The sequence below is a fragment of the Peromyscus leucopus genome, chromosome 6 (assembly GCF_004664715.2).
Source record: "Peromyscus leucopus breed LL Stock chromosome 6, UCI_PerLeu_2.1, whole genome shotgun sequence".
NCBI classification, from domain to species: Eukaryota; Metazoa; Chordata; class Mammalia; order Rodentia; family Cricetidae; genus Peromyscus; species Peromyscus leucopus.
In genome coordinates this window covers 79112902-79231522 of record NC_051068.1, presented here as the reverse complement: position 1 = coordinate 79231522, position 118621 = coordinate 79112902, and the positions used below count along the sequence as shown (strand labels likewise).

The 118621-nt window shown below is 39.8% G+C and overlaps 2 protein-coding genes and 1 pseudogene across 4 annotated transcripts; 1 reads left to right on the top strand and 2 right to left on the bottom strand.

Moving 5' to 3' along the window:
- Positions 1–2104: 2104 nt before the first annotated feature.
- Positions 2105–73026, bottom strand: St7l (suppression of tumorigenicity 7 like). 3 transcript variants are annotated; one of them, XM_028889951.2, is made up of 14 exons: positions 72718–73026; positions 69768–69850; positions 66711–66876; positions 64306–64360; positions 62699–62814; positions 54040–54118; positions 46132–46286; positions 44033–44130; positions 43465–43579; positions 38779–38851; positions 37340–37442; positions 11410–11560; positions 7152–7244; positions 2105–2983 (listed from the first exon to the last, which is right to left on the bottom strand). In XM_028889951.2, exons 1-14 carry the CDS (start codon positions 72929–72931, stop codon positions 2805–2807), a joined length of 1680 nt encoding a protein of 559 aa, XP_028745784.1. In that variant the 5' UTR covers positions 72932–73026; the 3' UTR covers positions 2105–2804. The 3 variants fall into 3 exon arrangements, with proteins under 3 accessions (XP_028745784.1, XP_028745786.1, XP_028745787.1); XM_028889953.2 differs by having other exon boundaries at positions 11410–11464; XM_028889954.2 differs by having other exon boundaries at positions 72612–72924.
- On the bottom strand, positions 71565–71710 carry LOC114707275 (annotated as a pseudogene).
- Positions 73027–73378: 352 nt separating the features above from the next.
- Capza1 (capping actin protein of muscle Z-line subunit alpha 1) lies at positions 73379–114056 on the top strand. Its single transcript, XM_028889955.2, has 10 exons — positions 73379–73695; positions 93234–93297; positions 95483–95534; positions 97990–98053; positions 98804–99010; positions 104445–104524; positions 105240–105318; positions 108587–108658; positions 111503–111565; positions 111878–114056. The coding sequence occupies exons 1-10, from the start codon at positions 73534–73536 to the stop codon at positions 112016–112018; spliced, it is 984 nt and encodes a 327-aa protein (XP_028745788.1). The 5' UTR covers positions 73379–73533; the 3' UTR covers positions 112019–114056.
- The last annotated feature ends 4565 nt before the right edge of the window (positions 114057–118621 follow it).

Genomic DNA, 118621 nt, shown 5'->3' with positions numbered 1-118621 from the left:
ATTCAGGAGGTCTGCAGCAAAGCCTGAAGCTGTACATTTTAACAAGCTCCTAGAGGAGGGTGGTGTTTCTAGTGCACAGACCATACTTTATGAAGTGGTGATGTGTTGTGGAATAGAATACTTGTTTAACTATGTAAAGATGTGTTGCATTTGCTTATGTTGCAGAATAATTGTTTAACTATGTAAAAGATATGCTGCATTTGTTTAATTATGTAGAGATGTGTTGCTGTTTCCTCTTACCTGCTTAAGGCACCTGATTGGTCTAATAAAAAGCTGACTAGCCAATAGCTAGGCAGAGGAGGGATAGGCGGGGCTAGCAGGCAGATAGAAAAGGGGAGCCAGCCATCAGGGGTAGGGGAGGATGGGGGGTTGGGTAAGAGGGATGGGAGGGGACGGGGAAGGCAGCCAACCAGACATGGAGGAAGTAGGAAAGCAGGATGGACAGTACAGTAGATGAGGTAAATGAGCCTCAGGGCAGCACATAGATTAACAGAAATGGATTAAGTTAAAAAAAAAAAAAAAAGCTAGCTAGAAACAAGCCTAAGTTGAGACCAAGCAGTTATAATTAATAATAAGTCTCTGTGTCATGATTTGGGAGCTGGCAGTCCAAGAAAGCCTGCTATAGTGAAGAACTATAATAGAAGCTTCTAGTTCTTTTCTGTATGTCTACTGTCAAGGTATTTAAGCATTGTAAAAGGGCAGACTGCCTATTCACAATCATTTTCCATTAGCTTTTACACAGGGCCTGTCTTTGGAATAAATGCATGCCACATACTGATGTGCAGGTTTCATCAGTAAGTATGTGGCTTTTAGAAATTTAAAATACACATGTAAGAGCCATAGGGATAAAATGTGGCTGTAAAAGTTCACTCTCAGTAACTTCTTAAATATTATATATACCAACTATACAAATAAAATATAGTATATAAATGTTTATTGTTCAGCAACTAGAATAATAATATATTAGTTACTTTGGGTAAAAAAAAAAAAGAGAAATATCTACTTTAAAATATGTAATTCTTCATTCTCAAGTCTCTGCTAAGAGTGCTAAGGAAATTGCACTATGTAAGCTTAAGGCTCTTCTGGTGCCATTAGCGACCTCTTCAGCAAGGGCAGTTACTATATGAACACTGACGGATGGAGACTAGAGTATACTCCACAGCCATTTTAGCCAGAACTTCAAGAAATACACTGTTGGCTGCTACATCTCTATTCCAGATTCCAATCTCTCTCCTTGCTCTCCTGCCCTATTTCTCTTCCTTCCTACTCCATTGCCTTGAGAAACACTCAGGAGCCATCTCTCACTGCTTGCCTGTATCTTTGAAATACATGGATTAAGGGCCTCCCCCACTTCTTCTTCTTCTCTTCTAGCTTTTAAGTGGATAGGATTCCCTTTCTGGCCCATGTTTTCCATGCTCCTTACACAGTGAGGCATGTCAGTTTGAGATGCACTCATTCCATCAGCACCACTGTAATCAACAGTAAAATTCATTACTAAGCTGCCTTTCTACACTAAGAGGGAACGGAACAATCAGTCTGCAACTCACACATCTACACTCCCTGAGCAGCAGTGGGAAGTCATTCATTTTGGAGCTTGACTCAAAATCAAATGCATATCAGACTCCCTAGGCTTCACAGACAGTGGCATTTTAACACATTACACAGTGGACTTTCAGGGAAAGGGGGAAACTGTGTCCGTAGCACAGGTGCCATAAGAGCTAATTAATCTGTAAGGCACAAAATAAACTTTTTTTTTTTTCCTTCAAGACAGAGTTTCTCTGTGTAGCTCTGGCTGTCCTGGAACTTGCTCTGTAGCCCAGGCTGGCTTCGAAATCACAAAGATCTGCCTGCCTCTGCCCCCTGAGTGCTAGAATTAAGTGCCTGTGCCACCACCATTGGCTAAAATAAACTATACTTATGGCAGGAAAAGAAGCTATAGAAAAACAGTAGTTATAATGGAAGCACATAGATATAGGAAATACACTACCAAGTAAATTGGTTCTTCTATTATTCTCAGTGCATGTTTTATGTTTGGGAATATAATAAAACAACACTTTCTTTTGCGTTTTAACCCATCATTTGGTAAATATGCTAGGCTGTAAAAGGGATACACATTTTTATTTATTTGTTCATGCTTCATTCATTGTTATTGTGCTTGCACCATGGGGGAGGCGCATGTGTCATGACATGTATGAAGGTCAGAGGACGACTCTGTAGACTTGGTTCTCTCCTCCTACCTCTATGTGGGTTCTAACTTGGAGTGCTTAGATAGTAACAAGTCCTTTACCTGTTGAACCATCTTGCCAATCCCCAAGAAATATGCATTTTTAAATGAAAATTATTAAAACAAAATTATTTTTGGTGATATTAGTTAATATATCTGTGTAGAGGAATGAAAAGAGTTATCATTTTAATATCAATCATCAGCCAGACACGCCTTAAATTCCAGCACTCAGGAGGCAGAGGCAGGCTCTCTGTGAATTTGAGACCAGCCTGGGCTACAGAGTGAGTGCCAGGACAGCCAAGACAAGAAAATACATTAAAGATAAAGAAAAATTGAATTATTCTTTAGTTGGTAAGGAATGCTGTCTTAATCACCAAAAGTAATTACAAAGGCCAACTTTATAATGTTATAGCATTGTATTTTTAACTTTTGAGCAACAGAAGTAAGTTCACATCACCGGAATTCATGTTTGACATATTTATGGCAGAAGCTTTACAAAGCAGCTCTTGCTGTTTCCAAGTATCTTTCACTGCTCGTGTGGTCTAGCACAGACAGATCAGAGCCGCTTTCCTGTGCAGTTTTATAAATACTCCACACAAGTCCTGGAGATCATACTCACAGCTTTAGCAAAAACACCCATGACTTCAGGAAACTGGTGTGTGAGAAACGCTATCATTGCTGTCGAAGAACAGAGTCCTGCTGTAAAGTGGATGAAGAAAGGAAGTTCCTTTTTTGGATAAACAGAAACATGATGAAAAGCTGCAAGGGAAAATTGGTAAGAGTGAGTTTTATTTCAGCATAAACCAGTTTTAATATTTTTAAATTAAACCTAGCTTTGAAAATTAAAAATAGGGTTAAAAAGTAACAAGAACAAAGGTAAGAGAGAGCTATTCAGTACATTTGCATAGTCAGATGGCTGTCCTGGGGTCTGGGAATAGGATGGCATCGTGGGAAAGAACAGGAATTCTAAAGTCATGCTGAGTGGTTTTGAAAAAGCGCTTTGTCACTTATTAGCTGTGCACTAAACCCTATGGAAGTTGCTATGGAGTTGTTATAATGACAGTGTAAGCACTTAGTAAATGTGAGGTGTTATTAATTCTCATTCTTTGAAGCTCAGCAAGTAGTGTAGAGATAAAGAGATGGACATGTCTTGGGGGATTTCCCAGAATCACTGCTTAATAATTGTACTCAGTTATTACTACATTGCATGTGTGACACTTCACCGAGTGCTATGAAAACAGAACTAGGAAGCCAAGGCTCTGGCTGTAAATGAAGTTCTTTGCCTTATTTTATCACATTTATACACCTGAGTATTATTTTTCTAGTATACGAGATCTCATTACCAATTTTATTCAAGTACTTATATATTAGTCCAAGTACTTGGATAACAATAATCTAGAGCTAAGCCTATTAGAGTGTCCAACGCACAGTAGGTGCTCAATAAATTCCTTTAAAACTGAGAGCTATGTGAAGACTTCATTAGTCAGGAAGTTGACTGCTAGGACACCAACCCAGGAATTCCTGATGTAATATCCTGCTGCAGTAAGGAATGACTAATTCCATGCTGAACCAAGGTCGGCTATAAATTTCAATTTTAAAAAACATAACTATTAACAGAGAAGGTTATACCCGTTTCCTTCAATAGCTATAATATTTTATATATCTTATACTAAACTCAGAAAGTATATATAAAAAACTAAATTCATTTTAAAAATTCAGATTTCCAGAGCCTCAAGCCATATTTCATGTAAAAGCACAACAGCACTGAACTTGGTAAAAGCTAAAAGCAATCCCTTCTGCCCTATCCCTCATCCATGAGAGGTTGACTTCTTCCAGCAAACAAAGAGAAACAAACTCTGGTAGGAGGCAGGGAATGAGACAGTAAAATTAATATTGCCTAAACCCTAAAGCACTTTATGGTTTTTAAAGTTCTCATTTAATTGTTGAAATAACCTGAAGATAGATAGTATTATTTTCATTTTATAATAGTAAGACTGCATAGCTTTAGTAAGAAAACTTCCTAAAACATGAGACTTCTGTATTATAGGAGAGACCTAATTATTTCTTCTTGGACTGCTTCCTGTAGATTCACTTGTCAGTCAATGTCTGGCTAATACATCAATATAATGGATGACTGACTAGTACAGAAACTCCCTTGGAACGAAAGTTCAAATTTCATCACTGGCTTGTAAAGAAAAATTTATCAGGAGGCATAAAAGATGACAAAACAGCCATATGAACTAGGGGAATAGTTCAAGTCTCCACTTATGAGTCTATAAGCAAATTCCAGAAAGCTGTAAGTCATATCAAGGCTGAAAGAGAATTAAAAATAAAAACCAGTAAGTACTCCTGGGTATTAGAACTCCACATTATTAAAAATTTGTTCATTCCACCACAGTCAGAAACAGAAAAATATACTGTAAAAGCATATACTATAACCAAACAAGACCCTCTAGCACATCCCTCTATGTCTATGTCCTGGAGCTTGTCTGTTCCCTGTGTGATGTTAAGACTTAATGAAAGCTTGCCAAAAAACCTGACTGGGGGCTGGAGAGATGGCTCAGTGGTTAAGAGCACTGGCTACTCTTCCAGTAGAACCAGGTTTAATTCCCAGCACTCACATGGCAGCTCATAATTGTCTATAATTCCAGTTCCAGGAGAGCTGACATCCTCTTCTGGCCTTTGGGCATACATGAAAATATATGCAGGCAAACACCCATATACATAAAAAATAAAATAAGATTTTAAAAAATCTATATTTTGAAAAACTTTTAACTGTGTGATCTTGTAGCTCCTGGTTCTGACATAAGAAATATTAATACACAGGCTGGGGAGATGTCTCAGTGGTTAAGAGCACTGACTGCTCTTCCAAAGGACCCAGGTTCAATTCCCAGCACCCACATAGCAGTTCACAGCTACTGTAATTCCAGTTCCAGAGGATCCAATGCCCTCATACAGATATACATGTAGGCAAAACACCAATGCATATGAAATAAAAATAAATCATTAAAAAAGAAATTCTTTTACTATAAATGTATTATCCTAATACAATAAAAATGTTCATTATTTCACTGTATTTTTTGAGACAAGGCCTTGCTATTTGTAGTCCAGACTGGTCTCAGACTCACAGTCCTCACTCTTCAGCCTCCCAAAGACTAGGATTATAGGCATTTGCTCCCATGCCCAGGTATAACACACTTACGTATTGATTGATTTAAAAATTGATTTCTTTGCCTTAAAAATCTCTGTTCCTTTTTAAATGGAAAAATAATAGTTAGGAAAAATAATAGTTAACCTCACTCTACGTAGGCAAATGCAATTTCTCTCACTAATGACCTCCTAATTGCCAAAGTCAATAGATTCTTCTCAGTAATTGCCTTTCCTGGTATCTCAGCTACTCCTCCTCACTGGGAAGTTTCTTCTCCTTTAGTTACTAGAATATCTAGTTCTTGTCTCTGACTGCTCCTCCTCTAAATCTTCACTCACTTTCTTCCCATCAGCTCCTTAGAAGATTTTGTGTCCACTTGGTTCTACCCTACTGTCCCCACTTGTAATCTCAGCCTTGTGAAGGACTCCTTTGGTTACTTAGAAATGATGACTCTTAGTCTCTTTTGTGAGACAGAGAAAGAAATTTCAGGGCCCCTGGCAATTCTATTCAAATAACCTTATCTAGTTTCTAGTGTACAGCTAACTGGACTAGGCATGAACATTGAAATAAAATACAAGCTCTCCGAGCTGTGGGACTGCTGAGATAGCTCAGTAAAACAACTGCTGTGCAAGCATGAGCACCTGAGTTCAGGCCCCAGCCCCCACAGAAAACCCAAATGCCCCCTGCCTGCAATTCTAGAGCTAGGAAGTCACAGTCAGGCAGATCTGTGGTGCGCACGGGCCAGGTAGCCTGAGCTCCAGATTTAGTGAAAGACCTTGTTGAAAAACATAAGATGGAAAGCCATCAAGGAGAACACCCACTGTTGCCCTCTGGCTTCCACATGCAAATGCATACAACAGTGTGAACACACACACACACACACACACACACACACACACACACACTCTAAGAAGCTGGAGAGATGGGTCAGCAGTTCTGAGTGTTTGCTGCTCTTGCAGAGAGCCTGAGTTCACAGCAGCCAAATCAGGCAGCTCTCAACTTCCTATACTCCAATATCCTTTTCTAGCTTCTGTGGGTACCTGTATGCCAACATGTACACACACAGACACATAAATAAAAATAAAATGAAAAAAAAAATTAAGATAGTAAACACTATCGTTTGTGTCCTTTCAAAAATCCATGTGTTAGAAATTTGGTCCCTCAGGCGGCAATATGAGGAAGAGATGGGTCTAGCAGAAAGACCTTGAGCCAACAGAAGGGACTGTGGGAAACAAGCTTGCCTCTCTTTCTTTCTCCCTCCCTCTTTCTGGTTCAAGAATCACTTGCTTATCTGCATGCATGCTCCTGCACTCACTATGTACTTTACTTCACTGGCTGATCTGCCAAGGGGCAGCCCCTACTCAGAGCCTGAGTTTTGCCCTGCATACTCCGAACTTGAAAACCCAAGCTCAGTAATCTTTCTTCACAAACCCTGTAGCATGTATTTCATTATAGTAACAAAAAGGCAACTATCAGGGCACTCCCACCTTTAATCCTAGCACTCAGAGGCAGGTAAATCTCTGTGAGTTCAAGGCTTCTGTGGTCTACCTAGGGATTTCCAGGTCAGGGATACATAGTGAGACCCTGTCTCTAAGAAAACAAACAGACAAACAACAACAACAAAACAACCCCAAAACACACACACACACACACACACACACACACACACACACACACACACACACACGAAACTAACAAACAAAAAGGTGACTAAGACAGAAACCAGTCTAAAAATAATCTAAGTAGTTGCAAGTTGAAGAAAACGAAGTATTTACTTACTAGGCAACAGCTCTCTGTCAGCAGTCTCTGTGCAGCTGGGATAAGGGTAAAATAGATGTCCTTTCTCTAACGGGTATGGAATCATTCTAAAAGCTGAGAGGGAAAATACATTAGCATTCAATTTTATCTCACTCATCTATGCTATAAATCAAACCTCGTCTGCAGACATGTTTTTATAATTTTTTCACAAAGCATTTTATCTTCTTTTCTAGAGAGACATTTTAGATGAAATAAAGTGAACAGAAGAACATATGGGGGAAGAATGCATGAGGAAAGAATAAGATTTACTAAGAGAACAGTGAGTGGTCTAGTCTCAGTGTAAATGGAATGAATGCTAGAAGATAACACTGGCTGAGGTCTTCTTTCCTCAGTCACCTCATCACAATCATGGACTTAACTCCACAAGTATAAATCCTGCTTCTATAGGAATCTTTAAGAAAGAGGAATGTGTATACTTGTGGCTCTCAAGCTAAAAGAGTTCTTGCTGGCTTAGTATTCCACCTATGAGGCTCACAAAAGTCTTCTACAAGAATGCACAGTCATATACCCACACACATAAAATAAATTTAAAAAAAAAGAAAGACTATTCAAATCTGGTTCAAGGATCATGAAAGTCATTATCTGTCCAATGTCATTCAACAATCAGTGCTAACATAAGGAAGGAAATCATTCCTCAAGATGCATGAAATGCAGCATAAGTTATATACTTGGTGAAAATCCCTCAAGGGCTAAGCAGAATACCAGGCAGTAGAGACAGACATGAAATGAATGAGAAAGTCCCTGGCTCTGAGGACCTTATAATCAACTGGAAGTAGCCTAACCACTCAAAGTCATTCAACTACTCAATTGCAAAATTTCAATTTGATTTAGTTTTCTACTGTCAGTGTCAAGCACAGTGTATGATTGTTGTTAATAAGTGCTTATATAGAGATGTCCAAACTCTCGGTTCACAGATAATGATGTCCTCATGTCTTACTGATGATGGTGGTGGTAGTGGTTATGGAATGCAGGGCCTCAAGCACACTAAACTCATATTCTAAATTGGGGCCTTAGTAAATATGGCTTACTAATTAGTAGGTTCAAACAACTTTAAAAGTCTATGTTCTAAGAACTCAGAAATGTATGCCGGGCAGTGGTAGCACACACGTTTAATCTCGGCACTCAGGACGCAGAGCCAGGCAGATTTCTGTGAGTTCAAGGCCAGCCTGGTCCATAGAGCAAGATCCAGGACAGGTACCAAAACTACACAGAGAAACCCTGTTTTGAAAAAAACAAAAACAAAAACAACAACAACACACACACACACCACTCAGAAATTTGAAAAACTATACATAAATTGAAAAGTTTAATTCATACTTCCTTTTAAAGTAAACATAATTTCAACAGGCTGTGGTGTTTGAACCTATAGTGTCAACTACTCAGGAGGCCAAAGTAGGAAGACTCCAAAAAATGACAACATAAAGACAGACATCTCAAAACATTTCTTACTAATGAAATATATTTAGGAACCTCTTGGACGCTGCACAATTTCTCTACCTTGGCACTGGATCAGACATCACCATCATCATTTCCTGCTCCACACTGATTCCTATCATGACACTTCTTTCAGTCATAGCATCTAACAAAACAAAACTGCAGAATTATGAAGACACTAGACAGAGATGGACATATGATGAAACTGGATTCTACCTGGAGTGAACGATTTAAGTGGTATCTGACAGATGTTGAGTGCTTCCATTAAAAATATATAATAGAGTTCTAGTAGAGCAACCAGAAGAACTGTCTTCTGGGGGTGACCTTTAGTAGTCTACCTCAGGGAGCTAGCACTGTTCACTGGAGTGGTAAAGAGGGGAAGGAAGAAGACAAAGGAAGGTTCTTTGCTAGCATCTCACATCTAGACGATGGTTTTCAGTTATGACCATAGTTTATATGTGTAGTTTTCATAAAGTACTTTGTCTTCTGTGCACAGTGTTGGTTATTTTACCTCACCTAAGGTTTCTAGATATTATTGGATGACAACGTATGGTCAAAAGAGAAAAAGTACAGCAATAAATTAGCTACTTTCTTTGTCTGTTATAATGCAAAGAAACACATTTTAAACAAAGAATGAAGTTCTAGACCAGCCAGAGCACCTGTGAGATCCTGTCTCAGAGAAAAGAAAGGTGCAGGGGCAGCTACACAGTAAGTGGTAGGCCAGCCAGAGTGAGACTGTCTCAAAAGAAAAAACAAAACAAAGCCAAGCCCCACAAAAAAGTAGCAAAATACTGACACATACCACAACACAGATGAGCACTGTCAATATTATGCTAAATAAGAGAAATCCAAAAGGATAACTACTGTGCAACCGCACTGTATGAAGTACTAAACTCATGAGTCAGAGCTAGGAACACTCAAAGTGGCTGGAAAGGTGAGGATGAAGGTAATTATGTGTGGGCTGGAGAAAGCCCAGTGGTTAGGAGCCTTGGCTGCTCTTCCAGAATCGACCCACGTTCGATTCCCAGCACCTACATGGCAGCTCACAACTGTCTGTAACTCCAGTTCCAAGAATCTAACATCCTTACACAGACATGAATGCAGACAAAACACCAATGCATATAAAATAAAATTAAATAAAATCTTAAAAAGAAAAGATTATTATGTGAATTTCAGTTTGGGAAGATGAAAAGATTCTGGAAATGGATGCTGATGATAGGTGCTCAACAATGTGACCATACCCAATACTACTGAACTGGGCACAGAACAGCTACAGTGGTAAATTTTATGTGATGAAAGTTTTACCACAATTACAAACTGAAGGTAGGTGTGGTGACACAGGCTTACAGTTCTAGTACTTGGAAGGTGGTAGCAGGAATCAGAAATTTAAGACCAGCATCAGCTACATAGTGAGTTTAAGGCCTGCCTGAAACACATGAGACACTGAGGCAGAGGGAGAGGGAGAGGGAATGAAGAGAGTTGCTACACTGACTGACTAGCTTTTATTGTCAGCTTGACACAAACCAGAGTCACCTGAGAAGAGAGAACTTCAACTGAGGAATGGCTTCCACCAGACTGGCCAGTGGGCATGTTCTATAGGACAGTGTCGCAACTGCTAACTGATGTAGGCGGGCCCAGGCCACTGTGGATGGTGTCACCCCTGGGCAGGCAGGTCTGTGCTGTGTAGTAAAGCAAACTGAGCAAGCCAGAGAAAACAAGCAAATAAAATGTTCCTCCTTCTTTGGTTTCTGCATGAAGCTCCTGCCTTGGGTTTCTGCTTTGGCAATGATTGACCGTAAACTGTAAAATGGAAGCTGCTATTGGCCATACTGTTTATCACAGTGACGGAAAACAAACCAGAACGGTTGCTAGAACACATCTGAAAACAAAACAACAACAACAACAAAAACCCAGACCATTTCTTATTCTTTTTTTTTTTTTGGTTTTTTGAGACAGGATTTCTCTGCGTAGCTTTGCGCCTTTCCTGGAGCTCACTTGGTAGCCCAGGCTGGCCTTGAACTCACAGAGATCCGCCTGGCTCTGCCTCCCAAGTGCTGGGATTAAAGGCATGCGCCACCACCGCCCAGCCCATTTCTTATTCTTATATTTTAAAATTTATTTAATTTTCTGTGAATGAATGCTTTGCCTGCTGTATATGTGTGCATCAGTTGTGTGTCTGGTGCCACTGGAGATCAGAAGAGGACAATGATCTCCTAGAACTGGAGTTTGGGAGGTTGTGTGTCACCATGTGGATGCTGAGAAGCAAACTCAGGTACTCTCCAAAAGCAACAAGTGCTCTAACTGAGCCATTTTTCCTGCTCATAAACCAGGTTCTTTTCTTTGTTTGTTGTTTGTTTGTTTTTTGGTATTAGAACAGGGCTGGGTGTACAGCTCAGTGATACAGCATATGCTATTAGTATAATTAAGGCTTTGATTTCAACCTCTCTCACCTCATCACAAAACTAAACCAAACTAAACAACTAAAGCAACAATAAAACTTAACCACATTTAAAAAGCTTATAAACTAAAAGGCATACATTTTCATTTTTCTTTCACTACAAATACTCAATTTTAGCAAAATACCCTAATAGTTCCTCATTCTGCTTTTCCCAATGTGGCATCCAGATATATTAAATTATTTCTTCTACCAAATATAATGCCACAGAGATTATTTGAAACCAATCCAAGTCCTTCTGAAACTCACACAATCTCATCTGAAAAGACTGCATGTGGATGCAATGAACATTAAGAGAGATTAGCATTACATCTGGCAAAGAATACTTACTGCCTTCCCATGTACACTGCAAGAGATTCAGAGCACCTTCTATCCGTTTCCAGTGCTGCAGATGAAAGAAAGCATAGGCAATTGCTTCACTATCTCCTCGCTTCAGAATGTGTTCCGGAGGTAAAATTAAACTTTTCATCTCTAGTAAGTACTGCAAAAACAACACATCCACACCAAGAAATTAAATTGTGTTAAGTGAAAACATCCACAAAACATTTATTCAAATGTTACGAATTGGTTTAAACACACACACACACACACACACACACACACACACACACACACACACACACACACATTAAACTAGTTAAAATAACATGCAGTTCCAATTGAAAACTTGTCTAAAGTGTTTGGTTTTTTTTTTTTTTTTAAGATTTATTTATTATGTATACAGTGTTCTGCCTGCATGTATGCCTGCATACCAGAAGAGGGCACCAGATCTCATTACAGATGGTTGTGAGCCACCATGTGGTTGCTGGGAATTAAACTCAGGACCTGTGGAAGAGCAGCCAGTGTTCTTAACCTCTGAGCCATCTCTCCAGCCCCTAAAGTGCTTGTTATACTTGCAAACTTCCAAAGTGAGAATTTCCTATAGATAAAAACAAATTGACGAACAACTTATGTGACCTTGCAAAAATACAAAATAGAAAGTTAAATTGAGGAAATGTGAGAGCAAATATGTTCCAAAAAACAATTAAATATAAAGTCATAAAATACAGTTTCTTGAAAGTACTTTGTGGCATCATTCAATTCTGTTTTCTTTTATTCCTATTTTATGGGTGGAAAACTTAACTGTGGGGTAAAGTCAATTAATTAATATTCACTAGGTAAAAGACAGTATGCTCACTAGGGAACACTAAAAAAACCCGTAACATAATGAGAAAAACAGATTTCTTAGTAAACAATTATAATCAGATTGTGGTGAGCCCATATAAAAGTATAAGCAATGTCTATGTGAGTAGGAAATATTAATTTTATCTTGTTTTTAAAACAGCTTTGTTGAGCTGTAATTCACATAGCACAGAACTAGATTATTTGAAATAGATAATTCAATGGTTTTTATTACATTCAAAAACATGTGCAACCATCATCATTTGAATACATTCCATTACCTCAGAGGGGAACACTGGACCCTCTCATATCATTCATTCTCACTGCCTCATTTTTCCCTGTCTCTCTGAACCAAGCATTAACCTATTTTCTGTCTCCATAACTGCCTATTCTGAATACTTCATACAGATGGAATAATATAATGTTTTCATAATACTATTGTGATAATATATGGTATGTAGAAACTTGTGACTGGTTTCTTTCATTTAGCGGTTTTAAGGTTCATCTAGGTCACAACACGTATTGGTACCCCTTTCTCTTTAGAGTCAAATAACATTCCTCATAAATACACAGTCATTAGCTGTCAGACATTTGTCCTTTCCACTTTTTGGCTTTTAGAAATAATAATGCTGGGCTAGGGACATGGCTCAGTTGGTAGAGTGATTGCCTAGCACGCATCAAGCCCTGGATTTGATATCTAGCACCTAAACCCAATATGGTGGTGCACACCTGTAATCCTAATACTCAGGAGGTAGAGGCAGAAGGATCAGAGTTCAAGGTCATCCTTGACTACACTTTGAGTTCAAGGCCAGGGTGGCATACATGAGAACCTGTCTTAAAAACAAAACAAAACAAAAATCAGAAAAAGCAAGCAAGCAAGAAACAAAAGCAAATGGTAATATTAACAAGTATTTATACACAAGCTTTGATTATGTCTCATTTCTCTTGAGTAAACACCTTGGGTGGTAATGCTGAGCTATACGATAGTATATGTATGTTGATTTGAGTTGATATTAAAGGTGATCAGAATATGGATCATTACACTGGGAATGAGCAGATGTGAGGAGAGAAGACACACTGAAAGCACAGGCCCGAGGTGAGCACAGGCACTGCACCAGAAAGCATAGAGCACACGCACTGAAGGCATGGGTGAGGTGCCCGTTAGACATTTTCTCCACAGATGAAACCAAATTTTACCTCATACCATTCATTCACTCAGAGACAGTGTCTTATTATGCAACCCAGGTTAGCTTCAAACTTGTAATTCTTCTGCCACAACCTCTTAAGAGCTAGGATTATAGGTACGCACCACCATGATGCCTAGCTTATCTCAAACTCTTTAAGCAAACATTCCTTCTAATTTTATAATCTACAACAAAAAATAGGAGGGTTTGGGGTTCAGCTCAGTGGTAAAGCACTTGCTTAGCATGTTCAAGGATCTGAGCTCAATCTTCAGCATGTCAAAAAACCAGAAACACAAAAGCAGACACTAAAATCAGTATAATCATAGTTATTACATTAACCAAGTTTATGACTTTCATTAAGAAAGATATAAAAGTAACCACTGGTACACTAGATCTAATATTAAGTGGTAGACTTTAAACAAAACCTTAAGAATTTAGCTAAATTCCCTTCTAAGCCTGAGGTCTATGCACTTCCCTTCTAGAGCAGATTTGAAGAACCTCTCTGAACATAAGCAATTTGCTACTAACTAATGTGTTATGAAGTCCAAATCCTACACACATTATATAAAATTTAAAAATTATGTAAAATGTAAAGAGAGGTGTCTCAAATATACAGTCACACATCTTACAGAGTGTAAGTTGTAAAGAACATAAAGAGACAGAGCTGTAAATTTTAAGCTTTATTATAAGCAATAATAGATCCAGGGAGAATCTTAGAAATAAAAAAAGTTGTAAGGATGTCAAATCTTAAGCCTTAAGTAACTCATACTACATACTCATTGTACTAATCATCTAAAATGATATTTCTTTGTTTATGAAGTGCGCCTCTCCATGCATTACTGAGCTCACTGCCCAGCTTTAATTACTCCTACTCTTGATGTTTCTGGCTCCTCAAAGTGTAAGAATGCAGTCTGCTCATCAATTTATTTTAGCAGATGTCACAAACTATGAGATTATTTACTAATCCAGTTTGGGTACTTAACATTTCCCATTCAGTTTCTTAAAAGGAATGCAGCAGAGGTTGCGTCCTGGTCAGGCAAAGCCCATTTGCTGCCTGGTTGGGCTCTCTCTCCTCAGCGCCCTGGGCCTATATTCAGGCGGGTAATATTCTTTCTAATCCTCTCTAATCCTGGCCCATTTTTTTTGAAACACAGTAAAAGATCACTCACACCAGGCGGCTGTGGGAAAATGGACTGCAATGGCTGACCTCTGACACGATTCCTCATGCTCCCTGCATGTGCACTGAGAGTGTCTTCAGTAGGAAGCACAGTGTTATCACAGTGGGTTGGCATCGGAAGGCCAGTGTCACAGCTCCAGAGGAAAATGGTTTAATTCTTAACTCATGGCCTTTCTACTAAAACTCTAATTTAGAAATGCGGGGTGAGGGGGAAGTCCCACGCATTTTCATTTAGAGTGCAAAGGCTTTAAACAAAGCTTATGATGTGGTATTTAGTGTTTGGGTACATGTAGGCAAAGACACTTGGTTAATCATATCAACTTAACATGTCCAGGAAACATTTTTTGAAGAGTAACTATATACCTACATTTTCATTGTCAACCATTCTCAGCATCAATGTACACAGTACATAAATAAATACGGCACATTAATAAGAAATTATAATTCATATTTTTCATTTGATTTGTATTTTGCTTTGATTTGCGGTCGACACTGGAACCCAGGATGCCACGCACACTGCATAGTAACTCTGACCACTGAAATAAATCCTTAGCCCAAATGTCCTTTGACTTTAAAGCAAAATATTCTTTCAATTTCTACCAAAAGAAAATTTGGCTCCTAAAATATAAGAAAAAATTCAGTTAAAAAAAAAAAGGGCCTGGTACTAGAGAATTAGCTTAGTAGTTAAAGCATTTATTGCTTTCAAAGGTCTTGAGTTTAATTCCCAGCACCCATATGGCAGCTCACAACCATCTATAACTTTAGTTCCAGAGGATCCAAGGCTCTGTTTCAGTCTTTGTGGACATCAGGAATGCACATGATGCACATACATCTATACAAGGAAAACACCCATAAAATAAAAATAAATATTTTTTTAAATGTACTTAATGGATCTTGGGGACAGCTCAGTGTAGGCCATGTCCTCAACATGTTCCAGGCCTTGGCTTCAATCCCTAGCATAAACACACAAGAGTGCACTTAAAATAAAATATAACGTTACTACAATACTTACTTTATGCCCTCCAGAATTGCTATTCAGGAATTACAGCTATCCAGTGTAGGCTGTAAGTTAATGCACAACAGAAACTCTATCCTTTGTACTCTCTACAGTACCTAGCACATTCTACTACCTAAAATAGTCACTGAAATAATGAATTGAGCTGAGCTGATATATACAACAAAATGTCTTCAAACTCATATATCAGTTTCTACCTAAAGACATTTTTAATATGGAGGTGTGTGTATGAGCATGTGTGCACACAGGTGTAGACTGTGGAGGCTAGACCTCAATGTTAGATGTCTTCTTCTATTACTCCCTATTTTCAAAATTTTCTCTTTATTGTTGTAGCTATTATTATTATTATTAAGTAGTAGTAGTAGTAGTAGTAGTAGTAGTAGTAGTAGTAGTAGTGTGTGTGTGTGTGTGTGTGTGTGTGTGTGTGTGTGTGTGTGTACCCTGAGGTCAGAGAACAACCTTGTGGAGTTGGTTTTCTCTTCTTCCACCTTTACACGGGCTCTGAGAATTGAATTAGGGTTGTCACGCTTGCATCATCAGCAGGCACATTTACCTGTCAAGCCACCCCTCTGGCATCACCGACTCACTTTTTTGAGACAGGGTCTTTCATTGACCCTGGAGCTCACTGTTTGGCTAGAATGACTGGCCAGGAAGCCCCTGGGTTTCCCCGTCTCTGTCACAGTTGACAGCCCCCTCCCCCCATGTGCTGGGTGACAGACATACAAGCTCGCCACCCCGGCTCTACACGGGTGCTGGGAATCGGAACTCAAGTCTCCGTGGCCGTGCAGCTCGCATTGTACCGCTGAGTCATTATCCCAGCCCTGCCACAGGCATTTCTAACTCTGGAGAAACAAAAACAAAACAAACAGCTAACAACAACGAAAAACTACCTAGACTTCATTTCTATAAGGAGAATCAAGTAAAAAAAAAAACAAAAAAACTGAAAGATGGTTTTATTTTAGTCCTTTTTCTGCTTAGAAAAGCACATGTGCAATGTATAAACCACAGAAGTTAACAGAGCTATGCGATAAAAAAGAAGGCATTTCATGTTGGGAGACTAAAAGAAAAGATAAAGATAACGCTTTGTCCACTTAGCTTCCTTTTTGCGCATAGAACACTTTGGTATGATGCTGGGGAATGAACACAGGGCATGCACGTGCTAACAAGCACATGACAACTGAGCTATGGTCCTAGCTCCTGTACATACTATACTGACTGTTGGATCAAACTGTTGTGCAACATACTTCTTTCTTCACACAGTAATCTTACATCTCTCTTTCTGCCTCTACAGAACCAACATTTTAATTAATATACAATTATTCATTAAAAGTTAAATTATTTAATAATGTTAAGAAATGACATCATGTTGCCGGGCGGTGGTGGCGCACGCCTTTAATCCCAGCACTCGGGAGGCAGAGGCAGGCGGATCTCTGTGAGTTCGAGGCCAGCCTGGGCTACCAAGTGAGATCCAGGAAAGGCGCAAAGCTACACAAGAGAAACCCTGTCTCGAAAAACAAAAACAAAAACAAACAAAAAAAAAGAAATGACATCATGCTTATACTATCCTTAAAAGTAAAATACACTATCATTAACCAAACTTGTAAAAACTTAAGGAAATGGCTTATAACATTAATGAGCATAAAATGATCTCTAATTAAAAAAAACATAATTCTAAACTATGTACATCTATTTACCAATATTTATTGAGTGTTATATACTAGGCAGAGCTTCAATATAAAATGATGACTAAGACAAGAGGCTACTTTTTTTTTTTTTTTTTTTTTTTTTTTTTTTTTTTTTTGAGACAGGGTTTCTCTGCGTAGCTTTGCGCCTTCCTGGAGCTCACTTGGTAGCCCAGGCTGGCCTCGAACTCACAGAGATCCGCCTGGCTCTGCCTCCCAAGTGCTGGGATTAAAGGCGTGCGCCACCACCGCCCGGCTAAGAGGCTACTTTTTTTAAAAGATAGTTTTCTGCAATGTATGAGAATTTTTGGTTTTGTTTTTGTTTTGTTTTAAAGATTTATTTATCTTATGTATATGAGTGCTCTATCTGCATGTATGCCTTTATGCCAGAAGATGGCATCTGATCCCACTAGAGATGGTTGTGAGCCACTATGTAGTTGCTGGGAATTGAACTCAGAACCTCTAAAGGAAAGATCAGTGCTCTTAATTGATGAGCCACATCTCCCATCCCCAAGAATTGTTTAACTTTTAGATTTATTTATTTATTTATGTGTGTTTTGCTTGTGTGTATAATCTGTGCACCACATGCATGCCTGGTGTCAGCAGAAGGCAGAAGAAAGCATCAGATCCCCAGAAACTAAAGTTATGTATGGTTGTGAACCACCATATGGGTGCTGGGAAACAAGTGCTCTTGCTGATCCACCTCTCCAACTCCCAAGAGGCCCTTTCTTACAGAGAGGGAATAGAATCATTAAAAACAAAAAACAAACAAACAAAAAACCTTCTGCCAAAATATGACTGGGGTGCTGAAGGAGCAGAGGACATTGGACCGTATTGTGTTCATTAGTTTATGCCACTCTGACAGAAGCAACTTAAGGGAAGAGAGGTTTATTTTGACTCATGGTTTGGGGGTCACAATCCATCATGGCAGTGAAGGCATGGTGGCTGAAACATCAGGGTCCATGGGGTGCGGTTGTAATGTGGCTTCCTATTATCTTGAAGGACTAAGAAGCAGAGTACCAGCCAGAAGTAAAGCCTGCCTAGAATCTTGAAGCCTCCCATACAGCCTATGTCTGCCAGCTAGGACCTATGTTCAGAAGGTTCCACAACCTCTTAAACAGTGCTACCAGCTGAGGAACAAGTGTTTGAACATATAAGCCCATGGGGGTCATTTCCCATTCTAGCAATAACATTCCTCCATCAGCCTCTACAGGCTCATGGCCATCTCATAATGAAAAATGCATTCATTCCAGTTTCAAGTCTCCATAGTCTTATAATTCCAACACTATTCAAAAGTCCAAAATCTCTTCTAAGACTCAAAACTAGCTTTTAAATGTGAGAGTATAAAAAAAAAAAGTTACAGACTTGAGATACACAATGGCACAGACAAAACATTCCCATTCAGGATAGGAGGATAACAAGGAAAGACCAGACCAAAGCAAGGCTGCTGACATCCTTCAGCAAGCACAAACACTATAGCAACATGTCTAGCTCCCAGGGTTCATGACAGCATCATCTGAATTCCCACAAGCTTGGGTGGCTGCACCACTACATCCCTGTATTTGCAGCATATATGGCCACTCTCCTGGGTCATCCCACTCAGTGCCTGCAGCTTTTTTTTTTTTTTTTAATAGATATCTCATGTTCCTGGCATCTCCAATATCTTGGGGTCTTTACTGCAACTTAAGCTTCACTTTCATAGCTTCACACATCCCGTTCTAGGCGCTTCTCTGTGGAATCTGACCCTGCAACATATTGCCTGGCTTCGGAGACTTTCTGGAACCTTGTTGCAAACTTCACTCGTGTCCTACACGCCTGCAAAAGTAGCAACATAGGGATGATGCCAAGTCTCACTGCCTGTTCCAGAGGCAGCCTCAAATTAGACCTGTTAGACCATGACTGCAGAGCCCTCTGCATGTCTCTGGCTGAATCAGAGACAACATTTCCCTAGGGAGCTGTCTTCAGCACAGCACACCAAAGGCTCTGTCTTTTCCAGAACTCTTCCTTCATGTTTTTTAAACCGTCTCCAGTCTACACCCTGGACATTTTAATGTGTGGGGTCTTGCCCAGTACAGAGTATGAAGCCTTTTTGTAAGGTGATGATTTCTTTAACAATTATAGGGCCTTACTGGCTTTGTCTGCAACTTGAACTGAGTTCAAGCTCTTTCCTAGCCAAAGTGCAGTTTTCATACCTTTCCACTCTACTTTCTACTCTCTTCTTTGTGAGTCAGGAAGAAAGCAGTGAGTCCTGACTATGTCACAGCCTAACTGCTGTGCTGTCTTAAAATTTCCTCAATCAAACAAATTAGTCCAGTACTTAAAAGTTAAAAAAACAAGCTGGACAGTGGTGGCGCACTCCTTTGATCCCAGCACTCGGGAGGCAGAGACAGGCCCATCTACCTCTCTTCGAGGCCAACCTGGTCTACAGAGTGAGTTCCAGGACAGCCAGAGCTGTTGCACAAAGAAATCCTGTCTCAAAAAACCCAACCAACCAAATAAACAAAAACCTAAAAAACATTTGTTACACTAAGTGGAGCAAGGGGAACCCCGCAGAAGAAGCGGAGGTTGGGGGAGTGGTTTAAAAAACAGAGGGGTCAAGAACACCACGAGAGGGGCTGGAGAGATGGCTCAGGGGGTAAGAGCACTGGCTATTCTTCCAGAGGACCCAGGTTCAATTCCCAGCTCCCACATGGTAGCTGACAACTGTCTGTAACTCCAAGATCTGACACCTTCACATAGACGTACATGCAGGCAAAAGCACCAATGCAAATAAAGTAAAGATAAAGAAATTAAAAAAAAAAAAAAAGAACACCACAAGAAAAGAGCCCATGGAATCAACTAAGCAGGGTTCATACAGGCTCACAGAGACTGAAGGGACAATCCCTGAGCCTGCTTGGGTCTGTGCTAGGTTCTCTGTATATGTGTTATGGTTGTGCAGCGGGGTGTTCTTGTGGGACTCCTAACAGTGGAAGTGTGTCTCTGACTCTCTTGCCTGCTCTTGGGGCCCTTTTTCTCCCGCTGGGTTGACTCATCTAGCCTTGATATGAGGATTTGTGTCTAGTCTTATTGTAACTTGTTATGCCATGTTCAGTTGACATCCCTGGGAAACCTGCTCTTTTCTGAAAGGAAATGGAGGAAGAGTGGAGGGAGGGGAGACTGTGGTCTGGATGTAATGTATGAGTGAAGAACAAAGAAAAAGAGGGAAAAATATTTGGTGTGTGTGTGTGTGTGTGTGTGTGTGTGTGTGTGTGACAGCACATGTGTGGAGGTAAGAGGACAATTTGTAGAAGTTGGTTCTCTTTCCACCATGTATGTTCTAGGGATGGAATAATTCGGGTCATCAGACTTGGCAGCAAGTGTCCTTTACCCACTGAGACATTTTGCCAGCCCTAGTATGTTACTTTTTAATTTAGTTTCACTCTAATTTTCAGCATGTGGGCAGACTGTACTTACATCTTTTGTCCGAAATATAACATGAATAGTCTCTAATCCAATTTTTAATAGTCCTTATTCCCCTCTGAAATTTCATAAGCCTGCCTTTTATTATATGCATTTCTAGATACTCTGATCTTCTGAACTACCAGAATGGCCCATTAAGCTCCAGGGCTTCTCTAGTCCACAGCTCCAAACATTTCCACATTCTTCCTACAAACCAGGTGTAAACACATGATCAGGTTTATCAGAGCAACAACCTCATTGCTGGTATCAATTTTCTCTATTAGTTCATATCACCATGACCAAACACCTGAAAGAAACAATTTAATGGAGGGATGTAGTTTGACTCTAGTGTAAGCTATATAATCTATTATTGTAGGGAAGACAGTGGCTGATATGGCCGGTCCAGTTGAAGCAGGAGATTGAGATATTTCTTGTTGCATCTCAGAACAGGAAGGAGAGAATTTGAGCTAAACACAAAGCCAGCCTAGAACCCCAAAGCCCTATATTTGCCCATGTAGAGTCCAAAAGGCTCTATAATGCAGTACCACTAGCTAGGGACCGAGTGCTCAAATGCAAATACATGAGCCTGTGGAGAACATGCACATTTAAACCAGAACACACATTTAGGGGCTTAGCAAATTAAAACAGACTCTTTTAAAAATAAGACAATGGATGATCAAGCGCTTAGAGAATGGCAGATGGCGAAGAGATTGAACATGTGTACAATGATAGGGAGATACAGTAGGACACGACCAACCCAGGGACATTGCCATGAGATAAGAAGCAAAGCAAGAGGCAGGAAGACACAGGAGTCAGACTGAAGAGCTTCCCTTAGTGTAATACTAGAGGGCTGGTTCTCACCTATAAACACCAGGGAATACACAGAAGTCTTAAAGCAAAGTGAGATTTGCTAGTTGGTAGAAAACTGGCAATACAGTGGAAAGGGGCTAATGGGAGGAAGATCAGTGGGCACTGTCTAGTCGTTCACACAAGAAATGGTGACATTTTTGGAATCACTTCTAGAAGGTTAGAAATTTCTATAAAGTACTGGGCAATTATGTTGAAAACTTACAATCATTGCACTTGGGATGCTGAGGCAGGAAGACCATGAGTCTAAAGCTAACCTCAAAGTCAGCTTAAACTACACAGTGAGATCCTGTGTCAGGGTGGAAGAGTGGGAGTGGGGGAGAGAGGATAGGAATATAAACGTCTGATAACATTTATAATAAGCAGAAATAATAGTTAATTCCAGAAAGTAGAAGTTGACCAAATAATGGGCTTTTTAACCTTAGAAACTTTTGAAATATTTGACATTAAAAAAACCCCTTTGCTTCAGTAATAATATCAATAATAACATGTATTTTTAAAAGTAGGTAGTGAGCAGGGTGGTAGTGCACACACCTTTAATCCCAGCACTCAGGAGGCAGAGCCAGGTGGATCTCTGTGAGTTCAAGGCCAGCCTGGTCTACAGAGTGAGATCTAGGACAGGCTCCAAAACTACACAGAGAAACCCTGTCTCGGGAAAAAAAAAAAAAAAAAAAAAAAAAGTAGGTAGGTAGTGAGGGTGCACAGTAGTTAATGAGAGTAGTGAAGCCTAGACTTGAGACTCTTTAAAGATTATAATATGCTGTATAGGCTTTATTGCCACCTGCAATGGAACAGGTCCTTGCAGTGCTATGTTGCTGGAGATGCATGTCAACTTTGTTTGATTCCAAATCACTCAGATTCCTCATTATTGATCAGCTTATAGTACAGCCCTGGGAAAATAATGCTTTTTGTCAAAACAACTTTAGAGCAGTGGTTTTCTCAGTCCATGGACATTCTAGTATACACCAAACTGCTGTCATTTTCAAAAAATTGCTTTCTCAGGAGTACAACAACTATATACTGGAGTAAAAATTGGTTACCATTGCAATGCTACATGAGCACAGCTCTATGGTGGCAGACAAAACAGAGCTCTCATAAGAATATATAGGAGCTCCTATTTGAGCAGCTTTAAAAGAACAATTTCTGAGAGAGAGAGAGAGAGAGAGAGAGAGAGAGAGAGAGAGAGAGAGAGAGAGAGAGAGAGAGGATTACCTTGATTTTCTGTTCCCCCTGCCTCCATTTCTTAAGTGTTGAAATTACAGATATGGGCCACTGCAGCTGGCTCCACTTTTTTGTGCTTTTGGTAATTATGTATTACGTACACTAAGAAAGAAGTAAGTACCTAAACATGCTATGTGAAAGTTAATTTTTCAGATATAACCAAGCCAGAGATTAAATACCCATGTCGTGTCCTAAATATTTCTATCATTGAACAGCGACACTGGTTTCTTTGTGCGTTCTATCTTTAAATAAGGATCTGAATCAGCAGTTGCTAATTATGACTCTAATGTGATTGCTTTAGATATGCAGCCAATATAATTTGGAATCCATTGAGAATTTGTTGGCATAATATATTTGCACTGTCCATTCTCACAGGACGTGGTCAATATTTATTTTGATCACTAAGCTAATGCACAAAGGAACTTCACATTCATGTAAAATGAACAGTGTCTGCCTCAGTGCTTTTCACTTGTTTGAAAATAAAATGTAGGCAGTAAAATTTTAGAATTGTACAGTGGAAACTGACTGTGGAACTTGAAATGAAATGATCTTGCTCTTTGGAATTAAGCTGTGTATCCTTTTAGAGCTATAATAAACATGTGTGGAAAAAAAAAGGTTATAATATGCTAGTCCTTTGGAAAGGGCAGAGGGAAAAATTAATGTAGGAAAGCCAGGCATGGTGGCATTCTACATGAACTAGGAGGTTGAGACAAGGAGACTGCTGTGAGTTTGGGGCCTGCCTGGTATACATAGTAAGGCCATGTCTCAATATACACCATCACCTCTAGTACACACACACACAAAACAACAATGAATGAAAGGGATAGTGAAGTCATAAATCAAAATGAAATAAGAGAAATTACCTTAAAATACATTTAAAAATTCAGTTTGAAACAATAAAATATCTGAATTAATTTTATAGGATAGAAATACAAGTCTGTAGATGAGGAGCAAACCAGCATTAAAAGATATAGATTTGGAAATTATCAGCAAATAAAATATAACTGGATATAAACCAAAGCCAGCATCTAGTGTATTCTGCTGGACCTCCCAAATGACCTCTGAATAACCCCATTTTATTGTACTGGTAATAAATGAGAGAAATGTCTGGCATAAATCTAGTTTCTAAATACATACTTTAGTCCCTTGCTTTTCACTAAACATATGAAAATTAAAGCTACTCTGGAAGCAATAATTAAAAGGCATGATGATATATGGTCAAGCATTTGCTCTCTGTCCTTGCTCCCTCCTTTTTCAGTGCTTGGAATCGAACCCAGGGCCTTTGCGCATGGACGGTTTCTTTAAGAGTCTAAAACCATATCTAAGCTTACACTCAAATTCTATTTAATTTTCAACTGCTTTGATCTTTATAATTTATCCTTAGATTACTCTTTTCTATTACTTTGTAAATCTTACAACAGCTTTTGACCAAAAGCAATATAATTCTGACCTGAAGTAATGATTATGCTTTATAATCTTCCTCTTAAAGGCAGAGGTTAAAGAAAAATCTCTCTGAAGACATCTGGAATTAAGGTACTTTGCTCTTGATCAGTCATGCACACCAAGAACCAATTTATCTCTGCAATTAGTGTTCTCAGTGCACATTCTATGAGATTAGACAGGCAGGCTGAACGCAGAGCCTATGAGTATGTATTGGGGAATCTAAACACAACTCCCAGAGAGAAAGCAAACAGAATTGCTATGTGAGTAAAGCAAGAAAAACATAATACCTACCGGCCTCAGGAGTAAAGAGAAGAAAGGGAAGGGAGACTAGGGAAGACACTTGTAGGAAAACCCCTTTTCACATCCCCTATAAAGCCAAAGAGAAGATTTCACAGCCTAACTCTCCAGTCAGGCTATACTGCAGCATAATGGAAAGGTCTCATGTGCTGTAAATTTGGAAACAGACTTCAACACCACTGCCCTATTTCCCCCTTTACTTCTACTGTGCCACCCAGACTCTTAATTAAACGACTGTCTGCCTCATGGCTTTATATATGCGGCTAACATGCTCAGGTTAGCTATGGTCATACTGAAATACAAACTGTATGGAACTTAGAACATCCTACAGGATTCAATCTCTGATCAACCATAAAGGATTTTACTTTGTCCTTTTTTTTTTTTTTTTGTCTTTTTTAAGAAAGGGTCTTACCATGTAGCTCTGACTGACTAGAACTCAGAGACCCACCTGCCTCTGCCCCTAAAAAGTTGGGGTTACAGGTATACACTAACATATTTGGCTCAGAAAGGATTTCACTTTCTTTGTATCAATAATTTTTAAAACTTCTCTTGTACTTACATAAATTTCCAGGTGTGGTCTGCTTTCTTGAAAAGATAACACTAAAAACAGCTTTATTTGGAAAATAAGAAGTAACTTCTAAAAGCTACAGATGTCATATTCCTAAATATGTGTTCAGAATACAGAACTGTATTCAAGTTTTTGTTATTTGTTTTACTTTTATTATTATCTTCTTTTCAAGACAAGGTTTTATGTATCTCAGGCTGGCCTCAAGCTTGTTATGTAGCTGTGGATGACCTTTCAATTTGTGATCTGTGTATTTTATATTACAGTTTAGTAAAGAAGGGTCTGATTCATCATGAAAATCATTGGGATTGCAGGCCTGGGTCACCATACATTCAGTTTTTCTGATTCCAGGGAATAAACCCAAGACTACATTCTTGCTAGGCACTCAAGCAATTGAGCTACATTCTTAGCCATATACTGTTTTGAGGCAAGGTCTCCATATATATAGCTCAGGCTAGCCTCTACCTCAAGATCCTTGGCACCATCATTCCAAGCTTGTCTAATGTTCTACTCCTCTCCATCCCCAAGGCCTGGTATACAAAGCAAGTTCTAGGACAGTCAGGGCTACACAGACAAACCCTGTCTCAAAACAAACAAACTAACAAATATATAAATAAATAAACTAACAAAACAGAAAAGAACTTCTCAGGATCAGTAAGATGACTCATCAGATAAAGGGAACTCGTCACAAGCCTGGTAGCCTGAGTTCAACCCATGTAAAGGTAGAAGGGGAGGACTGATTCCATAAATTTGACCTCTGACCTCCACACCTACATTATCTGATGGGCCCCCCTCATCTCTCTCTCTCTCTCTCTCTCTCTCTCTCTCTCTCTCTCTCTCTCTCACACACACACACACACACACACACACACACACCATATCACATCACATCACATCACAACACATTAATAATTTTTATTTTGCTTTGAGACAAGGTCTAACCTTGGCTGGCCTGGAGCTCTCTATGTAGACCATCCATGCTGGCCTCAAACTCACCAAGATCCACCTGCTTCTATCTCAAAAGTGCTAGGATCAAAGATGTGCACCACTATGCCCAGCTCTTTGCATTTTCTTCACACTAAAGATGAGCAGAGTTTAATCTTAGTGTTTGCCATGAGAAAAATTCATTGTTTTCCCTACCTCAGATCATCAGAAGCTCTTGCACTGTTTATTGAGGGAGTTCTTTATCCCATTAGACTGTATAGGCGCTTTTGACAAAAATCACCTGACGTAACGCATGTGGGTATGTTCCTGTACTTCCTAGTCTGTAGTTTTGTTTTGCAAAGTAATTACTTCAAGCTTAAGAATAAAAGTAATAAAATAAAAAAGAATGCCAGTAGTTTGCTTATAAAAACTTTTGGGAACTGGAGAGATGGCTCAGCAGTTAAGAACACTGATTGCTCTTGCAGAGGCTCTAAGTTCAGTTCCCAGCACCCACACAGCAGCTCAATAATAGTCTGTAACTCCAGTTCCAGGGGATCCAATGCCCTCTTCTGGTCTCTGCAGGTGCCAGGCATGCATATGGTGCGCATACATACAATTAGGCAAATAGTCAAACACATGAAACAAAAATAAATAAAACTGTAGAAAAAACTACTCAGCAAATTATTATAGCAAGCTATAACTAGTCCCTAAAGTGACCTATACTATTCTGACCTGTATATAAAGTATCGTGATAAGAATAGTTCTATCTACAGTAGATCACTGACTATATAAACAACATTTATAATTCCAGTGATCTATGATAGCTGCAGGGCACAAACCTGGACTATCTTTTAGGCTTGTGCACAAATGTGAATGCCTAACCAAGTGAAACCCCCAAATACATAACACAGAAGTATATCCTGTTTTCTGATCTTCACAAGGTAACCTATGGTGATGGTTTGCCTCCAGTGATTGGCAAGGCTAATTAGTATAAAAGAACTTTCTGTAGATGGAAATATTTTAGGTTTGTATACAGCTGTATCTTACCTAATGAAGAGGCTCAGAAGGCTCTTCAACATTTATACCTCACTCAGAAAACCCACTTGGGGGTTTCTATTTCATGGGTGAACATATATGTGATTATGAGATTCATAATGACTTGAGGCATATTAATTGAGAGCATAAATGGCTTCCTGTAATAATAATTCATGTTCATTTTCTTTTTTCTTTTTCTTTCTTTCTTTCTTTTTTTTTTTTGGACAGGGTTTCTCTCTGTATCCCTGGCTGTCCTAGAACTCACTCTGTAGATCAGGCTAATCTTGAACTCAAAGATTTGCCTGTCTCTGCCTCCCAAGTGCTGGGATTAAAGGCAAGCACCACCACTGGCCAGCTTCATTCTTTTTTTGTTTAAGACAGGGTATCTTACCTCATAATAGAGGCTGGCCTCAATCTCATGCCTTTGTTTCTTCCTGAGTGCTGAGATAACAGATGTGCAAGGGAAGACAAATATAATTCTTTCTACAATAATAATTTTTTAAAAAGAAGTAGAAGCCTGGTTTGTTGGCTCAGGCCTGTAATCCCAGCACTTGGGAGGGTGAGGAAGGAGAACCACTTTTAGTTCAAGGCCAGCCTGGGCTAGAAGATTTGTTCTAGGATAGCCTAGGCTTCATATAAAACCCTGTCTCTGAAACACAAAACACAACAACAAAAAGAAAACCTGGGCTGGGGGGAGAGAATTTTCTCAGAACAACTAAAAACCAAACCAAACCAACCCAAATGCCCCAAACAAGAAAAAAATGTACAAAGAACTTGAATGGGTAGCTCTTTAAAGATGATACACAAATAAGCATATTAAAAGCTACTCAAATCAATGGGAACTGGTGAAATGGAAATTAAAACCATAAGGTACTATTTCACACCCACTTGGGATAACTGTAATAAAAAAGGCAAACAATAACATTTATAAGCATGCATGTAAAGAACAAAAACCCTTAAACATTGCTGATAAGACAGTATGGTCATTTCAGAAAAATAATTTATCACAGAACTACTATACAAGCTATCAGTTCCACTAAAGAGAAGGGAAAAGGTGCTCACACAAACATTTGTACATATTCACAGCAGTATTGTTCATAGTAACAAAAAAGCAGAGCCAACTCTAATGCCCACTGAGGACAGAGAACCAAGATGTTATCATCCATAAAGGGAACCGAAGTACCAACACAGTATCCTAGGTAAAGGAAGTCAAGCATGGAAGCCTCCTGTTGTACAAGTCTATATGAAAAGTCCTGAACAAGTAAATTCATAGAAACAGAGAGTAGAATAGTGGTAAAAGGAATGGGAAGTATCTACTGATGGTACAGTGTTCCATTCTGAAATCATGAATATGTTCTAGAATTAAATAGCAGTATTGATTTTACAGTCATGTGAATATATCAGAAACTACTGAATTCTAAACTGTAAAGGAGGGCATTATACGAATTATCTCAATAAAAAGAATGAAAATATTTTATGGATGGAAAATAAAGAACATGAGGTGGGGTAGAGAGATGGTTCAGTGGTTAAGAGCACAGGCTTCTCTTCCATAGGACCAGGATTCGATTCCCACCACCTACATGGTAGCTCACAACAGTCTTTAAGCACAGTTTAGGGGATCCAACACTCTCTTCTGGCCTCTACAGGCACCAGACATGCACATGGTACACAGACATACATACAAGCAAAACACCCACACACATAAAAATAAATAATAAAGAATATGAGACAATAGAAATGAATAAAACAGGATGCTGTGGGATATTTAAAATATATGAAATAATTTCTACTGAAAATAAAAACACTTGGCTATTCTTATAGTAGCTAAAAGATACAGAATATTTTTCTTTTTCAGTGACTTGAAAAAACATTTTGTTGAACTAAAGCCATAGTTAGGTAATGAAGAACAAGTTAAAAAAACATGAAAACATTCTATTTTACTATAGTACTATATCATAGTTATCATATAGTGAAATTCACCCAGTAGAAAAAAAATCTATATAAACAATCAATATTAATGAAATACTTCAAAGCAAATTCATAGCCTGAAAAGATTTATATCATCTTTCTGTAACACTTCTAATAGCTTCCAGCTTTAACAAATTGCACAGCTCTAGACCTACATCCATTTCATTATGTGGAAAGTTAGCAGAAAATATTTCCTGCTTAAATACTTTTTTTTTTTTTTTTTTTTTTGAGACAGGGCTTCTCTGTGTAGTTTTGGTGCCTGTCCTGGATCTCGCTCTATAGACCAGGCTGGCCTCAAACTCACAGAGATCCACCTGGCTCTGCTTCCCTAGTGCTGGAATTAAAGGCGTGCGCCACCGTCGTTTGGCTCTGCTTAAATACTTTTATCCTCGGCCATTTTACTGCTAAGATGCATACAACTATTTGGTAAATTTGCATAATAAATTTATAACAAAGGGAAATTTAAAAGTACATATTTATTGAAATGATACTCTTTAAATTTGCAGAATGAATTTATAACAAAAGAAAATGTAAATGTATGTATTTATTGAAAAGATACTCTTCAGTTGGTTAAATAAGTCATTACAACCCCAAGTTCGAAGGGAAAACCCCTAAAGCCTGTATGTTTGCTTGCTTCCAGCTGAGAGTCAGGGACAGAGCCCAGAACAAGAGAAAGAGCTGTGCATACTTCATCACTTATAAAACCTGGCAAAAACAGGCACAAATTCCACAGCTCTTCCAGTTCATATGACAGCAATATTATTTAAATGGGATATTCTCAAGTTGCTAGAGCTTAAAGTTCCTCCAGAAAATCTTAATAGTTACGCTGCTGCACTTGACTTAAACCATCTGACCACAAACAACTAAGTCACAGACAAGCACACGGAGCTGTGTATTCTGATGGAGCTGAGTTGTCAACTGCTCTGATATTTGGTTTAGGGACAACTAATTAATTTCTACCTATAAATTAAAAAAGTAAAGTTAAAAATATATAAAACAGCCTATAAAAGGTATGTTTTACACATGACAAAAATTCATCATTGTGAGATACAACCAAAGGCAAAACAGGAGGAAAGGAGATAACCAAGAATTGACAAATGCCATTACATTAAGTCAAGACGCTTCTGCACAGCAAAGGAAACAATCCCTGGAGTAAAGACAGCCTATGCAATAGGAAAAATGTTTGCTAACCACAGGTCAGACAAGCAATTATATCCAGGATATAGAAAGAATGGCAAAAATTAAATACCCAAAAACCCCACAAATCACCCAATCAATAAATAGGCTACTCAAAATATAATTGAGAATTGCATAACATATAAATAGTTTCTACTTGGCTACATATTAAATAAAATGAAATTTAATAAAACAAATGGACTAATGAACTAAGTAGAAAGATTTCAAGGAAGAAACACAAATGAACAATAAACATTTGAAAGAGTATTCAAGCCTGGCAGCAGTGGCACACGCCTTTAATCCTAGCACTCGGGAGGCAGAGCCAGGCAGATCTCTGTGAGTTCGAGGCCAGCCTGGTCTACAGAGAGAGATCCAGGAAAGGCACCAAAACTACACAGAGAAATCAGAAAGAAAAGAAAAGAAAAGAAAAGAAAGAAAAGAAGGAAGGAAGGAAGGAAGGAAGGAAAGAAAGAAAGAAAGAGTATTCAATATCCTTAGTCAGCAGGGAAACACAAATTAAATCTGCTTTGAGATTCCACCTCACCCCAGTTAGAAGGGCTACCATTAAGAAGATCTATGACAGAAAACGCTGGTGAGACTGTGAAGGAAGAGGAACTTCCCTTATAGACTGCTGGTGGGATTATCCGCACAACCGGCTACTACGGAAATCAGTATAGGGTCCTCAAAATCTAAAAACAGAACTGCCATCTGACCCAGACGTGCTGCTCTTAGCTAGCCATCCAAATGACTCTAAGTCAACAAAGATACTTGCAAATCCACTGCCCTGTTTACAACAGCCAGGAAACAGAAGCAGCCTAGATATTCATCAACACATAGACAGATAAAGAAAGGGCAGCACATATACACAATGAAATTTATGCAGACGTAAAGGAAAAAGAAATTGTGGCATGTGCAGAAAAATGGTGTAACCGGCTATCATGTTACATAAAATAAGCCAGATTCAAAAAGACAAATACCACATTTACCCTCACCTGTGGGACTAAGTTTAAAATTTTATATACAAGGCTGGGAAGACATCTCAGGTGGTAAAGTACTTGCCCTGTAAGTATGAGGACCTATATATGAGCCCCAGAATGCATGTAAATAAAATGTCAGGGTGCTAGTGAAGTTCTTTTTATCTCAGTGCTGGCAAGGTGGAGACAGGCAGATCCTTGGAGCTTGCCGAGCAGCCAGACTAACCCACTTGGTAAGCTTCCAGCCAGGGAGAGCTCTTGTCTCAAAAACAAGACGAATGGCTCCTGAGGAAGCTGTCCTCTGGACTCCACAGGAACACACACACTTGTGCACATGGGCTTGTACTCCCCACCCCTAAACATGTACCCATACACAAAAATATGTATGTGCATGTATTGTATATGTGTGCATTTGGACATTTAATCATAAAGGGGTTCATAAGAGGGGAAGAAGAGTTTATTTATTTATTTATTTATTTATTTATTTATTTATTTATATATTTGGTTTTTCAAGACAGGGTTTCTCTGTGTAGCTTTGCACTTTTCTTGGAGCTCACTCACTTGGTAGCCCAGGCTGGCCTCGAACTCACAGAGATCTGCCTGGCTCTGCCTCCTGAGTGCTGGGATTAAAGGCGTGCGACACCAACGCCCAGCTGAAAGAAGAGATCTTAAGGAAGGTGGGACACAAAGGAAGTAATAGAATATATAATGGGAAATATATAATAAAGAAAATCTGCTTGAGGGGAGATTGCGTTGGGGAGGGCAGTGAGGGAAGGAAGGAAAATGAGAAGAAAAAATAATGGCATATGTACATGAAAATGCCATGATAGACTGACTCATTATGTTGTAATTAAACCTAAAATGAACTTTTAGAAAAATCACCTTTGTAAGTGTACAGGTTGAAGTTTTTAATAACTTTATACATAAACCTGCAACTTTAACCACAGAATGTTCCCTCCTGCTTAATTTAAGCCAATCCTTACCCCATCCTCAACCGATGGGCCGAATGATCTGCTTTTTGTGTCTATAATTTTAGCTCATTTATTTAGTTCACATAGTCAAGTCTTGTCACGGGCTTTTTCCACGTGGCCTAAAGTAGTGAAGGCCTGTCCACACTGCTGCATTGCTGACAGAGCTGCACTGCAGTTCCTCACTAATTTAACTGTGTCGAGTTGTTGCCTATCGTGAATAATTGCACACAAAAACTTTGCATGTGTTTTCATTGTTCCTGACTAGATACTCAGGAACAGAATTGATGGGTCTCACAGTAAAACAAACAAACAACCAACCAAACAAACAAAAACCCCTACATTTAACTGCACAACTGTTTCCAAAAAAGTGCCATTTCACACCCCCAGAAGCAACATATGTGGTTCTTCACACTTGTCAGCATCAGTGAGGAAACCCCCTGGTGAGATGAAGTACCATGCTGCGGTTTATGTTTGGAAGGCTCAACAGTCTCGCTGTTTATCAACTACTCACAAAACTTTGGTGACATAACTTCCAATCTTTCACCCATATTTTAATGCAACAGTTCATTAGTTTTAAGACTGTCTATTATCTTCCACTGATCTACATTTCTATATTTATGCCAATAAATATTAATTACTAAAGCTTTAAAATGTATGCAACCTTGGTATGGTAAATTCTCCAATCTTACTGTTATTTCTCAGAGGTTTTTTGCTATACTAAGTCTTTTGCATATCTGTATCAATTTCTGTAAAAAAAAAAAAACTGGTCAGATCTTGAAAAGAATTATATCAAATGTATAGACAGATAAGGGTCAAATTGTGATTGTAACAATATTTAGTCTTCCAGTCAATTCATACCATATATATATGAATTAAGTCTTTGTTGGCTTCTCTCAGGGGGAAAAAAGTGCATCCTTTTAGGTACCATGTATCTCAAGCGCAGACTCAATCTGGGTGTTAATATATTATGCATTCAACAATTTAAATTTATAATTAGGGCAATGCCTGGCATTGCTAATACCCACATGGCCCCCAATAATTTTGAAAACAAATACACATTACTAATTGCTACTACTGTGAATATATTTTGCATGAAATGGTTTTAGAAACAGAAAAGTCCCCGACCATTGGGAGCAGACAGTCTATATTCTGCTATTTTGAGTGAAAATAAAAAAAATTAGACATCTTAATGGTATATTTAAGTAATTCTGACCAATAACTGCTGTTTATCTTCTTGTACAAAGGTAAGATTACAACGTACCATGGATAGTAACAGTATTAACAAATCACTTTCGTAATACTTTCTATGTGTCAGACTCTTTCAAATACTTTTAAATCAGCACTATTACATTTCATCACAACTCTGTGACGTAGGGGATATTATCTTCACTTCAGGCAAGAGGAATTTTGCCAGGCATCATGGTGCATGTCTGTCATTCCGCACTTGAGAAACAGGCAGGAAGACTGGAAATGTGAGGCTAGTCTCAGTTATACAGTGAGTACATGGCCAGCATAGGTTGCATCACACACACACACACACACACACACACACACACACACACACACACACACACACACACACACTAACTTGCATGCTTGCACCAGGAAACTCAAGCACAGCAAAATGAAGTAATTAATCCAAAACCATACAGCTAGACAGTGGAGCTGGAATTCAAACTCCAGCAGTTTGATTGTGGAATCCATTCTCTTAACTCCTCTGTAGCAAGAGAGTGGAGGGTTTTATTAAAAATATTTATAGACTTGTATATCCAGCAATGAGACTGGGTAATTCTGATCAACCTTCCTAGAAAAACTAGGCTGAAACAAGTAAAACTAAATACACAAAGATTAACAAAGCATGAAGAATTACCAGACCTCAGCCCAAAGACAGATAGTCAGACAAGTAAGCCACAGTTGAGTTTTCCTTATGTGGAAGAAGAGATGGATAAGAAGCCATTGGCCGTTTCATCAGTTTCCTAAAGCTAGGGAGGGTGACAGTGCTTGTCAATAGAGCAAGTGCTTCTAAAACTGAGGGTTAGATGGGGCCCTGAATGACGGAGTCCCGGGAAGAAGGGGGAACCAGGAGTAGTTTTAAGTCATCTGGATGGTCCAGAAAACAGTAATCCTTTAAACATAAAGTGATTAAAGCAATATTGGCTTGCTAGTGCTTCTTGCAGTCATCTAAGAGTGAAACAGATATTTTCTGGAAGAATATAATATTATCCAAAGTTTCAACCTAATTTTACAACCTCCCAAAGTATCTGGTATGTAGACAAAAAAAAAAATTAATTATAAAAGGAACAGAAAAAATAAAAAACACAGTAAGTTGGACATGGGGGCACAGACTGTAATCACAGCACTTGGGAGCTGGAGGCAGAAGGGTTAGGAGTTCAAAATCATCCTCTGCTAAATAATGAGTCTGAGGCCAGCTTAGACTATAATGAGGCTCTGTCACCAAAATAATAGTATTTTCAATTGTAAAGTATTTAACAATTGTAATTATTAAACAAATGAAAGGAAATTCATAGTTCATAGCTTCTTAAAAAGAAAACTACAGGTCAGATGCCTTTATTAGAAAGATCTAATTGTTTGAAACAGAAATGATTATAATTTCATATAAATAATTCCACAGAATAAAAAATAAGAGTCTATGCAGAATGCCTAGCCCTAAATGGGACACTATATCCCATCTCCTCCTCTCAAGGCCCAGGGATCATCACAAAAGAGGAAGTGGAAAGACAGTAAGAGCCAGAGGTGATGATGACTACACCAAGTGATGCATTCCAAACACCACAGGGCGATCACACACATGAAGTCAGCAACTGTGCAAGGCAGACAAAACCCCAGCCGGCACGCACCGGGTAGGAAGTTATGAAGTCCCACCTCTAGCTAGGAGCTATTGGAAACCGATGGCTGCTGGGAGAGAGAGAGGGAGGGAGTTTTCTTTAAGGATGTAGCCCTGAAGAGGCTACTTATGTTCTAGTAGATGGCCCTACACCCGGGTACATACTGGCAGCATTAAGTGGACTCTGTGGTTTAAAAAATAACAAACAAATAAGAACCCATGAAATTAGGAGGGAACCAAGATGTGAGGAATAGGAGAACTGGAGTAGAGAGAATGGAGGGGAGACCTGATCTTAATTCATTTGTAACACCAGCAATAAAAGAAAAGTACAGAATAAGTATGTAAAGAAAGGAGGAAGCAAGCATAATTAATGTTAGAACAGTCGTTACTTTGGGGAGGGGGAGCTGTGTTTGGGAAAGGGCAGTCAGGTGGGCATCCAGGGGTTGGTACGACCTGACAGGCAGTTTCCAGTACATTCTGGGTGTTAAACCAATACAATGCATATTTCTGTTTATATTCTTAGCTGTATTATATTATAGTTTGTAATAAAATTTTAAATTCATGGAACCAGTGTCACTTAATGAGAAAATTATATGTCTGTAGACTATTATTCTTAGATTTCAGCAGTGGGTGTTGTTTTCTCCCACTTACGCATTCTTGGGAACAAACCCAGAGGCTCATACAGGCCAGGAAAACACTACTCCTCAGCCCCGATGTTAGCCATTCTTTTCTCTTTCTTCTCTTCTCTTCTCTTCTCTTCTTTTCTTCTCTTCTTCCTCCTCCTCTCCTCCTCTCCTCTCCTCCTCCTCCCCTCCTCCTCCTCCTCCTCCTCCTCCTCTCTTCTTCTCTCTCTCTCTCTCTCTCTCTCTCTCTCTCTCTCTCTCTCTCTCTCTCTCTCTCTCTCAGACAGGGTCTCAATATGTAGCCCTCAAACTCTTAAGCCTGCCTCAGCCTCTGCAGTACTAGAATTACAGGCATGTTCTACTAAGTCCAAGTCATTAACTTACTTTATCATAGCTTTATTTATTCTAAAAGGCTTACAACTTCCTGAAGATGTTCTTTTAGAGGTTAATGTCTTTTTTGTTACATTGTTTATTGGGTCTGTGTATGTATAACATATGTGACACATTATGTATGTTGAGATCAGAGGACATGTTGCAGGAGTTATTTCTCTTCTTTTACCATGTGGGTTCTGGAAATGAACTCAGTCAGCAGGCTTAGCAGCAGATGACTTTATATGTTGGTAACCTTGCAGGCCCTTGGTTTAATGTCTTTACTGTCTACTACCCTACAACTTTCATTAACACTTATACACTTAATCATAGCTATAATTTTATACAGTAAGGGAATCTTTTCCTGAATAGTCTGTAGTTTCTAACATGGAAAATTGTTTGTAAAACCCAAATTTTAATCTTGGGTTTGAGTGTTTCAGTATTTGGATACTATTACATAGATTAGCTAATAATTTGTATAAATGTAAGATGTGCAATGTAAAGACAAATGGACAGGCCAATTAATCTGAGTCTCAAGAGATATCAACTTAGCAGTTTGTCTACCTGTTGTAGTATATTATTAGTTAATTTCCTAGATTTCAGTTTTTGTCTACTCAGTTCTAGTTCAAAACCCAGCCATGCATTTAGAAAAGCCTTTTACAATCCAGGGAAATTGATTCTGTGATCTGAAATATAAATGATCTTCTATAGCAATCAAGTCCTTTAATTGTTTCTTCTCTGTAACTATAATACAGCCAATTAAGTAGGGCTGGAATACAGCCCAGTGATAAGTGCTTGCCTAGCACATGCAAGGCACTGCATTTATCACCCACATTGAGGAAGAGGGAGTTAAGCAAACACAATTCAGGTTTATTCTGCCAGCAATTACAAAGCCATAGGGAACTAATTGCTTCTAAGCAGGTTTCTTTTAAAATTTTCTTTTTAAAACAGAGACTGATGTATTCTAGGCTGGCCTCAAACTAACTGTATAGTAGAGTGAGAATGACCTTGAATTTCTGATCCTTTTGCGTCTACATCTCAAATGCTAGGATTACAAGCATGACCCACCACCATGCCTGGTTTTTGCAGCACTACAGATTAAAGTCAGGGCTTCACGTATGCAACATAAGCATTACTACCAGAACTACATCCCTGGCCCCTAACTGTTTCTAAATGCCTTACTAATATCCCTTTCAAGACGAATGGTAAATAGAGCAGACTAAAACAATTATGACCTAATGTAGGACAAACCATGCACTTTGGTCTATTCTCACAAACTTGTTAAATTTAAATAAAAGTAGTATTTTTGTCATAAAATGTCTTACTTTTGGAACATGGGGATTAAATTCCACAGCTCTATGAATTGCTTCCACAGCATTAATTTCTGCTGTGCTTAACCCTCTTCTGGAGGCTGTTTCTGGAGAGAATCTGTAAAGAAAACCACAGGATGAAGAAATGAACGAACCACATGTACAAAGTCTACTGGGAACTATATACATGGATTCAGATTACAATATATTCCTCAAATCAAAGCTGTTTCTGGCAATGGCCAAAGACAAAACCAGATAACCAATAAAAATGAAAGTAAAGCCTCTGGCTCAACATGTGCCCAAGGCAACAGAAGGAATGAGAATCGCAGCCTGAAGTGCAGAGAGCCTTTGGAGACCACTAAGCTCATTCTGAGAAGGGTGACTACAGTTAGAAATGCCACTGAGGAACTCAGAAAATCTTAGCACACACAATACAGATTTTATAAAAATTTTAGGTGACAAGAAATAAACTGAATATTTTATTCTAATTTATATCAAGATATAAGAAGCTAAGGTGAAAAAAAAATGAGCACCATTTGGTTAGTTTCTGGCTCTCTATTTATTCATTCATTCATTCATTTATCTATCTATCTATATATTTATTTATTTAAATAGGATCTAATCACTGGACCTGGCCAGATTCTAAATATCTCAACTGCAAATAAAGAGAATTGACTAAGGAGAGCCAAAAGTGTAAGGAAGAGACAGTAACTTCAATGGAAGGGAAAGATGAAACCAGTTCGTCGACATGCACCTTACTGTTACCAGCATCACTGTTACCACACTAAATGTGTACTTTTTTTTTGAGACATATATACCCCAGGATAGCCTTTAGCTTGTTATGTAGTCAAGGCTAGCTTTGAACTCTGTTCCTCCTCTCAAATGCTGGTATTACAGATATAAGCGTCACACTCAGTTCTCTGTGGCTTCTTTCTTGAAATTGTTATAGTCATTTAACACATATCACCTCACACAACCACCTATAATATGATTTTCTTTTTTATAATTTTATTTTCATTTTTATTTTTATGTGCATTGTGTTTTGACTGAATGTGTGTCTGTGTGCCGGGTCCCCTGGAACTGAAATTACAGACAGTTGTGAGCGCCATATGCATGCTGGCAATTGAACCTGGGTCCTCTGAAGAGCAGCCAGTACTCTGAACTGCTGAGCCATCTCTCCAGCCCTCCCCCGCATATTATTCTCAAAGTAACAACTTTCACAGCTATATCTACTGTGTGGTAGAGTTTGAATCTAAGTCCCAGCTTACTTAACTCTACACAGCTCTGTCTGTCATCAAACCACATACAACGAGAAGCCTCAGTCACAGAAGAGCAAGGGTTATTGAGGTAGAAAGAGAACGGAGAAAGAGTGTTGTTAAAAGTTAGTAGAGGACAAAAACCTTATTAAATGTTCAGCAGTCTTTCCACATTATTGTGGTTTCATAAGTACTTACTTATCTGAAACAGTCCTTGTTTTCAAGAGTGCTGCTGTGTAGCAGATGGCTGCTGACTTTGGGAGGCTTATATCTGTAACAATAATTGTCAATTTAGGTAAGGATTTGTAGCAAGAATCTTAAAGGTTCTTAATAATAAAATCAAACCCGAGGCGAGTTATTGGGGTCCATGCTGGTAGATCAGAGAGACAGAACAAGCCACAGCTATCTCACCTCACCGCATCCTCAGCTGGTCTTGTCTCCTCAGACTGGAGGCTTCTGAGTCCTCATCCGGAATGGGTCTCAGCTGAATTACTGCTCAAAAGCCCTGAATGCTTAACCAGCCAAAATCTTAACCAGCCAAATGCCTAACCAGGCCAAAATGCTTCTAGTTTCTTGCCCTCACGCCTTATATATCTTCCTGCTTTCTACCACCACTCCCTGGGATTAAAGGCTGGCTTTCTGGGATTAAAGGTGTGTCACCATGCTTGGCTGTTTCCAATGTGGCCTTGAACTCACAGAGATCCAGAGGGATTTCTATCTCTGGAATGCTAGGATTAAAGGTGTGAGTGCCACCATTTTCTAGCTTTTGTATCTAGTGGCTGTCTGTTCTCTGACCCCAGATAAATTTATTAGAATACACAATACCACCACAAGGATTAAAAATTATAACTCCTAGTACAAATTCATCAGTTGTAATACAGTGTTATAGGCGCCTGGACACATTGTTGGAAGGCCTACCTTTGAGTCTAGATTTTACTATTTACTAGTGGCATATCCCTGGGCTAGAAGCAATTTTATTGTTCTCTTTTCTTTTTTCTCTCCTTTTTATTTTTTTTCTTTTTTGGTTTTTTTGAGACAGGGTAGCCCTGGCTGTCCTGGAACTCTTTTTGTAGACCAAGCTGGCCTCAAACTCACAAAGATCTGCCTGCCTCTGCCTCCTGGGTGCATCACCACCACCCAGCCTTGGTCTTCTTTCATACTTCCTAGCAGAGATTAAACTATGTTGATAAAAGTGCTCTGTATGATGGCAACAAGTATTCTACAAATGTCTATAATAATCTGTTTACAATAAGACTAGTCAGAGGAAATCCACAGTATAATTAAAAGTATGTAAAAACTAAGATTAGAAAAAAAATAAAATACTTAACTGCTATTATATCTGTATTGATTTTTAACTTTTTCCATATGTTTTTGACTTTTCTACATTTTATAAAGGGCCACATTTCATAGAGTATGAAGTTTATTTGAGATCACAAACAAATCCTTTTTCGGGAGGATGCCTAAAACAGTGGTCTTAGAAGAGAGTGAAGCACTCTCATGATGTTCTCAGTTCCAGACTTTCATAGTGAATGGAGATCTCAGGGAGAAAGCCCATTTCTGGTGACTTCAGTCTGTACAGTGATGTACACAGAGACACATGAACACCCAAACCACCAAAGCATCCCAAATGACATAGGCTCTATTCACTTTAGAGGGTTTTACTTTATTTAAACAAATCAGGTCCCCTTCTGACTTTTGACATTCAGTTCCTAAGCTTGCACAGCACAAAAGCCACAATAGGCCATGCATCCGGTAAGTTACTTATGGAAGGGACTTCTCACAAATTTTCCTATGAGCCTAAACTATTGTGAAGAGCTGCCCAAAAATTCTAAATGTCTAAAAGAAAGAAACTTCACCTTCCAAATATATCACACTTCAACCTTTCCAAGTCATGGGGATTCCTAAACTAGTAGGCAGGGACCTCTGGCAGGACAATGTGAGTAACTCTGCATGTCCTGTTATATGGAAGACGTGACAGAAACCTGAGGGCTAGGAAGTCTGCAGCATGGACTTTTACCAACTGTTCATTAAAAGGAGAAGACTAAAATCAGAAAAAATCATGACAGAAACCTCAGAAGAGCTAAGCCAGGCTTATTAAAGTAAAATTATTTTTTATAAACTTATGAAGCCCTTAAGAAATGTATGCATGTTTAAAAAATATCCTAGTCGAGCGGTGGTGGCACATGCCTTTGATCCCAGGACTTGGGAGGCAGAGGCAGAAAGATCTCTGTGAGTTCAAGGCCAGCCTGGTCTACAGAGCGAGATCCAGGACAGACACCAAAACTACACAGAGAAACCCTGTCTCAAAAAAACTAAAAACTAAAAACTATCCTAGCAAACAACCTAGATGCCCGTCATCTGAAGAATGGATAAAGAAAATGTGGTACATATACACAATGGAGTATTACTCAGCAGAGAAAAACAATGACTGCATGAAATTTGCAGGCAAATGGATGGAACTAGAAAAAAATCATCCTGAGTGAGGTAACCCAGACCCAGAAGGACAAACATGGTATGTACTCACTCATAAGTGGATACTAGATTATAAAGCAAAGGACAATCAGACTGCACAGATCCAGGGAGGCTATCTAGCAGGGAGAACCCTAGGGTGGCTGTGGCTTATAATAAGTTTTGTTTTTGCCCAATCACTGGGAATGCTTTAGTGGAACATTTCACTATTAGGATAAGAATGTGTACCATATCAAGTTGATGAAAGGATATGCTGGCTGTACTTTCAGGAGGGGAGGCTAAAATCTTTTTAGATTATGGATTAGCCTATAGAAAAATGTCTGCTGTAAATCAAATAGTGAAGGGGAAAATGAATAGGAATCTCACTTACACAACTTAAGTAAAACATAGCTCTCTGAACAGATGAAGATAGATTTCTTCTGTATCCCAGAATCTAATCAATATTTATATGCTTAATTCAGCTATTATTTGGCTTAAAAGGGCTTATTGGGAAATGTTATCATTTTCACTATTTCTACAGAGAAATTATTTTCCAGTTTCAAATAACTCTGGACTTTGGAATTATAACCTGTTTTTATGTTAAAAAAAAAAAAAAAAGCCCCAAGGCAAAAGGTAGACAAAGAGAAACTGTTGTGGAATATTAGTTGAAGATGTGTTACATTTGTTTATGCTGTGGAATATTTGTTTACTGATGAAAAGATGTGTTGCATTCTTTTATGCTGCATTTTTTTTAACTCTGTGAACCTGTGTTACTTTGCCTGTCTAAAACACCTGATTGGTTTAATAAAGAGCTGAATAGTCAAAAAAAAAAATTATCCTAGCAGGGCATGGTGGCATACACCTTTAATCTCAGGATTTGGGAGGCAGAGGCAGAGGCAGGAGGATCTAAGAGGGAGACAAAGTAAGCTGATGTCTTACTTTGAAGGAGGAGAAAGTCTGTGCTCTTGTGTTTTGTTTCTTGGAGACAGGGTTTCTCTGTGTGGCCCTGGTGGTCCTAGAACTTGCTCTGTAGCTCAGGCTGGCCTCTCAGAGATTTACCTGCCTCTGCCTCCTGAGCACTAGGATTAAAGGCGGGTGCTACCACCACCACCAGGTGAAAGCCTGTATTTTTAACATTATCCCAACTCCATTTGTAGTCAACTGTTATTGTTATAATAATACAAATAGCTAATATACTTGGAATTATACGTTCTTATAAAATGACTAGTAAACTAGAAATGAAACAGCTGAATTATCTGGTTCAGGTTTGCACTCATTCACTGGAACATATTACCCAATACTGAACTGTCTTAAACTCCAGTTTCCTAATTTAGTGCCTGAAGAGTGAAAACACCTGTCCTACCACTTCCTATGTGTATATATGGATGCAGTGAACCATATAAATTACTTTCTATAGCTAAAAAATCATTGCAAAACTGTCATTCTGGCTTATACTTACAAAGATTATTATGCAACTTCTATTGGTATTCCTTACATGCCAAAATTCATGAAGCTCCCTCCTATGTGCACGACGCCTGCACTTTCCCAGTTACCTCTCCCCACATGCTGCCTTCAGTGTAACTACTGTCCAGTTCTGTGTGTTTCACTAAGCTGTGCAGTGGTATTTGCTCCACCCATGACCTTGGGCTATACGGCCTGAAGGAGGTGGTGCTTCCTGCCTCTTATATATGACCTCTTCAAAGGAAGGGGAGAGGCTCCTTTTCCATGCTTCCTGCTTCCTGGTGTGACTGAACTGCCAGGTAGATTCGCTCCTGGTCAGATCAGAGGACGACTTCAGCTGTCTACTCAGTTCTGTATTCATGAGTGTATTTCCTCAATTTATCCTAATAAATTTCCCTAATACTTCTTAAGCAGGCTCCCGTGGTTTCTGCATTAAAGCTGTAAATGCCGCCGGGCGGTGGTGGTGCACGCCTTTAATCCCAGCACTGGGGAGGCAGAGCCAGGCGGATCTCTGTGAGTTCGAGGCCAGACTGGGCTACCAAGTGAGTTCCAGGAAAGGTGCAAAGCTAAACAGAGAAACCCTGTCTTGAAAAACCAAAAAAAAAATAAATAAATAAAGCTGTAAATGCCATATAGGTTAAATCCATGTTTTCATGTTCACCATTGCGTTCTAAGTGCCTCACAAACATTCAGTTAATAAAGAATACATCCTTAGAGAGGAAAAGCTCCTTCTCGTGACCTTCTGGTTCAGCTGGAAGGACAGATAAAGAAGATGCTTCACAGCAACTATACCTACACCTTAAAACTGACTGCTAAGACTGGAAAGAGGCACCAGAGAAACACCAGAACAGGACTGGACTGATGATTACACACTCGAAAAGAGACTATAGCCATGTTGAAAAGAGACTATAATCATGCTATCTACTAATACACACACACACACAACACACACACACACACACACACAAAACTCACCATCATATTTTGCCAGGACTGCCTGAACATCTGCATAGGCCTGCAGTTCTAGAAGTGATTCTAAGAGGTTTTCATGGATGTTCAGCATGGTAAGAGGAGGAAATTCTTTCATCAACTGTATATTAAAAGGAAGGAAAAAAAAGACTAAAATCAAAATAAATCATGACAGGAAAACTCAGAGGAGCTGAACCAGGTTTGTTAAAGCATGAATTATTTTGCTTTTTTTTTTTTTATGAACTTATGAAGACCTAATCCTTAAGAAATGTATGCATATTGAAAATATCCTAGTTGGGCATGGTGGCACACACCTTTAATCCCAGCACTCAGGAGGCAGAGGCAGGTGGATTGCTGTGAGTTTGAGGCCAGGCTGATCTACAGAGTGAGTTCCAGGACAACCAGAGCTACAAGGTGAAACCCTGTCTCAAGGAAAAAAAATAACAAAAATATATATACTACCCTGTTATAGAAATGAGCAATTGAAAAACAGTGACTGTGCATTAAAATAACTGATTTTTGTTTTAGTTTTGTGCACTATAGAAATAACGGTTGTGTTATCAAATGTACTTACGTCTCTCATTATTTTCACTGCTTCTCTGATTCTTCCCAGTTTTCTTGCACACATTGCCAATCTTCTTTTTATGTATACAAGTACATTGGTATCTCGCCCTATTTAGAAAAACAAGAAAATGACACAGCTATCACTTTTGTATTATAGCCTGATATTTCATTAAAATATTATCCAATAGTTTTATTTGCTTATTTTGGAAGACCTATTAAATTAAATTATATCAGAATGCATTATTATTAGTGAATATTAAATTTAGGTGATAAATAATAAATGTTCTCTATTTTTATGTGTGCTTTCTATATTAAACACTTAAAATATATATTTAATTACTTTTTCCTCTAGTAGTAAGCAAGTTGAATGTAGTATATATAGCTCATTTGGTTGATGAGTTTAATACTGACAGAAAACAAGTAGGTATTAATAGGAAGATATATATTTATCAATCTCGAGTTTCTGCATAAACAATCTATAATTTTAGTATTATTTTGGCCCAAAGATTCTAAATGTCCTAAAACAAAATTTCCATGAATAATATAGACTTCTATTAAGTTATTAATTAAGAAACTATGTCTCGAAAGGACTAAGAGAAAATCCTTAGCATGGGCTAGTGAGACGGCCTACCAGGTGAAAGAAGCTTGCTTGCCAAGCTTGAGGACCTGAGTCTGAGCCCTGGGACCTGTATGGTAGAAGGAGAAAACTGACACACACAAGCTGTTCTCGGACTTCTATGCACGTCTGTGTACATGTACACACATACACATACAAATATATATACACAAGTATCATTTTTTAAATTAAAAACTCTACAAGATTTGATATTATGCAAGGGCAAATAGCAAGAGGTTTTTATAGATGTAGTTTCGTTAGTTCCAGACTGCAAGATTAACTCTTCCCATAGTTTTGTATAATAACATGCCTTAATGAAATATATTGTAAACACAAGTACTTAACTGAGAGAAAACATTAGCCAAATTTTAATTTCCATAAACAAAAGATGTAGAACTTAGCTGCTAAGAGATAATGCCTCGTGTAAACATATTTCAATTTATTGCCCAGTATTTGCCAAAATCATGAAACTAAAACCCCCTGGCCACAAATCTCAGCCAGAAATGGCAACACTGCCGATTCTAACAGCTTTGGTAAGTGTTGCAACCCTAACCAGAAGAGCATCTCCAGAAGACAATGGTCCCTGTGCCTCATCCTATCTCAAGCATGCTGGAAAAAATCAACCAAAGAAAAGAACCAATGTCACATGAGACTGGAGTATGGACTAAGCATCAGATGGTGTGAAAGGAGCAGTCCCTAAAAAGGATCCCAAATTTCTGAGACAACCTGGACTGTGAGAGCAAGACCCTGCCTTAAAACAAGACAAACAGACAAACAAAAACAAGAGAAGGAAGGAATAAGGGAAGGAAGGAAGGAAGGAAGGAGATCAAAGAGGAGGAGGGAGGAGCACCCTTGGGTACCACTTACAGATCCACAGACTGAGCTTGGGCAGGGTGTGCAGCTCAGGGTTGGATATTGCCAAGCATGTGGGAGGGAAGCCCTGGATCTGATTCCCAGAAAGGCAAAAAATGTGCCCCCCCTCCCATTGCTCTGGGGAAGAGTCAGGGTAAAGACAATATCTATTGTCTAGGGAGGATCTCAGTACTACCTGTCATCATTAGAAGGTTCCCTTGAATTTTAAAAAGTGTTCTTGGTCTAGCGACAGCCAGTTCTAAAATGCTCAGTCTCAAAACAACACATTTTTCTTCAAGGTAACCAAAGCAGATGTGTTCCTTTCCACAAATGTTACATATTTCTTTCTGTATTGTAAGCTTATTAGAAGTAATAGACCAGAAATATGAATCTATTGGTTGTCTCATGAAAATTATCAAAATTTTACATATTTTTTTTATTAATATTGTTTTGTGCTTTAAACACAAAAGACACAAGTTCAGAAGTTAAGAGAATCTGAACCTGGTAGCACATGCCTATAATCCCAGCTCAGGAGGGAAGATCAGTTCTGGGCCATCCTCATCTACATGGCAAATTTGAGGCTAACACCTCAAAAAACCAAAAGGGGAAAAAAAAAGGAATGATAGTTCGAATTTGCTTACTCAGTTGAGCTTCATGCTGAGGACTCTGGTGCTGGCACTGCTGTGACCGTCTATAAATGACCTCCCCCGCCCTGAGGGCCTGTTTGAACAGCCTTTCGGCATCTGCGATTGTTGTCGCTTCTTCTTCGGCCAGCAGAACGTAGGCAGTGGCACAGCTGTAGAGCAAGCAAGGCCGCATTAAGTCAGTGGTGAAGCTCACGTTTCTCTCGGACAGGCCTCTCGCTCTGTCATGCTTCCCTCCTCCGTACCTACACTTTCCATCTTCACATCATTCAGTGTTTTACTCACTAGGGCACACTAGTTTATATTCACTATGCCCAACCCCACAATGTTTCTTCCATTCTTTATTTTGTCTTCTCTATTTCTATCTCTGTTCTCTGTTTTCTTTTTGAGGAAGGGGAGAGAAGGTAAGATACATCAAGTGTTCTTTAAAAAGCAGCTGTAAGGACCACATCATGCACGGGTCACGCCTGCTCTCAGACGCTGCTTGCTCTGGAATGTCCCTATCACGTGGGCGACGGTGGCAGTGCAGACTGGGAAGACTTCCTTGGCTAATGAGGGATCTTTCCTATCTGAGCAGAAGCATATTCCTACACTGAGTCTTTTCTACAAACACTTTTTCTACAAGCCCAAGTGTTTTCTCTGCGTCTTCTCTCGGGCTTATCCACCACAAATCTGCATTCCATCCTTCCTCTCATACACCTACGCTCAACCCACACACCCATGTTTACCCCACGCTTCCTTTTCTTCGCCCTGCTAAAACACCAAGATTTTTGTTTGTATCTTTAAAGTCAACAGCTGGCCAATAAAATAAACTCATTCTTGGCTTTGGGCAAGAAAGAAAAACAAAGCTTCCCTTCCATGTATTTCTAGACAAGTTCATTTAGTCTGAAGATGATGTCTTAGTTCTGCTTGTCCAAGCCTGCACAGTCCAACAATCAAGTCAGTAGCCACAAGTAGTCACCGAGCACTTAAAATGTGGTTAATCTGAACTGACATGGCATGTTGGTGCATATCAGATTTTAAAGACTGAGAAAATGTAAAATACCTCATTGATACACTTTTAAAATATTGATCGCATGTGAAAACATTTTATATTTTGAATATAGATAATTGAGACTTTCAAACTAACTTCTTTTAACTTTTTAAATGTGGCTACTAGAAAATCTAAAAAGTTACATATTGGTTCACATGTTCCAATTCAACAGAGATTACTGGCAAAAAATGCAAGGGCAGGCATGAAATACACTGATGGTGAGTAGTTATCATCTAAATCTATAATCCCAACACTTAGAACCCTGAGGCAGGAGAAGCTCCAGTTTGGGGACAGCTTTGACTACTTAGGAGGACCTATGTACTCTAGGCTCTATGATAATACACTGTCTATTACTGAAGAATAAAAGGAAAAGGTAGCTACCTTAATGAGGGTAAAGAAGGGCCTTTCAGATATAAAAATCAAATTATACCACTGAGATATTTTTCAAATAGCACTGCACATTTATATATAATTTTACTAATCAACACATTTCTCCAATGTATTACATTGGACTTTGATAAAACATTAGATATATTGCTGGTATCCTGCTTGCCATTTCAAAAACAAATTCAAATATTTGTTGTTGTTTGCAACAAAATCTTGCTACACAGCCCAGGCTAGCCTTGAACTCTCATTTTCCTGATTCAGCTTCTCAAGTGTTGGTAATTACAAATGTATGTTACAATGCCCATCATCAAATATTTGTATTTAATGTTTTGTTTCAAATGATTTTAAATAACCAAGATAGAACTATTTTTGTAGGGCTGGGGATATAGCAGTGGTAGAGCACTTGCCTAGCATGCTTGAGGCCCTGGGTTCGATCCCAGCACTGCAAAACAAAACAAAACACCACTTTTATAAAGACTTTGATAAAATTGATTTAACAGAATCTAAATATAAACATAATTTTATTTTATTATTATTATAGTTTTGTGGTTCTGGGGATAAAACTCAGGAACTCACCATTAAGATACATCCCCAGCTCCTAACATAACTTTAAACTACAAGCCAGGTCTGGTAGCACAGGCTTGTAATCCCAGTTTCTCAGAAGGCTGAGGCAGGAAAGTCACAAGTTCAAGGACTGCTTGGGCAAATTAGTAAGACTTTGTCTCAAAAAGTGAAAAAAGGGGGCTGGAAATGTAGCTCACTTGCATGTCATGCGCAAGGCCCTGGGTTCTATCCCCAGTACCACCACCACCATCACCACCACCAAATCACATTATAGCTTATAGTTTGTGCTTCTTGGCAATTTTGCCTTACATTCTTGCATTAGATATGTTATTATAAGATATTAGTCCTATGCATACCTAATTACTTCCTTTTGTCTTAAACTGTGGTTAAACTTACATACCAGTATAAAATTTTATTTAATTTTTATTTCATGTATTTCTTATTGGCTATGTGCGCCTATGTGTACACCACAGTACACATGTGGAAGTCAGAGGACCACTTGTGGGATTTGGTCCTCTCCTTCCACCATGTAGGTCGTGGGGATCAAGGTCATCGGCTTGGCTGCAGGTGCCTTTACCAGCTGAGCCATCTTGCAGGCCCACCGGTATAAAACATTTTCAACTGCAGAATTCAGAAACTTTTCCTATATCCTCAAGGTTGTACAACCATAACAGATACATATGGCATCTTCATCATCCCCCCAAAGCACCATAACCATTCAGCAGTTCCACTGCCTCTCCTGCCTTCCCACCAACAGTCACACATCATCCTCTTTAATAGTGTCCTTTAGAGCACAGAGGTTTCACTTTAATAAGGCGTAGTTTACCGACTTTTTCTTCTATTGCTTATGCCTTTGCTGTCGTGTCTGTTAAACCACTGGGAAACATGGAGGCATAAGACTGTCCCTCCTCCCCTCCCCTCCCCTCCCCTCCCTCCCCTCCCTCCCCTCCCTTCTCCTCCCCTCCCCTCTCCTTTCCTCTCTCTTTTACAGGGCAAAGTTACAGGGCTTCAAGCATACTAGGCAAGAATTCTACCACTGGCCTACAACACTAACCCATTCCATGTTCTTACAAGAGTTTATAGTTTAGTTATTTATTTTTAAAATAATTTATATGCATATGTGGCATAAGGGTCCAACTTCCAGCTTATAGATGTGACTGTCCAATTGTTTCAGCATCTTGTTAGAAACTTCTCCTCCTCTTCCTCTTCTCCTTCTCTTCCTCCTTCTTCTTTTTTGGTTTTGGTTTTTCAAGACAGGATTTCTCTGTGTAACAGTCCTGGCTGTCTTGAAACTCCCTCTGTAGACCAGGCTAGCCTCAAACTCATAGAGATCCACCTGCCTCTGCCTCTCAAGTGCTGGGATTAAAGGCATGTGCCACCACAACTCAGTTTTAAAAACATCTTTTTCTCCATTGACTAGCCTGGGCACCTCCATCAAAAATCAACTGAAAGGCCATAAACAGATGGGCTTACTTCCCAGTAAGCCATCAGTCTAGGCATCTAATCTTAAGGTTTAACCATCTAGTTTTGTAGAATTTTAAAATTGGAAAATGTGAGTCTTCTAATGTGGTCCTAGGATTGATTTTGGCTACTTCGAGTCTCTTGCAACTCATACAAATGCTAAGACCAGCTTAGCTTGTCAATTTCTGCAAAAATAGTAACTGTGATTTTAATTATTTTTAATTTTTCACATGCATGAGTGTTTTGCCTGCATGTATAAGTATCAATGCATACAATAACCATGGAGACCAGAAGAGGGTGCTGGATTCCCCCAGAAGTAGGAGTGGCTTTAGATGATTGTGAGCTGCCCTGTGGGTATTGGAGATCAAACCAGGATCCTCTGGAAAGGCAGCCAGTGCTCTTAACCACTGACCTTCTCTCCAGCCCCAGTAGTTGTAATTTTAGTAGGGGCTATATTAAATCTGTAGATTGATACAGGTGAGTGCTAACATTTTAGTTAATGATATCTAATTTGTATCATACATGAACAGAAGATTACTTTCCACTTGTTTAGTTTTGTTTTTGTTGTTGTTTTTGTGAGACAAGGTTTCTCTGTGTAGTTTTGGTGCCTGTCCTGGATCTCGCTCTGTAGACCAGGTTGGACTTGAACTCACAGAGATCCGCATGGCTCTGCCTCCTGAGTGCTGGGTGGTATGTGCCACCATCGCCCAACTAGCTTTTTTTTAAAGCTACCTGAATAATGTTTTGTGGGTTTTTAAGTTGTTTTTAATTGCTTTGATAGTATAAATGTGGGTACATATATGCCATCACATTCGTATAGTGGTCAGAAGATGGCTGCTGGGAGTCAGCTCCCTCCTTCCTAGGTTCTGGGGTCAAGGTCAGATCAGCAGACAAGACCTGCATCTCTCCAGCTGCTTTCTCGTTCTCAGTGAGCAAGAACCATATTTTCTTGGCTAAACTCACCCTTAAGAACTTTAATATGCTTGATGCCATTGTAAATGGGACTGCTAACTTTTTACTCATACATATTTAATCTAAATTATAAGCACTGACAGGTTTCTGCTTTGCATGAACTTAAGCTTTTATAGACATGATCACATCAGCTGTGAATAAAGACAGTTTACTTCTTCCTTTCAAATCCAGATACATTTTCCCCCTTTTCTTGCCCAAGAGCCCTTGTTAGGATTTCTTTTTTTGTTTGTTTGTTTTGTTTTGTTCTTTTTGAGACAGGGTTTCTCTGTGTAGCTTTAGAGCCTGTCCTGGATCTCACTCTGTAGACCAGGCTGACCTTGAACTCACAGAGATCCGCCTGCCTCTGCCTCCCGAGTGCTGGGATCAAAGGCATGCGCCACTACCACCCGGCCATCTATAGTATTTTTAGTATTTATCATAAAATGATGTTGGATTTTGTCAAATGCTTTTTTAGTGAACTGTGATAACTTGTGGGTTTTGCACTTTGTTCTATTAATGCAGTGTGTTACATTAATTAGTCTCACATATTTCTGTCATGATGGTACTGAACTGTCAGAGGCGATTTCTGACCACCCGAGACAAGCATGCAGATTCTTCCCTTCATGTGTCGAAATTTTTCAGTTGGAACAAACCCCACTTAGTCCTCACATATGACACTTTCCAAATGCTGCTGGATTTGGTGTACTAACAACTTGGTTTAGCTATTATTTCCAATATTATTTCTGCACTATTTTTCTCGCTCCCATATTTCAGGGACTCCAATTGTATGTAGGGTGGCATGACTGACTGTCCCCCAGGTCTCATATTAGCTCCTCCATTTCTCTTCATTCCTGCTTCTGACTACAGAAGCTCAAGTGGCTTACCACAGCTCTGCTGACGCTTCTGCCTGCACAGATTTGTCACAGAGCTCCTACAGTGCATTTCCACTTCAGCTGCACTTCTCAATCCTAGGATTTCTTCTTAGTCCCTTGTGTGCCCAGCTGCCCTCCTGGGATTTCAAAAATGTACTGATAAATCTCTAATGGTGAAACATCACCATGGACCTTTCTTGTGGTTTTTACCTTTGGATCAAATTTAAAATAGATGATTTAAAATCTGTTAAGTCAAAAGTCTGGATTTCTTTGGAGACATCTCCATGAATACCTTTCCCATTGTTTGTTTTGTTGTTTCTTTGAATGCTAGTTTTGTTGTTATGTTTGAGAACAGGGTTTGGCTGTAGCCCAGGCTAACCCAGAGCTCAGTTACAGCCTCCTGATTGCTGAGATTAGAAGTATGTGCCACCACACCCACATTCTTTGCATGCTTCATAATTTTTTGTTGAAAATTGCAATTTTTAACTCTAATATTCTGGCAACTCTAGAATAGGATTTTCTGTACCGCCTCTGTTGCTGCTGCTTGTTGTGGCTGTTGGTTTACTGGCTTTCCTGACAATTTTGTTAATTCTGTATTCTTTGTCATGTGTAACCAATAAGGTCTGTGCTGGATTAGATAGTGGTCAATTAATGATCAGATAAAAGTTTTCTTAAGTACCTATGAACAAAGTACAAAAACCAAGTCTCCATGGGTAGGCGCTGTGTTGTGTGTATATGTATGTGCAGTAGGACACACTTTCAACACTCAGGTATTTTACAACTATCATAGCTTTTATTTCCTACTCGTGCCCAACCTAAATATTATCCAGATAGAGCATTCCTTACATACCTAACATTTTTAGTAATTTTATCATAAAATGATATTGGATTTTGTCAAAATTTTTCACGAATTAAGATACTGTATGGGCTTAAGAGGACTTGAAAACCAAGTATTTCTGAGCACGTGCCAATCTCTGTCAAAAACTGGGTCTTTGAAGCTCCCAGGAATTTGTGGAAGCTTTTCAAGGCCCTATTCTCCTGTGTCTCACTTCCCAACCCTTCCTCACAAGTTTTCTGGTTTGTCTATTTTCTGTCCCTCTGTTTGTTTTATCCTTTGCATCAGACAGAGATGGCTAATAACACATTTTTCTCTAAATGCTTTCACCTTTGTGTGGTCAACTCAGAGAATTCCAAGGTAACTGAAATAAAGGCAAGCCCTTTGAGCTAGTGCTTCAAAGAACCACCACACTAGTAAAAACCAACAACCATAGCTCTGTTCCCTGACACCATACACCTGTATCTGTTCCCTAACATTACACACCTGTTATCTGTTCCCTGACACTACACACCTGTATCTGTTCCCTGACACTACACACCTGTATCTGTTCCCTGGCACTACACACCTGTATCTGTTCCCTGACACTACACACCTGTATCTGTTCCCTGACACTACACACCTGTATCTGTTCCCTGACACTACACACCTGTATCTGTTCCCTGACACTACACACCTGTATCTGTTCCATGACACTACACACCTGTATCTATTCCCTGACACTACACACCTGTATCTGTTCCCTGGCACTACACACCTGTATCTGTTCCCTGACACTACACACCTGTATCTGTTCCCTGACACTACACACCTGTATCTGTTCCTGACACTACACACCTGTATCTGTTCCCTGACACTACACACCTGTATCTGTTCCCTGACACTATATACCTCCACCTGGCTGTTCATTTTGTCTTTAAGAATGCCACTGAGCTAGAGAGTAGAGGACAGCTCCCTTCTATTTAAATACTTTGCACCTGACTGAGCTATCATCAGGTTACTTCAGTCAAGCTCTGAGAGTTTTACTGTGTCAATAGGTCAGTCAGACTCCTGTCAGCCAGTCACTAGGTGGAGGGCACTGCCACTATTTTGCTCCCTCAGGAGGATCTTCAAGGAAAGCTTCAAGGAAAACTCTAAGTTCATATTAGCCTGGAGGCATTCTTTGAATGATCACACCTGACATTTATGATATATTAGTTTAAAAGTTACTGATCTGGGGGAACTGCAGTTCGGTATGTAAAAATGAAAAAGAAAAAAACTCTTTTGAAAATAAATTTTAAAAAAGTCACTGATCTGTGCCATTTAAACACTAACTAGGTATTTTACATTTTTGTACTCTTAAGATATAAAGATAATATAAAAAGCTATGAAAGTAAATGCTGTTAACATGGAAAAAATAGACAGAGCTATTTTGCTAATTTTAAATCCTCTTATTATATCCAAAGCACATTGCTGAGTATAAGTTCCCAGGACTGATGAGTGCTTTAAATGAATGATTTAAATGAAAAACAAAATAAAACAGTGGCAAAAATATTTAATTACCCATTGAACTACTAAGTATGATTAGCATTCTTCATTAGTACTCTTTATTTTAAAAAGAACGTCTAAGACACTTTTATATAAAACCATAATTTACACTTTCAAAAGCAAATTACAGATGTCAGCGAACACTGCGAATCTTATCTCTAGTATTCAAGATAGGAATGGAGACTACCGGTGTTCCTAATCTATGAGCAGATAAAAGGAAATACAAAATTAGTTGCCTGTGTTTCCTTTAAAACAAATTTATTTTTCCAACTTACTCATTGTTTAACTCTAACGCTTGATAGGCTGCTTTGATTCGAGCTGGAGGATTTCTTTCCCTCCATGCCTTCTGCATAACTGTGGGAAAAATATTTCAAAGAGTGGATGAGATGGTAAACATAAATAATCTTATGTAAAAACGTATGAAGAATGAGTTAAAAGAGTAAACAAAGCTTTAAATATCATGTTTTTAAACATATGAAACTGGGTTACTAGCTCACATTTACATGAGAAATTTATATTAAATCTGGAAACTTTTCATATAATAAAAATATTCTATGATCTTTTTTCATAACATATAAAGTACTTAACTGAATTAATCACATCATTTTTACACATGAACATTTATGTATTTCAGTGCATGTCAAAACTGAGCTTGAGTGACACTAGATTATAATAGGCATGAAAGCTCTATTTCCATCATTCTGAAAGGGGTCTATGGAACCACTGAAAACCACAAAAGCTAAAAAGTCTTTGTTTAATCAATAATCCAGTACAGGAAAAATGTATAGATGTGTATTTTCTATGAATCCTGGGAAGGAATTCTATGAAAACTGGGAAGGAAGATTGAGTTAATTTAGAATACAGCACACCTCTGGAAAACCTCAGCTTTATCAAAATGCAACACTAACCTGAGTTAGGATTTCTCTGGAATAATGGGATGGCTTTGCTACCATTTACTGAACCAAAATGAGGATATCACATTAGTTTATGTCTCCTAAAAGCTAAACACACACACGCACACACACACACACAGCATATTCTTGGAACTACCTGGCTTACTTTACATTTGATAAGAAAAATGGAGAACTTATGAATGTTGACTTTGGAACAAGACCTACAACTGTCCCAAAAGAGTAACGTGGAAAATGTTTGAGTTTTCCTTTGGAAACAAAATATTAGTCTTGGCTCAGAAAATGAGACGATATATTCCACATGTGTAACAAAAATACATTTTTCATATCAAGCATGTCACCAGCTAGCTGACATCTAATGCTTCCTGAACTTGACAAATTGATGCAAGCCAGCACTGCCTGATTCTGACCAGGTAAAGAACATTGATCTGCCACAACACTAAAACAGATCATAGAAACAGACTATAATATTAGGTTTGTAAACCTTTGATGATGGGACTCTTTTCTATAAACTGTATCGTATTTACAGGCCAAAATTTAATGCTGAATCTTTACCAGCATTTGAGGTGATTATACAATATCCTAGTATATAATCATAATTTATTCTCTTCCAATGAAAAGTTATTTCCAGTGCTTTCCTACTATAAAAAACATTGTAGGCTACGTATAAGTTTATAACCCGAGATAGTGAGATCTTGGAAGGTGAAAGCAGGAGGATCCAGAGTTCAAGGCCATCTTTAGCTATACAGAGAGTTCGAGGCCAACCTGGGCTATATGAAACTATCTCAAAAACAAAAAATAGCAACAGAAAAACCATTGTGATAACAATCATTCAGCCAGTATGGTAGTGAAAACCTGTTATCTAGCATTCAGGAGGCTGAGGCAGGAGGATCAAGATGAATTTGAGGCCAGCCAGGACTATATAGCAAGTACCAGGTTAGCCAGAGCTACAGAGCAAGACCCTGACCTAAACAAACAAGCAAAAATGACTGGGAACAAAGTTTGATAGTTTAAAAAAAATCATCTAGCATGTGTGAGGTCTTATGCTTAGTCCTCAGTACTGCAATACAAAACAACAAAAACACAAAACAAACAAAAAATAATCTTTCAGATTCTGTCTTTGTATAGTTGACCAAATATTTCTTTGTTTAAAATTGGTACAGTCTTTAAAGGATTTTGGATATATACCCTCAAATTCCACTCAATAAAATTATTAATTTGTACTTTGAGCCAGCACAGGAAAGTGACCATTTCCCCAATCTTACCCTTCAAGCCAGGTTGAGCATCTCTATACAAAACTCCAAAATAGAAAGCATGAAACCAAGAGTGGAAAAATCAACACCTGACCTCATGGGATAGGCTGCAGTCCAAACCCAGGCACAAAAAGAGGAGTATGGTGGCATATGTCTGTAATCCTAGAACTTGGGCGGTAGAGGCAGGAGCTCAAGGCCAGTGTTGACTACTTAAGGAGTTAAAGGCAGACTGGGCTATATAAACCCCTATCCCTAAAAATCAATAACAAAACAGGACAAAAGAAATTACTTTCCACCTATGTGTATAAGATATATATGAAACAAGAATTCTGAGTTCAGACTTGAATCCCATTCTCAAGATATATTGTTGTGCATATACAAATATCTCAAATATTAAAGAAAATCTAAAAGACATTCTAGTTCCCTAGCATTTCAGAGAAGGGCTACTCAGTCTGTATTATCAACCTTGGTTAATTTAACACATGAAGACAATATCATTTGTAATTTCTTATTTCTACTGTTTCTTTTTGTTTTGTTTTTGTTTTTTGAGACAGGGTTTCTCTGTGCATCCTCACCTGTCCTGGAACTAGCTCTGAAGACAAGGCTGGCCTCACAGATCAACCTGACTTTGTTTCCCAAGTGCTAGGATTAAAGATATGCACCACCACTACCTGGCACTTTTTCTTCCTTCCTTCCTTCCTTCCTTCCTTCCTTCCTTCCTTCCTTCCTTCCTTCCTTCCTCCTCCTCCCTCCCTCCCTCCCTCCCTCCCTCCTCCTCTCTTTTTTTTTTTTTGGTTTTTCAAGACAGAGTTTCTCTGTGTAGTTTTGCGCCTTTCCTGGAACTCACTCTGTAGCCCAGGCTGGCCTGGAACTCACAGAGATCTGCCTGACTCTGCCTCCCGAGTGCTGGGATTAAAGGCATGCCACCACCCAGCCCACTTTTTATTTCTAATGAGTCTATGTAATGCATCTGTAAGCATTATTTTTTTATTCTTTTGTTTTCAAATCCTCTGTCATTCCTGCCTTTCAAGATTGCTCTTCACAACCAAGGTATTCCTAAATCTAAAGTAAAAGGAGGAAATACAAGCTTAAAAAATTAATTAAAGGCCAGGCAGTGGTGGTTCACATCTTTAATCCATACACTTGGAAGGAGGCAGAGGCGGGTGGATCTCTGTGAGTTTGAGGCCAGACTGTTCTACACAGTGAGTTCCAGGACAGCCAAGGCTATTAGAGAGAGAAACCCTGTTTCAAAAAAAAAAAAAAAAAAAAAAAGCCCAAGGCCTAAGAATAATTTAAATCAAAATACTGACTTATTATTCAATACTGCTAAGAGCTCATGATCGGCTTAAAATAATTAAAACACACACACACACACACACACACACACACACACACAAGTTCACTCAGAGTTATCTATTTTTCAATTAATATCTGCAATATTCTAATAAGCACAAAAGAGAACTGCACCTATCTGTGGGTCAAAGACTGCAGATGTAAATGTCTACAAAGTCCCAGAAGAACCAAGTACTAAGAGCACACACACACTGTGAGCAGCAGAACAGCTGACCACAGCCAGTGGACACGTAGGTCCACTCCCATGTTTTCCAACTTCCACCAAAGTATCAAGCTGGACATTAGTGGGAAATTTCTTGAGGGTTTTGGCTGTTTAGTATTTTGTTTTGCTCTCTGAGACAGAGTCATCCAGTATTGCCCAGTACTCTGTTATCTTCCTACCTCAACCTCTTTAGCAGCTGGGACAACAGATACACATACAGCTCAGCTAACATCCTGATTTCTAAATGTTCAAAGTGAAAACATATCATTCAAAGCACACTGCTACCCAGCTCTTGAGGGCATGTTTCTTCTCAGACTTAAACCAACAAATCAATGAGATGAGAGAAAAATCTACTAATATAATGACTACTGATGACAATAAGTCAAGGGAAACGTCCCACATCTCACTTGTACATATTTGTCTTTTTTACTATCAAAAGCTATACTGATGTAAATCATTGCCTTTATGTCAGTGTCTGAAAGGATTGAAATGAAACTGACAGTTCATTCTGAATTCTCACTCAACAAAATCTGTGAGTTCAGTATTTAACTAGATTATACACACCTCTAGAAGTACATAAAACTGTAAGTACCAAAATGATGCATGTGGTCTTAAGAAAATCGATGTCAAAAGTTTATTAAAATCCGCATGACTCCTCTATAACTGATTTACCTGAAGAATGCTCCTCTGACTACTCTATTCATCCTTTCCTACCTAACCATAATTACTAACCCCTCTCCTTAGAGGTGTGCTCCTCTCTAGCTTACAAAAGAAAGGCTTGCCTCTTAGCCACTCTAAATCTTCCTAGACTCAGTGTGCATGAACTGCTCAAAGCCTCTAGGTGTCAACAGAACAGTGCAGTATAGATTTGGAGCAGTCAGTTTGGGAGATGGTGGTACTTACTTGGTTTTTTGTTTTTGAGGTAAAGTTAAAATTCTTCTGCCTCAGTCTTCCAAGTGTTAGGGTTACAGGCATGAACCATCAAGCCTGGCTGAGGACAGTCACCCTGAGTCAAGGCACCCAAAAATAAGGATTCCTGCCTTCTACTCTTTCTTTGCGCATAGAACCCTGCAGTGAGGAACAGTATTCGTCCACATGGGGAATGCAGCTCTCTTGGCAGAGTGTTTGCCTAGGACGCACAAGCCCTGGATTCCACTCCAGCACCACATGGACTGGGTACAATCCTAGCACCCGGGTAAAGGCAGAAAGATCAGAAACTCAAGGACACCATCAGTATATAGGGAATTTGAAGCCACCAGCCTGAGCTACATGAGGATCTTTCAAAAATGAATGCTAAATAAATAGAATATTTGGCTCCTAAATGCTTTTCATTAAGGAGTGATAACCATTTTTATTAGTCCCATTAGTACCCCTCCCCAACTATTTAAAAAAGTGAACTACTCCTCTGGAAGCTCCTTACAGGAAGTCAGAGTGCACTGGCGAGGAATAATAAAAGCAGTGGGCTTCAGTCTGGCAAGGGACAAGCACTAGGCAAAGCTCAAAATTTCATCTTTCTTCTCAGTATCTTAATCCAGAGCTGGGTCTCACAGTCCTACAAGCCCCGCAGAGGCAACAAGACCATGAGTTTAAGGACAACTTGGGCTATAGAGAAACCCCACCTCACAAAATAAGCAACCCTGATACCTAAGAGAAATAGTTATGATGGAGATGCTGACATGGCTATCTGAACTGAAAAATGGAGAATGGAGTCAGATTTCCCTGTCAATATGATGTGATTCACTGGGCTGACAATGAAGACACCCAATTAGGACTTAAAGGGCATATTTTGAGGAGAGAAAAAAATAGCTAAGTATATAGCTGTTAAAGATTTGGCAAGAACATAATTAAAATACATCATAACAGTGAGGTGTGGTGGCACATTCCTTTAATCCCAGTACTTGGGAGGCAGAGACAGGAGGATCTCTGTGTGTTCAAGGCCAGCTTGTTCTACATATTGAGTTCTAAGACAGCCAGAGCTGCATAGTGAGACCTGTCTCAAAAACCAAAACAAATAGACAGACAGACAGGTAGAAAATAGATAGACAGATAGACAGACAGACAGATAGATAGATGATAGATAGATAGATAGATAGATAGATAGATAGATAGACAGACAGACAGACAGGAGATAGATGAATAAAAGAAAAAGCAATACATCACAGCATTCAAAATCTTATGGCCAAATATAAAATAATTTTATATAAAATGGACATTGCGGGAGAGTTGCAAGAGTAGTAAAAGACTTTCAAGCATAACATAATAATAAAATCATATAAAGGTATAGAAGAGATAAGACCTCAAGAAGAAAGAAACTTCCACTGGCATATACTTGCAATTTCAAGCATGTGGAAGGCTGAGACAGGAGGTTCTCAAATGTGAGTCAATCTAGACTATATAACAAGACCCATTCTCAAAAACAAAAACAAAAAAGACTTATAAGGCTTACTACTGTTAAAGAGTGTTTGTTCCTATAGTTTTCAATGGAAAATGGTCGTTATCAAATTCTTAGGCTGACCTAGAACTATATAGCCCAGGCTGGTCTTGAACTTCAGATGAACTTAGATGCAGTTCAGTGATAAAATATGTGCTTGGCATGCAAGCATCTATCCTGGCAGGCACACACATTGTAAAATCTTCTGATTTTCATGGTATACATTCAAATAAAGGGAATAACGGTTTATTTTTTAAATGTCCATATTTTCTAATATAACAAAAATTATATTCTCTGCAATTATTTAACCTTCTGATTTGAAGCTTTAAAATGTGTGAAAAGGTACACAGATTTTCAAAATTCTTTGGGGAACTGTTCAATCAGAATTGTTCTGAAGAGCCATCAAGCTGTCCAAGAAGCCTGGGGATATTTGCAATTCAGTCTGTGAGAGGGAGAAATAAGATGACATTTGATTTCTACAGACACCTCAGCTCCTAACACAGTGCTGATGGTCTACTGCAGTTTTCCTTAACACATATACTTTTGCTGTGACCACAAACAGTAAAATTCATACATAAAGCAATTTTCTCCTACATTTGCAATTAGTTCAACTTGTAAACTTTGTCAAAGAGCCTTGATTTTCTCCCTTCCACCAACCCTTACCATATTATTTATTTATTTTATATTTTATTCAGCAACCATGTGATACAGTGAGCTCACTTCACTGCTAAGGAATTGGCTTTTTCAGACCCTCACTGCTGATTTTCTTCTCTCGATGCAGCCAGCTGAAGCAGGAGTAGTGTAGTGGTCAAGAGCTGTAACCGAGTTTGAAGTCCACCTTTATCATTTATCAGTGGTGAGTGGCACGTGACTTGACCTCCCTTTGCTTCAGTTCCTATTTGTTTGTTTGGGTTTCAAAACAGTCTCACACTGTATGTAGCCCAGGCTGACCTAGAACTATATAGCCCAGGCTGGTCTTGAACTTCAGGCAATCCTCCTGGTTAAGCCTCCAGAGTGCTAGGATTACAGTCATAAACCATCATATTCAACTTAGTTTCTTCTTTTTTTTTATTTTTTAAGATTTATTTATTATGTATACAATGTTCTGCCTGCATGTATGCTTATAGGCCAGAAGAGGGCACCAGATCTCATTACAGATGGTTGTGAGCCACCATGTGGTTGCTGGGAATTGAACTCAGGACCCCTGGAAGAGCAGCCAGTGCTCTTAACCATTGAGCCATCTCTCCAGCCCTAGTCCTTCTTTTAAGAGGGGTGCTGGTAATAGTTCTTATCTCATAGAGTGACTGGAGAATCAAATCAGTATACATGCAGTCCATGTGTTAATTATTATTAATGAAATTACTTACATGTGTAATACAAATGCCATCCATCCATCTATTCATAATTGCATGAAAGAGTATATAGCATATACTATATTATAGGAGCTTCCAGAGAAGCATCTTAAAGAATGTGACTGGTGAGTCATCATACAGATACAGCAAAGTCATTCAAAGTAGAGGACATTGGGGAGAACAGCCCTGTCTTTAGGTTACACACTCCTGCCACTTCCTGATGCTAACTGTCAGACCCAGAGCTTCATAAATGTTGGGAAAGGTCCTACCACTCAGCTGTATCCTAGGCCCTTATAATACTCTGTTCTGTAGGGAACAGCTTAGAGGGGCCTATAAACTATCACTTTACATGAATCTTCATTTTTGACTAGAACAAAATATACCCTATGTTTCTTCTACATATCATTCCCCAAAGTTCATTCTCTCTCTCTCTCTCTCTCTCTCTCCTCTCTCTCTCTCTCTCTGTGTTGTTTTTCTGTGTGTGTGTGTGTGTGTGTGTGTGTGTGTGTCTAGAGGTAGGAGGATAATCTTGGATGTTGGTTCTCACCTTCCACGTTGTTTGTGATAGGGTCTAGTTATTCTAGCTGGCTCTTGAACTTCTGTGGATTCTCCTATCTTTTGTCTCTCATCTCCCCATCAAAGCACAGGGATTATAGGCCTGTGTAGTACTGTGTCCAGCTTTATACAGGTTCTAGAGATCTGAACTCCTGTTATCAGACTTGCACAGAGAGCACCTTACCCACTAGTCTATCTCCCTAGTCGCTGCTCTATTGTCAGGTAATTGTTTCCCAGACCAAATCAATGTATACTATTTTCTGCTAGATTTAATCTGAAAATATTTTTGGTTTATTCATTCATTCATTCATTCATTCATTCATTCATTCATTCTCTTGGTTTTTCAAGACAGGGTTTCTCTGTGTAGCCCTGGCTGTCCTGGAACTAGCACTGTAGACCAGGTTGGTCTCAAACCTTTGATCCACCTGCCTCTGCCTCCCTAGTGCCGGGATTAAAGGCATGTGTCACCACCACCTAGCTCTGAAATTCTTTTAAGTAATAAAAAAAAGCATAAAACATTTAAAATTATTTTTTGTTTGTTTTTTTGACACAGGGTTTCTCTGTGTAGCTTTGCACCTTTCCTGAAACTTGCTTTGTAGACCAGGCTGGCCTCGAATTCACAGAGATCTGCCTGGCTCTGCCTCCTGAGTGCTGGGATTAAAGATGTGCACCATCACCCAGCTAAAACATTTAAAATTCTTATAAAAGTAGTACATTAGCTTAGTTTATAATCATAATTCACTTTAATCTGAATTTCTTATCTAAAATGTAAATAACTGCAAGCCAATTAACTATATATTATAATAAATAGCTTTAGAAACCACATGAAATAATTTTCACAATCACTGTCTGTAGCATGGACAGATACAATACATACCTGTGTCTGAAGGACGTAAAAAGTCTGTTTCACAGGTGAAAAAGGTCTGGTGATCCTGGGCAGACAAGTTCATGTCATAGTAAGTAAGTGGCTCTTTACCAGTCACCCAAGTGTATCTGTAGCAAACACAAGATGTTTTAATTGCTACAACAGACACTTAAGTTCCAAAAATAAGTGACTACAAGTTCTATTTCAGGGTGTTTTTAAAGCTTATTATAGCAATAAGAGGTAAAAAAGTACTACTCTATGGTTCAATAATTAAACATTAAAAAAAAAAAATTGTTCATCCTGGCATGGCAGCTCATGCCTATGAGTTTGAGGCCAGCTTGAGCCACATAGTGAATTTCAAGATAGCTTCAGTTACAGAACAGAACCTGTCTCAAAAACAGAACAAACTAATAAATTATTCAGTAAAATATTCTAAAAACTAGATACTAAGCATAAATGTTTCTAATAGTAAAAAATTTCTCAAAAAGATTTATATGAAATGGGTACTATATAACATGGCTACAGGAGACCTTGTTTTAAAAGACAAACAAAGGCTGGGCATGGTGGTGTATAACTTTAATACCAGCACTAGAGAGGCAGAAATAAGCATATTACTGTAAGTTCGAGGCCAGCCTGGTATACATATTGAGTTACAGAACAGTCAGGGGTATGAAGAGAGACCCTGTCTCAAAACAACAACAACAAAACAGAACAAACAAAAACGGACATAGTGAGCACATGCCCTTAATTGTAGCATTCAGCACTCTGCCATGGCAGAGGCAGATGGATCTCTGTGAATTCAAGGCCAACCTGGTCTATAAGAGTTCCAAGACAGCCAGGCTGCATAGTGAGCCCCTGTCTCAAAAACAACAAAAGCAGAAGAAAAAGAGGGGGGGACGTCCAAACACCTCTGTCATAGAAGAGAGCAGAAAAAAAATGTAAGCTCTGAACGATGGGGAGGAGGACTATGAAATGCTCTCTTAAGGGTATGACAAGGCCATGGCACTCATGAACTCAAAACTACAGTTGCCTGCATAAGACTGAGCCAATAAACGTTCAGTCATTGATGGGAGAGGGGTCATGGGCCTTCCCTGTCCCGGGGAGCTAATGGTAGTCAAGGGCCATTGGAGGAGTGGAAGCCATTGTCTTCAGTGACAGCCACGGGTGACTTCCTCATGCTCCAGTGGTTAAATACAGTGGGTCACAAAAGAAAAACACATGGAAGTAGATTTGAGACTTGGTGGGAGGAAGAGGAGATTGGTGGGATTGGGAAGAGGATAAGAGATGATGGAGGGATGAGTGTGACAGAATATATCATATGTACACATAAAAATGTTAAAGAATAAATTTTAAAGAGCTGTTACTTCCTCCCCCGCCACTCCTGGAGCTGAGGACCAAACCCAGGGCTGAGCTAAATCCCCAACCCCATGTTACTTCCTGTTATATTCAAAAAAGTAAATACAGTAAGAAAATACCTACTCTTGAGATAATCATTGACTTTAATACTGTCAGTATCTCCAGTTAGAAGAGCCTGTGGTATATTTATAAAGATAAGTATTCCACAGTACTTTTACTCTAAGACCAATACCATACTTACACTGCAAAGCACAATGTCTTACCTCCTATATTCTGCTCCTCTAAAGAGGTTTAAAGGGTTTCTCCAGACCTTGCATTCTGAAAAACAAGAGTAAAAGTTAGTTTAATTAAATGCAGGTAAATCTTCACTCACCAACCCTTACTGTTGATCCTGTGCTCTATATACAGTGCCAGCCACAGACAGCCCAAATATGAAAGAGGTACGTGTCACCCTTGCTCTCGGGAAACACAGAATCAAATCTAGTTATTGCTGTATTTCTGTTTCAATGGCATTTTGTTGATAATTCAGTTACAACTCTTACTGTATAACCATGTAATTACAGTTGCTTTTCAGTTTCCTTTCTAAAACAGGATCTACTAAAACTTCACCCACTCTCATATTCCCAGATCCTATCACAGTTTTTGGAACTGACTTGCATAGCATGAGAATTAGTCATAGAAACAACTACCTGAACTATGTGACATGTAGAGATGTTTTATTCCAAGACAAAAAAAAAAAAAAAAAAAAAGGTCAATCAGAGAAGACTTTACAGAGGAAGTGACATTTGAACTGACATTAAAAGGCTCAAAGAGTAGGTTTGCAGACACAGGACATGCAGGCTGAGAAAGTACAGTTATACACTGGGCCGAGAGATGACGGCTCAGTGTGTAAAGTGTTTGCTGCACACCCATGAGGACCCGGGTGGTCCTAGGATGCGACAAGAGCCAGATGAGGCAGCGCACCTCTGTAATCCCACGCTAGGAAAGTGAAGACAGCAGATTCTGGAGCTTGGTAGCAAAATGATGAGCTCCAGGTACATCATGGGACCCTGTCTCAAAAAATAATGCTTGGGACGCTGGAGAGATGACTTGGCACTTGTTGCTCTTTCAGAGAACCCTGGTTTGGGTCTCAAAACCCATGTGGTGACTGACAACCACTTATAACTCCATTTCCAGGGGATCTAATGACTTCTTATGATCTCCTTGGACACCAGGCACACACACAATATATAGACATATATGCAGGCAAAACACTCATACACATAAAACAATATAAGTAAATATAAAAAAATAAGATCTATAGGTTGTTATGCAAGCACATATGGGCACACACATGTACACACCTATGCATACCACACACACACACACGACCACACAAGATCACACACACACAACACAAAAAAAAAAAAAAAAAAAAAAAAAAACTACACAGTGGGTTTAGGGTAGCACACAGAGTAAAGGTTAGAAGAAAGACTACAAAATAAAATAAGGAGACCTGGTCATGGAGGCTCACATCTGTAACCACATCACTAGAAATGTCTGTGTTTCTGACATACATCTCAAAACCCTCACCTCTAGACGGACTTAGAGAGATAGTAGCCTTGTTGCTGTCTCTGAATAATCTCCCCTCTCTCTTCTTATAACAATCCTATTAGACGGAGAGTTCACCTTCGTGATGTCATTTTACCTTTACCCTCAGGTGTGTAACACAGAGCTCCTTCAAACTCAGCTAAGGATGCCTTTCAACTCCTCATCCTTCTGCCTCAATCTCTCACGAGCTAGAATTACGAGTGTTTGACACTTTCTGCTTGGTGGTGCTGGGAATTGAACCAGGGTCTTGTGCATGCTAGGCACTTCTGAATAGAGTAGGATGAGTTAAGAGAAGTGAGGGCTTTTCTTTTTCCCACTGAACGGAAGGTAGATATGATGGCTAAAACCAGAACAAGTACCTTGAACCACAAGTTTAAAACTGCATCTGCTGGGCATTGTGGTACGTCTCTTTAATCTCAGTACCCTGGAGGCAGAGGCAGAAGGATCTCTGTGAGTTTGAGACCAGCCTAGACTATAGGGAGAGTGCCAGGCCAGCCAGGGCTACATAATGAAACTCTCTCTCAATAAGTAAACAAACAAACAAACAAATAGTGTCTGGAGATGACAGGCTATAAAAATAGAAGGGGTCTGAGACTGATGATAACTGCTCTCTATACTAGCCACGGGTTGCCTACATTTACAGGAAAGACAAAGTTGTTTCTGTGTTTTATTCTATTTGGACTACTATGACAAAATACCACAAACTGAGTACCATAAGAACAACAGAATATTATCCCTTATAGTTTTGGAGGCTGGGAAATCCATGCTCAAGGTGCTGGAAGATTTAGTGTGTAGTAAAAACTCACTTTCTGGTTTGTGAATGGCATTCTCTTGTTATTTCCTCATAAAGTGACAGGAGTAAGTAGCTCTCTGGGGTCTCTTTCCTTAGGACAATAATTCTCTCCATGACAGTTCCACCTTCATGATGTGATCACCTCCCAAAGCCCTGTCTCCTAACATTACGTGAGAAGGGGGCATAAACACACAAACTACTGCCTTCTGTTGTTTAGAGACTGATCCTCTGCAAGTGAAATCAATCTTAATTACATAGCACTGAAAACACCAAAAAAGAAATCACCTGATAGATGGTGGTGTCTCAGGGTTTCACTTTCTCTGTTGCCGGCAGGAGAACCCGGCTCTGAAATGCTACTCTCTGTTCCTCCCATCAGTGGTCGCAAATGGCTTATAGACACTTGCTCAATAAAAGATGTGCCATGCTTATGGAAGTACCACCATTCAAATATCTATAACAAAGAGAAACATCTTTCATTTAAAATGCAACTCATAAATAGAAATTAAAGAGATGTTCCTACTCAGTTCACTTTAAATGCATAATCTCTCCTTGGGTGGGTGAGGGAGTGAGCAGAAAAAAAAAACCAAAATCCAAGATTTCCTAAACACATATGCCACATAAAAGTAAAATACCTTTCTTATGGGTTTATCATAACGCTCAGACAAGCTTAGGCAACACTCCACACTTGTTAAAAGACATTAAAGAATAGTAAGAGTGAGTAAGGCGTGATAGCACATACCTTTAATCCCAACTCTTAGAAGACAAAGGCAAGAGGACCATAAAGTCCAGACCAGTACAGGCTACCTACACAGTGGGAAGTTTCAATAAAGAAAGAAGAGTATCTAATCTACAATGTAACTCTTCATGTATTACTATCATTTGATTTTATCTGCAGCTTTAAAAACCAATTTAAAGCAATTAGTACTAAAGTAGGATCAAACTTTCAAGGTGCATACCAAATCCACTGTTTACTGTGTATACTGGGGAAGTCAATTAGTCTCTAACATCTCAGAACCTCAGCTTCCCCACCTAGTAAATTTAACTAACAAGAATCCTAAGAAAGCTTTCTGAACCAAAAAGTATTGGTCTAATGCTTAGCAATACTATTATTATCGGTTGAGACAAATTCTTCCCCAGGTTGAGCTATTTAAAAATCAGGATATTTACTTCATTGTATTTCTGTGGCTTCTCATTCACAAATAGAAAAACTCTTTGTGTTTTGAGACTTTATCTCAAAGATTTACAAAAGGTCAAAGAAATACTATGATTTCTACTAAAGCTGCAGAGCACCACCTACAGATGAGAAAAAAGAACAGGAAAAAACGGCATAATAAATATTTCATACTTTTATCTGTAGCAGAATTTTCCCAAAGCATAAAATGAGAAACACTAGACCTTAGAGATGTTAATGAATAACATATTTTACAATATTTTTAAAATTAAAAGTAATATCTTGCTGAAGCAAAAGATGAGTTAAAGTCAAATGACATCCCTTACTGTGCAGCTTCTCAGAATAACAGCCAAAACGCAGTAGATGCTCCCTGAGCCAAATCCCACGTTACAAACGTTGACATGTGATTATCTCATTTAGTTCCTACAGTCCTGCGAAATGAGTACTATCATTTTCCCATCTACAGAGATGAAGCTGGGGCTTAGAAGAAGTGAAGGCTAAATTCCAGACATGTCATAGTCTGTTCAGAGATGCCTCCGCTGTTAAGAGCACTGACTGCCCTTCCAGAGGACCAGGGTTCAATTCCCAGCACCTACATGGTACTCACAACTATCTGTGGCTCTGGTTCTAGAGAATCCAACACCATCCTCTGTAGGCACTGCGTATACATGGAGTACAATCATACAGACAGGAAAAATATCCATATACATAAAAATAAATATTTTTTAAAGTTATAGTCTGCCCAATGCTGTCAAAATTAAAATGTTGCAAGATTTTATATAAAATGTGCATAATCAAGGGCTGGAAGCATAGTTCAATTGTAAAGTGCTTGCCTAAATTCCAGGCCCAGCACTGCATAAACTGGACATGATGGTGTATACTTGTACAAGAAAAGGAAGAGAACCAAGAGGTCAAGGCCACCCTGGACTACAGAATGAGTCCAAGTTAACTAGGTTATAAGAGAGCCTATTTCTAAAGTAAATAAATTCTGACACTCAGATTCTCTTGAAACCATTTGAAAAACTGAAAATTTCAGTAACAGTAGTTGTAGAATAACCTATTTCATTAATTCCAGTATGAAAGATAAATATTTACATATTTATGAATGTGTATGCACATGTGTGTGGAGGTCAGGCATCTCTCCAATCACTCTCTACCTTACTTTCTCAGATAAGGTCTCTCATTAACTCTGGAGGTCACTCATTTGTCTAGTTTAGCTGGCCAGCAAGCTCCAGGGACACTCTGGTCTCTACCTCCTCAGGCCTGGGACTACAGGTATACAATCATTCCCAACTTTCTATGTGAGTGCCCTGGGGATTTGAACTTAGATCTTGATGTTTCCAAGGCAAGCATTTTACTGATTAAGCCATCTCCCCAGTCCCTCATTCATTTTGAAATAATAATCTTCTTCTTCTTCTTCCTTCTTCTTCTCTCTCTCTCTTTTTTTTTTTTTTTTTTTTTTTTTTTTTTTTTTTTTTTTTTTTTTTTGAGACAGGATTTCTCTGTGTAGCCCCAGCTGTCCTGGATCTCACTTTGTAGACCAGGCTGGCCTTGAATTCACTAAGATCCACCTGCCTCTGCCTCCGGAGTTCTGGAATTAAAGGCATTCCCACTGCCCAGCTGAAATAATAAATGTTCTAATCCTTCTCCACCAACCCTCCCCTGATTATAGTATACAGATCTTTTTTTTTTTTTAATTATTACACTTGTGTGTGCATGCCTGCATGTAGAAGCGTGCATGCACACATGAGTGGCAGCCAGAGGACAACGTAGGCCGTCAGTCAGGCTTGGCAGCAAGCACCTTTACCTGCTGAGCCATCTGCCATCCCCGAATACAAATTTTTAAATGAAGTTGGGCATGGTAACTCATCCCTGTAATCCCAGCACTCAGGAGGTAGAGGCAGGAGAACCACCTTGGGTTCAAGGCCAGCTTAGGCTACATAAAGAGACCCTGTCTCAAAAAGAAACCTAATATATAATCAATACTACCACATTCATAAAAGAAGAGAGGGAAGTGTGGTATTTCTCAAACTTGTTTCTCTAGGTAACTCTTTCTAAATATCAAACACATTTTGGAAATCCTGACAAATACTTACAAATTTGTAAAAACATAAACAATCTTTAAATAAATAAGCAACAAAATAGAAATGAAGAAAATGGAAACTACTTACAAATATTAGTCCAGATATCAAAGAAGAAGTCCCTGTAAGTGCCACATAGAACTTGGGTGTCAACGAACTTAAAAACCCTGTCACTGTTAAAAGAGAAAATGACACAAGTTTTACAAGGTATAATTTAAAGCACATTACAGTTATCTTTAGATGGAGGGAGTAGGTGAGCAGCACAGATACCTGATTTTGGTGAGGCTATGTCCAAACAAGCCTATAAATTGAAAATATTGCAAGTAAAAAATGTACATTACAGCTCTCATTTTCCAAATGTCATAGCTTAGCAGCACAATACCTTGGATAGCATTGGTTATTTACTTTCCATGTCATTATGAATGGTGAGTGGAACCAGTGGCTTACTGCTGCTGTCCAGCATCATAGAGATCATGTTGCTAGTTTGGAAAAATATCAAAATTCAAAATTTCTATTGAATGCAAACAGCTTTTCCACTATTGCAAAGCTCAAAATTCCTAAGCTGACTGCCCTAAGTCAATAACTGTTTATATTAATATCTGAAGTGAAATTCATTTGAAAAGTTATAAAAACAAATGGCATACATTTTTAAAAGTGACTTTAAATCCCTATTGTTTCATATCTTAAGAATCTTTTCATATATATAAAAGTGGGATTCCACACTGTTGTAGTTAAATAAGAAGTAAATCATAATGAGGCGTTTGCGCACCCTTTAATCCAGCACTCGGAGCAGAGCCAGGCGGATCTCTGTGAGTTCGAGGCAGCCTGGCTACAATGAGCTCCAGGAAAGGCGCAAAGCTACACAGAGAAACCCTGTTTTGAAAAAACAAAAAAAAAAAAAAAAAAAAAAGAAGTAAATCATAATGAGGCTTTGCATATACAAGGCCCTAGGATCAATTTCTGGGGTCAATAAAAGAACAAAAGCCAGGCGGTGGTGGTGGTGGTGGTGGTGGTGGTGGTGTGGTGGTGGTGGTGGTGGTGGTGGTGGTGCACTCCCTTAATCCCGTTTCTCTGTGAGTTCAAAGCCAGCCTGGTCTACAGAGTGAGTTCCAGAACAGCCAGGGCTACACAGAGAAACCCTGTCTCAAAAAACAAACAAACAAAAAAACAAAAAAAAAAAAAACAACAACAAAAATCAAAATGAGATCATACAGCCTGCTTTTCTAAACACCTAACACACGCCATAATTTACACTAGGACTTTGGTAAATATATAAAGATAAAAAAATTAAACATACTTTTAAAAAGTGGTCTAATACTGTAGTCCAGGCTGGTCTCAAACTCACTATGTAGCTGAGGATAACCTTGAACGACTGATAATCCTGTATCTACCTCCCAAGTGTTGGGATCACAGGCTTGTATCAGCATTCCTGGTTTATTGGTGCTGAGGACTGAACCCAGGGTTTCCTGCATGCTAGGGAAACACTCTACCAAATGAGCTACATCTCCAGCCCCAATTTTGAATTTTAAAAGAAACAAAAAAAAAAAAAAATCTGTAATAATCAACTCTCATCTAAACCGTATATGTAGCTAAAAATATAGACAATGAAACCAGAGTTAGCAGGTTTGGGAGTTCAAGCCTGCAATTATAGCATTCTGGAAGCTGAGGCGGGAAGGCCTCCAGCTTGAGGCTATCCTGGACTATACAGAGAGACAATGTATAAAGTAAAATTTTAAAGCCAGGCTAGATAATATAAGCCTCTAATTCCACCACTTAAAAAGTGGTGCTCAAAGGATCAGGAGCACCTGATCCTGGCTACATCCTGGCCTCAAAGCAACAACAATAATAATAAGTAGAAAAATAAACAACAAATTCAATGAATAGCATTAAAAAAAATTTTTTTTTTCTTTAGCAGTCAAGTTTCCCACATTTGGGGAAATTGCAGGGATCAGCACATCAGGAGTGCAATGGATAAGCCTCGCCCTGGGAAAACTACCTTAGTGATCATGGTATCTCCCTTGTCAGGTATTTGAATAGCATTTTAATGAGCATACAAACTACCATTAAGCACTTTATCCACCCGTTACAGACAAATTAGATAGGTACATGGTACCTATCTACTAAACTATTTAAAGCTTTTCAGAACATTATCCCACAGTCATGTCATCTCATGGAATAGAAAAGGGAGACAACTGCCTTCTCACCGGATAGAAAAATTTAATAGAGTCACCATGTAACAGAAATACTTCCATCTTCTTCTGAGGTTGCAGAAAGAAATACTGCAATAACACCATAAAAGGCCCAGGACCACATCCTTTCATCCTACTTATGGCTAACAAACAGCATTTGCAGAATCTGCATGGATCAACACTGCTTACAAGTCTGCCTTTAGCCCAGGCTACACAACAAACACTGTACAAATACTGAAAGAACATAATAAACAAACCCACTGTTGTTTGTGCTTCTCTTCCCGCTCCCCTTCCTGTACAATTTTATTACTTATGATAATGTCTGAAGGATAAAAACCACGAAAAACGTTTAACAGAACTATCTTACAATGAAAGTACGGTCCGCTAAAATCATAGTACTTTCTATCTTGTATTACTGATGTGCTGATTTTCTGGGTGTGGGTTCTTTCTCTAAGTTAGGCAGCTGGAGACTCAAAGGCACGATTTTAAAGGGGCCCTGGAAACGCTAAGAATGAATATAAATTGTGTGTCCGTATCTGGGAACGCTCTCTTCTGTCTTACTACCTGAAGCTTACAGCTTGTCAGGTAGCCTTTCCTGCGGTAACGTGGACCGAACAGAGAGGGCCAACCTTCAGAGCTCTAGGGAGGGGCCGGCAAACTGCAGCACAGGTTTGACAATCAGCTGCCCGGTTGTTGTGGCCCGAGAAGGGAAAAAATAAAAAATAAATAAATAAAAATAACCCACTGGAGCATGCAACACCGATTCCTTCTCCAAAGCCCTCCATGACTCCCCGAGAATCTCTGATCTTTGGTGCTCGTCCCCGACCGTCCGGAAGGTTTGGGCCTCTCACCCGCTGTCACGTTGTCACAGAGCCTCAGCGGGACCCTCAAAGCGTAAAGCAGCCCCAGCCCCGCCAGGAACCACAGCGTGGACCCAGAGTTCGCCAGCCCGGCCTTCAGCCGTTCTTTCCAGCCCAGCGGCGGGCCCAAGCCCAAGCCGGGAACAGGTGCATGGGGACACCCCACAGCCCGCGCGGCTTCCGCGAAGTATTCCCCGTCCGCCATCTTGCGGCTCCAGCAGGCGCCGGGACCTGGGAGGGGAGAAGGGCAGGAAACCCGGAGTTGGGAATCCTGGGATAGTGGCGGACTTGAAGCCGGCCTCTGTCAAGGCTTGAGTCCTGGGGAGCAGGACCGAGATCAGGAAGGCGACGGAGCGCGTCCCCGGACTGAGGGGCTACCCAGTCCTCTAGGAGGGCGGGGAAGGAAGGATCCGATGGTGGCACTTGTTCCGCAAGGAACGGACTCAATGTGGCGCTGGAGGGAAGCGGTTTGGGTGCCATACGAGATTGAGGGTCACCCTTCGCCCCGGTCTGGGGCTGGGGAAGTGCTGTTGTTTCCTAGGGCCGAGCAGCTCTTAGCGCACTGGACTCGGCTGCCTCGCGGACCAGCGGGACCAGGGAAACTCCTAGGTGTGGCAGCAACTGCTGCTTGATCAGAGGGAGCCCGGGCGCCACGGACAGTCGGGACTGGCTCCCGGGCTTCCAGGACGAATCGGGGAAATGACCGAAACTCAGTGAGGAACTGGTTAAAGACTCCAAGGCCTCGAGGGCAAAGCCGACTTCCTAGCGTGCTGCCACTCCAGGCCGTCCCGCCCGCGCGGAACTGACATGGCGCCCTCTTGGCCGGAGCTTCCGGCGGGTCCTTCCGACGGCCCCCTTGGTGATTCCACCACTCAGCTTCCTTCCCGGCCTGCCTCGCGCCGGTCGCCGGGCTGGGCCAGAGCAGCCAAGATGGCCGACTTCGAGGATCGGGTGTCGGATGAGGAGAAGGTAAGGGGTCCGCCTCTCCCTTTTACCTCCTCCCCCGACGGGTCCGAGGGGTCCGAGCCGGCAGCAGCGGGAAGTCTGGCGGTGTCCCCAGGAAAAAGAAGGTCGTTTCCCGGTGCTGGCATACTCCCTCTGCACCCGGGACGCCTCCCTCCTTCAAGGGGCTTTCCTTTGCCTCACGGTGGCCCCAGTTCCCCATTCCTCAACTCTTCTTTTCATTCCGGACCGAGCACAGCCCTTCTTAAAAAGAGGAGACACTTCGCCTGATTGACTTTTAGCTGTAGACTCTTTTTGTAATTTAAAGAGAGGAGGTGAAGGTGATGTTGGGACGTGTCGTGCAGCGGTTATTTTACCGCCTTCGGCTGTTGGGGCTCACCCCATCTCCCCATCTATAGGTATGATTTGGGGTTAGTTTGGGACGAGTCACTTCCTGATCAGAGTAGCCTTCTTAACTTCCCCTTTGCTCCTCCTTCCTCAGGAAGTGATTTTGCTGTCACGACTCCTGGACAGGGAGAGGTCCTCTAGGGTTGCCTGTCCACCTACCTACACACCCTGGTCTTTCCTCAGCTAGTGACGGTCGAACTAGTTCGATAAAAATGAATCTGTAAACCTCAGGCATTTGCTTAAGAGTTTGACCAGCACTTTTGTTCCTGCTGCTGCCTTGTGTGCACCTACGGCCCCAAGGTGACTCCATCCCTTCTGTTTGTCTTCACCGTAACTATAATTTTTTATCAGAGTAGTTTTTGGTTTCCTGTTAAACGGTGAGGAATAGCCAGTAGACTTTTTTTTTCCCAACTCCAGAAAAGTTTGGTAGTAAATAACCTCACATTAACACATTCAGTTTAAATGAAACACCCAACCCTTTTTGATGACCTGCCGTAGTGTTTGGTAGCTGGATTTGTCAGAACGCAGTCTGTGTACTTAGATCTTTAAAGGTGGTTTAAATTACAAGGATGCCATATAAATTAAATGGAATAACTTTTTCTGACAACAGCATACATTTACTAAACGGTTTGCCCCAAAAAGAAAGAAATGTCCGGCTCTTCAGTAAACACAGCGTTTTAGGGTTGGTAGAAGTTAGAATGGCCTCACTAGATAACTCCTTATGGGACAAGAATATGTCTTTTCTTTCCTGCAGCGACTATTACAAAATGTGTATCCTCCAGTGTTCTATAAAATCTGCCCGGATTCTTATAGTAGTGAAAATATTGGAGGTTGTTGCGGGGAACAGACTATTTTTGGTCACTTCTTCATAAAGAATAATTGAATGTATACCTGTGTATGTATGGGCCACCATTTTTTAAATGCTGAAAAAGATGCTTAACACCTTTACAAACCACTTAACAGGGTCCAGGATGGCAGTTTGTTGGTAGAGCACTTAACACATGCAATGTCCTGTGTTTGAACTTCAGCATCAGCACCACAAAAAATAGAAAGCGAACAAATAACACATGAATGTTGTTTTCTCTTATTTGGAGATTGAGCATTGTAAATGTTAACAACCTAGGAAACAAAAAGACATCTCAACCAACACTGGGAAGAAAACTATAACAAGATGTTTATTTTAAGACAAATACTTATGGTTCATATAATGTCAAGTTAGAGTGAAATTTTATTCTCTTTCTTGAGGCTGGGTCTTGTGTGGCTCACATAAGCCTCCAACTCACTAGATAGCCAAGTCTGACCCACACCCCTAATTTGCTTATCTCCACCTCTCGAGTACTGCTGTTATGGGTATATGCCATCACACTTAGATTTGCTTACTTTTTATAATGATAGAACAAGCAAATCATAATTAGTAAACCTGTCCCAGAAGTAACCATGAATTTTATTCCTGTTTTAGTAAAGAGCTTGTTTTGTTTTGTATTTTTGGGACAGAGTCTTGCTATGTAGCCCTAGCTGGTCTGAAACTTGCTGTGTAGACTGGACTGGGCTCCAATTTGTCCTCTGGCTTCTGCCTTCCATGTGCTGAGATTATAGCCAAACCCCACAATGCTGGGTTTAATAGAATCCTTTTTTTTTAATTGACTACATTGTCTTTATTGGTGTAGATAATGAAGTGTAATGATACAGTAAAAATCCTTTTGCTTTGAGCCAGGAGGCAGAGGCTAGTGGATCTCTGAGTTCTAGGCCTACGTAGAGAGACCCTCAGGGTCCTGTAGTTTTACTGGGTTCCTTTCCCCAGAGTTGGCAGACACATACCTCTCTAAATCTACGAGTAGAAAGAAAGGGCTTGCTAAGACTTCCTGATTTGGGGGCAGGAGGGGGGGCTTCTTACCTTCTTGGCCTGCTTTTCCTTATAACTTTCTGATTTATTTTATCTGCATTCAAAAATTGAGAAAAGATAGGAAGAAAGGCTGCGCCTGATGGTGCCTGCCTGTAATAATCCCAGCTCTTGGGAGGTAAGACAAAGAGGATTAGGAATTCAAGTTTATCCTTGGTAACAGGGAATTTAAGACCAGCTTCAGCTACATGAATGAGACCCTTTCTCAAAAAAAAAATAAAAGTTATTTTGAGAAAAGATTTTTCCAAGGTATTTAATGATTTGAATGTCTTGGGATTCATACAAGTAACCCTTGCTGAGATTTTTGTCCTAATCATTTATTTGTTTACTTAGTTGGGTTTTTTTGTTTTTGTTTTTGTTTTTGTTTTTTTCTTCTGAGATGGTCCAAATTCTGTAGCCCAAGCTAATCTGGAACTCATTTATAGCCCAGACTCATGATGATCCTCTGTCTTGAGATTCTCAGTGTTAGGCTTAGAGTCATGAGCTGCCATGCCCAGATGTACAGACTAATTTTAAAAATCAAGATAAAAGATATTCTTAATCTTTCCCGGCCTGGTAGCCCAAACCGGTAACCCCAGCAGCTGCTTAGGAAGCTGAGGCAAGAGGATAGAAACATTTAAGGTCTGTTCAGGCTACAAAGCAAGCTGAAGCACAGCTTTGAAAACTTGATGAGACTGTCTCAAAAATGAAGTGGAAAAAAAGGAAAATAGGGGATGTGAGATGGGTTGAAAATGTAGGTCAGTGGTAGAGCACTTGCCCAGCATCTGCAAAGGCCCTAGGTAGGACCAATCTCTTCTTTAAGGAAATCCAGAATTCAAGACTTCAAGTGCATTTCATTTGGGATGGGTATGTTTTGTTTGTGTTGTTCTCTTTTGTTTTAAGTGTGTCTGTTGTGGTGCCAAAAGGAATAATTTAATATTCTTTTTTTTTATCATCATTATGCTTTCTGAAAGCAGTAAACCATTTCATAATCCATAAGTTTGGCACTTGGGGTCTCTGATTTTCTTTCTTTCGAGCATTTCTTTAAAAGCAAGTACAATCATTTTTATAACCAGCTGCCAAAGCTTTTATCACTTTTAAAGAGGAAGTTGTTTTTTTTTTTCACATCTGCGTTGTTACCTGAAATGGTCAGAATGAGCAGTCTAAAGAAAGCAGGAAGTGAGAAGTGTAGTAATAGGCCGATAAATGCTTCTAGTCTTATCCTGGAGCTGAGTTTCTGGAGAGACTATTCTAGGTACTACTTATACTCTTCAGTTAACTTAGTTAACTTAGGTGTGCCGTGGATTACTTTTTTGAGTTCTCTGCCCTATCTGTTTTCTTTATTCATGATTCAGCATTGGTTTGTTGGTTTTTTCTTTTGATGTTCTTCCTCCACCACACACACACACACACACCGCAACAATGTGAAGAGAATTCTAGAACTAAAAAAAAGTTATTAGTGTGGTTTTCCTTTTAATATAATGAGTAAAATATGTGCATACACCTTAAAAATACTGAGAAGTGGATCTGTATGCTTTTAATTTAGACAGTGGTGTCCTTTGTAAGGGTTTGTTTAGTTTTTGTTTGTTCCATTGGATGTTTGGGTGTCGAAATAGTCTCATTCTGTAGCTAAGGTTGTCTTCACATCTCGGGGGACTCCTCTTTCAGCTTCCTGGGGTGCTAGGGTGCTAGGGTTACAAGTATGAGGTTATCACACCGGTCTTAAGGCATTTGTTTTTTAAAGCTTTTTTTTTTTTGGTTTTTCGAGACAGGGTTTCTCTGTGTAGCTTTGCGCCTTTCCTGGAACTCACTTGGTAGCCTAGGCTGGCCTCGAACTCACAGAGATCCGCCTGGCTCTGCCTCCCGAGTGCTGGGATTAAAGGCGTGCGCCACCAACGCCCGGCCAAAGCTTTTTTTGTTTGCTTGCTTTTAAGAAAAAGGTCCCTTTAATCCCAGCACTTGGGAGGCAGAGAGCCAAGCAGATCTCTGTGAGTTCGAGGCCAGCGTGGTCTACAGAGATCCAGGATAGGCACCAAAACTACACAGAAAAACCCTGTCTCGAAAAACCAAAAAAAAAAAAAAAGAAAGAAAGAAAAAGGTCAGGGGGTGGCTGCTAACAGTCTGTGAAAGTACCAGTAAGCCACGAAGCCACGTGGCTATATGTAGAATAATAGGAATGGGTTGAATTAAGTTATAAGAGCTAGTTAATAATGTGCCGGAGCCATAGGCCACACAGTTTGTAATTAATATTAAGCCTCTGAATGATTATTTTATAAGTAGCTGTGGGACCTCGGGGCCAGATGGGACTGGAGAAATTTCCAACTACATATTAGTACATAGCTCAGGCTAGCCTGGAATTGGATATGTAACCAAGGCTGGCCTTGAACTGTCTCAACCTCCAGAATGCTGCTGGGATTACAGGTATAAATCATTGTGCCCAGCTATAAAAGCTGCTGCTTCTTTCTCCTCTTCATTCTTCTTTCTTCTAGAAACAGGTTTATCAAACTGGTTTAGTAAAGACGTAAAAAATATAAATAGGGCCAGTGAGAGATGGCTCAGTGGGTAAAGGTGCTTGTTGGGCAAAGCTGGTAACCTGAGTGCACTATCTGGAACACATGTAAAGGTGAAGGGAAAGAAATGACCTCGCAGAGTTGTTCCCTGACATCCACACATAGGCTTTGACAAATGCACACCCCTTCCTACTTTAATAATAGCAACGGTTTTTAAATCTTGTAAATTGAAGCTAAAATTTAAGAGCTTTGTTAGAGCTCATGAAAGTCTACTTTTAGGCTGGATATCCTCAATTAAATACTTTACTGGATGAGTTAAATCCTTGTAGGATGAAGTAAGCTCTTGAGTCTTACTTGCCGAGACTGAGAAGTCATCAGTTAACATTCATTTTATCATTTTCATCTTCCTTTCCCCTTAGTTAGCTCTGCTGTTAGTAGTCATCTTATAATTCGTTACAAAACCATGAACCAGAACACAAAACCTAAACAGCTATAATTCATGTGATTGTGGGTGTATTATGATTTCTTCTAGAACATTAATTGTCTTATTGGAACCAGCCTTGGTGCTAAACGGGGTAGTATAATTAGTCATAAAATGCAGACCCCAGGTTTGTCTATTTCTCAGCCATTCCTTTTGTATACTACTGTTTTCCTTGAACTGTGAGTGAAGAACCAGATAGAAGTGACCATTTAAGGAATTATAAATGAAATATTGTGATGTAGTGGAATAGAATGAATCTGAGTGTTAGGAGACTGTTGATGGACCTCAGTTTTTTTCTAAACTGGGGAAAATTAGGTCAGAGTGCTCCAACAAGATTTTCTGAGTTTTCTCAATGTAATAAAGAAATTTCTCTTTAAAAAATTGAAACATTAATATGTTCCAGAGGTTCTCAGATTGTCTGCATTCCTTTGCTTGCTCTGATAATAAGCAGAGTTAGTTCCTTGGTAACTGGAATCATGCCTTTTTATCTATTGCTTAGTACAGCACCAAGAACACAATGTAGTTATAGACTTAACTATATGAGAAAGAGTCCAGCTTCATTAATTCCTCCCTTGACTCTTATGAAGTACACTTGCCCCTAAGTATATCTGATAGTCTCTAGATGTCACCTCCAAAAATGTCTCTATGGTTTGAGTGACTTTTTGTGTATCGTTATGTCTGAGCACTTGCTGCCATTACAGATGCTCTGCCATGCCACTGCTGGGAGCATTCAACCTCCACTCTCCCACACAGCCGGTCAGCGTTTTCCTAGTAGATCTCATAAACCTGCAATACCTTGTAGATGCCACTGTGGCTATGGATGCGTACCTGCAAGGAGCCTTGCAAAGACCCTGAGGGGAATTATTTCTTTTGATATGAGTCCTCTCTTTTAGAGCTTTAAAAAAAAAAAAGACATATAATTAGGCATTATTTGTGCTCTCCTTTGTCCGGTGTACAAATTTCTTACATTTTGCCAAAAATAAGTAAAGTCATTATATGGATCATGAAATTAAAAACCATAGACAGAGAAAATTAGTTACACTAGCAAAGACAAAAAAACTGCTTGGGTAGTTTTTAACTAGATTTCAATACCCATGTTCTATGCCTTTTCTCCCTTTGTTACCACATGTGATCAGTGTCTGCACCTGGTGTTTCCAGGTTCTTGGCACCTTATCTTCCAGGAAATGTAGTAAGCACATGAAGATTTGCAATGGAAGAAAACTTATTTAAAAAAATCAAAACCTCTTACAAATCAGAAAGAAATACAGTCACTCTTTACAGCTGGCCACAGGAGTGTGAATACTCAAGGGCTCCAGGTTACTGCTGGAGGCTATTGTATGGTTTCTAAAGTAGGGAGGAGTGTGGGTACTAAGGGGTGGATTTAATTGGTTCCCTGTTTTGATTGACAGTCTTGGGTTATATAAGTCTTTACACACCAGTGTGTCCCATCCCATGATACGTTTGATTTTATTCACATCCCCAATTATTCATAGGTGGTGAATAGATTTTCCCCAAAAGTTCATTTAGAGGTCACAGTTTACATTATTGGAAACATGCACCCAAAATTAGTTAAGTCGGATATCAATCAGCTTCCTGTCTTCCTTCCTGTGATGTTCTGGAAGGGGAGTTTTTGATGATTTGTCTAAGGGAGAAAAAACTTACTTGGAACAAGTGGAAGTCCTACTTGGCTAACAGGTTGCTAGGTGGGCTTTTAGAAGAGGCGCGCGTGTGTGTGTGTGTGTGTGTGTGTGTGTGTGTGTGTGTGTGTGTGTGTGTGTTGTGTGCCTAGCACATTAAGGACCTTAGGTTGTCAAGTGCATTGATACAAAAGGATTGTGTGCCAGGCGGTGGTGGCGCGCACGCCTTTAATCCCAGCACTCGGGAGGCAGAGCCAGGTGGCGGATCTCCGTGAGTTTGAGACCAGCCTGGGCTACAGAGTGAGATCCAGGACAGGCACCAAAGCTACACAGAGAAACCCTGTCTTGGGGGAAGGGGGGTTTAGAAAGGATTGTGTGTGTGTAGGCCAGGCATGCCTTTAATCCCAGCTCTCTGGAGGCAGAGGCGGGGAGATCTTTGAAAGTTTAAGGCCAGACCGGTTTATATACCAAGTTCCAGGCCAGCAGTGGCTACATAGTGAGACCCTGTTTCAAACAAAACAACACACACACAATCTCTCTCTCTCTCTCTCTCTCTCTCTCTCTCTCTCTCTCTCTCTCTCTCTCTCTCTCTCTCTCTCTCTCTCTCCCCACACACACACACACTTGTATGATTCGAGCCAAACAGTTCCAGGTTGCAAAGCTGTTCCTTATGTTTTTCTGCCTCATCTTCATCAAAGCTCTGCAACTTTGCCTTTCTATTCATCCATTCATTATTCTACTTCTTTTCTGTACTGGAGATTGAACACGACCCTGTGACTGCCAAGGAAGCATCCTTCCACCGAATTGCGTCTCCAGCCCAAGAGACCCTTTTTCCTATGTTGTTTTCGTTTGCTTGTTTCTTTTGTTTTTATGTGCATTGGTGTTTTGCCTGCATGTATGTGTCTGTCAGATCCCCTGGAACTGGAGTTACAGACAGTTGTGAGTTGCCATGTGGGTGCTGGAATTGAACCCAGTGCTCTCCAGCCCCTTTTCTTTTGTTTTTTTGGAGATGAGGTCTCATGTATCCATCGTGTAGCTGGTGTGGAACTTGTATAAAAGCGTGATCCTTCTGCCTCCACCTCACAAATGCTGGGATTCTAGACATTTCACTACCACATCCTACCTCTACTTTTCACTTAACCTGTCCACATTCCTTCTACCATTGTTTTCTTTGGGGGCCTTTTAATTTTTCATTGTTTGTATAGCTGTATGTTTGGCAAGCATTCCACTACTGAGCTATATATATCCTCAATTTTTTTGTAGTTTCTTTTGCTTATTTTGTTTTTTAACTTCTTTTTATGTTGTGTGTGTGTGTGTGTGTGTGTGTGTGTGTGTGTTTGTGTGTAAGCATGTGGCAGTCAGAGGAGACAAATTTGCAGGATGTTGGTTTTCTCCTTCCACTGTGTGAGTTACAGAGATTGACTTTGAGTCAGCAGAGCAAGTGCCCTTTCCCATTGAGCCACCTCCCTGCCCTTTTGTTTGTATGTTGTAGCCCAGGCTGTCTTTGAACTCAAAGAAATCTACCTGCCTTCAAGAGGACTACTTGTTTATTTTGGTTTTCTGAGATAGGTTCTCTCTATTATGTATCCCTGGCTGTGGAACTTGCTGTGTAGACCAGGCTGGCTTCAAATTCACAGAGATCCTTCTGCCTTGGCCTGCCTCATGAATGTTGGATTAAAGGAATACATCACTACTCCTGGTTCTTTAACAACATTTTCAGACTTATTTTCATCATTTTTTAAAATTGTGGTTTATGCAGGGGGTCGGGAGGGGAGGTATATGCACATGAGTATAGGTGCCTTGAGAGTCCAGAAGGAATTGGATGCCATGATCCCATGTAGTTGGAGTCCCTGCCCCACTCCCCATGGGAGCTGGGAACTGAACTCAGATCTGCAAGAGCAGTATGTACTCTCAGCTGCTCTTTCACTCTCCATCCCTCTTTTACAGCATGCTTAATTTTCCTGCCACTAGCCTTTCTTTCCTTTCCAGCTGGTTACTAGAAATTCTTCACAGCTCTATTACTCAGTTTTGAGCAGTATGTAAAATGTATCTTTACTACTGCCTGCACATGCATATTTTAAGTCACTGTGAGATGCAGTATTCGTCTGAGTGAACCATATGTTGCTATGTCAGACATGGTGTTGCATAAAAGCAAGAAGGCTGCATCAGAGAAAGGTAGTGGGTTTTTGAAATGGAGGGACTTTTCCTTGTGAATTGTTTTGCATTGAGATAACCATTTAACTATTTATTATGTGTTAGGCCCTTTATAAATATGCATTCCTCTCAAAACATCCCAAGGAGTAAACTGAAGCTTAAAAAAACAAACAAACAAAAAATAGGACCAATTGTCCGGAACTAGTAATTAGCAGATTGCATACAATGTTGGCTATCTGCTTTCAGAGCTTGTATCCTCCCTAGGACCTTGGCTCCTTTGTACAGGTGGTAGATAGTGTGTGGAGATGCTGAGCAGTTCTGCTGATATGATGCCATATAGCCCTAAACAACAGAACAAGTTGATACCATGCCAATATAAATACTTTCATAGCTGTTGAGACATCCAGATGCTCTGGTAGCATCACAATTGTTGTTAAGTCAAGGTAGTAAGTAAGTCACCAAAAATTCTTGCATAAAATGTGCTAAAAAACACTTGAGCATCATGGCCTTAGAAGCTGAAAGATATGAAAATCCCCATGATGAGGCCAAAGGAACTGGCTCCTGTAGTAGACCCTGTAACCTATCCCTTCACTTTTAAGTTACCCCACAAAATAAACCTCCCTTTTAACTACGTGTAGTTGCCTTAATATTTAAACCAATAGGCTCCCTTAAAAACTTTCTGCTGTGGGCACCAGGTACGCATGTGGTACATGTACATTCATGCAGCAAAATACTCATGCACATAAATAAATCTTTAAAAAGTCTTTTTGTTGTGACAGTTGATTAGAGCAGTTCTTGCCTACAATATCATTTCTGGTGAATTTCTTTCAAAAGCAAATTTCTTGCTTCTGCCCTGAGTCAGAATTTCTGGAGATCAGTGGTCAGGAATTTATTTTTAGTAAGTGCTCTGATAATTCTTTATAACATCAAGAAATAGTGAACTTGCAATGGTTCAAATCTTAATTCCCTGCCTGTTATGCTAAGTAGTTTGATTCATCAGGAAACTAAATCCATCTCTTTCAGGGACTCATATTAACTAAGTTGAAGAAACAAATTATAAAAATGGAATAACACTAATTTAATGAATGCAAAAAGTGCTAATGCTTTTCTAGCTATTATAGGCACATAGAGAATTATAATTGTAGCACATTTTTATATTTATTATGATAAACATATATAGATAGATAGATAGATAGATTCCATCCATCCCTATAGTACTTTGTATTAAACCTAGGCCCATACCATGCTGTGGAAGTGTCTACCACTGACCTGTATATGCAACCCTTTTTAAAATTGTGTTTTGACTTTGGGTGGTTTGCCTGAGTATGTGCATCACATGAATGCCTAGTACCTGGACTGGAGCTTGTGCACCGCCATGTGGGTTCTGGGAAGTCTCTCACCCACTGAGCCATCACTCTGGCTCTTATTCTTACTTTTTTAATTTTGAGACATCATTAAGCATTTAAAACAAAGAATTGCCCAAGATGTCTTTGAATTTATGATTTTTCTGCCTGTCTCCTAAGTAGCTGGATTAAACCTGGCCTCTCAATAGTTTAAACATTTGAATCTGAATTTGGAACCAGGGAAATTATCTATGTGATCCAAAAATTTTGATGGCATCTTCTTCTAAAACAGGTATTATACTAAGTAAGGCACATCACTAAGATCAGGTGAAGTCTTTGGGTAAGAGCAATAAGTGGGCATTTTTTTTCCTTTTTAGGCTAATTTGTTATTACATTATTAGCAGGGACCTTTTCCAGGGCCCCAAGGGGAAGCCCTTATATCTCAAAACTATAAGGAACCTTAGAGTTCCTTCTTCAGTCATTCATACCTTTTTTAATTTTTTGAAGACAAGATCACTATGTAGCCCACACTGGTCTCAGATTCATCATTCACTCATCTCTTCTGACTGTAGGCATGTATCAACACACCTTCCTCTATTCTTTCAATGTAATTTCCCCCCAGAAGTATCCGAAGTATTTTGCAGAGTCTAGCTTTAAAATTCCACCTTCCTCTGCCTTGTAGGGTTTTGTTTTTTTTTTCCCACAACCTAACCCATATATCATGTCCTTCCTCTTAAGATCTGTGTCCTATATTCTTTATACTTTTGATTTGGCACTTCTGGATTGTAGTTATTTTAAACCTTTTTTAGAGCTGGAGAGACGACTCAGTGGTTAAGAGCACATACTGTTGCAAAGGACCTGAGTTTGCTTCCCAGCACCCACATCAAGTGCTCACAACTATAATTCTAGCTACAGGGGATCCCCTGTTTTCTTCTGGACTGTGTGGACACAGTCACCCATGAGCACATGGCCACACACATTTACTCAAAAGTTAGAATAAAATACATCTTGAAAAACAAATAAGTACTTGTTTTTAAATCCCTATTTGTTCGAGTAAATTTCTTTGCTAACCTTAGTAAATATGCAGAAATTGGAAGGGTGAGGTACTAAATGTGGTTTATCTTGTGTTCTTTGTATCCACCATTATTTGAACTTCATATTAGCGGAAGGTAGTGACATACAACCTTGGCAGCTGTTGGAATCTGCTGAGGAAGTTTTGTAAAAGCCAGCCCCTACTAAATCTTACACGACTGCCTGTTAAGAGAGCTGTCACATCAAAATCTCTGCAGTTCAAACCCAAGCATCTGCCCAGTCAGATCCCCCTGGTGATTTCAGTGTTTAAAGCAAATGGAATGTTTCATGTTCTTTTTTAACCTCATCTTTAGTACCACCTCAGTACCTGGGATCTAATGAATTGTTTTTGTTTATTTGCTTTCTTTGTTTGAGTAAATGAACAAGTTACTAAACACAAAGGTTTGAACTTTTAAAAGAAGACACATAACTCAAATTTTGATAATGCCTGGCCATTTGCTTAAGAGAAAAAATTAAGTACTGTGTCTAACTATGTTTTATGTTAAATTGGATAGTTAAAATGGTCCTCAGTATGCACAGGAATTATACTCACAAATGAAGAAACTAAATTCAAGCAATTGAATGGGAAAGATGTTCTGGGAAATAGTTTGATTCCCAGTAACTTCAAAGAAAAAGTAAAATTGGTTTAAGGGGAGGAGGTTGTATCTTTTCATTAAAATGTCATAAACACAGCATTTTTTCCCCTTGCAGTAAACTTTATGCTTAAGCATGCCATTTTTAGACAGCATGATATAAACTGTTATAACATACAATGGTGACTCCTATTAAGAAAAAGTTATTTGGTACATGTTAAAACGGTAAGAAACTATGCAGGATTGTTGTGGTAAAGCAAAGATTATGTTCACCTCCTAATACAGTAAGGATTGCTGGGATTTATAGCCAGTGGACAGAGATTTAGGTATCAGTAGATGGAAAATAATTAGAAAGAGAAATCAAAGGCAAAGCAGTTCTTGCTGAAGGCAGGCCACGGTTGTATGCAGCGAGGCGGTAGAATGAAGTACTTCTTAGTACCAAAGGAGGGAAATTATTGCTGAGCTCAAGTTGTCAGGCCCGCATGCAAGTGCCTTCTCCTCCTGAGCCATCTCTCTTGAAGATGATCTGCTTTTTGTTTGTTGTTTTTGCATCTGGGTTGAAGTATCTGGTATATCACCAGTAAACTGTCTAGAACGATAAGTTTAATAGATGTAAATTCCAAGCTGTGGTAGACAAATTAGTAAGGAAAGTAGGCAAATGGTTTTGTTTTAAAGTAGCAATTATATTTTAAAAGTTCTACCAATTCCAGCTGTCGTCATACACCCTTAATATTGAAAGTTTGCTAAAGTAAAATACACAACACACATTAAGCCATGAAAACCCCTTATCAAACTTCTTCGCTCTCTTTTGAACTTGACCTTGACATCTACCAGGTCCTATCTACCTTGGGAGGTGGCAAGAGAGAACCAACTCCTAAGAGTTGTCCTCTGACCTCCACAAGGGTGCCCTAGTGTACACATGTGTACACACACACATATACTCACACTAAAAATATTTAAGGAATTTTTTTAAACGAGACCAAATTGAGGCAAATATAAATAAAAATATATTTTATTTTTAAAAAATGCAAATGTCGCACCTGGTGATAGTGATGGTAGTGATAGCAATGGTGAAGGCCTTTAATCCCAGCACTCCGGCAGAGGCAGGCAGATCTATGTGAGGTCCGAGGATAGCCTGGTCTACAAAGCAAGTTCCAAGACTGCCAAAAGAAAAAAAAAAAAACATGCTAATGATCTCAGAATTTAGGAGACTGAGGCAAGAAGATCACCACCACATAAGGAGTTTAATTAAGGCTAGCCTTGGATACATAGTGAAGCCTTATCTCAAAAGAAAGAAAGAGAGAAAGAACAAAGTCCAGGCATCTTTAATCCTGGCATGGAGGAGGCAGAGACAAGTGGGGCCAGCCTGGTGTCCTACTGAGTGAGTTCTAGGCCAGCCAGAACTATATGGTGAGACCTCGTCTCAAAACAAAACAAAAAAGAGAACCCCACTAACAAAGTGACGTACACCTGCCAGTAATTCTTATAGTTGGGAAGCTAAGGTCACAGAATTGCTGAGATCAGTTGCGGAGTTCAGTAGGAGATAGGTGTTCTGTGCTTGTGTTTATCCCATCCTGAATGTCTTCAAATGGGAAAATCTCCCTTAGGGAAAAACATTGAATTCTGTGCAGAAAGAACTTTCTATCAGGATAGGAGTAAAGCGTATTCTTTTCAAGAAACAAATCCAACTATTTATCCTTTATTTCTGGAAAGGAGTAGAATAAAAGCATTTATGGCATTGTGTTCTATGAGTGAAAAATCAATTTAACACTTGAAAGGCTGTGTGTTCTTGATGGTCTCAAATGCATGGAGGTTGCTTTTTCCCAGCACTTGAACCAGAATTCATTTCTGCTACTTATGTTCTTCTCTCACTGTTGCATACTTGAGCTCTTCTCTTTAGAGAACAGAAGAGAACTTTGGGTTTACTTTTCTCTTTCAATTTCATCTCATTTGAGCCTAAATTGTCAAGCATACAACCCTTTATAGATAGGAAAGGAATAGGTGAGCTCTTGGTCTATTAAAGTCCTTCCTTGCTGCCGACAGCATTTTGACAATGCCTCATTTCGTTCTTTTACCTTCCTTGACCTTTTTGTTTTAGATTTGTTTGTTTTTATTTTATTTGTTTTGTTTGTTTTTCAAGATACGATTTATTTATGTAGCCCTGACTGTCCTGGAACTAGCTCTGAGTGTTGGGATTAAAGGCCTTTGCCGCCACTACTGGCTGGGAGATGTGTTATCAGCATATACTTACTTTTAGAATTTAAGCACTTTGCCTGACTGAGGGGAGTTTCACATTTCTGTGGTGTCATGAGAAACACTGGCAGAACATGACCATGACCACTCAGCTCATTTGCCACAAATAAAGCCTGGTGGCCCACAGCCTTAATACAAGCATTCAGTAGGCAAAGGCAGGTGGATCTCTGAGTTTGAAGCCAGCCTGGTCTAGTTCCAGGAGAATCAGGACTACATAGAGAAACCCTCTCTCAAAAAGCCAAAAAAAAAGAAAGAAAGAAAAAGAAAACATTTCATTGTTCAAAGAGATATACTAATTTCTTAACTTATTGATACCAAAAGCCAACTGTTGTTCTATATACTAAGGAAAATATACATTAGAAAATCATATTTCAACATTTAATCTTTTGAGTTTTTTTACACAGTGACTCTGGCTGGCTTGGATGTCTTTGAACTTGCAGTGATCCTCCTGTCTCAACCTCCTAAATGCTGGGATTATAGGACTCAGTCAGCCACTACATTGATAGCTACATTTAGACTTTGTGTCAGGGACCAGCCCCCACACTTATTTACCCCAGGAACCCTTGAGGATTGAGGGATAAGAGACTTGGTTAAAAAGTTAAGAAGCAGAGAGAAAGCCAGGTGGTGGTGGCGCATGCATTTAATCCTAGTACTCAGCAGGCAGAGCCAGGTGGATCTCTGTGAGTTGGAGGCCAGCCTTGTCTACAGCGTGAGATCCAGGACAGGCACCAAAACTACACAGAGAAACTCTGTCACCCTGTCTCTGGGGGGTGGGGGTGGGGGGGGGGGAGAAGCAGAGAGAAAACACAGCATAGACTCAGGTGGGCCTGGATCCTTATCTACCAGCCCAGAACTTTATTCCAAAGGTCCATTTATAACAATGCCAAGGAGTGGAGCAAAAGACTTTTCCCTTGCTAGTTACAGTCACCTAGTACCCAGGCCTGTGGTCCAATCAACCTCTTCTGCAGTCCTGCTGGGTACAGCCACTAGGAAACCTAGTGGGGTCCAACAACTTTAAGTTTTCCTGTTTGTGCTTTAATTTTTTTTTTTTTGTTTCTTTTCTTTTCTTCCTCCCCCTGCCCCATGCTTTAATTTTTTAAATATTTTATTTACTCGTTCAGTGTGGATTTGCATGAATGTGTACTTGCACACGCAGAAGTTAACAGACAGTTTGAGTCAGTTCTCAGCTTCCACCATGTAGATTCTGAATGCCACAGATTGAACTCAGATCATCAGGCTTGGCAGCAAGTGCCTCTACCCACTGAGTCAGCTTGCTGGCTGCCATTTAGGTTTAAGTAATGTACTAGTGCACTCAGTGTCCAGCTTATTTTCAAAGGACTTGTGAGAATGACTTGGAGGCCTGTGAGATAGCCCAGTGGATAATTTTGTACTTGTGTATAGGCCTGAGAACTTGAGTTCTTCCCTGGATCCCACAAGGTGAAGGGAAGAACCAACCTTGGAGAGTTGTCTTCTGACCTCCCACTACATCCCTTCCATGACAGATGCATACCTGCTCATATACACACAGAAAATGGCTAGACTTTGATGTGACCATAAAGAACTTAAAATTGTATGAGGTGTGCTAATGGGGAAATAGGAACTGCCTTACCTGTTAGGTAATCGTCTTTGCTCTACGTATGTGTTTTTAACATCTTCCTGTGTGGCACAGTAAGAATTGAGGCACTTTTGTTGCCTTTCTTCCACAGCATACTAGAACTATCCTGAGGAATGAATTCCTTTGAGATTAAGCCTTGCCTTAGTCAGGTTTTCTCTTGCTATGACTAAATGAGACACCATGACCAAAAGGAAGTTGGGGAGGAAAAGGTTTATTTTGCTTATCCTTTCACATCACCATTCTTCATTGAAGGAAGTCAGACCAGAAACCTGGAGAGACAGGAGCTAGTACAGAAACCATGGAAGAATGCTGTTCACTGGCTGGGTCCTCATGGCTTACTCCTCCTGCTTTTTTATGCCAGACCAGGGATGGTACCACCCACCATGGGCAGGGCCCTCCATCATCAATCATTAATTAAGAAAATATCCTACAGGCTTTCCTATAGCCTTGTCATATGGGGGCATTTTCTCAGTTGAGGTTCTTTCCTATCTGATGACTCTAACTTATGTCAGGTTGAAAAAAAACTAGCCAGCACAGGCCAGCTAATTATCACTATGTCCACCATAATTTTATTAATATTAAGTATCTGTATGAAGATATTGTCAAATGGCAAGTAGAAGCACATCTAGAAGAACTCCAAGAATAAGGAGGAAAGGACCCAGACAGTCTTACAGCATATAATTGAGGGATTACTGTCTAGCTTTATTCTATTTAGGCTAAGCTAGAGCAAAACCAGCATTTATTCTCAGAATATAACATTGCGAATGAACACTGAGCTAGTCACAGTGTCTCACAGTGTAATCCCAGAACTGGCTGAAGCAGGAGTTCAAGGCCAGTATGAGCTATATACTGAGTTTGAGGCCAGACTGGGCTATATAAGGTCCCATCTCAGTCCCTTCTCCTTCACCCCACCGAACCTCCAAAAAAGAGAGGCCCTGCAGCACTAAAGGTAACCTGCTGCTGCCTTGAGACTTACTCAAAAGATAAGGTGTTCATGCTGGGCATGGTGGCACATGCCTGTATTTTTTTTATCCCAGCACCTGGAAGGTGGAGGCAGGTGGATCTCAATGAGTTTGAGGCCATCCTGGTCTACAGAGTGAGCCAGAGCTGTGTTGAGAGACCCTGTCTCCAAAAAAAAAAAAAAGTGCTTGTACCCTGATCAGAAGCAGCAAGTCTAGCCTTGCCCTTAAAAGAACTAGAGACAGGCTATAGGTAAAATGAACAGGAAAGCTGAATGGAGCACCAAACAAGAATAGTTTGTATCCTCTTAGGGATAATTGTATATACATAAAAGGAAATTACTAAAAATCAGGACAGTGAAAACTTGGGAAAGTCAAAATAATTATCTGAACAGCAAATTGGGCATAGCTGAAGAGGATGTTAGTGAATTGAAAAATGGAACTGCCCAAAGCATAAAATGAAAGTTAAATATAGAAGAAGAAATGAGATACAGGGTAGATTCTAACATTCTAGCATTCATTTATAGTAACTGATCATGAGGGAGATTGGCTATGAAGGACAGAAGAGGGAGGCCACAGTGAGTAATAGAAGAAAATTTCTCCATAATGCTTTGGCCCTCTAATACAGAGCTGAGTAGTACAAATGATAGGAGTCAACTCTGTCCAGACTTTAAAATCAGTGACAGTGCTAATTTTCCTCATTATGTGGGTTGCTTTAGAATTCTAACCAGTTATCAGGTCAAGGAAACTTTCTCTGTTACTTCCAAACCCAGTAATTTGTTGGATTCTAAGATATTAAGTGTTGAGTTTTATCATTTGTTTTCCAATAAGATTTGGGTGATCATATGACCTTGCTCCTTTTAATTTGTAAGTCACATCATTGGTACTAAACCTTGCATTTAGGTAATTGCTATTTTGTAAGCCGTTGTTTCCTGTCCCGACTGCCTGGTCCCAAATAACCGACTCAGAGGCTGAATATGAATTATAAATGCTTGGCCAATAGCTCAAGCTTGTTACTAGCTAACTCTTACACTTACATTAACTCATATTTGTATTTATGCTTTACCACGTGGCTCACGACTTGTTACCTCATTTTTTATACATTCTGCTTGCTTGGCGGCTGGCTGATGTCTCTCTGACACCACCCTCTCCGCCCCTCACCCCCAGCATTTCCAGTTTGGCTTTCCCACCTAGCCTTATTCTGCCTTGCTATATGCCAATCAGCTTTTTTATTAACCAATGAAAGTAATACATATACACAGCATACAGAAGGATTATTCCACAGCACTATTTGATATTGATATTTACTTTGTTTGGAATATTTAGTTTTGCTTAAAATGTTTATGAGCGATTATAACTTGATTTATTTGTGATTGTTTTATGTTTTGACCAAAGCTGACTATTCAGTTTTTAAAACAAAAATTCAAGGGGTTGGAGATATGGCCCAGTGGTTAAGATTGTTTACTGTTCTTGCAGAAGACCCACTTGGGTTCATTTCCCCAGGTCCCATAAGGGTATTCACAACCACCTATGAGATCTGTTGTTCTCTTCTGGACTCCTCAGCCTCCTGCACACATGTGATGCACATAAACTCTCTCTCTCTCTTTCTCTCATACTCATACACACACACACACACACACACACACACACAGGTTTTTTTAAAATTCAAAATGACTGTTAGCACATATATTTAAAAATATACCTATATTGATAGAAACAGCTTTGGGATTTTTTGTAGAAAGAAAATCTAAAGGCCTCTAAACAGTAACGCTTTAAATAAATTTATTTCAAGAGGTATTCTAGGCAAGGAAAGTAGCCCAGTTGGTAGAGTATTTGCTTAGTGTGCATAAAGCCCTGAGTTACATCTCAGCACCACATAGAACTGGCTGTGTACACCTATAATCCTAGTACAGGGAAGGATAGGCAAGAGCAGCTATTTAGCAAGTTTGAGCCATCCTGAGCTACAAGGTATCTTGTTGCAAAAACAAGCAGCTGGAGAGACGGTTCAGCAGGAAGTCTTTGTGTTCTTGCAGAGGGTCAGAGATGCATTGCTAGTTATAGGTGACTTACATTTGCCTCTAGTTCCAGCTCTGGTGATGCCCTTTTCTAGCTTCTGTATACCACTAGAACCTACAGGCATATATACAGACACATGCATATATTAATAAATCTTTAAAACAAACAATCACTGGGGCTGGAAAGATGGATCCGTGGATAAGAGCACTGACTGCTCTTCCAGAGGACTGGGATTTGATTCCCAGGACCCATATGCCATCTCATAGCTGTCTGTAACTCCAGTTCTAGGGGATATGATATCTTATTCTGGCCTCTGTGGGCACTGCATGTGTGTGATGCATAAACACACGTGCAGGCAAAATACCCATACACATAAAATGAAAATGAAGGGGAATTTTTTTTATTCGAAATCACAAAATTTTTATGATTTTCATTTACATGTTTGTTTGTTTGTCTTGTTGGGCTTCTTTTTCGGGAGTTAGAGGGAGAGAGGTAGATACAGTCTCACTATATCACCCCAACTGACCTCAAACACAAGATCTTCCTAGTAGTGCCTCTTAAGTGCTAGGATTAGACAATGCCCAGCTATACCCAGCTGTTTGTTTCTCTTCACAGTACACTTAATATAAATTTTATTCCTCTTTAGGTACGCATAGCTGCTAAATTCATCACCCATGCACCCCCTGGGGAGTTTAATGAAGTATTCAATGGTAAGTAAAGATTAATATTGAGCTGTTCTAAGTCTTCCTTAATTATTGTTATTATTTAGCTTTCCCCCTTTTTTTTCTTTTTAAAATTTTATTCCATATACTTATTTGGGAGGGGGGCAACTTGTGAGAGTCAGTTCTTCTACCACATGGGTCCTGGGAACTGAATTCAGGTCCTCAAGCCTAGAAGCAAGCTCTTTACTTCTGAGGCATGTCACCAGCCCTTTCTCTTTTTAAATATTGGTCTTTTGTGGCCCAGGCTGGCCTTGAACTCTTGAATGCTGGAACATGGGCGTCCGTCAATATGCCTAGCTGTGAGTGCTTGCTGTCTGCTGATTCATAATGACCAGTTAGAACTTTGCTAAAGAAACCAACATTTAGAAACATTGAAATAATTTGTTCAAGGCTACTCAGCTTGCTAAATGTAAAAGTTAGGATTCCGCTTTAGGTTTGAATCAGATACTTAGTTTTGCCTAGTCCATTGATTAGGATCCCACTCTCAGGTAAGGAAAGACTAAGGTAGCTGGCTGGAATAGTGGCTCACACCTGCAGTCCCAGCACTAGGGAGGCAGAAAGGGTTGCTGCAAGTTCCGGTACAGCCTGGACCAAAGACTGTCTCAAAACTAAAAAATAGCTTCATGTTTAGAAAGAATGGCAGTAAACTGGCTTTTTAATTCTTTTACTTTTTGATGCCTCCTATGTCTTTAGTTTTATCATGATAACTAAAAGCTTCTGTTCTCACTGCCTTTCTCAGGAAGTCCCATACTAAAGGACATTTCCCAGGACTAATGAGGCTGAACTGAATCTATCTGAAGTCATTAAAATTTCAGATTTAGTGGTGCACGCCTTTAATCCCAGCACTTGGGAGGCAGAGGCAGGCGGATCTCTGTGAGTTCGAGGCCAGCCTGGACTACCAAGTGAGTTCCAGGAAAGGCGCAAAGCTACACAGAGAAACCCTGTCTCGAAAAACCAAAAAAAAAAAAAAAAATTTCAGATTTAGCCAGGCAGTGGTGGCACATTTTAATCCCAACACTTAGGAGGCAGAAGCAGGCCATCTCTGAATTCAAGGCCTGCCTGGTCTACAGAGCAAGTTCTACTATGGCCAGGGCTACAGAGAGAAACCCTGTCTCAAATAAATAAATAAATAAATAAATAAATAAATAAATAAATAAATAAATAAATAAATAAATAAATAAATAATAAAAATAAATGATTCAGATTTAGACAGAAATGGTGGCCCATGCTTGTAAGCGCAGTACCCAAGAGGCTGAAGCAGAAGAATTACTCTAGTTTCAGGCTAGCCTAAGGTACAGAATGAGCCTTTGTTTAAAAAACAAAAACTAGAAAAATTATTAAATAAATGTACAGATTCGCCTTTATCATCCCCTCAAGATTTTCATCTATTAGATATTAGGTGAGTGTGGTGGTGCATACCTGTAATCCCAGCACTTGGGATGCTGAGCCAGGACGATTACAAATTCAGGGAAACCTGGACTACATAGTGAGACCCGATCTCAAAAACCAAACTCAAACCATAAAAAGAGGTCTTAGTTTTCTATGGTTCATCTATGCTAGGTATGGTGGCACACATCTGTAATCCCAGGACTTGGGAGGTGGAGGCAGGATAATCAAGAGTTCAAAGTCTCAGCTTTAGGCAACATGCTAAGTTTGAGGTCAGCTCAGCCTACAGCAGACTCAGTCTCAAATAAATAAACAAAAATTTCCTAAGGTTCTGGGATGTAGCTCAGTTGGTAGAGGGCTTACTTAGCATGCACAAAACCCTAGGTTTATTCCCTACCACAGCATAAATTGGGCATGGTGATCAGAAGTTCAAGTTTATCAGCAGCTGCTACGTAGTGAGGGAGTTTGAAGCCAACCTGAGTTTGTGATCCTATCAAGAGAGAAGGGGAACGCCCTGCCCCCCCCCCCCCGCCCCTACCCCCTCGCGGGGATGGATATGAATAAACTCCTTGACAGTTTTTGTTGGATTATGATAGCACACATAATTCTGTAGGAACCTGTGGACATTAGTGTCCATTACTCATTAGCATGTTTAGAATTTCCATACATGGAGTATACCTGAAGACTCATCTTGCAAGCCCTGAATTTTAAAAATATATTCTAGAAATGGACTAACATTTCTTGAGTTTGTTCTCTACTCAGTGTATTTCAATGCTTTCTTCCTTAGATGTCCGACTACTACTTAATAATGACAATCTCCTCAGGGAAGGGGCAGCACAGTAAGTACCCCCTAAGCCCATGGTTGGGAGTACCGCTCAGTAACAGAGAGCTTGACTCGGCTGTGTGTGAGAGGTGCTCAGTGCAGTTCAGCACTGCACACTGACAGTCTCATTCATTCCACTTGCATGTTCTGTCATTGGATAAACTGTGGTGGCAGTAAACTGGGACCGTGAGAACCTAGTTTAGACACTTCACACTAAAGCAGTTAGTTAGTCTTTGTGTTAGTGACTTCAAAAAGAATTTGTTTGTTTGCTTGCTTGTTTTGGCTAACAGTTTTATTAGTCCATAGTCCATGGCCCTATTGATTCTGGCCCAGGGTTAGATAGAGCATCATGGTGTCACAAACATGTGATAGAGATTTCTTACTTAATGGCAAACAGAAAGCACAGATAGGCAAGGCTTGGGACAAGATACAGCCCCCAAAGACATGCCTCCAGTGACCCATCTTTTTCAGCTAGGGCTTGCCTCCTCATATTTCTAGAACCTCCTAAAATCATTACAGCTGGGGACCAGACCTTCCAAACCAAGCCAAGACAGTCTCTTTCACTATAGAAAACTGTTTTAAGAGCTGTTACCTAGGAAACAATTGAGGACTGTTTTGGTACTGTTTCATAGTCAAACCATAAGTTTTGTTTACTTTTATTCTTCTCTTTTTAAAATTTATTTTTGGTAGAAGAAACAGAGCAAGTTTTAGACAAACAAGATAAGTGAGATGTTGCCACACACAAGAAAATAGTATTTTCAAGTCCTCTTTGTCGTCAAAAGCGTAGTGGTGGTGCTTACTTGGTTTGTCTTGCTTGTTGATTCTTCTTCTAGAATCAGATATAAACAGTGTGACTTTCAAGGGCCCATGTTATCTGGCTTTTGCTCTGTTCCTCCCAAAGTTCCTTTTCAGTTACTGTCTACCCAACTGGCCCAAAGTCTGTTTGTTAAGAGGAAACCTGAATTGGATATTGCTGGAGAGAAGTGGGCTGGGGGAAGGCAAGAAAGAACATGTCGATGCAAAACACATAACTATCATAACGTTATTTTGGTGTGCCGTTAAATTGATTTGACTTTGTTACCTAGTAAACAATCATCTGCCCTGTCCATGCTGCTTTTAGGACTAGATTCTGTTGATCTAGGTTTTCTAGACCATCACTGTAATTCTCATAATGACTGATACCCTAGATACAATTTACTTAGGAAACTGAGGCACACATTGAAGATAGCTCTATATATCACTTGACAGATTACCACTGATACTAGGGTGGAATGCCACTCCAAAGTGCTTCAAGGCAACCCTGGTAGTGCAAGCCTATAATCTCAGACTTTGGTTGGTGAAAACCAGAGGATTGACATGTGTTCAATGCTAGCCTGGGCTACAGACTGAAACTCTAACTCAGTGTTTCTCAGCCTTCCTAATGTTTCGACCCTTTAATACAGTTCCTTATGTTGTGGTGACCCCCAACCATAAACTTATTTTCATTGCTACTTCATAACTGTAATTTCACTACTGTTATGAATCATAATATAAATATCTGCATATGCAGATGGTCTTAGGTGACCCCAGTGAGAAGGTCATCCGTCCCCCACCCCCTTCCAAAGGGTTCCTGACCCATAGGTTGAAAAATACTTCCCTGATTTCTAATTAGGACTGGTTATGTTGATATGTAGTTCAGATGCTTCTGCGGTTTTAATTACAATGACAGACATTAAAGGTGTGTGTGTGTGTGTGTGTGTTCAAATTCTTAGAGATTTCAGGTTTTGGGAGAACTTACTTGTTAAAGAAGAATTTTCCTGTGCCCGAACAATCTGATTTTTTTTTTTTTTCTTATGGGGATGCAAAGCTCACTTTACTTCTGGAATGACATGCTCCAATCTCTTGGTCACACTCTTCCTGGTGCCTAGTACATGCTGTTTCAGCAGTCCTCACCATCATTATTGCTTCCTTTATAAACTGAAGGAGGCTTTATTATAGCTGGGTATAAAATATACATAGATAATGCATTAGATCAGCCTAGGATTTACCTTCTTCCCTATATTTTGGCACCAATGCTTCTAACCATAGCACCATTCCCTGATAGTGCCTAGCACTTCTGGTGTAAGTAGGATGTTATAGGTCTCATTGAAGAGTGAAGTTTATTTTGAGTGAAGTGACATTGTTAAGAGTGTTAAGCAGAGAATGACATGGTAAGACTTAAGGTTTAGAATAATCACCAGCTATGTATTCTGATGTAAGGGGCAAAGGCTGAATGACGACAAGACAACAGTTAAGAGACATGTCATTTAGAGTAGACGCAGTGGGCATGGGGAGTCAGATTTCAATTACTTACCATAGAACCGGTGGGTTGGATGTGAAGTGTCAGAGAAAGAAAAGCTAAGGATGATTCCATAGTTTTTGGATTAAGTAGCTGGTAAAATGGAGATATTATTTACTTTTTCAATTCTTCTTCTTTTTTTTTTTTTAAATAGTGCATTTGCCCAGTATAACATGGATCAGTTCACACCTGTGAAGATAGAAGGCTATGATGACCAGGTAACAACTGCTAGTTAGATAGTTAGTTAGTCTGTTAGATAATTAGATAGTCTGTGCTTGGCAGGTGATAGAGATGTAGACGCCATCAGCAGATAGTAAATTGGGTGCCAAATATATTTATGTCTTGTGTTTTAAAATAGTCTATATATTAGGAAATTCTTCCTCTTTCTGGTACTATTAGGTGGGTTTTTTAATAGGAAAAAAATGTTATTGACTTGATATGGAGCTCAGTCATAAGCTGTGCATTTGCAACCCCTGGGTTTCAGAGAGGTACAAAGTAAGAATCTAACAAAAATACCAGGAGACATTAAATTTGGACTAATTTCAGTTACTCAAGGAATTTACTAGTTAGGAGATAGAGGTGAGAAAAAGATTTCATTTAGTACATTTTTGAACTATGTAGCTGGATTACTTAAGTGCTCACAATAATACAATGGCCCTGAAAAGTTTCATATAGTATGTGAAAATGAATACATGAAAGTTGGTATTATAGCTAGGAATAAATGCACACATGGATATTAACATTAGATAGAAATCAAAAAATATAGGGAAGAGAAAAGTTTGTCCATAAATGGAGTATTTTTGTGAGAATAAAGATGATACTTGGTTTAAAAGTCAATATGGAAAAGAAAAGAAATGAAAAGTTAACTGTCCTAGGATATTTATTATTATTCCTTTTTTGCAAAACATGACAAGAATTGTCTTTTTTTTTTTATAGAGTTAATCATATTTGTAATTCTTCTCTGGAAGGTCTTAATTACAGAGCACGGTGACCTCGGTAACAGCAGATTTTTAGATCCAAGAAACAAAATTTCCTTTAAGTTTGATCATTTACGGAAAGAAGCAAGTGACCCCCAGCCAGAAGATGTGGACGGAGGCTTGAAGTCTTGGAGAGAATCCTGTGACAGTGCTTTAAGGGCCTATGTGAAAGACCATTATTCCAACGGCTTCTGTACTGTTAAGTATCCACCTGTTCCTCCCAACTGTTGGGACTCATTTTCTCACATTACCTTATCCTTTTGAAGCTTTGGCCACCAGACCTCACTTCTTTTCTCTTGGTTATGGTAACTTCCCTAAATCATTTCTAAAGGAATATACGTATATGAAAAATTCTTTTTTAGACTTACTTTTATTGTTTTTAATTATATATAAATGAGGGCAGGGGTTGCATGTGAGTACAGGTGCCCTTGGAAGCCAGAGGTAATTGACCCCCTGAAGATGTAGTTACAAGTGTTTGTGAACCATCTGATGTGGATACTGGAGACTGAACCCAGGTCCTCTACTAAAGTAGTACAAGCTCTTAATTACTGAGCCATTTCTCCAGCCGTAGAAAATTAAAAAAAATAAAAATCTCAGTACATAATAATTTAAAATATCCGTATTTTATATTTCTTTTATTTACTCACAAGAAATCACCTATACTCATCAAAAAGTTTTTTAAACCAGGTTTGATACATATAATCCCACAACATTTGGAAAGTAGAAGCAAAAGCATCAAGAGTTCACCTCACTGTGCAGAGAGCTAGACTGAGAGATCTGCTGAGAGTAAGAAGTGTGTGAGGTTTATAGTTACTTACATCATGCTTAGCTTTAATGTTCTAACCTTTTCTTTCTTTCTTTTTTTTTTTAGTAGACTGAACTGAGGGACTGGCAGATGCTAGGCAAGCATTCTGCCACTTACTGTATCCCCAGTCCTCATTACAGTTTTTGTTTTGAGACAGGGTCTCACTAAGTTGTCCAGGCTATCCTTGAAACTTATTCTATAGTCCCAGCTGACATCGAATCTTTAATCTTTTCTGTCTCAGATGCCCAAGCTGGGAATCCAGGCTTGCCCCAGGCCTGTCTGCATTTTAACTTTTTAGATGACAAAGTTTTAAATGTTTATAGTATGTAAAACATGATGTTTTGAAATATATACATTATGGTATGACTAAGTTGAATGTAGAAAGTGGGAATATATTAGCTTTCATACTTTTCCCCTTGTTTTTGTTTTTGTTTTTGTTTTAAATAGGACCTTATTCTGTAGCCTAATCTGGCCTTGAACTTGAGGTGATCCTCCTGCCTCAGATTTCTATGTGCTGTTATTACAAGCTTGAACCACCACACCTGGCTGTGTGTGTGTGTGTGTGTGTGTGTGTGTGTGTGTGTGTGTGTGTGTAAACACAGTCTACTCGCAGCAATCTTCAAATATACAGTATGTAGTTACTAGTTAGACTTTTAAACATGTTGAGTTTGCCTGGCAGTAGTGGTGCAAGCCTTAAATTCCAGCACTCAGGAGGCAGAAGCAGGCGAATCTCTGTGAATTCAAGGCCAGCCTGGGCTACAGAGCGAGTTCTAGGAAAAAACAAAATAATGAGTTTAATAGGAATATAGTTAGTTAAGAGCACTTTGAAGCCTGACTAGTTACTTAGCTAGTTGTGACCTTAGGTATAAATTACCTAACATCTCTGTGCCTAGCTTTCCTCATTTGTATAATAAGACATAATGTTGTTGTGAGGATTCAGTATGTTAATGGAAAATCTTATGTAGATGTAACCAACCGTCTTATTAAATAAGAAACACAGAACCAATGAAAAAGAGAAAGCCGAGAGGTCAGAGCTCAGAGCTAAAATCTTACCCTTCCTCGTGCGAGCTCCTAGCTTCCTGAAAGAGACCTATTTCCTGTCTGTCTGTCTTTTCATAGTCTTTTGTTCTGCCTTCTCATTGGTTGTAAACCCAAACACGTGACTGCCTTGTCACTGTCTGAATGTACAGCCCCCTAGGTCTTAAAGGCATAGGTCTCCAATGCTGGCTGTATCCCTGAACACACAGAGATCTATGGGATTAAAGGCGTGCGCCGTGGCGCACCACCACCACCACCACCACACTCTGTCTATGGCTCTAATAGCTCTGACCCCCGGGCAACTTTATTTATTAACATACAATTAAAATCACATTTCAGTACAATTAGAATACCACCACAATCTTAGGACAGTGTCTGGTACAATGTGAGCTATACATGAGTGGAAGATGCCATTATTCTTACACATTTGGTCTTTTCTAAATAATAGAGGAAACATCATTGTAGCTACCTACAGATTTCTTTTTCAAACATTTTTCAGGTAAAGAATATATTCTGTCTTAGAAATCAGCTATTTAAAGATACTTGCAGTTGCAATTTACCATTTATTTCCATTCAAAGTTTATCCACTTTTTTATTCATTTCTTTTTGAGACAGGGTCTCACTATGTAGCCTTGGCTGGACTAGAACTTACTATGTAGACCAGACCGACCTCAAATTCAGAGATCTTACCTGCATCTGTCTCCAAAGTACTGGGATTAAAGGCCTGTACCACCCTGCCTGACCATTTACATTTTAATCTGGAGAGCTCAATGCCAAAGAACCTACTGAGACCTTTTTTTTTTTTTTCTTTTCTTTGAGTTATTATATGAGCAACAGAAGATGATAGAATTGTCGTGGTGCTGCCTGTAGTATCCTAGTAACCTGCATCCTTAGCATCCTTAGATGCCCCTAATTTCATCTTATCCTGTCATGTTTTCTGTACAGTGTGTTCCAGACATTTTCTGTTGTCAGATGAGCATCTAACTACTACATCTAATTAGCATTAAGACTGACTGAAATTTTATTTCTTGTTTCTCCATACTCAGAAGTCTTATTCTTCCTTCTATTATACTTGACTCTGAGGCAAAAATATTCTTATTCTTGATTTTATACTATCCTGTGTCTTCAGGATGGCTGTATGTACTTTGTTTTTTTCTTCTGGTGTAGTCCTCCATTACCTAGGTATATGGTCTTGGTTTTGTTTTTGAGACAGTCTCATGTAAGCTTTCTTCCATCTGTCTGTCTCTATTTCCCGGTGGTGGGATTACAAGCATGTGCCACCATGCCTGAAGTTAGAAAGTCTTAACTCTTTAAAGGGAGGTAAAGCTATCTCAACCACAGTAATTCCTGTAAATTGCTTGTTTCTTTAACTTCCTCTTTGTACCTCCTGTTTCTTCCTCCTCTCTGCTTTCTCCTTCCCCCAGGCCTGCACTCTGTTCCACCAGGAAACCAAGGGCGGTTTTCCCTGTTTGTGTATTTACTCATTAGCAGTACAGGTCTCAACCTTTGACTCTGCACTGTCTTTGCCATTTTATACAAACTGCTTTCTGAGCAGACTGAGCCAGCCAACTCATTCCTTCTTTTCTATATGGATGGCATTTCACACTGAGCCCAACTACCTGCTTCTAGAAACGATTTGTTGCTAAGTGGCTTTGCCAACAGCCATCAGTTGCAGTTACTCTATAGCTGTTGCTTTCTTTCCCCCCATATTTTGCATTTAGGCACTCTCCAAAGTTATATTTCTCTGCCCTGGAGGTTTATAGTCTAACCAGGTATCGGGCTCATGCCTGTAATTCCAGCAGTTGGGAACTTGATAAAAGAGGATTGAGTAGGTCTGAGGCCCATCTTGGGCTACATACTGAGTTCCAGGCCAGTGTGAGTAACGGACTATGAGGCACTGTTTCACAATAAAACCAAGACAACAAAAACAGCAAAGAGTTTATAGTGCAGTTAAAATAGGCAACAGCTTGAGTGTGGGACTCACACCTAGAACCTCAGCACTTGGAGTGCTGAGGCAGGAAGATTGGCAGCCTGGGCTACAGAGTGAGAACCTGTCTCAAACAAATAGAAAAATGCACTACAAATGCATTTGAGACTCTAAAGTACTGATTGTTTTCTTGCTTTCTTTGGTGATTGCATTTCCATTCACATCCCCACCACTTCCACTCCAAGAGTTGATATTTCTAAATGCTAGTTAGACCTCTCATCTGGGTTTCCCAATCTGCTGATGGCAGCACATTGGTCCCTATCATTCAGGTTTAGAAATACTTAGACTTCTTTTTCACTTTGCCCTTTGATTACAACATACAGCTAGACTTCTGTTTTAGTTAGGGTTACCACTGCTATGATGAAACACCGTGACTAAAAGCAGTTTAGTAGGAAAGGTTATGTTTGGCTTGTGCTTCTACATCATAGTCTGTCATTGAAGGAAGTCAGGGTAGGGACTCCTGCAGGGCAAGAACCTGAAGGCAGGAGCTGATGCAGAGGCCATGAAGGGGTGCTACTTACTGGCTTGCTCCCCATGGCTTCCTCAGCCTGTTTTCTTATAAAACCCAGACCACCTGCTCTGGGATGGCACCACCCACAATGGGTAGGGCACTCCCCATCAATCTCTAATTAAGAAAATGCCCTACACGCCTGCCTACAGCTGGATGTAGTGGAAAATTTTTCAGTCCTACCTAACCCCACGGCCAGTCAAATCTCTCCCACCTGAGCTCCCACAGCAGCTTATAAAATAATCACTCAGAGGCATATATTAATTACAAACATATAGCCTATGGCTCAGGCTTCTTGCTGGCTAGCTCTTTCATCTTAAATTAACCCATTTATCTTTGTATTGACACATGGTCAATTAACAGGTCTGCTGGCATGTTGTTCCTTGGGCTATGGGCTGGCATCTCTCCCAACTCCACCCTTCTTCTCTCTGTATCTCTGCTTGAATTTCCCACTTGGCTGTAAGCTTTCTTGCCATAGGCCAAAACAGCTTTATTTATTATCCAATGGGAGCCACACATATTCACAGCATCCAGAAAGACATCTTACAGCAGCCAGATCTTATGGAGACATTTTCTTTCTTGAGGTTCTCTCCTCACAGATGACTTTAGCATGTGTCAAGTTGATATAAAACTAGCCAGTGCAACCTCTGACTGTACTTTTGCATTCTGGGTAATACTCCTCCTTTCCGTTCTCATTCACAACACCCTAGACTATTGTCTAGGTAAATTTGTGGCCTCCTAACTGACCTCAAGCTTTTTTTCCATTTTATCTTCTGTATCAGTATTGATATTTCTCCCAAAATATTGGTTCTGGTCTTGTTTTGTTGTCTCTTGTATGAAGAAAACAGTCTAAACTTTTTACCTGCTAGTTAATCTATTTTTTTCTGTTTTGTCTCCCACTAGTACATCTCACACAACTCCACTAACCTGGCAGGACCAGTTGCCAGTTAGCACGTCCTTGGTTTCCTGGCTGAACTCTTTCTTGACTTGTCTTTAGCCTCATTCTCTGCCTTTCAGAAATGCACATTATTTTGTGAGGTCCATCCTAAATGGCATCTCATTTACAGTAAGATAAACCAGACAGAAGTAGTAGCCTCCTAGGGTTTACTGTAGCACTGTTTCTGCTGGAATGTAACCCATCTGATTTGTGTTCATATCTCAGGAAGGCCTGTGTTATAAGCATGTTCTGACTCTTTGCCCCCTTCAAGGATTTCAATTTAGAATACTGCTTTTGTACAAATATGTTTTTCATGTTTAACTGTTTTTTGTTTTTTGTTTTTTTTTCCTACAATAGGTTTACGCTAAGACTATAGATGGGCAACAGACCATTATTGCATGTATTGAAAGCCACCAGTTTCAGCCCAAAAACTTCTGGTAAGACATAGATGTTCTCTTCTATTTGTATCTAATTTATATTAGAAAGAAATCAGTGACTGAGGTTTTGTTTTCAAACTGTCTTGGGATGGATTATTTGATTTAGAGACTTTAGTTTTCCATCTATAAAATGAAAGACTTAGACCTTGTTTAGATTCCTTCTGTTTCTACGACTTTTTTTTTCCTTTTTTCTTTTCTTTTGTGTGTGTGTGGGGTGGGGTTGGTGGTGTCGTGTCCCCCTCCCCCTCCCCCAGACATGGTTTCTCTGTGTAACAGTCCTGGCTGCATTTCTAAGACATTTATAATTATATTTTTTTGAAAAATATTATTTGTTATACCAAGTGAGAATATGTGATTTACAAATTATTCAGTTGAAAGTCTTTGGTTTTCCTTGGGTTGAGGTTGTCCATACCTGGGACTGATTGTACAACTTAGTGCTCCTAAGCAGCCTCTCCTGACTTGAGAAGAACCTTTTATGACTAGAACAGGTGTTTTTGCTTCAGAGGGAACAAAGGAAAAATGAAGTTCAAATCCCTTAGGAATAGCTTATTTGTGATCAGCCTTTTGGATCCAAACTTATATATTGACAATCTTGAGTTTATTACATTGAAAATGTCTCCCAACCACCACCATTGCAAGCTTCTGTGACAGATCACCTCTTTCTTGTGCCTGCTGCTAATTCTGCAGCATCACATGCATGTGTGTGTTTTAATAGGAATGGTCGTTGGAGATCAGAGTGGAAGTTCACAATCACACCACCGACGGCCCAGGTGGTTGGAGTGCTCAAGATTCAGGTAAGAGTGCAATGCGTTTATAGATGATGGTTAAAATACAGGTAGCATTTGCTTTTCGTTCTAGAAATAAAGACTAACAGAGCACTTCCATACTGTGAGCAAGACCCAGTGCCACACAGAGAGGAGGGAGAAGAGGACTTGAGTATACATTGATGCAAAAAGGAGGGCAGTAGCAATGAATGGAGGCAGAAGCCTCCTTTCCCAGAGTTACCTGAGAAGAGAGCTGTTCTGGGTTGATGAAGGATTATAGAGCACATACTACAGGTTACTTTTTTCTTTCAAGGACAACGAGATCTTTAGGAATAATCAAACTGGTTTGAGGAAAGAATAAAGCAAGCGAGTATTAAGAAGATAGGAGTTGGGTACCAGGCATGGTGACACAAACTTAATCCTGGTTTGAGACCAGCCTGGTCTACATAGTGAGTTCTAGGATATCCAGGGCTATGTAAAGAGACCATGCCTTTTTTTCCCCCCAGTTAAAAAGAAGAGTTTTATTGTTGTTGGGGGTTTTTTGTTTGTTTGTTTTGTATGTATGTGGTTTTTTGACAGAAAAGTAAGTTTTTTGTTTTGCTTGTTTTTTTGACAGAAAAGTAGGTTTTTGGTTTGGTTTGGTTTGGTTTTTTTGAGATGGTTTCTCAAAAAACCCTGGCCTAGCTGTCCTGAAATTTGTTCTCTAGACCAGGCTGGCCTTAAATAAAATTAAATTTAAACTAAAGCAGAGGGATTCTAAAGAACATCCAGGTATTATCATCTCATGGAATATCAGTAGTCAAGTAGAACAGATTTTTAATGCTGATATCAGGACAGAGGAAGCTGAATGGTAGCTGTTATCTTATTTGCTATCTGCCTGGCTTATCCTGGTATCTTTGAAGAGATTTGACACTTATTCAGGTGCTTTATTTTCAGTCTAGCTAACTGAGGTCAGATAAAATAGTTCTGATAAATTAAATGACCAGTATCTAATCACATCTTTAATGTATTGTGTTGCCTTTAATAAAAAGTAAGAGTTGCGTTTTCAAAGTATGACTTAATCAAAAGAATACCTGGGGGACAGGGACATGGCTTAGTGGTAGAGGGCTAACCTAACATACACAAGTGCAGGGTCCATCCCAGCACCAAAACAGGAGCAGATTAAAGCTATTACATACATTCAGGTGTTGTCCGCATCCATCTTTACTCCATGTATGTTATTATCTACTTCTTTCCCATCCTGGCCTCAGGAACATACTCCCGCTCAGGCAGACAGGATAGAAACGATGAGTCTTTGATCTGAGAACACTTTTAGTGAACGAGCTAATAGAGAAACAGGAGCCTATACCCTAGAGGAAGAACAGTACTGGGCATGTTCTCCTTTGTCTCCCAGAGGTTGGTGCCCACAGCTGTAACTAGCTCAGCAGTGTACTTGCAAAGCTTCTTTCCTTTAGTTTCACTAGTCCCTTGCTAGTGCTTCCTAAGTAAGATACCTCACAAATAAGCTCCTTCCCTCACATCTTTTTCCTGGGGTCTCCTTCATGGAGAGCCCAACTGAAAATAACAAAACTATCTTTCTGGTTTTGACAACTAAACCCATAATGTGGCCTAACACTCTAGACTTCTTATAACTGTCTTTAATCAGGTACATTGTGATACATTTATGTAAATAGATTTTTTCAGACAGAAATAGTTATTTGTGCTCATCTTTTCCAGTGCAAACCTATAGTTAGAACATACACAGAGTGACAATTCCTGACAAAATTTTCTATCGGTGTTTATATTTGCCTTTTTGTTTATTGTCTTTTTGAGATAGGGTCTCAAGTAGCACCAGGCTGGCCTTGAGCTTGCGCCTATATAGCTTAAGATAACTGTGAATTGATCCTCTTGCCTCATCCTCTTGGACTGTGGGCATTGGCCACTAAGCAGGGCTTATTTGTATGCTTGTGATGAAACCCAGGGGGCTAAAAAAGCTCTCTCTACCACTAAGCAAAATTCCCAGCCCTGAGTTTTGGGGTGGTTTTGGTTTTAAGACAGGTTCTCTTGTATTCCTCTTCTGACCTAGAGCCTTGAATACCTGATCCTCCTGCTTCCACTTCCAAATGCTGAGATAACAGGCCTGTACCACCACATGGCTTGTTTTTCTAATTTTGAGACAGAGTGTTGCATACACCCAATCTCCTGCCTTGTCCTCCCAAGTTCTAGGAGCCGGACCTACAATTTACTTACTTTTTAATAGTCAGAATAAGAACTAACGAGATAGTCAGCAGATAAATGTATCTGCTCTCAAGGCTGATGGCCTGAGTTTAATAGCCAGTTCCCAGATGGTAGAAATGAGAACTGACTCCTGCAAGCTGTCTTTTGACCTCCACACATGAACACATATACACTCAAAAAATGATTTGATTTAAAATAAAATAAAAGTCATATGTTGAGCATTATTTGGAAAAGTTATCTAGATACTCTCACTCTTTATATTTTTCATTAGCCAATTTGTTATTCTGTAGGCAAGAGTGTAATTCTGAGAAGTAACAATTTCTGAAGACTTAAATTAATAGCAGGCACATTGACGTTTATATTAGTCAACAGGACTTTGTTGTGTTTTGGTTTTCTTTCATTAGTAACTGGATTGTGGAGATGGTTCTGTTTTAGAGCAAGTAGAATTTAAGTTGAATTTCTTTTTGGTTTTTCGAGACAGGGTTTCTCTGTGTAGCTTTGCGCCTGTCCTGGAACTCACTCTGTTGCCCAGACTGGCCTCGAACTCACAGAGATCCACCTGCCTCTGCCTCCCAAGTGCTGGGACTAAAGGTGTGCGCCACCACTGCCCGGCTCCGTGTAGTTCTTAAGAAGCATAACATTATGGCCCAGGCCTATAATCCTATCTATTCAGGAGAGTGAGACTTTGTCAAAAGAAATTAAAAATAAAAACTGTGATAGATGTTCAAACTAGTTGCATATTTTTTGTTGTTTGGGGTTTTATTTTTGGGGAGTAGAATTTCACTCTGTAGCCCATGCTGACCTTGAATTCACTGTAGAATGTTAGTTGTGTTTGTATCATAATGTGTAGCCCAGTGCCTATAATAGAGCAAGCTTGTCTGTTAAACTTAGTAATCCGTTTTTCTCTTCAAAAGAGAGATTTCTTCAATTTGTTATGTGAACTTTCATACCATTGTGAATTGTCATTGATCATATTGTTTGTTCAGAGTTGGTAAAAATGGCTTCAAACATGGACCGTTCCCTTAGCAGTACATTTCTGCATGAACTATGCATAACCCTTCTCAAATATTATCTCTCACAGGTTCATTATTATGAAGATGGCAATGTTCAGTTGGTCAGTCATAAAGATGTGCAGGATTCAGTAACTGTTTCTGTGAGTATGCAGTGTGGGATATCAGCCTTGCTTGTCTTTTTTAGAAAATTAGCTTTGCCCCTAATAGACAACTGTCAGATTTGAACAGTTTCCTTCAGTGCCTCTTATGACCAAGGGTCGGTTTTGGTTAAAGTCTTTCACTAGAGATAGTTGTCATGTCTTAAAAGAACTTTGTTTTCTTTATTGTTGGTTTTTTTTTGGGGGGGGGGCGTTGTTTGAGACAGGTTCTTGTATATCCTAGTTTGTCTCTGAACTTGCTTTGTAGCCATTGATGACCTTAGCTCCTAGTCTTCCTGCCTCTACCTCTCCTTTGCTCAGATTATAGGCATACACCACTATGCCCATTGTGCAGTACTAGGAATGGAACCCAGGGCCTTATGGGATCTTATGTAGCCAAGGCTGACCTTGCGTTCCTAACCTTCCTACCTCCACCTCCTAAATTCTGGAATTTCAGGTATGCACCACTATGCCCAGCTTTGAGACATGTGTTTTCTGCTCTTTCTTCTATTTTCAAAGCAGGGTTTCTCTGTGTGGCCCTGGCTTTCCTGGAACTAGCTCTGTAGACCAGGCTGGCCTCAAATTTAACAGAGGTCCACCTGTTCATGCCTCCTGAATGCTGGGATTAAAGGTGTGCACCTCCACTGAGGGGCAACTCTTTCTCTTTCTTAATTGTAAGATTTGCTCCAGGACAGAAATGCCTCTAATTGGTAAATGTAAGGTGAATGAAGAGTTTGTCATGAATCCTATAAGACTATATTCATATAATTAGGAAACATATTTAGTATTAAGGCAGAAAGTATTGTGTTCTAAATACTCTGAAAGGAGAGACAGATGGTGTTCTTTAATTCTTCCTTTCATGGTATCATTACTTCCTTTTATTCTTAAAAGTAATTTCCCAAAGAGCTTTTGTTTATGTGTTATTTATCAATGTTTACATTATTAAAAAATAAAACTGCTCAGCATGACAGGGTATACCTGTAATCTTCATACTCAAAGACTGAGGCAGAAAGATTGTTCAGTACCAGTGTAGACTACAATGTGAGATATTGTCTCTGATAAAATAATTTTTAAAATGAAAATTGAATGTTAAATATTTAATTAAAAATAATGAAATTAGGTGTGGTGACACAGTTCCATAATCCCAGCATTTGGGAAGTGGAATCAGGCTAGCCTTGATGCCTTGGCAATAGGTTACCTTGTCTCAAAACATTGTAACAGGCTACCCTCAACTATAGAAGAACTTCAAGGTCAGCCTTGGCAACTTAGTGAGAATCTCTCAAAATAAAATTTGAATTTGAGGCCAACTCAAGATATGTTAGACTCTCTCAAACAAAAGAAAAAGATTTCAAGAGATAAGCCAGGTACGGTAGCCATACCTGTACCTGTAAGCCTAGCTACTCAAAAAGCTAAAGCAGGAAGACTGAAAAGTTCAAGGCCAGGGCTGGATAGGTAGTTCAATGGTTAGGGTCCCTGTAATTCCAGCTCCAAGGGACCCAAAACCCTCTTCAGGATTCTGCAGAAACCTGCACTCAAACATGTATAAGCCCACATACAGATGCACACATACACATAATTACAAATAAAACAAGTCTTCGGAAAAAATAAGTTCATGGCCTGCCTTAGCTGCATAGCAGTTTGCTATGAGATCCTGTCCTAACCGTTTTTAAAGGACTTGTGAGGGGAGATGCTGTAGGGGAGATGGCTTTTACAAAGGATCAAAGTTTAGTTCCCAGCATCCATAGTAGTGGTTTGCATCCACCTCTAACTCCAGCTCCAGAGGTCCTTTCCTTTGGCCTCTGAGGGCAAATGTGCGCACACACACACACACACACACATGCACATAAATTAAAAAGTTGATCTAAAAGGGGACTGAGAAACTGAGTCTGGTGGTAATACCTGTAATGCTAGTATTTAAGAGACAGAGTCAGGAGCATCCGGAATTAAGGTCATCCTTGGCTACATAGCAAGTTCAGTGCCAAGCTGCAATCCATGAGACCTTGTGTCAAAAAAAGACAAAACATCCCAGTGCTGGTGGCACACGCATTTAATCCCAACACTTGGGAGTCAAAGGGAGGTGGATCTCTGAGTTCAAGGCCAGCCTGGTCTACAGAGTGAGTTCCAGTACAGCCAGGGCTACACAGAGAAACCCTATCTGGGGTGAGGGTGAAGAGGAGTAGACAATACAGAGGGAAAGAAGGCTGAGGATCTAGCTTAGCAGTAGAGCATTTGCGTAATATACATAAGGTCCCAGGTTCAATCCCCAATACTGCACATGCAACAGACATGCACACAATTTCAAGACAGGATGCTATGTTTGGGGAATGATTAATGGTAGAATGGAGAGAACATTGATTCTTCTGGCAAAGTCCTAGATTTAGGTCCCATCTTTTTTTTTTTTTTCTTATTATCGATACATTTATTTAATTTATTTGAGAGTGGTGCACACATGCCATTTGTGCAGAGGTCAACCTAGGAAGTCAGATTTTTTTCTGCCGCTGTGCCGGTTCCAGTTGTTGAACTCAGGTGTCAGGCTTGATTTGAGGGCGAGCATCTTTACCTGCTGAGCTCTCCTACCAGTCCTTATATCCTTTCTTTATTATTCATAAGCTGTATAATTTTGGTCAGGTCACTTAAAGTTCTGTTTTATCATCTGCCAAATGACCATGCTGATAATAGCATACCCACTTTACAGTGTTGTCTTGGGATTAAGAAGAGACGGTGTGCACATGAGCACTGAATAAACTAGGATCACTGTACAAGTGTCAGTTCGTGGGGTGGGCTTTTCAGTGTCCTTTCATTGCTTACACATTTCTAAAATATTATTTTCCTCTTTTATTTCATTAGAATGAAGCCCAAACTGCCAAGGAGTTTATTAAAATCATAGAGAGTGCAGAAAATGAGTATCAGGTAAGAAAATTTGGAAGTAATTTTTCTGTGATTTTGTTTAGTCCTTTGTGTCCTTTAACATAAGAGCATACACTGTTGAGCATTGCTAAGTGTGAGACTCCACAGACCCTGCAGTTTGGCATTCCGTTCATACTAGGAGACTGCAGCCATGTCTCAGGAACACAGATGAGTTTGATTTGCTTTTAAGATTGGAAAGGAACTCAACATATCTGTTGTCCTGTGTCCTGTCTAGCATGTCCTTTGTCTGATTACCTTCCTGTTCACAAACAGCTCTTTCTATTCAAACAACTCATCATCAATTATCTATTGCAGACAGCAATAAGTGAAAACTACCAAACAATGTCAGACACCACGTTCAAGGCCTTGCGCCGGCAGCTTCCAGTTACCCGCACCAAAATCGACTGGAACAAGATACTCAGTTACAAGATTGGCAAAGAAATGCAGAATGCTTAAGGGCCAACTGTAGGAGTCTCCAGTACAAGGAAAGAGAAGGATTCAACGTGGTGGGGTCAATGATAAATAAGTGATTTATAAACAAACAAGAGTGATATTTTGCTAGTTAACAAAGTTAACAGATCTTCTAGCCTCATGGAATACTGTTGAACCTACAGCACTGTCTTGATTCTTTTGTGTGTGTGTTCTCTGCCTTGTAATTTTCTGTTATCACTATATCTACTTGTAAATCTTTTTTTTTTTAAATCTGCTGCATTTAATGTCAAAGAGATCTATCCTGAAGTCATTTTACTGTTGAGAAAATTTCGTAGCCATGATGTCCTATGACTGGTTTTTACAGAGTGTTTGTTCAGTACTTTTTACTCCATGCTTTAAAGCATTTCCAGTACTTCAGTGGCTTTTACCGGTCCACCAATTGCTAAAGAGGCCATGCTACAAACTGTAGCTAAGTGGATGACACACTCCTTCTCTGACTGCTTTGATCGTTAATAGCATCTGACAATTGTAGTTTTCATACATTTGGATTGAGGCTTTTTGGGTCCATGTTGGAAGGCAAAGGAAGTTTCCTGAAAATTCCATGGCAGCAGCTTCTCTGGGAACTTGTTTTTAAATCCAAAGACTTGAACCACATCCCCTGCACATGAACATTTATTTCCATTCTCTCGTCTCCTCCCATATATTTCCATTGTAGCCATAAATGTCTGCAGGAAGTGCAGCTTAGAAAAAGCATTGGGGTAAACCAGGGTTGTCAATCACATGGGCCTGTTTTCTTCAATGGAAGGAAATGAATGATGTATGGTCACCTGGAATGCTGGAATGACAGGATCAAACAACCTGGTGATCCTTTGCTATTCTGTTAGGAGCCAGCCTCCAACTGAATCCACCCCCTCCGCCCACAACTTTCTGAGCATTGTTTATGCCCTAATGCTGGACTTTGTCTCTCACTAAATAGAACTTATGCCTATTCCGTATCCTTCCTCTCTAGACCCTAGCCCTAAATTCTGTTTGTCCGTCAATAGAACTCATTCAGGTGCTTTACTATTTGGCAAGGGAATTTCGATGTAGCTAGCCCTGAAGCTTTGTTTTGAGAACTGTCATTTGGAGACTTTTCCCCCAAAGTTCTATTGTATTTAAATGTGTGGAAAAGCTAAAACACAGGATCAGGTCCTGGCTGTCTTGATCCATCTAGTCTGAGCAAGTCCGGCCGCAGCGAGTGTTGTACTGTCTCTCCCCGGCCCACTCCTGCCGGTGCTGCCCTGCAGGAGTGCCTCAACAGATGTCAGCATTTTTAGAAGAGTTTGCCCATTGGTATTTCTGTTTAATGTTCAAGAACTGGTGACGACATGCTGTGGATGTAGTAGAGTATAAAACTTGAAAAACACGGGTGTTGAAGGAATAATAGGTATCTGTGTTTCACTGCTCTCGGCAAGATTGGTGTATAAGCAGAAAAACCAAACAGCTACGTCCCTCACAAAGCTGGAGTAATCGAGGTGAAAAGGAGAACTCCCAGGCAGTGTCTTCCTGTCATAACCTGGTATTTTAGAGAATGCTAGTGCTCTTTCTAAACAAGATGTGAAAACCCATTCCAAATTTCTCTTTCTCCCTCATCTTGCCTGCCTAGAACTCATCTGTAACTGTGATATAGCTATCTTCCCAGGTATGTTGGCAGGTATGTGTGATCTCAGAGCACACAGGTAATGTGATATGACCTATGACAACTGGTAATGGTGGATTCATTTACATTGTTTACATTTCTATGACCAGGCCTTAGGGGAAGGTCAGTTTTTTAAAAAACCAAGTAGTGTCTTCCTCCCTGTCCCCAGATACAAGTCAAAACAGAAGGTGTTTGCTTCAGCGTTGTTCTTTGCTTAGTAATACAGTCAGGCAGGAGTTTGTTCGCAAATGAAAGCTGTGTAAGCATTTTTGTTGATTTCAAATAAAATATATTTGTATTATTTGTCATTCATACTATCCATCCATACCACACTGTCCTCTGTGTCAGGTAGTCCAATAGAAATACACCTGTTTTATTCTAAAATTGTGTCTGTCCTTTCTGTCCTTCTGTCAGCCTTTGTTCTCAAGTGAGACATTCAACTATAACCATTTAATTTGTTGAATCTTCAGGGTTTCTGAAATTGTGCCCTACTTTCCCTACTGTGGACTCAGTAAACATGCAAAGACTTGTAAAGGACAGCTCCTTTTTAGGTGTGAATAAGGTCTCTGAGGCTGAGGCAGGAGGACTGCTGTGAGTTTGAAGCCAGACGGGGCTACATAGTTTCAGGTCAGTCTAAACTACAGTGTGAGGCCATTTCCAAGAAAAAAAAAAAAAGGTGGGGGTGGAGGGGAGCTAGAGAGATGACTCAGCTGTCAAGAGTGAACACTTTCTTCTTGCAGAAGACGGTTTTGTTCCCAGCACCCATGTCAGGAGGCACACAGCCACCTGGAACTCCAGTTCTAGGGGCTCCAGCACCTCTTCTCGCCTCTGGGCAATTGCACACATGTGCGTACACACAAACACATACAAAGGTATTTCTAAAAATAACCACTAGGGAACCCGGGCGTGGTGATGCACACTTTTGATCCCAGCATTTGGGAAGCAGAGACAGGCGGATTTCAAAGAAAGGCTGGTCTAAGATTGAGTTCCAGGACTACACAGAGAAATCCTGTCTCAAAAAAAAGAAAGAAAGAAAAGAAAAGAAAAAAGAAAAACCACAAATAAAAATAAATGCTAGGAGTTTTATTAAAAAACAAAATTTAAATCTTACCACTCTCCACCCAAAAGCTGCCAGTGACTCAAAGATTTTGTTGGGGATTTTCACTAGTGTCCAAAAGAATCTGGTTATGAAAGACAGGGCCTGAGTGTGATTGCAGTCACTAGGCATGAGGTAAATCTGGAAGGATTCCCACAGCTTAAACCTGAGTACTATTTCACATTGGCTTACCTTAGTATATTCCTCTTCTCCACGTCTGGCTTAGCTACTGGTAATCTATGGGAGAGGCTTTTAATCTTGGTTCATATTCACAGCGAGTTCCTATGCTTTATCCTCCTGCACCAACTGAGATTCCTTCCTTTTGTGTGTGTGTGGGGGGGGACATTTAAATGTGTTCCATTCTTGTAAATATTCAAATATTCTTGACTAACTTGTTACCTGTGTCAGCCTTTCCCAAGTTCTAGCCATTGATTTCCTTATTCCAGGAAGATTTTAAAAACAGTTGTTGAGAGTTGGCAAGGTGGTAAGGGTCCTTGCCATTAAGTTTGTGGCCTGAGTTTGTTCCCAGGACCCACATGATTGAAGAAAAGAACCAACTCCCAAAAGTTGTCCTCTGACCTCCATATTTGTACAGTTCTGGTTTACTTGTATAAACTAGAAGTCGCCACCTTGCCAGGTCCTCAGAAAATCTGACTTCCCCAACAGAGTAGTTGCTTCATTTTATCAAGCTGTAGAAATGAGCCTGTGCTGTCCTAGACAGAGCACAGGGTTTCGGTGAAACCTCTTGTATTTGGGACTCTAGGTACACTGTTGAACATTGTTTCTCGGTCATCTGATCCTCTGGTTGTCCCTCTGTTCCTTGCCCAATTCTAGCACCTTGTCTGTTTTATAATCTGAACTGTTGGTGCTAGACTTAGTTATTTGTGGGATATTTGACGCATCCTCTCCAAATTAAGACAGATTTATACATCTGAATGCCATCTTATAATTTACAGATGGGGCCTCATTTTGTGTTTTAGAGAGGGTCTTTCTGTGTAGCCCAGGCTGCCTTCAGCTTGGGATCTCCAGCCTCAGCCTTCTAAGTGTTTTTACCGCCAAGCCCAGACCTAGCTTAGAGTTCTGTCCTGAACTACCTAGTAAACCAGATGGCCATGACCAGCTTCTTGTTTCTGGACAGCCCACCTGTGAAAAGCAGAGAAAGAAAAGGTTAGTAAATACAGAATAAGACCAGATGGTCCTATAGCTGCTGAGATCAATTCTCCTTTAAACACGGTGTATATAGTAGCATATCCCTTCCGAGGACAGAAACCAGTTGCATACTTCTTCAAATCCAAGGTATCAAGAAGCATTCTGAGGTCGGTGGTCCTGGAGCATATCTGCAGGCCCAGCCTGGAGCATCACTGCTGCTCCCAGTCCTGGGGTTGGGGTGGAGGAATTATGCATAAAGATATACGACTTTCACCATGCAGGGCAATTTTATTGCTTTTAAAGTCACTGTGAACGTTGAATTAGTGGTGAAATTGTTTTGTTTCTTTTGAGACAATCTAACTCTTAACAATCCTCCTGTAGTAGTTGGGATGAGTGAAGCTATGTAACAAGAACTTTCTCTATAAAGCTTTCTGTGCTTACGAATATTAGACCACATTTCAGCACTACCCATGGGAGCCATTTTTAAGCAGTAAAATCACCACCAAAAGACACAAAAGGGCAAAAGCCACGACATTAAATAGATCATGAGAACACTTGTTGCTGAGGGCTGAAGCAAGGAGACAGTGTCACAGTGTTCTGCCTCAGCTGGGGACATGGACATAGAAACCACTTTGCTGCTCTTCTGTGGACTTCCTTTAAAAAAAAAAAAAGTGCTCTGAGTGTGGACTTGGGTTACAAATAAATGTTAGTGAGTAGGTATATTTGCAAACATAGGCTCTTCAAATAATGAAGAACAACTGTACCTGGTATGGCCTTTCCCTTAGTGTGTGGTAGACTAGCCAATTTCATTATTTTAGTTTCAGAAGGGTTTGCAGTTGCCTTGGGGAGTGTAGTCTAATTTGAATACAAGGTTTAGAGACTATTCAAATGATGATTTCTAGGACCTAGAGAGTATTAAGAAAAAACAGGCCTGGTGGCACACATCTTTGATCTCAGCACAGGCAGGCGGGACCTCTGAGTTCAAGGCCAGACTGGTCTACAAAAACCCCGTCTCAAAACAACAATGAATTAAGAAAAACAAAGCTGCCTTGAGAAGCTGTGGATTTATTCCCCATAAGGCTGGCTAACATTAACTTTCAGACTGCTGCTGCTGTTGCTCAGACTCAGTGCAATCAACCTTACTACTTGGAAGTCGAGATGTAATGAAAGCTTCAGGAAATTGCTGAGCTGATTTTGGGTGGAGGGCAGCCATTCTAGACATCTAGAACTGTACGCATGAAAACAGTAACTTTCAGAGTAGAGCCTTCGAGAGACATTTAGAGTGGTCCCATTGTAACCAAACCCACTCACCATCATATGCTTGCCCAAGTGTTTACATAGACAACCGCCTGTGTTCAGGAAATGGGCCTGAGCAGAGAAAGGGCTGAGATCCTCATGTGTCCAGACTGGCTGGTCAGAATTGTTGGTGTGTGGTAATGTGATGAGCACAATTTTTAAAAATGCCTTTTAAGACACATATATATAAATAGGAACCGTGGGGTTCTCTGCTTACTCAGTCACGTGTCTGGTTATCTTGAGTAAATGATGTTACTGGATCATTTACAGGTTATCAGGTGGAACCTTGGATGTATTGGAGTTCCTAACTAAGCTATTTCTATATGTCTAAAAGGCATATTTATTGGACTCATCACGGTAGATTGTAGGATTTTGAATTGGTAAGCAACAGCAATTTTGGTTTTTGTTTTTGAGAGCATCCTCCCATGTAACCTAAAGTTGCTCAAACTCATAACAGCCCAAGAAGTGGGATTACAGGCTTGGGCCACCATGCCCCACTAACAACAGCAATTTTTAGGAATCTATTATCTTTCTTCCTCTGGGGCTTCCAGTCAAAGGGATGGGGGAGGTGTGGTGGTAACGTCTGGCTAACTCTCCTAGTTTTTTCCTCTAGTTCACATAATCAATTTATAGGACATAAAATTTTCCCTTGTTCCATTTCACCACCCCTGCAGCCTTGATTCTTGCTCACATGGCATTTCCTGTTGCTAAGGCCTGTTATTCCTGGCCTTCTTGGTGGTTGGCCTGGGAGGTACAGAGTTAACCCAGCTGGAGCTTGACCCTGTTTGAGGCTTTCCCTACACTAGGTTAGATTGTGTGGCCTCCTGTGGGGAAACACTTTGGAGAACAACAGTAGCTTTGATACAAGTGGAACTCTGGTACATTCAATATCTTTCTAGCCATCTCATTCTAGTGTGTGTTTTTATTTCACTCCAGGGATAAACAGGTACAGAAGGCTTGTTGTTTTGTATTTGTTGTTATGGTAGCCCCACCCCCTTTAGTTTGTCCAAGCACATTGGTCTTCTTTTCCTAATGCTGCTGCTGTTAACCATTTATTGCCTAACATAACTGTACCGTGCTCTCGGGGTGCTAATTATATTTTGACGGCTAGGCAACCCTGACGTACCGCTAACAAGTAGTAAAGTAACTAATCCAAACCAGAGTGCAATTAGGTGCCCAAATGCATGGCCCAGGGGCTAGAATCTCCAGCCTTGAAACAGTGAAGCCTGTGTGGCCCAGAAAAGTAAGGACTGGGTCTTGGTAGAAGCTCTTGTCCCTCTCTCCCACAGGCACACACCTTTATCTAGAGAGACACTTGCTCGCCCTTCACCCCTCAACTTTTGACTCCTGCCTTCCTCTGTGTGTCAGAAAGCCAGAGCAGGGAAATGGGGGAGGGGGCGTGCCGCTC

Coding starts and splice junctions, on each gene's coding strand:
- St7l (XM_028889951.2), bottom strand. CDS start 72,931: ATGGCGGACGGGGAATACTTCGCGGAAGCCGCGCGGGCTGTGGGGTGT. Junction 62,815..64,305: donor AGAGGAGCAGAATATAGGAG/GTAAGACATTGT, acceptor TGTTTGCTACAG/ATACACTTGGGTGACTGGTA. Junction 43,580..44,032: donor CAGTGAAAATAATGAGAGAC/GTAAGTACATTT, acceptor TTTAATATACAG/TTGATGAAAGAATTTCCTCC.
- Capza1 (XM_028889955.2), top strand. CDS start 73,534: ATGGCGCCCTCTTGGCCGGAGCTTCCGGCGGGTCCTTCCGACGGCCCC. Junction 95,535..97,989: donor CTCAGGGAAGGGGCAGCACA/GTAAGTACCCCC, acceptor TTTTTTAAATAG/TGCATTTGCCCAGTATAACA. Junction 98,054..98,803: donor TAGAAGGCTATGATGACCAG/GTAACAACTGCT, acceptor CTTCTCTGGAAG/GTCTTAATTACAGAGCACGG.